General features: G+C 37.4%; 3 protein-coding genes across 4 annotated transcripts; 2 read left to right on the top strand and 1 right to left on the bottom strand.

Moving 5' to 3' along the window:
- Positions 1-43,951: 43,951 nt before the first annotated feature.
- col1a1b (collagen, type I, alpha 1b) lies at positions 43,952-58,900 on the top strand. The gene is made up of 51 exons (XM_061966390.1): positions 43,952-44,170; positions 44,964-45,155; positions 45,704-45,723; positions 45,812-45,847; positions 46,143-46,235; positions 46,371-46,442; positions 46,528-46,572; positions 46,650-46,703; positions 46,789-46,842; positions 46,916-46,969; positions 47,045-47,098; positions 47,169-47,222; positions 47,303-47,347; positions 47,433-47,486; positions 47,566-47,610; positions 47,722-47,775; positions 48,016-48,114; positions 48,202-48,246; positions 48,320-48,418; positions 48,499-48,552; positions 48,626-48,733; positions 48,806-48,859; positions 48,934-49,032; positions 49,105-49,158; positions 49,227-49,325; positions 49,409-49,462; positions 49,551-49,604; positions 49,705-49,758; positions 49,850-49,903; positions 49,989-50,033; positions 50,118-50,216; positions 50,740-50,847; positions 50,936-51,043; positions 51,244-51,297; positions 51,378-51,431; positions 51,523-51,630; positions 51,714-51,767; positions 51,844-51,897; positions 51,978-52,139; positions 52,214-52,321; positions 52,425-52,532; positions 52,630-52,683; positions 52,758-52,865; positions 52,941-52,994; positions 53,075-53,182; positions 53,267-53,320; positions 53,411-53,518; positions 53,595-53,877; positions 55,589-55,779; positions 55,860-56,102; positions 57,820-58,900. Exons 1-51 carry the CDS (start codon positions 44,089-44,091, stop codon positions 57,964-57,966), a joined length of 4,347 nt encoding a protein of 1,448 aa, XP_061822374.1. The 5' UTR covers positions 43,952-44,088; the 3' UTR covers positions 57,967-58,900.
- Positions 58,901-59,423: 523 nt separating this feature from the next.
- ppp1r9bb (protein phosphatase 1, regulatory subunit 9Bb) lies at positions 59,424-140,790 on the top strand. Of its 2 annotated transcripts, none has more exons than XR_009815845.2 (13): positions 59,424-59,474; positions 68,924-69,017; positions 88,286-88,503; positions 88,669-89,849; positions 116,490-116,622; positions 116,735-116,855; positions 116,927-117,031; positions 128,028-128,160; positions 137,324-137,476; positions 137,538-137,591; positions 137,651-137,880; positions 137,946-138,817; positions 139,070-139,084. XR_009815845.2 is itself a non-coding variant. In XM_061966387.1 (13 exons), the coding sequence occupies exons 4-13, from the start codon at positions 88,782-88,784 to the stop codon at positions 140,228-140,230; spliced, it is 2,145 nt and encodes a 714-aa protein (XP_061822371.1). In that variant the 5' UTR covers positions 59,425-59,474; positions 68,924-69,017; positions 88,286-88,503; positions 88,669-88,781; the 3' UTR covers positions 140,231-140,790. The 2 variants fall into 2 exon arrangements, 1 of the variants encoding a protein (XP_061822371.1); XM_061966387.1 differs by lacking the exon at positions 139,070-139,084 and adding an exon at positions 140,180-140,790 and having other exon boundaries at positions 59,425-59,474; positions 137,946-138,042.
- sgca (sarcoglycan, alpha) lies at positions 68,853-80,463 on the bottom strand. The gene is made up of 10 exons (XM_061966389.1): positions 80,415-80,463; positions 80,174-80,302; positions 74,187-74,338; positions 71,685-71,751; positions 70,469-70,667; positions 70,233-70,401; positions 69,958-70,166; positions 69,338-69,364; positions 69,088-69,270; positions 68,853-68,997 (listed from the first exon to the last, which is right to left on the bottom strand). Exons 1-10 carry the CDS (start codon positions 80,449-80,451, stop codon positions 68,967-68,969), a joined length of 1,203 nt encoding a protein of 400 aa, XP_061822373.1. The 5' UTR covers positions 80,452-80,463; the 3' UTR covers positions 68,853-68,966.
- Positions 140,791-144,179: the final 3,389 nt, after the last annotated feature.

The following is a 144,179-nucleotide window of genomic DNA, read 5'->3' as shown; positions in this document are numbered from 1 at the left end:
GGTAGAAAACAAAAGTGCCAAACTGACAGTTGACAGGTAGAAAACAAAGATGCCAAACTGACAGTTGACAGGTAGAAAACAAAGATGCTAAACTGACAGTTGACAGGTAGAAAACAAAGATGCCAAACTGACAGTTGACAGGTAGAAAACAACGATGCTAAACTGACAGTTGACAGGTAGAAAACAAAGATGGTGTTCAGCGTTTTCCTGCTCAAATGGACTGGACTCTCACACTATTAACTAGATCCACTATGGACTGGACTATCACACTATTAACTAGATCCACTATGGACTGGACTCTCACACTATTAACTAGATCCACTATGGACTGGACTCTCACACTATTAACTAGATCCACTATGGACTGGACTCTCACACTATTATGTTAGATCCACTATGGACTGGACTCTCACACTATTATGTTAGATCCACTATGGACTGGACTCTCACAATATTATGTTAGATCCACTATGGACTGGACTCTCACACTATTATGTTAGATCCACTATGGACTGGACTCTCACTATTATGTTAGATCCACTATGGACTGGACTCTCACAATATTATGTTAGATCCACTATGGACTGGACTCTCACACTATTATGTTAGATCCACTATGGACTGGACTCTCACACTATTATGTTAGATCCACTATGGACTGGACTCTCACACTATTATGTTAGATCCACTATGGACTGGACTCTCACTATTATGTTAGATCCACTATGGACTGGACTCTCACACTATTATGCTAGATCCACCATGGACTGGGCTCTCACTATTATGTTAGATCCACTATGGACTGGACTCTCTCACTATTATGTTAGATCCACTATGGACTGGACTCTCACACTATTATGTTAGATCCACTATGGACTGGACTCTCACAATATTATGTTAGATCCACTATGGACTGGACTCTCACAATATTATGCTAGATCCACTCGATGTCCATTGCACTGGTCGTTGTGGCTTGTGCAGCCCTTTGAGACACTCGTGATTTAGGGCTATATAAGTAAACATTGATTGATTGATTGATATTTGATCAAGAATGATTGATATCGACCGATATGAAACACTTATATTGTGATAGTTTTCAACCTGGACCTGGAGTGCAGTGATCAGCAATAAAGTCCACTATCCTACCTTCGGGGTTGCAATGTTTGTTCTTATGGACCTCAAATAACCCCCAAAACATCCAGACCAGATCAATCTCAAGAAAAGAAACTCTTCCAAACAGTGAAGTCACCATCAGACATTTTATCTCCTCGCTTTCCCTTCTGGAGGACTCTTCCACGCAGAGGAGGAATAATAGAAGACAGGAAAAGGAGCTCTGCCGTGGTTCCGTGTGTTGAGCCAAAAACCAAACCCAGTGGCCTTTTTTTTTTTCCAGTGGACATAGCAACAACCCTCTAATTTGACATTTATTTTAGGACCAGAGTTTATTGAACTCTCCCTTCCAATGCATGGAACTGTCTTATATTCACTCTGAAGTGATTATGACCGACCTTTGCTTACCTTATCAAGCATGTTCTATGCCACACATCCCATAATATTTCATTACAAGAGGTTGACCGTTTTCGGGAGAGCAACACAGTTAAATGCGGGATTGCAGGTTCTGTTCAAATTCCTTCAGTTCTGATGGAAAATGGGTCACCTGTTTTGTAGGAAGCATTCCAGGTGTTCAAGCGCCATACCTGCCCTGTAAGACCAAGAAAAATGACAGTTATTTGTTTTAATAACAGCACGGCCGCCTCTGAATGCTCGGATCCACGGCGGACGCTTTTTTGAATGACTAATGCAGGGGTCGGCAACCCAAAATTTTGAAAGAGCCATATTGGACCAAAAATACAGAAAAAAATCTGTCTGGAGCCGCAAAAAATTAAAAGCCTTATATAAGTGTTATGATAAGTCTCTATAATAGCCTACTATCAAAGGCTAATCTTTGTTGACAGAAATGTTGTATTTTAATTTTTATTCTACACATTTTTGCAACGTTGGAAAACATTACTAAAACGGAGGCTTCTCACAGGATAACATAACTTCTGGAAATGACTGGCTCAGAATGGCCAAAGGTATAGATGTGTTTGTCCAAGTTAAAGGAGACTGCAGGCTTGTTTTCTTCTAATGGATTTATTACAGTCTTTGCAATCTGGGTAATGTTTGCTGTGGTCTGGAACAACATGGCACACAAACAATTTTTTTTTTTTTTTTTTTTTTAACAAGAATTGTGTAGAAATATTTTAGGAACCAAAATTTTAAGAAAAAGTTGGGGGGTTTTTTTTTCCTGAAAAAGTATGCCATTTTACATAATTCAAGTTAAATTATTTTTACATTTTTTAGAATAACGAAATATTGTGAGAATTTTTTTTTTTTTTTTTTTACAAAAATTATGTAGAAATAATTTAAGAACCAAAATTTTAAGAAAACGTTTGGTTTTTGTTTTTTTTTTCAGAAAAAGTATGCCATTTTACATAATTAATTAGTTTTAATCCTGTAAAATGGCATACTTTTTCTTTTAAAATTTCATTTTTTTTTCTCAAAATAGTCCGACATAATTTTTGTACAATAACAACTTTTTTCTCGAAATATCGCAACTTTTTTTTGGTAAAAAATATTACAACCTTTTTTCACAACACTGTAACAACATGGCACACAAACAACTATGAGAAATGCAGCCAATATTACATACAGATAATGTGTCATAAACATGCAAATAAAAATTAAATACACAGAGGTAAGTAAAGGAAATAAAATGAGCTCAAATGTATCTACAAACGAGGCATAATAATGCAATATGTACATTCAGCTAGCCTAAATAGCATGTTAGCATCGATTAGCTTGCCTGATAAGCACTCCATCAAATCAATAAAATCAACAAAGCTCACTTTTGTGCATTAACGTACAGCATAAAATGTTTGGTGGACAAAATGAGACAAAGAATGAGTGGCATAAAACACATCTTTCTGTGGCAGCGTCGGGTAAAGTTGTACATGTAAACAAACTACGGTGAGTTCAAAGACCACCAAAATAAGGACAAAATGGTTCTTGCCAAATACACTCACCAGTGACTCATGTATAACATAAACAGTGGGATTGCTAACAATTAGGAAGGTTTGTGTCGGGTTTTTTCTCCGACAGAGAATATATTAAAACAAAAACTTTTTTTTTTTCTTCATCTTTTTCCATTTTCACACATCTCTGAAAGAGGTCCAGGTAGCCACTAGGGCGGCGCTAAAGAGCCACATGCGACTAATACCAAAAGTCATAATGTAGAATTCTAAAAAAGTTATGACAGACCAAAAAATACATTTTACAAGAATTGTGTAGAAATATTTTAGGAACCAAAATTTTCAGAAAAAGTTTGGGGTTTTTTTTCCAGAAAAAGTATGCCATTTTACATAACGAATAAAGTGATTTATTTTTTATTTTTTAGAAGAACAAAATATTGTGAGAATTTTTTTTTCTTTACAAGAATACTGTAGAAATATTTTAGGAACCAAAATTTTAAGAACATTTTTTTTTTTTTTTTTTTTTCAGAAAAAGTATGCCATTAATTTGTTTTAATCCTGTAAAATGGCATACTTTTTCTTTTAAAATTTCATTTTTTTCTCAAAATATTCCGACTTAATTTTACATAAAATTTGACATTATATATTTATTTCTTATTTTTTTAGAAAAAAAAAATATTGTGAGAAAAAAAAATACAATTTACAAGAATTGTGTAGAAATATTTTAGGAACCAAAATTTTAAGAAAAAGTTTGGGGGTTTTTTTCAGAAAAAGTATGCCATTTTACATAATGAATAAAGTCATTTATTTTATTTTTTTTTTAGAAGAACTAAATATTGTGAGAAAAAATTTTTTTTTACAAGAATTCTGTAGAAATATTTTAGGAACCAAAATTTTAAGAAAAAGTTTTTTTTGGGGTTTTTTCAGAAAAAGTATGCCATTTTAAATAATTAATTTGTTTTAATCCTGTAAAATGGCATACTTTTTCTTTTAAAATTAAAAAAAAAATTCTCAAAATATTCCGACATAATTTAACATACAATTTGACTTTATATACTTATTTTTTATTTTTTAGAAAAACTAAATATTGTGAGAAAAAAAATTTTTTTTACAAAAATTGTGTAGAAATATTTTAGGAACCAAAATTTAAAGAAAAAAGTTGGGGGGGGGGGGGGGGGTTTCATAAAAAGTATGCCATTTTACATAACGAATAAAGTCATTTATTTTTTATTTTTTAGAAGAACAAAATATTGTGAGAAATTTTTTTTTTTTTACAAGAATTCTGTAGAAATATTTTAGGAACCAAAATTTTAAGAAAAAATTTGAGTTTTTTTTTTCAGAAAAAGTATGCCATTTTACATAACAAATAAAGTCATTTATTTATTTGTTTTAGAAGAACTAAATATTGTGAGAAAACCTTTTTTTTTTTACAAGAATTCTGTAGGAATATTTTAGGAACCAAAATTTTAAGAAAAATTTTTTTGTTTTGTTTTTCAGAAAAAGTATGCCATTTTACATAATTAATTGGTTTTAATCCTGTAAAATGGCATACTTTTTCTTTTAAAATTTCATTTTTTTCTCAAAATATTCCGACTTAATTTTACATAAAATTTGACTTTATATATTTATTTCTTATTTTTTTAGAAAAACAAAATATTGTGAGAAAAAAAAATACAATTTACAAGAATTGTGTAGAAATATTTTAGGAACCAAAATTTTAAGAAAAAGTTTTGGGTTTTGTTTTTTTTTCAGAAAAAGTATGCCATTTTACATAACGAATAAAGTCATTTATTTTTTATTTTTTAGAAGAACTAAATATTGTGAGAAAAACATTATTTTTACAAGAATTCTGTAGAAATATTTTAGGAACCAAAATTTTAAGAAAAAGTTTTTTGTTTTTTTTTTCAGAAAAAGTATGCCATTTTAAATAATTAATTTGTTTTGATCCTGTAAAATGGCATACTTTTTCTTTTAAAATTTCAGGGGTTTTTCTCAAAATAGTCCGACATAATTCTTGTACAATAACAACTTTTTTCTCAAATTATCGCAACTTTTTTTGGTAAAAAATATTGTGACTTTTTTTCACATCACATTTGACTTTAATTATGTAAAATTGGCATATTTTTTCTGAAAAATAACAAAAAACTTGTTCTTAAAATATTTCTTCCTAACTTAAAATAGGTTTTTCTGTATTTTTTTTTAATGACTTCAAAAGGTCAATAATTTATAACAACATTGACTTTGATTCAATATTATTTTTTTAGAAATGGCATTAAAAAAAAAAGTCCATTAAAAGTTTCTGGGTCCCAGTTTTAAAAATATTTTTTTAAAATCACACATTACTTTTTTATTTTTAACGCTTAAATTTCTTGATTAACTTCAGATTTCCACGTTGATTATAGGTTTTTATTATTTTTTATGACTTCAATAGGTCAATAATTTATAACATTGACTTTGATTCATTTTTTTTTTTTTTGAGAAATGACAGCTTTAAGGAAAAAAAACAGCTTGCATGACTTTTTTGTGTTATTAGAGTCAACATTGCATCTTTTTCTTGTTACTTTTTCTTGTTACATTTGCTCTTTCATTCCGCTTTGATATGTTTTTATTGTAGTAGCATTTTTAGAATGTGCCACCGGCTGTTAAAAAAATAGTTCTGGGCCGCAAATGGCCCCGGGGCCGCACTTGGGACACCTCTGATTTAGTGTACGCATGTTACCGTTAAATAAAGGTCTCAGAGAACCTTGGCGCAGGTTTAGCGCTCAACCAGAGCCACTTCCTGTTTCTGTGTCACATGGTCTTGACCACAGCTCTGACTACTATTCGGCATCTCTTGGGTCTGCTTGGGTGGCAAAGGGGGGGCGAGGGCATGGGGACTAAACACGGGCACAGATCGGGAAGATCACAATAGAATTTGTTTTAATCCTATAAAATGGCATACTTTTTTTTTTTTTATTTCAAATGTTTTTCTCAACATATTCCAACATGATTTAACATAACATTTGACTCTAATTAAGTAAAAAAATATATTTTTTCTCACAATATTTCGTTTTTCTAAAAAATAAAAAATATATATATAATTTGTTTTAATCCTGTAAAATGGCCTAATTTTTCTTTTAAAAGTTTTTTCTCTCTAAATATTCCGACATAATTTAACATAACATTGGACTTTAATTATGTAAAATAGCATACTTTTTCTGAAAAAAAAAACAACCAAACTTTTTCTGAAAATATTGGTTCCTAAAATATTTCTACACAATTCTTGTAAAAAAAAAAAAAAATTCTCACAATATTTCGTTTTTCTAAAAATAAAAATAAAATATATATATTTGTTTTAATCCTGTAAAATGGCATACTTTTTCTTTCACATTTTCAAGTTTTTTTCTCTAAATATTTCGACGTAATTTAACATAACATTTGACTTAATTATGTAAAATGACATACTTTTTCTGGAAAAAAAAAACCAAACTTTTTCTTAAAATTTTTGTTCCTAAAATATTTCTACACACATCCATCCATTTTCTTGTGAAATGTATTTTTTTCTCACACTATTTCATTTTTCTAAAAAATAAAAAAAATATATATAATTTGTTTTAATCCTGTAAAATGGCATACTTTTTCTTTAAAAATGTCAAGTTTTTTTTTTTGTTTTTTTTTCGGAAAAAGTATGCCATTTTACATAATTAAAGTCAAATAATTTTTTTATTTTTTAGAAAAACGAAATATTGTGAGAAAAAAATAAAAATTTTACAAGAATTGTGTAGAAATATTTTAGGAACCAAAATTTTAAGAAAAAGTTGTTGTTTTTTCCCAGAAAAAGTATGCCATTTTACATAATTAATTAGTTTTAATCCTGTAAAATGGCATACTTTTTCTTTTAAAATTTCATTTTTTTTCCCCCTCAAAATAGTCCGACATAATTCTTGTACAATAACAACTTTTTTCTCGAAATATCGCAACTTTTTTTTGGTAAAAAATATTAGGACTTTTTTTCACAACACATTTGACTTTAATTGTGTAAAATTGGCATATTCTTTCTGAAAAAGAACAAAAAACGTTTTCTTAAAATATTTCTTCCTAAAGTATTTTTACACCATTTTTGTAAAATATATTTTTTCTCACAATATTCTGACACAATTTAACATAACATTTGACTTTATATATTTATTTCCTATTTTTTAGAAAAACGAAATATTGTGAGAAAAAAAAATTATTTCACAAGAATTGTGTAGAATTATTTTCGAAACCAAAATTTTAAGAAAAACTGTGGGGAGTTTTTTCAGAAAAAGTATGCCATTTTACATAATTAATTTGTTTTAATCCTGTAAAATGGCATACTTTTTCTTTAAACATTTCAAGTTTTTTCTCAAAATAGTCCGACATAATTCTTGTACAATAACAACTTTTTCCTCGAAATACCTCAACTTTTTTTGGTAAAAAATATTGTGACTTTTTCACAACACATTTGACTTTAATTATGTAAATTTGGCATATTTTTTCTGTAAAAGAACAAAAACAAAATTCTTAAAATATTTCTTCCTAAAGTATTTTTACACCATTTTTGTCAAATATATTTTTTCTCACAATATTCTGACATAATTTAACATAACATTTGACTTTATATATTTATTTCTTATTTTTTAGAAAAAGGAAATATTGTGAGAAAAACATTTTTTTTACAAGAATTGTTTGGAATTATTTTCGAAACCAAAATTTTCTGAAAAAGTTTGGTGTGTTTTTTTTCAGAAAAAATATGCCATTTTACATAATTAAAGTCAAATTGTTTTTTATTTTTTAGAAAAACGAAATATTGTGAGAAATTATTTTTTTTACAAGAATTGTATAGAATTATTTTCAAAACCAAAATTTTAAGAGAACGTTTGGGGAGGTTTTTTCAGAAAAAGTATGCCACTTTACATAATTAATTTGTTTTAATCCTGTGCAATGGCATACTTTTTCTTTAAAAATGTCAAGTTTTTTCTCAAAATAGTCCGACATAATTCTTGTACAATAACAACTTTTTTCTCGAATTATCGCAACTTTTTTTGGTAAAAAATATTGTGACTTTTTTTCACATCACATTTGACTTTAATTATGTAAAATTGGCATATTTTTTCTGAAAAATAACAAAAAACTTGTTCTTAAAATATTTCTTCCTAAAGTATTTTTACACCATTTTTGTAAAATATGTTTTTCTCACTATATTCTGACATAATTTAAAATAACCTTTGACTTTATGTATGTATTTCTTATTTTTTTGAAACACAAAATATTGTGAGGAAAACATTTTTTTTACAAGAATTGTGTAGAATTATTTTCGAAACCAATATTTTAAGAAAAAGTTTGGGGAGGTTTTTTTTACATAATTATTAAAGTCTATATTTTTAATTTTTTTTTAGAAAAACAAAATATTGTGAGAAAAAAAAATATTTTACAAGAATTTTGTAGAACTATTTTCGAAACCAAAATTTTAAGAAAACATTTTGGGAGTTTTTTCAGAAAAAATATGCCATTTCACATAATCAATAAAGTATTTTTTTTTACTTTTTTTAGAAAAACAAAATGTGAGAAAAAAAATAATTTTACAAGAATTGTGTAGAGATATTTTTGGAACCAAAATTTTAAGAAAAAGTTTTTGTTTTTTTCAGAAAAATAATGTCATTTTACATACCGGTAATTAGTTTTAATCCTGTAAAATTGCAGTTTTTTCTCAAAATATTTTGACATAATTTAACATAACATTTTACTTTAATTATGTAAAATGGCATACTTTTTCTGAAAAAAACCCCAACCTTTTTCTTAAAATTTTTGTTCCTAAAATATTTCTACACAATTCTTGTTAAATGTATTTCTCACAATATTTCGTTTTTCTAAAAAAATAAATATATAATTTGTTTTAATCTTGTAAAATGGTTGTAAAATGGTAAAAAGTTTTTTCTCAAAATATTCCGACATAATTTAACATAACATTTATGTATGCCATTTTAGATAATTAATTTGTTCTAATCCTGTGCAATGGCATACTTTTTCTTTAAAAATGTAAAAAAAATTCTCAAAATAGTCCGACATAATTCTTGTACAATAACAACTTTTTTCTCGGAATATCGCAACTTTTTTGGGTAAAAAAATATATATTCCGACATAATTTAACATAACATTTGACTTTATATATTTATTTCTTATTTTTTAGAAAAAACTAAATATTGTGAGAAAAAAAATACATTTTACAAGAATTGTGTAGAAATATTTTAGGAACCAACATTTTAAGATAAAGTTTGGGGAAGAAGGGGTTCAGAAAAAGTATGCCAAATTATTTTTTTATTTTTTTAGAAAAACGAAATATTGTGAGAAATTATTTTTTTTTACAGGGATTGTGTAGAATTATTTTCGAAACCAAAATTTTACGATAAAGTTTGGGGAGTTTTTTCATTTTACATAATTAATAAAGTATTTTAAAAAAAACTTATTTTTTAGACAAACAAAATATTGTGAGAACATTTTTTTTACAAGAATTCTGTAGAAATATTTTAGGAACCAAAATTTTAAGAAAAAGTTTGTTTGGGTTTTTTTCAGAAAAAGTATGCCATTTTACATAATTAATTGGTTTTAATCCTGTAAAATGGCATACTTTTTCTTTAAAAATTTAAAGTTTTTTCTCAAAATAGTCCGACATAATTCTTGTACAATAACAACTTTTTCCCAGAATATCGCAACTTTTTGGGGTAAAAAAATATAATGACTTTTTTTCATAACACATTTAAAATGTATTTTTTCTCAAAATATTTCGTTTTTCTGAAAACTAAAAAACTAAATATATATAGTTTGTTTTAATCCTGTAAAATATTGCGACATAATTTAACAAAACATTTGACTTTATATAATTTATTTTTTAGAAAAACGAAATAAGTGAAGTGAATTACATTTATATAGCGCTTTTTCTCAAGTGACTCAAAGCACTTTACATTGTGAAAGCCAATATCTAAGTTACATTTAAAGCAGTGTGGGTGGCACTGGGAGCAGGTGGGTAGAGTGTCTTGCCCAAGGACACAACGGCAGTGACTCGGATGGCGGAAGTGGGGATTGAACCTGCAACCCTCAAGTTGCTGGCACGGCCGCTCTACCAACCGAGCTATACCGCCCAAATATTGTGAGAAAAAAATAAATTTTACAAGAATTGTGTAGAAATATTTTAGGAACCAAAATTTTAAGAAAAAGTTTGGGTGTTTTTTTTTCGGAAAAAGTATGCCACTATACATAATTAAAGTCAAATACTTTATTTTTTATTTTTTAGAAAAATGAAATATTGTGAGGAAAAAAATAAACATTTTACAAGAATTGTGTATAAATATTTTAGGAACCAAAATTTAAAGAAAAAGTTTGAGTTTTGTTTTTATTTCAGAAAAAGTTTGCCATTTTCAAAATTAATAAAGTCAAATTATTTTTTTTAAATTTTGAAAAACAAAATATTGTGAGAATTTTTTTTTTTTACAAGAATTGTGTAGACATATTTTAGGAATTAAAATTTTAAGAAAAAGTTTGGGTTGTTTTTTTTTTTCAGAAAAAGTATCTCATTTTACATAATTAGAAAAGTCAAATTATTTTTTAATTTTTTAGAAAAACGAAATATTATGTAAAAAAATTATAATTTTACAAGAATTGTGTATAAATATTTTAGGAATCAAAATTTTAAGAAAAAGGTTTTTGTTTTTGTCCAGAAAAAGTATGCCATTTTACATAATTAATTAGTTTTAATCCTGTAAAATGTCATACTTTTTCTTTTAAAATGTCAGGGTTTTTTCTGAAAATAGTCCGACATAATTCTTGTACAATAACAACTTTTTTCTCTAAATATCGCAACTTTTTTTGGTAAAAAAATATTATGACTTTTTCTTCACAACGCATTGAAGAATTGTGTAAAAATATTTTAGGAACCAAAATTTTAAGAAAAAGTTTTTTTTTTGTTTTTTTTCAGAAAAAGTATGCCATTTTACATACTTAAAGTCAAATTATTATTATTTTTTTTAGAAAAACGAAATATTGTGAGGAAAAAAATAAACATTTTACAAGAATTGTGTTGAAATATTTTTGGAACCGAAGTTTGTTTTTGTTTTTTTGGAAAAAGTATATCATTTTACATAATTAAAGTCAAATTATTTTTGTACAAATAATCTTGTACAATAACACCTTTTTTCTCAAAATATTGCAACTTTTTTGGGTGAAAAAATATTATGACTTTCTTTCACAACACATTTAAAATGTATTTTTTCTCAAAATATTTTGTTTTTCTAAAAAATAAAAAAATACATATATATAATTTGTTTTAATTCTGTAAAATATTTCGACATAATTTAACATCATTTTGATTTAATATATACATTTTTTTTTGGAAAAACGAAATATTGTGAGAAAAAAAATAAATTTTACAAGAATTGTGTAGAAATATTTTAGGAACCAAAATTTTAAGAAAAAGTGTTTTTTTTGTGTGTTTTTTTCAGGAAAAAGTATGCCATTTTACATAATTAAAATCAATGTATTTTTTGGAAAAACGAAATATAGTTAGAACATTTTTTATTTTACAAGAATTGTGTAGACATATTTTTTTCAGAAAAAGTATGCCATTTTACATAATACATTTGTTTTAATCCTGTAAAATGGCATCCTTTTTCTTTTAAAATGTAAGTTTTTTCTCTCAAAATAGTCCGACATGATTCTTGTACAATAACAACTTTTTTCTCAAAATATCGCAACTTTTTGGGTAAAAAATATGACTTTTTTTCACAACACATTTGATTGGCATATTTTTTTCTGAAAAAGAACAAAAAAAATGTTCTTGAAATATTTCTTCCTAAAGTATTTCTACACCATTTCTGTCAAATATATTTTTTCTCACAATATTTAATTTTTCTAAAAAAAAAAACCGTCACCCCGTGCTGTCAGCTCGCTCCTGCTGGCGTCTCGGCGCAGAAAAGCGGAACATCTGAAAAGCGTTAGTGGAGCTTTTGCAGGGTGACCCAGGAGGCGAGCATAAATCTCAGCTCCTCCTCCTCGGAGATGCCTTGGATTTCCAACATGTGGCGGGTACCAGGATGCATGAAATCTCGTCTTTACGCAAAACAACGCTCGCAAGTCAGGAGAATGGTTGAAACGGAGAGCCAGCGATTAAAGTGGCATTAAAAAAACCAAAAGGGAGGAGTAGGAAGTGAGAGGTGCTATCAGCTGCTGTGATCTCACAATGTTTACTCAGAAGGACAGAAGTGGCATTCTTGTGACAGACTATAATGGCTGTGAAGTTTTTGCAAGCCTCAAACGTGGCAACAAATTGAGGAGGTGAGGCCCTTTTCATTTAAAGGGCCTCACCTCTCCCACCCGCTCCAACTTAAAGAAAAGGGAAAAAGTCCTTTTTGCCATTGCTGATGTGCAGAGGGAGGGAGAGCAGACCACACTGCATTCTTTTCCACTGAGGTCACCTTTTTTCTTCTCCTCAAGCTCCCAGCTTCTACTGCACATGCTCACACGTTGTTTGGGCTCCGGAAGAATGCCAGCAAGTTCTCGCTGTCTTCTCACTGCATCAGAGGAATGGAATAAGTCAAGTCCACCAATAATGTCCCTGATCCCATATAGCAGACCTGGGCCACATGTTAAGCTTTTCAACCTGGCCCGCCGGACATTCCCCCAAATTGTTTTTAGATCTTTAAGATGTAAAGTGTAGCTGTTTTCAAATTACCATAAGTCTTAAACTATACAAAGTATTTCAACGGTTGGAATCTGCGCCTTTGAATGATATTTTAGTGATTAGTGTTGTCCTGATACCAATATTATTTCCATACTTTTCGGTACTTTTCGATACTTTTCTAAATAAAGCGGACCAGAAAAAATTGCATTATTGGCTTTGTTTTAACAAAAAATCTTAGGGTGTGGCAGACCGGTACTTTTCAGAGGCGGTATGGTACCGGATACACTGCAAAAAGTCAGTGTTCAAAAACAAGAAAAAAAAATACAAAAATTGGTAAAAAAATATTGTGACTTTTTTTCACAACACATTTGACTTCAATTGTGTAAAATTGACATATTCTTTCTGAAAAAGAACAAAAAACGTTTTCTTAAAATATTTCTTCCTAAAGTATTTTTACACCATTTTTGTAAAATATATTTTTTCTCACAATATTCTGACACAATTTAACACAACATTTGACTTTATATATTTATTTCCTATTTTTTAGAAAAAGGAAATATTGTGAGAAAAAAAAAAAAAATTCACAAGAATTGTGTAGAAATATTTTAGGAACCAAAATTTTAAGAAAAAGTTTGGAGAGTTTTTTTTCAGAAAAAAGTATGCCATTTTACATAATTAAAGTCAAATTATTTTTTATTTTTTAGAATAACGAAATATTGTGGAAAAAAAATTAATTTTACAAGAATTGTGTAGAATTATTTTCGAAACCAAAATTTTAAGAAAAACTGTGGGGAGTTTTTTCAGAAAAAGACTGCCATTTTACATAATTAATTTGTTTTAATCCTGTAAAATGGCATGCTTTTTCTTTAAACATTTCAAGTTTTTTCTCAAAATAGTCCGACATAATTCTTGTACAATAACAACTTTTTCCTCAAAATACCTCAACTTTTTTTGGTAAAAAATATTGTGACTTTTTCACAACACATTTGACTTTAATTATGTAAATTTGGCATATTTTTTCTGAAAAAGAACAAAAAAAAATTCTTATAATATTTTTCCTAAAGTATTTTTACACCATTTTTGTCAAATATGTTTTTTCTCACAATATTCTGACATAATTTAACATAACATTTGACTTTATATATTTATTTCTTATTTTTTAGAAAAAGGAAATATTGTGAGAAAAAAAAATATTTTACATGAATTGTTTGGAATTATTTTCGAAACCAAAATTTTCAGAAAAAGTTTGGTGGGTTTTTTTTCAGAAAAAATATGCCATTTTACATAATTAAAGTAAAATTGTTTTTTATTTTGTAGAAAAACGAAATATTGTGAGAAATCTTTTTTTTTACAAGAATTGTATAGAATTATTTTCAAAACCAAAATTTTAAGAGAAAAGTTTGGGGAGTTTTTTCAGAAAAAGTATGCCACTTTACATAATTAATTTGTTTTAATCCTGTGCAATGGCATACTTTTTCTTTAAAAATGTCAAGTTTTTTTCTCAAAATAGTCCGACATAATTCTTGTACAATAACAACTTTTTTCTCGAATTATCGCAACTTTTTTTGGTAAAAAATATTGTGACTTTTTTCACATCACATTTGACTTTAATTATGTAAAATTGGCATATTTTTTCTGAAAAATAACAAAAAACTTGTTCTTAAAATATTTCTTCCTAAAGTATTTTTACACCATTTTTGTAAAATATGTTTTTCCTCACAATATTCTGACATAATTTAACATAACCTTTGACTTTATGTATGTATTTTTTATTTTTTCGAAACAAAAAATATTGTGAGGAAAACATTTTTTTTACAAGAATTGTGTAGAATTATTTTCGGACCAGAAAAAATTGCATTATTGGCTTTATTTCAACAAAAAATCTTAGGGTGTGGCAGACCGGTACTTTTCAGAGGCGGTATGGTACCGGATACACTGCAAAAAGTCAGTGTTCAAAAACAAGAAAAAAAAATACAAAAATGAGTGTTATTTTACTTGAACTAAGCAAAATTATGTGCCAATAGATCAAGAAAATTTGGCTTGTCAAGACTTTCCAAAACAAGTCAAATGAGCTAACCTCAATGAACCCAAAAATAGCTTAAAATAAGTATATTCTCACTAATAACAAGTGCACTTTTCTTGGTAGAAAAAAAAAGACCTTTTTGCTCAATATGTTGAAAAATATTCTTAAACGAAGTAAATGCTAGCGCCATTATCTTGACATCATGATATGCGCTCGGCATCATGAATTTTTTGTTCAAATAAGATATGATTACTTTAAAAAAAAGCAGTTTTATACTTGCGAGTGTTGATGACACAACACTTGATATTCTAGTTTCAAGCATGTTTTACTCAATATAGGTCATCACATCTCAGCAACAAGCTGTAATATCTTACTGAGATCATTTAGGACCAAAACACTTAAAACAAGTAAAACACTCCAACATAAAATCTGCTTAGTGAGAAGACAGAAAATAAGCAAATATCAGCCTTATTTGAGATATTTCATCTTACTTAGATTTCACTTTTTGCAGTGCATGCTACATTAGTATCGCGGTACTATACTAATACCGGTATACTAGTTACTATGGTAATCTACATCACAGCAGGTCAGACGAGGCACCAAGCAGTGTGGGTGGGGAGCGTTTCCACAGAGTATTTCCAGAGAGGCCAGCCTGAAATGATTTTTACAAGAAAGTTGTAAAGCTTCGTGATGTATCAGATATATCAGATTGTAGGTTTTTTTTTTTTTTTTTTTACCCTTCGCGTTCATATTTCGCTGTGTTTGTTGCATTTTTGTTGCATTTGGCTTGATTGTGTCATGTCTGTGTAATCATGTTTTGTTTTAGTCATGTTTTGTTTAGTTATTGGACTCTTTAGTTTCTGGCTTTTCACCCCCTTGTCTTGTTTCCATGATTACCCATTAGTTTCACCTGTTCCACGTTTGGACTCATTGTGCACTCTTGTTTGTCACCATAGCAACTGTTGCGTTTTGGACCAGTTGTTCCTCCCAGGGAATTCAAGTCACAATTCGCTCCCAAGTTCTTTCCGACACTTAAAGCTGAGTTGAAAAACCACCAGAGACAGAATAGGTATTTTGTTGTATATTCTCAAAGCTTTGCCAATATACATTGATTGAGACCAGTCTAACCCTAGAACATTCTATTGCGCCACCCAAAATGGTCTGTCTTCCCGATCCCACCACCCTCTCTCTCGTCCCATCTCTGTAGACAAAACAAATGCTAGTCAAAACACATTCCAAAGAACTCAAGGTTAACACACAGTTTACTTGCAGCAAGAGAAGAAATGGAAAACACAAGCTGTTTTCAAATATCACTATGAAATAAAAGAAGTACAACTTAAATTCGGATATATGTAAATATCTGCCTCTGACACAACCCATTAGTTTTCACCTGTCACGTCACGCACCTGTTTCACGTTTTGAGTCACGCACCTGTTTTCGTTAATCATGTCTGTAGTATTTAAGTTCATTGTTTTCAGTTTGTCTGTCTGGTGACATCCCACAATTATGCTCGGCACATTTCTGACACTTGATTTCATGTCCATCGTTCATGCTGCTCCTTTTAGTCCATGCCAAGTAAGTTTTGTTTATTAATGCTATAGTCTTTTGGTTTCATAGTTTGTTCTCCACCACTGTGCGCGCTTTTCGTTTGTACTTTATTTTGATATATTAAATAAATCATGTATCCACATTCCCGTCTCGCCCGAGCCAACTTTCCGTTGCATTCCGGAAAAGCAAACACCCAGGACCAAGTCATGACAGATTGTAAAATATGTGGATGGAGAGGGGGTGTGACGTTCATATGTTCTCAATAGTCAGGGCTTTATTGTTCATACAAAAATTAAAAATTCCATTCCGTTTTTAAGGCGGTCCGTCATAACAATTTTAGTATTCAATCGGAGTTTATTGTGAGGTTTTGTATTAGTTTTCCTAAAAATAGATACCTTTTTTTTCTCTAAATTTGGCCCCTAAGTCAAAATAATTGCCCAGGCCTGCCATATAGGATGTGAGATATAGGCACAAATCAGATTATCGTCTAAAACAGGGGTGTCAAACTTGTTTTCATTGAGGGCCACAGCGCAGTAATGCATAATATTTTGACTCGGGGGCCACATTGAGGGGAAAACATGGGTTCGGAGGGCCAATGTGTATGTGTGTATACATGATACAGTCCTGGTCAAAAGTGTACATACACTTGTAAAGGACATCATGTCATGGCTGTCTTCACTTTACAATCATTTCTACAACTCTTATTTGTTTGTGATTGGAGCACATACTTGTTATAATGATAAATGGGTTGTACTTGTATAGCGCTTTTCTACCTTCAAGGTACTCAAAGCGCTTTGACACTACTTCCACATTTACCCATTCACACACACATTCACACACTGATGGAGGGAGCTGCCATGCAAGGCGCTAACCAGCACCCATCAGGAGCAAGGGTGAAGTGTCTTGCTCAGGACACAACGGACATGACGAGGTTGGTACTAGGTGGGGATTGAACCAGGGACCCTCGGGTCGCGCACGGCCATTCTCCCATTGCGCCACAACATTCATGAAGTTTGCTTCTTTTATGAATTTATTATGGCTCTACTGAAAATGTGAGGGTGAAAAGTATACATACAGCAATGTTCATATTTGCTTACATGTCCCTTGGCAAGCTTCTGCTTGAATTTTTGACCCTTGAGCAGAGGTGGGTAGAGTAGCCAGAAATTGTACTCAAGTAAGAGTACTGTTACTTTAGAGATTTATTACTCAAGTAAAAGTAAGGAGTAGTCACCCAAATATTTACTTGAGTAAAAGTAAAAAGTTTGTTGTGAAAAGACTACTCAAGTACTGAGTAACTGATGAGTAACATACACACACATTTCATATATATATATATATATATATATATATATATATATATATATATATATATATATATATATATATATATATATATATATATATATATATATATATATATATATATATATATATATATATATATACATATATATATATATATATATATATATATATATATATATATATATATACACACACATATACATATATATGTACACACACACATATACATATATATATATATATATATATATATATATATACATACACACACATATATATATATATATATATATATATATATATATATATATATATATATATATATATATACACACACACACATATATATAATTTATAATAATTTATATTGATTTATTTTGCCGTTTTTGTTCACATGTTAAAGGTGTTTTAATGAATATACATGCATGTTTAACATATAGATTCCTTTCTTTCATGAAGACAAGAATATAAGTTGGTGTATTACCTGATTCTGATGACTTGCATTGATTGTAATCAGACAGTAGTGATGATAACGTCCACATTTTCAAATGGAGGAGAAAAAAAGTTCCTCCTTTCTGTCTAATACCACATGAAAGTGGTTGGTTTTTGGCATCTTATTTGTCCAGCTTCCATATTCGTTTTTATACACTTTACAAGAAATACATTGGCGGCAAACTCCGTAGCTTGCTAGCTTGTTTGCGCTGGCTTTCGGAGACTCTTATTTTGAAAGCGCAGGCGCGATGGAGCGGCACTTTTATTGTGAAGACAGGAACTGTGCAGTCAGTCTTTAGGCTTTTGACGGGATGTACGGTTGAAATAAAAAAGTGTCTTTTTTCCTTCACACTTTTGATTGATTGATTGGAACTTTTATTAGTAGATTGCACAGTACAGAGCATATTCCGTACAATTGACCACTAAATGGTAACACCCCAATAAGTTTTTCAACTTGTTTAAGTCAGGTCATGTGACCACCTGGCTCTGTTTGATTGGTCCAACGTCACCAGTGACTGCATCTGATTGGTGGAACGGAGTGAACGTCACCAGTGACTGTATTTGGTGAAACGCAGGCACTATGGAGGTCTGTCTGACAGACCAAAACAAACAAAGCGTGCATTAACAGATCGATAAAAATTAGTAGCGAGTAGCGAGCTGAATGTAGATAAAAGTAGCGGAGTGAAAGTAGCGTTTCTTCTCTATAAATATACTCAAGTAAAAGTAAAAGTATGTTGCATTAAAACTACTCTTAGAAGTACAATTTATCCCAAAAGTTACTCAAGTATATGTAACGGAGTAAATGTAGCGCGTTACTACCCACTTCTGCCCTTGAGACGCCAGCAGGAGCGAGCTGACTAGGGATGATGTTCGAAACCAGTTCTCCCGGTTGTTTGATAAGAAAAGAACCGTTCGATAAGAAAAGAACCGATTCCATGGACTCGAATCCCTTTTTGAGAACCGGTTCCCGCTATCGAGGCCACTATAGTAAAGAAAAAGAGTTGGTTCTTTATTCGAATCCCTGGGAACGAATCCCGTCCCACAAGAAATGCCCTGTGGGACATCACAGGAAAGGACGTAGCTCAGTCTAAGACCTGAGTGAGCTACGTCATTTCCTGTGATGTCACACAAGCAGCAAAAATAATGGACCGGAAAAAACACCTCAAGGCATGGCTATTCGCCTATAGTGATCACAGAGACAGGTTGTTTTTGTGGTGCTGTATATATTTGTTTTTCTGAAAAATCCCACTTAATATACTTTGGGTAACAACAGTTAATATTTATTTAGTTAATTTTTTAGGGGGGTAACAGTCAATATTTATTTTATTTTATTTTTTTCTTATGAAATAAAAGTGAGCTTTTGTTAAACCAAATATTGTGTATTTTTCCAACCTATCTGGATTTGATAAGAGAATTGATAAGGAAACAGTTCGATAAGAGGATTCGATAATGGGCTCGAACTCGATCATTTCTTATCAAACATCATCCCTAGAGCTGACAGCACGGGGTGACGATTTTTTTATTTATTTAGAAAAACAAAATATTGTGAGAAAAAATATATTTGACAAAAATGGTGTAGAAATACTTTTTTTTGCTTCTTTTTCAGAAAGAAATATGCCAATTTTACATCATTAAAGTCAAATGTGTTGTGAAAAAAAGTCATAATATTTTTCACAAAAAAAAGTTGTTATTGTACAAGAATTATGTCGGACTATTTTGAGAAAAAAAACCCTGAAATTTTAAAAGAAAAGGTATGCCATTTTACAGGATTAACACAATATAATTATGTAAAATGGCATACTTTTTCCAAACAAAAAAAACCCAAACTTTTTGTTAAAATTTTGGTTCCTAAAATATTTCTATAGAATTCTTGTAAAATGTGCTTTTTTTCTCACAATATTCTGTTTTTCTAAAAAATAAAAAAATAAATTGACTTTGTTAATTATGTAAAATGGCATATCTTTTCTGAAAAACTCTCCAAATTTTTTCTTAAAATGTTGGTTCCTAAAATATTTCTACACAATTCTTGTAAAAAAAAAAATGTTTTTCTCACAATATTTTGTTTTTCTAAAAAAATAAGAAATAAATATATAAAGTCAAATGTTATGTTAAATTATGTCGGAGTATTTTTAATTTTTCACCACAAAATTCCACAATTCGCACATTTTTCAACCTATTCAAACCGCTCCAACTTCAAACTGTCCAGCCTATTTGAAAAATTCCAAAAATTCCCCGATTTCCCAGAAATCCAGGTTTTCCGGGACATTTTTCCCATTCAAAATGAATTGGCCATTTTTCCAACTTGCACCAGTTCCACATTTTTCAACTGATTTGAAAAATTCCAACACCAACCATTTCAACTCATTCAGAACATTCAAGTATTTTAACATTTTCCCAAAAATGTCTGCTTTTCCCAAAATTCCCAAATTTCCATGAAATTCCCATTCAAATAAATGGGACATTTTTCAAAGTTTCATCTGATTCAAACTCTTCCAACAAAACATTCAGCCTGTTCAAAATTGTGTGCTCTCCTTCAACAATTTAAACATTTTTTCCGGATTTCCAAGAATTCCAGTTTTCAGGGAAATTTTCCCCATTCAAAATGAATTGTCCATTTTTTAAACTTCCACAATTCACACATTTTTCAACCTATTCAAACCGTTCCAACGTCAAACTGTCCAGCCTATTTGAAAAATTCCAAAAATTCCCAGATTTCCCAGAATTCCAGGTTTTCTGGGACATTTTCCCCATTCAAAATGAATTGTCCATTTTTTTAAACTTCCACAATTCGCACATTTTTCAACCTATTCAAACCGTTCCAACTTCAAACTGTCCAGCCTATTTGAAAAATTCCAAAAATTCCCCGATTTCCCAGAATTCCAGGTTTTCCGGGACATTTTTCCCATTCAAAATGAATTGGCCATTTTTCCAACTTGCACCATTTCCACATTTTTCAACTGATTTGAAAAATTCCAACACCAACCATTTCAACTCATTCAGAACATTCAAGTATTTTAACATTTTCCCAAAAATTTCCGCTTTTCCCAAAATTCCCAAATTTCCATGAAATTCCCATTCAAATAAATGGGACATTTTTCAAAGTTTCATCTGATTCAAACTCTTCCAACAAAACATTCAGCCTGTTCAAAATTGTGTGCTCTCCTTCAACAATTTAAACATTTTTTTCCGGATTTCCAAGAATTCCCAGTTTTCAGGGAAATTTTCCCCATTCAAAATGAATTGTCCATTTTTTAAACTTCCACAATTCACACATTTTTCAACCTATTCAAACCGTTCCAACGTCAAACTGTCCAGCCTATTTGAAAAATTCCAAAAATTCCCCGATTTCCCAGAATTCCAGGTTTTCCGGGACATTTTTCCCATTCAAAATGAATTGGCCATTTCTCAAACTTGCACCATTTGCACATTTTTCAACCGATTTCTCAACTGATTTGAAAAATTCCAACACCAACCATTTCAACTCATTCAGAACATTCAAGTATTTTAACATTTTCCCCAAAATTTCCGCTTTTCCCCAAAATTCCCAAATTTCCATGAAATTCCCATTCAAATAAATGGGACATTTTTCAAAGTTTCATCCGATTCAAACTCTTCCAACAAAACATTCAGCCTGTTCAAAATTGTGTGCTGTCCTTCAACAATTTAAACCTTTTTTTTTTTTTCGGATTTTCAAGAATTCCCAGTTTTCAGGGACATTTTCCCCTTTCAAAATGAATTGTCCATTTTTTAAACTTCCACAATTCCCACATTTTTCAACCTATTCAAAGCATTCCAACATCAACACATTCCACTCATCCTGGACATTCAAACTAACACTTTCCCAAATTCCAAACCAAATTCTGTTTTCCCTGAAAATTCAAACTCTCCAACATTCAAAGCATCCCAACATTCAAACTATTCTTCCATTCATACTACATTCTGTCAGCATTTCACTTCAACTTCAGCATTGGAGCATTCAAATGAAATTCCTTCAGGAATTGCCTGGTTTAGTTTCCACATATTATTTCCACGCTTTCGGGGTCCACACAAATGAATGTGGTGGGCCATATCTGGCCCCCGGGCCTTGAGTTTGACACCTGTGTGTTAGACAGTTATTTTAAATAAATACAAATAAAAATGAACACAAACTGACGACAACATTTCTATTTGTCCTGAACATGAAACCGGGCCAAAAACAAACCGATAAACAAAGGTTCATTTCACACGTTAACGGTGCTAAAAATGTAGCCCACGTTGGCGTTTGGTTCTAAAGTGCGAGACGGCTGTGCAGAGAGTATTCTTTTCTCCTACGCTAACGTCACATGTGGCGTGCAGATGATCCCCACTTGCAGCGTGGACGCCTCAAAAAAAGAAAAATGCACCGAAGCCAATAGAAGACGCTGATTTTTTGGTCATTTTGTATTGAATGATGTAACACATCAACCTGCTATTGGCCTCTCTGCTATGGAACTTACATCTTTTCCCTCATAAAGTAGTCAAGATCCACTGGTGACTGCCAGTTACAGTGATGGACTTAACATGTTGTTGCAGTACGGGACACTACAATGTTTGCGCTCTGCTGTCCCAATAAAATAACATCCTTCTTCTTTGACGCTTAGCACTTGAGTTGCTACTGAGCGATCAGCATGCTAGCTGTTGCTCCAGTAAATGAGCAATCAATCACGGTTTTACCATAACTAACATTTGAAAAGGGAATACTAACCACCGGAAATTTTGACCAGGGTTTGTCCGTCATACCTTGAATTGTAACTTTTTAAGGTCAAGGCAAGGGTTGCCTTAAAGGAGGGCTTATATTTTAGGGCACCAAGGCAAACATTATTTTCTTTCCAGGCATATATATATATATATATATATATATATATATATATATGTATATATATATATATATATATATATATATATATATATATATATACATATATATATATATATATATATATATATATATATATATATATATATATATATATATATATATATATATATATATATATATATATATATATAATAGGGGTGTGGGAAAAAATGTATTCGAATTCGAATCGCGATTCTCACGTTGTGTGATTCAGAATCGATTTTCATTTTTTTTAAATCTATTATTTAAAAAAAAAAAATTATTTATTTATTAACTTATTTATTTATTTTTTTAAATTAATCAATCCAACATAACAATACACAGCAATAACATAACAATGCAAGCTAATTCCAAAACCAAAGCCGACCCAGCAACACTCAGAAGTGCAATAAACGGAGCAATTGAGAGGAGACACAAACACCACACACAACAAACCAACAAAAATGAATATTATCAACAACAGTATCAATATTAGTTACAATTTCAACATAGCAGTGATTAAAAATCCCTCATTGACATTATCATTAGACATTTATAATAAAAAAAAGAACAATAGTGTCACACTTGCATGGCATCTCATAAGCTTGACAACACACTGTGTCCAATATTTTCACAAAGATAAAACAAGTCATATTTTTGGTTCATTTAATAGTTCAAACAAATGTACATTATTGCAATCAGTTGATAAAACATTGTCCTTTACAATTATAAAAGCTTGCATGTCAGCAGACTGGGGTAGATCCTGCTGAAATCATATGTATTGAATGAATACAGAATCCTTTTCAATCGGGAAAATAACGTTTTTGAATCGAGAATCGCGTTGAATCGAAAAAAAAAATCGACATTGAATCGAATCGTGGGACACCCAAAGATTCACAGCCCTAATATATATATATATATATATATGTATGTATGTTAGAGATGTCCGATAATGGCTTTTTTGCCGATATTCCGATATTGTCGAAGTCTTAATTACCGATTCTGATATCAAGCGATACCGATATATACAGTGGTGGAATGAACACATTATTATGCTTAATTTTGTTGTGATGCCCCGCTGGATGCATTAAACAATGTAACAAGGTTTTCCATAATAAGAGAACAACTTCAACTCAAGTTATGGAAAAAAGTGCCAATATGGCACTGCCATATTTATTATTGAAGTCACAAAGTGTATTGTTGTTTTTAAACATGCCTCAAAACAACAGCTACAATCAATCAATCAATCAATGTTTATTTATATAGCCCTAAATCACAAGTGTCTCAAAGGGCTGCACAAGCCACAACGACATCCTCGGTACAGAGCCCACATAAGGGCAAGGAAAAACTCACCCCAGTGGGATGTCGATGTGAATGACATTGAGAAACCTTGGAGAGGACCGCATATGTGGGTAACCGCCTCGGGATCCCCCGGGAGGAGCTGGACCAAGTGGCTGGGGAGAGGGAAGTCTGGGCTTCCCTGCTTAGGCTGCTGCCCCCGCGACCCGACCTCGGATAAGCGGAAGAAGATGGATGGATGGATGGACATAAGTCGCTCCTGAGTATAAGTCGCACACCCAGCCAAACTATGAAAAAAATTGGACTTATAGTCCGAAAAATACGGTACATGAACACTATTTTTATCTGTAGGGACAAAAAGTGCAGTTATGTCTTATGGCCATCAGGTGACATTTTTCAAAATGATGTATATATATAATTGCCATCTTTCAACATTATATCTATGATGTTATATGTTGAAAGATGGCACTTGATGGCCATAAGACGTAACTGCACTTTTTGTCCATATAGTTAAAGGGGAACATTATCACAATTTCAGAATGGTTAAAACCATTAAAAATCAGTTCCCAGTGGCTTATTTTTTTACGAAGTTTTTTTCAAAATTTTACCCATCACGCAATATCCCTAAAAAAAGCTTCAAAGTGCCTGATTTGAACCATCGTTATATACACCCGTCCATTTTCCTGTGACGTCACATAGTGATGCCAACACAAACAAACATGGCGGAAAGAACAGCAAGCTATAGCGACATTAGCTCGGATTCAGACTCGGATTTCAGCGGCTTAAGCGATTGAACAGATTACGCATGTATTGAAACGGATGGTTGTAGTGTGGAGGCAGGTAGCCAAAACCAAATTGAAGAAGAAACTGAAGCTATTGAGCCATATCGCTTTGAACCGTATGCAAGCGAAAACGACACGACAGCCAGCGACACGGGAGAAAGCGAGGACGAATTGGGCGATCGCCTTCTAACCAACGATTGGTATGTGTTTGTTTGGCATTAAAGGAAACTAACAACTATGAACTAGGTTTACAGCATATGAAATACATTTGGCAACAACATGCACTTTGAGAGTGCAGACAGCCCAGTTTTCATCAATTAATATATTCTGTAGACATACCCTCATCCGCTCTCTTTTCCTGAAAGCTGATCTGTCCAGTCCAGTTGGAAATGCATCTGCTTTGAGTGTCGCAGGATATCCACACATTCTTGCCATCTCTGTCGTAGCATAGCTTTCGTGGGTAAAGTGTGCGGAACAAACGTCCAATTTCTTGCCACTTTGGCATCTTTGGGCCACTGGTGCAACTTGAATCCGCCCCTGTTGGTGTTGTTACACCCTCCGACAACACACCCACGAGGCATGATGTCTCCAAGGTACGGAAAACAGTCGAAAAAACGGAAAATAACAGAGCTGATTTGACTCGGCGTTTGAGAAAATGGCGGATTGCTTCCCGATGTGACGTCATCGCATACTTGCCAACCTTGAGACCTCTGATTTCGGGAGGTGGGGGATGGGGGCGTGGTCGGGGGTGGGGCGTGGCGTGTTTAAGAGGGGAGGAGTATATTGACAGCTAGAATTCACCAAGTCAAGTATTTCATATATATATATGAACCAACAAAGGATGTAACTGTCGAAAGAAACCTGATTGCCCTCTCAACGGGGGGTGCTTACAAACATCAGTTGTCTACCAATCTAAGGTAACACGCAAGGACATTAACACATCCGACACATATGTAGGATTAACCGAGGGAGAATTCAAAACCAGATGGAACAATCACAAGGCTTCTTTCAGGAACAAAAACCTGCGAAATACCACAGAACTCAGCAAACACATTTGGGACCTCAAAGACAATAATGTTGAATATTCAATAACATGGCAAATTCTTGCATCCAGCACACCTTACAATAGTGGTAATAAAAGATGCAACCTATGCTTGAAAGAGAAACTGTTTATTATCTACCGTCCAGACCTGTCATCCCTCAACAAGCGCAGCGAAATTGTAACAACATGCCGCCACAGACGGAAACACCTCCTAGGTAACACATGAGCCAATCACCACGCCCCTAGGCCAGCCTGTACCCACCCACTCTGTGCCCTATATAAACCATGGTATGTGAATGCTCCCATTAAAATCTCCTGATGATTGAGGGTACCCCCCCTCATGAAACAGGCCTGTAGAGATGAAATAGTCTTGTGATTTTTTTTCCCACACATACATATATTGCGCTCTACTACGGTATCGAGCACAATTTTTTGGATAACCTTATTAAGACATATATATATATATATATATATATATATATATATATATATACATATCTACATCCTGAAAATATGCAAACAAAGCTGTGTTTGGATAATTGATACTTCAAACTTGCATAAATAAATATTAAGGAATATAACATAACTTGGCTTCTGAGAGTTTCAAAATGTAATGAATAAAATGCTAAAGTTGTTAATAAACAAGCAATTATTTTAATAATTAAATATGGTCATTTTAAATGAATTATTATGATAATTTAAAATCAATTATTTCAAATATGTTTATTTTAATGTATAATTCTATGGCTGGATGTAATAAGGAGTCAGGAAAAAATAAAAATAAAAATAAAATACAATTAATTTTGATGTTTTTAGCAAAATATAGTAAAACTTTTTTTTTTTTTTTTTTAATTAATAAATATATTTATTTTTAGGTAAGATAAACATAATAATACAATGTATCTCTAGTCTGGATGATTTATTTCTTGTCACCCTGTTGTCCTCCCGTCATGAAAAAAGGCTGTCCTCACTCAGGTCCGCATGGAGCTGGAGGGGGCGTGGCCTCCAGCTCCGGCTGAAAACCGGGAGATTTTCAGGAGAATATTTGTCCCGGGAGGTTTTCGGGAGAGGCGCTGAATTTCGGGAGTCTCCCGGAAAATTCAGGAGGGTTGGCAAGTATGCGTCATCGCTCTGAGAGCGAATAATAGAAAGGTGTTTAATTCGCCAAAATTCACCCATTTAGAGTTCGAAAATGGGTTAAAAAAAGATATGGTCTTTTTTCTGCAACATGAAGGTATATATTGACGCTTACATAGGTCTGCTGATAATGTTCCCCTTTAAAAATAGTGTTCATGTATGAGATCTAGGTCTGCCAATTATGGCCAAAGTAATAATTACAATTATTGTTATCAATATGTCAATCATGATTACTGATTGTTAGGTAAAGCGGTGTTGGGGTGTGAACGTAATATCATCATCTTTTTTCCTATCATTATTTTACCATGAATTGATTAACGTGGGGGCAGCACGGTGGCAGAGGGGTTAGTGCATCTGCCTCACAATACGAAGGTCCTGAGTAGTCTTGGGTTCAATCCCAGGCTCGGGATCTTTCTGTGTGGAGTTTGCATGTTCTCCCCGTGACTGCGTGGGTTCCCTCCGGGTACTCCGGCTTCCTCCCACCTCCAAAGACATGCACCTGGGGATAGGCTCCTCCCACCTCCAAAAACATGCACCTGGGGATAGGCCCCTCCCACCTCCAAAGACATGCACCTGGGGATAGGCCCCTCCCACCTCCAAAGACATGCACCTGGGGATAGGCCCCTCCCACCTCCAAAAACATGCACCTGGGGATAGGCCCCTCCCACCTCCAAAAACATGCACCTGGGGATAGGCCCCTCCCACCTCCAAAGACATGCACCTGGGGATAGGTTGATTGGCAACACTAAAATTGGCCCTAGTGTGTGAATGTTGTCTGTCTATCTGTGTTGGCCCTGCGATGAGGTGGCGACTTGTCCAGGGTGTACCCCGCCTTCCGCCCGATTGTAGCTGAGATAGGCTCCAGCGCCCCCCGCGACCCCAAAGGGAATAAGCGGTAGAAAATGGATGGATGGATGGATGATTAACGTGGACCCCGCCTTAAACAAGTGTAAAAACTTATTGGGGTGTTACCATTTAGTGGTCAATTGTACGGAATATGTACTGTACTGTGTAATCTACTAATAAATATGTACTGTACTGTGCAATCTACTAATAAATATGTACTGTACTGTGCAATCTACTAATAAATATGTACTGTACTGTGCAATCTACTAATAAATATGTACTGTACTGTGCAATCTACTAATAAATATGTACTGTACTGTGTAATCTACTAATAAATATGTACTGTACTGTGCAATCTACTAATAAATATGTACTGTACTGTGCAATCTACTAATAAATATGTACTGTACTGTGCAATCTACTAACAAAAGTTTCAATCAATCAATCAATTAATGCACTTCGAATTGTTTTGTTCTTTTAATTTGTGCATGGACACGTACTGATTAGCTCCATTGTTAGCTGACGTTTGCTAATGTTTATGTACGGGTTAGGATGCATTAAAGAAAAAGAAAACATATGTGTTGTAGAAAGTTGGAACGCAAATGGCGCGCGACCAAGCTTGAGGTTTTCCATCAAGCATGGAGTGATAGTTTAATATCGTATAAACGCATGCTTACCTTAGCTAAAGCTAAATATTACTCAAATCTCATCCGCCTCAACAAAAACAACCCTAAATTTTTGTTTAGTACAGTAGCATCGCTAACCCAACAAGGGACTCCTCCCAATAGCTCCACCCACTCGGCAGATGACTTTATGAATTTCTTTAATAAGAAAATTGAACTCATTAGAAAGGAGATTAAAGACAACGCATCCCAGCTACAACTGGGTTCTATTAACACAGATACAACTGTATCTACGACGGATACTGCAATACAAAATAGTCTCTCTCTTTTTGATGAAATAACATTAGAGGAACTATTACGGCGTGTAAGTGGGATAAAACAAACAACATGTTTACTTGACCCACTTCCTGGGAAACTTATCAAGGAGCTTTTTGTATTATTAGGTCCATCAGTGCTAAATATTATAAACTTATCACTTTCCTCTGGCACTGTTCCCCTAGCATTCAAGAAAGCGGTTATTCATCCTCTGCTCAAAAGACCTAACCTTGATCCTGACCTCATGGTAAACTACCGACCGGTGTCCCACCTTCCCTTTATTTCGAAAATCCTCGAAAAAATTGTCGCACAGCAGCTAAATGAACACTTAATGTCTAACAATCTCTGTGAACCTTTTCAATCCGGTTTCAGGGCAAATCACTCTACGGAGACAGCCCTCGCAAAAATGACTAATGATCTACTGCTAACCATGGATGTCATCTATGTTGCTGCTTCTTGATCTTAGCGCTGCTTTCGATACCGTCCATCATAATATTTTATTAGAGCGTATCAAAACACGTATTGGTATGTCAGACTTAGCCTTGTCGTGGTTTAACTCTTATCTTACTGACAGGATGCAGTGCGTCTCCCATAATAATGTGACCTCGGACTATGTTAAGGTAACGTGCAGAGTTCCTCAGGGTTCGGTTCTTGGCCCTGCACTCTTTAGTATTTACACGCTGCCGCTAGGCGACATCATACGCAAATACGGTGTTAGCTTTCATTGTTATGCTGATGACAGCCAACTCTACATGCCCCTAAAGCTGACCAACACGCCGGATTGTAGTCAGCTGGAGGCGTGTCTTAATGAAATTAAACAATGGATGTCCGCTAACTTCTTGCAACTCAACACTAAGAAAACGGAAATGCTGATTATCGGTCCTGCTAAACACCGACATTTATTTAATAATACCACCTTAACATTTGACAACCAAACAATTACACAAGGCGAATCAGTAAAGAATCTGGCTATTATCTTCCACCCAACTCTCTCCTTTGAGTCACACATTAAGAGTGTTACTAAAACAACTCTCTCCTTTGAGTCACACATTAAGAGTGTTACTAAAACAACTCTCTCCTTTGAGTCACACATTAAGAGTGTTACTAAAACGGCCTTCTTTCATCTCCGTAATATCGCTAAAATTCGTTCCATTTTGTCCACTAGCGACGCTGAGATCATTATTCATGCGTTCGTTACGTCTCGTCTCGACTACTGTAACGTATTATTTTGGGGTCTCCCTATGTCTAGCATTAAAAAATTACAGTTGGTACAAAATGCGGCTGCTAGACTTTTGACAAGAACAAGAAAGTTTGATCATATTACACCTATACTGTATATACCTTTATATACATATATACATATATATATACCTATACTGGCTCACCTGCACTGGCTTCCTGTGCACTTAAGAAGTGACTTTAAGGTTTTACTACTTACGTATAAAATACTACACGGTCTAGCTCCGTCCTATCTTGTCGATTGCATTGTACCATATGTCCCGGCAAGAAATCTGCGTTCAAAGAACTCCGGCTTATTAGTGATTCCCAGAGCCCAAAAAAAGTCTGCGGGCTATAGAGCGTTTTCTATTGGGGCTCCAGTACTATGGAATGCCCTCCCGGTAACAATTAGAGATGCTACCTCAGTAGAAACATTTAAGTCCCATCTTAAAACTCATTTGTATACTCTAGCCTTTAAATAGCCCCCCTGTTAGACCAGTTGATCTGCCGTTTCTTTTCTTTTCTCCTCTGCTCCCCTTTTCCTTGTGGAGGGCTGGGGGCACAGGTCCGGTGGCCATGGATGAAGTGCTGGCTGTCCAGAGTCGGGACCCGGGGTGGACCGCTCGCCTGTGCATCGGCTGGGAACATCTCTGTGCTGCTGACCCGTCTCCGCTCGGGATGGTGTCCTGCTGGCCCCACTATGGACTGGACTCTTACTATTATGTTGGATCCACTATGGACTGGACTCTCACAATATTATGTCAGACCCACTCGACATTCATTGCATTCGGTCTCCCCTAGAGGGGGGGGGGGTGGGGGGGGGTTACCCACATATGCGGTCCTCTCCAAGGTTTCTCATAGTCATTCTCATCGACGTCCCACTGGGGTGAGTTTTTCCTTGCCCTTATGTGGGCTTTGTACCGAGGATGTTGTTGGGGCTTGTGCAGCCCTTTGAGACACTTGTGATTTAGGGCTATATAAATAAACATTGATTGATTGATTGATGTGTTCTTTTCTCACATAAGGATTGTTAAATGACTGGAGAAACTTCCCAAAAAGTGCAGTTCCCCTTTAAAAGTCTACAGTCCAAACGCTCTTAAAGATGAGAAGAAATAGTAGAAGAAATGTGGGGGTTAAAAGCAGCAGCGTGCTTTAAAGTGGCTGACTGACTAACTTTCCCAGATGTTGGGAATGACGAACCACCCCAAAAAAAAAAAAAAAAAAGAGCAAGAGAGAGAGTGTGCAGGTCAACTGGAAATGCAGACAAATCTGAGGATTCCTCCCCCTTGAAAGTGTCAGTGAAGGCACCGCTTAAAGCTTTGCAAGCCCATGTTTTGATGATTGTATAAATAAGACAAATGTGAGGCAAGTTTCTCACTTCAGTTTGTTGCTGCAGGGAAATAGGACGCCCCTCTCCACCCACACCCTTTGTCATCATCGCTGCTTTGCTGCACTCTTTTGCCTGGTGAAATAAAACAGTGATTTCCTGCAGCTTCTTTCGCTCCCTTTTGAGCAGCCCTTGGCCACTGGACATTTATCTCAAAGTCCAAGCAAAGGATCCAGTCATATTTTCCATCTCTGCTGTCTGACTGGATGTCTGCGGCACCGAGGGGGGAGCGCCAGGATGGGAGAAAGCGAGAGAGAGAGAGAGAGAGAGAGAGAGAGCGTGGATGGATGGGGGCTGGGAAGAAGCACGGAGCCAGGCGTAAAAGAAAACCAGACGTTGGGAAGGAGAGGCTTCCTCAGCTCGTACGCACACAAAAGTATTGGGTCTTCGTCCGTTTGGTAATCAGGAGAAGAGCGCCTGGCTTTGGGTGGAAGTCCACCACCTCACATAAGTCCACCACCTCACATAAGTCCACCACCTCACATAAGTCCACCACCTCACATAAGTCCACCCCTCACATAAGTCCACCACCTCACATAAGTCCACCACCTCACATAAGTCCACCACCTCACATAAGTCCACCACCTCACATAAGTCCACCACCTCACATAAGTCCACCACCTCACATAAGTCCACCACCTCACATAAGTCCACCACCTCACATAAGTCCACCACCTCACATAAGTCCACCACCTCACATAAGTCCACCACCTCACATAAGTCCACCACCTCACATAAGTCCACCACCTCACATAAGTCCACCCCTCACATAAGTCCACCACCTCACATAAGTCCACCACCTCACATAAGTCCACCACCTCACATAAGTCCACCCCTCACATAAGTCCACCACCTCACATAAGTCCACCACCTCACATAAGTCCACCACCTCACATAAGTCCACCACCTCACATAAGTCCACCACCTCACATAAGTCCACCCCTCACATAAGTCCACCACCTCACATAAGTCCACCACCTCACATAAGTCCACCACCTCACATAAGGCCCCAATTGAAATTCATATTTCTCAGCCCACAAACTGACACTGATGATTGATGCTCCCCTTCATGATGCAGCAATTTCTTTTGACTTAACATGAATGCTTGGATTATATTATATTGTAGCCCAGGTCCCCACTTTGACCGAACAATGGTGACACACTCCTTTTACTACTTTTAGCATTGCAGTCCCGGTCCCCACTTTGACCGAACAATGGTGACACTCTCCTGATAATTTATAATGCACGTTGGTGATGCATTCTAGCTGCGTGCCGTAAGTTTGACAGTGAAAAGCAGACGACCACATCCTTAACGCAGCGTAGCATCCTTACTATTATGTTAGATCCACTATGGACTGGACTCTCACTATTATGTTAGATCCACTATGGACTGGACTCTCACTATTATGTTAGATCCACTATGGACTGGACTCTCACTATTATGTTAGATCCACTATGGACTGGACTCTCACTATTATGTTAGATCCACTATGGACTGGACTCTCACACTATTATGTTAGATCCACTATGGACTGGACTCTCACACTATTATGTTAAATCCACTATGGACTGGACTCTCACACTATTATGTTAGATCCACTATGGACTGGACTCTCACACTATTATGTTGGATCCACTATGGACTGGACTCTCACACTATTATGTTAGATCCACTATGGACTGGACTCTCACACTATTATGTTAGATCCACTATGGACTGGACTCTCACTATTATGTTAGATCCACTATGGACTGGACTCTCACACTATTATGTTAGATCCACTATGGACTGGACTCTCACTATTATGTTAGATCCACTATGGACTGGACTCTCACACTATTATGTTAAATCCACTATGGACTGGACTCTCACACTATTATGTTAAATCCACTATGGACTAGACTCTCACAATACTATGCTAGATCCACTCGACGTCCATTGCACCGGTCCCCACATCTGCGGTCCCCTTCAAGGTTTCTCATTGTCCAATTGGGTTGTTTTTTCTTGCCCTGATGTGGGATCTGAGCCCAGGATGTGGTTGTGGCTTGTGCAGCCCTTTGAGACACTCGTGATTTAGGGCTATATAAGTAAACATTGATTGATTGATGATTGACTCTCCTTTTACTTACAGTATTTTAGCATTGTAGCCCAGGTCCCCACTTCGACCGAACAATGACGACCTTTTTGTCTCGTCCACTTGTCCAAGAGTTCTCAAAGGCGGGATTTTGATTCCTGCTAATCAAAGGCTCGGCTGCGCTGGATTTGTTTACTGAGTAAACCTTGCTAAATGTGGACTGTGCAGGAACTCTGCACGCCTTTGCACCGTAGCGAATGTTCCATACCTATAAATCCGAATGTATGTACCGTTACACTCATTAAAGGGAAAACATATCGTCAGAGGTGGATAGAGTAGCCAAGTTGTACTAAAGTAAGAGTACCATTAATATCAGGGTTTCGGCGGGTCACGCCCTGTAATTTCTCTCAGACCACACTGCAGAATTGCAATGAATTAAGCATCAATGTGAAGAAGATATTGCAATTTGAAGGTTAATAAATGCCCTGTGGACGTGTGAAGTGTTGTGGAGGGAAGTGAATCCCCAGGCAGGAAGGATTTTAGAGGCGCTTGCAAGTAGAAACACGTGAGCCAGGCTGCACGCCGCCGCTTTCAGGCTTGCTGGGAATGTAAAGCTTTGTATTTTAGCTACTCCATACCTGCCAACTACTCCGGTTTTCCCGTAATTAGTACGGTTTTCATCAACCTATTCCGGGTTACGGTTGCAGTGATAAAAAATACGGTTTTTCATTAATTAAAAAAAATTTATTTTTTTAAAGTTTTATTCTCGAAATCGCGTAACAACAATGACAATCGACACTGCTTCCCGTAACTTCCTATCGAGCCATTCCGAATGCCATGCGCGAGGCTATTTATAGCACCGCTGCCAAGCACGAGGCACCAGTTGCCATTGTTTCCAAACGAGCGAACGATCATGGAATCAGCCGGAGAAAAATGGCAAACGAGTCTTAAACCGAAAAGAAAACTGCAGTCATTCCGTGAAGAATATTCAAAAGCCTATCCGGGAATAATTATCCGTTCCAAAAAGGGTGAAAACTACGCGAATTGCACCTTGTGCAGACAAGGTTTTTCGATCGGACACGGAGGAATTAGCCATGTAAAAGACCACGTTGGGACAAAAAAACACAAGTCTAATGCCGTTGCTAGCGATACAATTTGGATTTTAGCCACAAAAAGGTAATGACACCAATGTTATGTATTGGAATTGTTTAGTACTGTTATACTGTTAAAAGTGTTTATACTATTTATGCTTTCAAGTCCAAGTTGACGAAATCTTGTTAAATGTTGACAGCATAACTACCAAAATACAGAAGTATGTCCTTAATATTTTTGCAGTGCTATTTCTGTTGAAAAGTTCAAATGATTACATTAGAGATGTGATGTGCCACTTTTCAAGTGTCTGATGGCTTCAATTCATTTTCATTAATTTTTCATATTTTGAATTCTTTTGAAAGGCTTACAAAAAAACTACATTTGAATTGTAATTCCATGCTATTGACAGGACTATTAATTTTAATGAAGTTAGCTTACCATGTTTACAGTATGATAATTGTGATAGAAATGTGAATTTTAGGCACAGAATATTTTTGACAATTGAACAAGGCAGTAGATTATACAAGCTTGGACAGAAAGTTAATAATGACACCAATTTTTTTTTTAATGGAATTGTTTAGTACTGTTTTACCATTTGTTTACTGTAAAAAGTGTTTATACTTTCAATGAACAAATTGAAGTCTTGTGAAAGGTTGACAGGATAACTGGCATTAACTGTCAAAATAATTTCAAACTATTGAAGTTAGCTTACAGAATAAACATGTCAATCAACCCATATGATTTTTGCTGTAATATTTTTGTTTTGAAAAGTCACTGTGACTGATAGAAAAGTGATGGTTTTAGCAACATTTTAACCTGTCTGAATGCAATCAATCATTTTGCGTCGAGCTGAACCCCCCACCAGGACTTTGTCCTGGACCTACCGGGGCCTGCGGCCCCTGGACCCTGGCTACTAGGTTTTTCTGATTTCAAAAGTTGACAGGTATGCTACTCTATGTCCAAACAAATAACCTACATAAGTCTTTGACTATGTTTATGCATGTTTACATTTAAATGTATGCCTAAACTTGTATCTACATCTTGCATTACACCTATGACTGAGTCCATGTCCAAGCCTTCAGTATATCATCAGCTACGTCTTTGTCTAATTCTACAGACTGGCTACGTCTAAATCTCAATTTTTGGTCTAAATCTGAGTAAGTCATTTTTATACTGTCTAAATCATCAGGGGTGCTCATTACGTCGATCGCGATCTACCGGTCGATCTCGGAGGGTGTGTCAGTCGATCACCAGCCAGGCATTAAAAAAATAGTCCTAAAAATGAGCGATCATAAATCTTCACTATGACGTCACTTTCGTCACTTGATTGACATTCACGGCACCCGAGGGTCTTCTGAGATGACGCTGGCTGCTGCCAGCTCATTAAAATTACCGACTGGAAGGCGAGAAACACTTTATTTCAACAGACTCTGGCGCCGTACCTGTCGTCAAAACTCCAAAGACCGACTGCACAGTTGCACAATAATAGCGCTTCTTCATCCTGCCTGCGCTACCAAAATAAGAGTCTCAGAAAGCTGGCGTGCACAAGCTAGCAAGCTACGGAGTTTGCCGACAATGTATTTCTTGTAAAGTGTATACAAAGGAGTACGGAAGCTGGACAAATAAGATGCCAAAAACCAACCACTTTCATGTGGTATTGGACAGAAAGGAGGACTTTTTTTCTCCTCCATTCGAAAATGCGGACGTTATCAGCACCACTGTCTGATTCCAATCAATGCAAGTCATCAGAATCAGGTAATACACCAACTTATATTCTTGTCTTCATGAAAGAAAGGAATCTATACGTGTTAAACATGCTTGTATTATCATTAAACATCTTTAACTTATTAACAATATTAACTATAAGTGTTAAACATCCTTGTATTATCTTTAATCACCTTTAACTTGTTAACAATATTAATTATATGTGTTAAACATGCTTGTATTATCATTAAACACCTTTAACTTGTTAACAATATTAACTATATGTGTTAAACATGCTTGCATTATCTTTAAACACCTTTAACTTGTTAACAATATTAACTATATGTGTTAAACATGCTTGCATTATCTTTAAACACCTTTAACTTGTTAACAATATTAACTATATGTATTAAACATGCTTGTATTATCATTAAACACCTTTAATGTATTAACAATATTAACTATATGTGTTAAACATGCTTGCATGATCATTAAACACCTTTAACGTGTTAACAAAAACATATATTTCATAAATAAGTAAATATAAATGATATATATGAATGAGGTAGATCCCCACGACTTGATCAATTGAAAAGTAGCTCGCCTGCAGAAAAAGTGTGAGCACCCCTGCTCTAAATGTAGACAAATAAGTAAGTCTTGAGTATGTCAATGTCTTAGTCAAAGTCTACTGTAAGTATTTGTCCTAATCTAAGGCATTGTATTAGTAACTCTATGAGTCTTTGGCTCTATAGTTAACCCTAAACTTAGATCTAAGTCTATATTTATGTCTAAGTCTATTTCTAAATCATACATTTCTTGTAAATCCCAAGCACAAGTCAAATATATGTGAATTATTCTAAGTCTGCGATTAAGTCTAAGCTTTTAACTACATATTCTACTACAATTATGGTAAGTCTATGTCCAATCCTAAATTTACGACTATGTCCAGGTCCAAGTTTCAATCTCAAATTTTGGTCTTATTGGACAAAGTCAATATTTTTCATACTGTCTAAATTTTAGTGGATACGAATGTCCGTGTTTTAGTCAAAGTCTACTGTAAGTCTTTGTCCAAATCTAAGGCAGTGCATTCGGCTCTGTAGCTAACCTTAAACTTGGATTTAAGTCCATATTTATTTTTAAGTCTTCATAAAAATCAAATAAATATATCAAATTCTACTGTAAGTCTTTGTCCAAATCTAAATCAGTGTATGTTACTGTGTAAGCCTGTGGCCCTATAGCTAACCCTAAGCGTAAATCTAAGTCTATCTTTGTGTCTAAGTCTACATGTAAGTCATACTGTTAGTGTATAAGTCAAATGTATGTGAATTATTCCAAGTAACAGACTAAGTCTATGTCAAAGCTTTCAACTACATCTTGCATTACACCTATGCCTAAGTCTATATCCAAGCCTAAATCTATGGTCTAATTATACGTCAATGTTTTTTTATACTGTCTAAATCTTAGTGGATACGTATGTCCATGTCTCAATCATAGTCGACTGTAAGTCTTTGTCCAAATCTAAGGTAGTGTATGTGTTGCTCTATGAGTTTATAGCTAACCCTAAAATTGTATTTAAGTCTATCTTTGTCTAAGTCTACATCTAGGTCATACTTTTAGTCTAAATCCCAGGGACAAGTCAAATTCATGTGAATTATTCTAATTCGAAGTCTTTGTCTCAGCCTACCTAAATCTTTGCCTGAGTCCATGTCCAAACCTAAATCTATGTTTATGTTTATGTCCATGTCTAATTCTACTGGTTAAGGCTAAATCTCAAGTTTTGTCCAAATCTAAGTATTTTTCTTCATATTGTCTTAATTTATAAGTAAGTCATGAGTATGGCCATGTCTTAGTCTAAACCTACTGAAAGTCTTTGTCCGAATCTAAGGCAGTGTATGTGTTACACTGTAAGTCTCTGGCTCTATAAATAAACCTAAGTTTAGATTTAAGTTGATATGTATGTCTAAATCTACTTCTAAGCCTTAGGCTAGATGTAATTCCCAAGCATTTCTTAATTTATAAGTAAGTCATGAGTATGGCCATGTCTTTGTCTAAACCTACTGAAAGTCTTTGTCCGAATCTAAGGCTGTGTATGTGTTACTCTGTATGTCCCTGGCTCTATAAATAAACCTAAGTTTAGATTTACGTCAATATGTATGTCTAAGTCTACATCTAAGCCTTAGATTAGATGTAATTCCCAAGCATTTCTTAATTTATAAGTAAGTCATGAGTATGGCCATGTCTTAGTCTAAACCTACTGAAAGTCTTTGTCCGAATCTAAGGCAGTGTATGTGTTACTCTGTATGTCCCTGGCTCTATAAATAAACCTAAGTTTAGATTTAAGTCGATATGTATGTCTAAGTCTACATCTAAGCCTTAGGTTGGATGTAATCCCCAAGCATTTCTTAATCTATAAGTAAGTCATGAGTATGGCCATGTTTTAGTCTAAACCTACTGAAAGTCTTTGTCCGAATCTAAGGCCGTGTATGTGCTACTCTGTAAGTCTCTGGCTCTATAGATAACCCTAAATTTAGATTTAAGTCGATATGTATTTCTAAATCTACATCTAAGCCTTAGGTTAGATGTAATTCCCAAGCATATCTACAATTGATCATGTCTACATCCTCCCAGTCTAAGTCAACGTCTTGCATGTCCTTGTTCTCCCACGATCTGACGAGGACAAAATGTGGAATCTGCTCCTAAAGTCTGTGGTCTCGGCGGACACACATCAGTTTATTTTTGTCCTACATCTGCTATTTGTCCCACTCGGACCTGCTCTGCTTGCTGGCGCTCACCTGAGCCGGCCGGAGCCAACAGGTCCTGTTCTGTGGGAGTCTGCTAGACTATTCTGCAGGTCTGAGTGCGGCCCAAACAGAAAAGGAGGGGAAAAAGAAAAAGGAGAGTCCGGGCCGTGCTCCCGACGAGCAGCCACAAAACAATCTGTTACAGACTGGATTGTGAAGAAAATTACAAGTTCTATTTAAACCTGAGTTTACTCGTGGAGGTTTTTCACGTCCACTTGTGTCGCGCTCTCGCCCGGCCGGGATCACCTCCTGGTTGCCTTTTCTCCCGGCACCATGGCCGACAAAATGTGTTAATGAATGTAATGATTGACAGCTGTCAGTGTGTGTCACAAATTCATTTGGTCCAATCATAGAAGATAGAGTAGACTATTTTTGGCAATACTAATGTAACTATTTCTACATGATCTCCACCATCATTACTAACACACCCATTCTACGTTATCTCCACCACCATTACTAACTCTCTTAATACTGCCAGTGCTAAAGCCACCATTTTGTAATACAAATACTACTTCCACTTCTAATTATTATTCCAGTATTAATCCTACTTAAGTGTAAACACTAACACTGCTATACTGTTATTTTAACTACCATTACACCAACTGCCTTACCTACCAATACTATTACTAATAATGGCTAATACTGCTATCATCGCTACTACTACTGCTAGTATAGACTACTAATGCAACACTAAGACTGATACAATAAGTATTACCAATACTTGTGGAAATACTAGTACTATTATTAGTATGATTTTTAACAACTACATATATTACTACAAAAACTACTACTACTGTTTTTTAATAAGACTACTGTCACGTTCAAACACTGAGGACATCTATTAAACAAGACAAAAGGCAAGGAATCAAAGAGAGACAGAATTCAATTTGGACTCAATATTGAGGAGAGACATGGCCACTGCACTCTCTGTACAGTCCTGCACCACGCTCTGACCAAGAAGGTTTTCGTCTCCTCATTTATTCAGATGTTCAATGTTCACGCACCAACACATGTCACAGCAGGAATGGGAAGTATGTAAAACAGTCATTGTTTTCGGTCGCTTTGAAGACCAAGAAGAGGATTTCTCGGGCTTGGGCTCTTCCTGGATCCAGCTGGGGCAGGTGTTGGAGGACAATGGATAACCCCTCCCGTCTCCTGACCACAGCAACTTCAAGAGGGCAGCGGGTCGTAAATAGCGTTGACCTCGGTTACCAAATAGTTGGAAGAGAGTTTGTGAAATACTTCAGAGAGAGTTCGTTTAACACTTCAAAGAGATTTCCTCTGGAAGTTGAGCAGATCCTGCCATCTGTCCGTGTTGAAATCACAGTGGAGTTTCACGAGCCTTCTTCCTCTTGTTAGGCCTCGAAAGACAACATTCATAATACAACGTTTCTTTTGTGATAACTTACAAACAATTATTCCAACAACTACATATGCAAACACTAACACTACTGCTACTACTATTATTGTAAGTATTACCAATACTACACCAATACCAGTATGAACGCTTGTATTACTATGACTATTACTAGTTTACACATTTATACTAAACATATTACTATTAGCAGCACAGCAACGACTACGACAACACTTGCTACTACTACTACTACAGTTTTTTAGTAAGACTACAAACACAGACATTAACACTCATGCTACTACTATTATTGTAACTACTACCAATGCTACACCCAATAGCAGTATGAATGCTTTTACTACTATTACTAGTTTACACATTTCTACTACACATTTACTATCAGCACCACATCAGTGACTACTACAACAACTGCTACTACTACTACTACTACAGTTTTTTAGTGAGACTACAAACACAGACATTAACACTCCTGCTAGTACTATTATTGTAACTATTACCAATACTACAACCAATAACAGTATGAACACTTGTATTACTATGACTATTACTAGTTTACACATTTATACTACATATATTACTACTAACACCACATCAATGACTACTACAACAACTACTATTAAAAGTGTTTTCCTAGAAAGACTAAAAAACACCAACACTACTGCTACAACTCTTATTGTAACTATTATCAATAGTACAACCAATACCAGTATGATCACTATTACTGTTATGAGTACTACTTTTACACATTTCTTCTACAGGTATTACTACTAGCACCACATCAATACCTACTACTACTACTACTGTTTTATTAGTAAGACTACAAACGCAAACACCAACACTAGTACTGTACTACTATTATTGTAACTACTAACAATAGTACAAGCAATACCAGTATGAACGCTATGAGTACTACTTTTAGCATTCCTACTACCGACAATACTACTAGTTCCACAACTATGACCGCTGCATCTACACTGGAACCTCTATGACTGAGATGACTAATGTGACTACTACTACTACTTTTACTAATACAAATGCTACTACAGTACTACTGCAACAATACCAATACTAATTCCAGTACCAACACAAGTGTTGTTAAAAATACTACTGATATAAAGTCTGCTACCTAATACTAATATTACTGCTTCCACTCCTACTATGACTCGTAGTACTAAAGTTAAAAGTTATAAAGTTAAAGTACCAATGATTGTCACACACACACGAGGTGTAGCGAATTTATTCTCTGCATTTGACCCATCACCCTTGATCACCCCCTGGGAGGTGAGGGGAGCAGTGGGCAGCAGCAGTGGCCGCGCCCGCGAATCATTTTGGTGATTTAACCCCCAATTCCAACCCTTGATGCTGAGTGCCAAGCAGGGAGGTAATGGGTCCCATTTTTATAGTCTTTGGTATGACTCTCTACTATTACTACTATTGACTATTACTACACCCACTACTATGACTAGTAGTACTACTACCAGGGACTGTTACTGCGACCACCACTACTATGACTAGTAGTACTACTACTATTGACTGTTACTGCGACCACCACTACTATGACTAGTCCTACTACTACTATTGACTGTTACTACAACCACAACTACTATGACTAGTAGTACTACTACTATTGACTGTTACTGCGACCACCACTACTATGACTAGTAGTACTACTACTATTGACTGTTACTGCGACCACCACTACTATGACTAGTAGTACTACTACTATTGACCGTTACTGCGACCACCACTACTATGACTAGTAGTACTACTACTATTGACCGTTACTGCGACCACCACTACTATGACGAGTAGTATTACTACTATTGACCGTTACTGCGACCACCACTACTATGACTAGTAGTACTACTACTACTACTATTGACCGTTACTGCGACCACCACTACTATGACTAGTAGTACTACTACTATTGACCATTACTGCGACCACCACTACTATGACTAGTAGTACTACTACTACTACTACTGACCGTTACTGCGACCACCACTACTATGACTAGTAGTACTACTACTATTGACCATTACTGCGACCACCACTACTATGACTAGTAGTACTATAGGGCAATCACTTACTAGAATCGACTTCCACAATATTTGCTATCAATCACCAGTAGTGGGTTTTAAGAATAGACTAAGAGGAGAAGTATTGCAGAAAGAGATTATTCTAGATGTCATGACTGGTTTTGTGACTATTGACTATTTTATTGATTGTGGGACAAGCAGTAGAAAACGGATGGATGGTACTTTTCCGTCACTTATTGTTTGTCTTTGGTACACTAATGTGTATATTTTAGGCCATTGGTTCTTTGTTTTATTTTTGCAAAAATATATACATATATTTTTATATTGCTCTTTTTATTTTTGGTATGAACATTATTATGTAAACTTGAAGTTTGGTTCTTTGTTGTTGCTATTTTTGTATTACAACATTTTATTATTTGATCATGTTTGTACTGCATTGTAATCTTTTGTTTTGTGATTGTGTGGTGTTTTTTTTGGCTTATTGCCTTTGATGTTTTTCACTACAAGAAATAAGGAGGAATAAACATTCCAAACTTTCTTTCTGCTAACATTTCATGTTCAAATACTTTTATCTTACTCTTCTTCGTCGTCGTCATCTCCTTCTTTTTTCCCTTTCCAGTTTTAAAGAGAGACAGAAAGGAGAAGAAAATGAGAGGTCAGACTGGTCCAAAATGTAAAAGCTGCAACGTGTCCACATTGTAAGCAGGCTGCTTTGTGGATCTGCCAGCTTTTTTCTTCTTCTTCTCTCTCTCTCTCTCTCTCTCTCTCCTTCATGTCTACTTGAAATGTACTTCTTTTTCATCTTTTAAAGAAATAAACGTGTCTAAACAAAAATGAGACTGTGCTTATGCTTTTCACTTGTACTATCAGGGCTTGTTATGCATTTTGCACGGTCAGGATCAGTAATCTTCATTGCCTTAAATAGAAGCATGGCATCTGCGCAGTGGTTCACACTTCAGCCCCCCCACTCCCAACCCTCATGTTGCGTGCATGCGAACTATCCCGATCACTTAGATCGATCTGATACCGACTCATCCGAACATGAAGAGTCGACCTGCGTAAATGATCCTCCATCATCACCATGCAACGTTTTTTTCCCTCCCTGTTCGCAGACACCCACCCCTCTACCCTCCCACCGTGCACACTGGAAGGGAGGTTGTGTGTGTGTGTGTGTGTGTGTGTAGGGGGGGGCTCCGGCGCGCGCACGGCCGAGCATGTGGCGCGCGCGCTCCCGGACCCTCCACGCCCCCCACCTCCCCACCACCGCAAAAAAAGTTTGGGGCATATAAAAGCGCAGCTAAGTGATTTGTTGAGGCAGTAGGGAGTTTCTGCTGGGGTCTGGATTGGAGTTACACACAGACCGGACCCGACCGTGTATGAGTGGCGTTTGAGAAACACAAAAGGACCCCCCCTGTCGCAAAGAATCTACATGTCTAATATTTAGACATGTTCAGCTTTGTGGATATTCGGTTAGCGCTTTTGCTCAGCGCTGCGGTGCTTTTGGTGAGAGGTCAAGGCGAGGATGACAGTGAGTATCACTTTATCACTTTTATTCCTTTGAAATGGAAGGTGTTAGTTAGTGAGGGGGGATAAAACGGGGGGTTGGGGGCACCATCAGGACCGGACAGAGTCCAGAGAGAGGATGCTGAGCACATCATTCTGGAACATTTTTGCTTCTCTTGGAGGCGCATTCGGTGCACATCTGGATTGTTGTTTTTTTATGTCCTCCCTTCTTTTCTGGCGTGCACGTACACGCTCAGTGCGCGTCAATCCTGAGGAAGGGGGTTGGGGGAGGTTGGGAGGGGGAGGGCGCAGCTGCATCTCCCCTCTCTCTGACTTCTGCAAGCAGAAACAGAACATTCTAGTACAAAACATATCTGACTTAAGCAGAACACGTCGTTAAAGTCCACAGGTTAGGGCGGTTAAGTCTTAATTGGTGTGAAGATAATAACTGCGCTGCCTTCAAAGTGGACTAATATAAAGTTAGAATCAAAGTAAAGTCAAATGATGGAAAAAAAAAAGTTGAGGGAGACAATGGAAAAATTGCAGAGGTGTGACGTCGCTGCTTGAAAGTCTAGACTTGTTTTGGTGTGCAACAGCACCACTCGGTGGCCAAGTTTAGTATTGCCACATCTGTCTCTTTTTTTTTTCTTCAAGGCCTCGACTCCACCATAAAAGTCCATGTTTGGAATACCTTTAAAAAGCTTTATCTACGAGGTTTTACCACAAATTTAAAAAATCTGCATTGATAAATGTAGCTTCGTCATGACTTGAGTCTTGCGCCTGAACCCCTGTGTTTGTTGTCGCCCCCCCCCCCCCAGGCACATTTGGCAGCTGCACACTAGACGGACAATTGTACAACGACAAGGATGTGTGGAAACCGGAGCCGTGCCAGATCTGCGTGTGCGACAGTGGCACTGTCATGTGCGACGAGGTCATCTGCGAGGACTCTTCCGACTGCGCCGACCCCATCATCCCAGACGGGGAGTGCTGTCCCATCTGCCCCGAAGACGGTACCTCGCTCCCGTCACCTCCCCCGCTCTATGCCGTAGCCGTTCGATGCCGCCGTCTCCAGGACTCGCAAGTCCCACTGGGGACTTTTGTGTGAAACCGCCTTGGATGTTTCTCCACGTCCTGCGTAGATATGTTGGCGTGGTAGGACACCACGGAGCCGCGAGCGGGCTGTAATTATGTCTCCCTGGAGGCGGGTGTATAGAACTTCTTAACTTCTTGACTTCTTAAGGACGTCCCTTGTTTGCCAAGATAATGTTAACTTTTTACAGACCGAACCCTAACCCTAACCCTGACAAATGCGACATCATGTAAGCCCGTCCGTGACCCTCGACATGTTCCTAGTATTTGTGTGCTAATTTTGACATATTCTGGTCCGTCCTGGAACTGTTTTTGGAAAGCTAGGCACGGAACCGACCCGATACGGTGCTTGTTTACGTCAGTCGTGGTACGAGCGTTCGCTGCCGTGCATGACTCTTGACTGTCGAACTCATGTGGTGAACAGCGTGTGACCTTTTTAATCCCTCTCCCCCCTCTTCTGCTCCCGTAGGACCCCAGATTCCCGAAGAGGTACTTTACCTTTTTGCTGACCTTCTTAACGTCACGATTAGTGGCGCACGCGCAGACTTGACTCACTTTTGTTTCCCTCTTCCCCCAGCCAATAAAGGGAGATGTTGGCCCCAAAGGAGACAAAGTAAGTTTCGAGATTCCCTCCGTGATCGTTGACTTTAGCCAATTTAGCGCTTTTAACGTGACTTTGGTGCGTTCTTGCGATTGCTTTGTTTACGCGACATTAGCGTCGAGCTAGTGTGAATGTGATGATGATTGGGTCACACAAGGTCAAAGGTCGCACAGTTGATTATAAGCTAGTGTTAGCTTAGCATCACACCGAGTCCAATTTAGCACACTTTATTCACATTATTTACATAAAGTGTTGGTTTTGTTGCAAATGAAATGCACTTGCTAATAGACCACGTGACGTGTTGTAGGGTCCCATGGGTCCTCCTGGCAACGATGGAATCCCCGGACAGCCTGGCTTTCCTGGACCACCCGGCCCCCCTGGCCCCCCTGGCCTTGGCGGAGTAAGTAAATCCATCCCGATATAAACTCTTGCTTATTTTCAGAAATCTGCTCTTCAGAACCGAGATGAAGGTATTTCTCCCACAAAGCCCAGGAACTAATCCTTCTTCATCTCCTCCCTCCCACCCCCCCGACAGAACTACTCTCCTCAAATGAGCTATGTGGACCATTCCAAGTCTGGGCCATCCCAAAACCTGCCCGGTCCCATGGTACGAAGGCACCTGTTTTTGCGTCTTAAACTGGACTAGTTTGCTCAGTGGCTGTATTGACGCTGTTGTTCTTCTTCATCAACAGGGCCCAATGGGTCCCCGTGGTGCTCCCGGACCCCCTGGCGCCGCTGTAAGTGTCCCCTCAACAGCTGTCAGCTTCTTAGAAAGCGAAATTCTCATTAATCTTTTGGTCTGGTTGTCTATCAGGGTCCTCAGGGTTTCACCGGCCCACACGGAGAGCCTGGTGAGCCCGGAGCTTCTGTGAGTACCCCATCCCGTGTCACATCACTTAGCCTCTATAGTTCTTGACACTACATTTCAACGCTGACATTCTTGTGTTTCGCAGGGTCCCATGGGTCCCCGTGGTCCCGCTGGCCCCCTTGGAAAGAACGGAGATGATGTAAGGAGTTCATTGATCTACTTTGGAATTTGCTTTTATAGCATATGCTAACTTGGTTTCTGTTTGTTGATAGGGTGAGGCTGGCAAAGCCGGACGCCCCGGCGAACGTGGAGCCCCTGGCCTGCAGGTGAGTGACCCGGGCCCGGAGTCAAAACACTTCCTTCAGGACTGCGTTCAGTTGACCTGATTCTTCCTGCTGCAGGGTACCCGTGGATTCCCCGGAACCCCCGGACTCCCCGGCATCAAGGGACACAGAGTGAGTTGGCAACGTCCACACTTTGCCGCACCTGATGGTGTTGACGTCACGCTGATGATTTTGTCTGCAGGGTTTCAGCGGCTTGGATGGAGCTAAGGGAGACGGCGGACCTGCCGGACCCAAGGTGAGAGGAACGGGCGCCTGGACCATCATAGCCCTCAGCTTATTTGTATGTGAGTAAAACCTTTTGACATTTCTCTACAGGGAGAGTCTGGCGGATCTGGAGAGAACGGTGTCCCCGGAGCCATGGTGGGTCCACAATCCGACTAACAGAATCAACCCGCCTGGCCCGTGTTCGTGCTAATGTTGCGCTCTATGTCTGCGTATTCTCCAGGGTGCTCGCGGTCTTCCTGGTGAGAGAGGCCGTCCCGGACCTGCTGGCCCCGCTGTAAGCATCACACACCAAGACCCCATATATACCATAAGTATCCCCAGACCAACCTCATACTTAAATGCTCCCTGTGCAGGGTGCTCGCGGCAACGATGGCAACTCTGGCCCTGGCGGACCCCCTGTGAGTATTTGTCATTTCACCTGTCAGGAGTGAGCACAGCCACAAAAAAATGACATCATCCAGTTCCACATCAGTGGTTCTCTGCTCACATCATTTGTCTTTATGCTTCAGGGATCTACTGGACCTGCTGGACCCCCTGGATTCCCTGGTGGTGCTGGAGTGAAGGTAAACCACCCCAAAGATGACTTTTAATTGAATGAATTGGCTTAGTTTACAATGAAAAAGACAAATATCCATTGCAGAGGACACTGGGATATGATCATAGTGGAGGTTTATGTGATGTGTGACGCCACTAGATGGCGCTAACTGATTTGATGACATCATGAATGAAACCATCGCAGTGTCAGAACAAAAGTGGAGGATCCCTGCACTGATCAATTATTTACATGTCTTTTTCCGAAACAGGGAGAGACTGGTGTTCAAGGAGGCCGTGGTTCCGATGGACCCCAGGGAGCCCGTGGTGAGCCTGGTAACCCAGGACCCCAGGGAGCTGCCGGACCTGCCGTGAGTATAGAACAGACTTTACATTCGTCTTCATTTTGATAACGAAAGAATACATGACGGTGATGTTGGTGCTTTCTCCCTCCACAGGGTGCCCCAGGATCTGATGGTCATCCCGGTGCCAAGGGTGCCGTTGTAAGTACCACGCGACAGGTTTGGCACCCCCGAACCAACATTAGGACCTATTGTAACATCCGTATTCCCCAAGGGTCCCGCTGGTATTGCTGGTGCTCCCGGTTTCCCCGGTGCCCGTGGACCTGCTGGAGGTGTGGGCCCCGTCGGTGCCGTTGGTCCCAAGGGTAACAATGTGAGTCGTCAGCAGATGATTAAGACAACTCTCGGTTTTGGCTCGTGTACGATGCTAATGGTGTGTGTTTCTGTCCTCAGGGTGACCCAGGTCCCTCTGGTCCTAAGGGAGAGCACGGTGTCAAGGGAGAGACTGTAAGCACATGCACAGATTCGTCTTCCTATTGGATGACACAGCAATGCCTGATTCGGCGTTCTCTCTCTTTAGGGCCCCGCTGGAGTTCAGGGACTTCCTGGCAACTCCGGTGAGGAGGGCAAGAGAGGAGCCCGTGGAGAGCCCGGTGTTGGTGGACCCCGTGGACCTGCTGGAGAGCGTGTAAGTTGCTGCCTCGTCAAGAGCGGCAAACTCTGATGGGCCCGCAGTCACGTGGTGTGTTTCTTCTCCCAGGGCGGTCCTGGTGCTCGTGGTTTCCCTGGATCTGATGGAGCTGCTGGTGGAAAAGTGAGTTGGCAAATCGCCTTCAGCGTGATCAAGACTTGACGGGCATTCTTAACCTGCTACCTCTTGTGTGATAGGGAGCCCCTGGTGAGCGCGGTGCCCCCGGCCCATTGGGACCTCAGGGAGCCACCGGTGAGACCGGAAATACTGGCGCTCCCGGTGCCCCTGGATCCAAGGTGGGTTTTGCCATGTGTTCTTTCAGGTAGATGATCCAGCATGGACACTCTCTAAACGGTATCTCTCCACAGGGTATGACTGGTAGCCCTGGAAGCTCTGGCGCTGATGGCAAAGCTGGACCCTCTGTAAGTCCGAATTGACACCCTTTAGCACTCAGTGGAGCACATTCTCATTATGTTCTCATAATCCTTAGGGTCCTACTGGACAAGATGGACGCCCCGGACCTGCTGGCTCCACTGGAGCCAGAGGACAGCCAGGAGTTATGGGATTCCCCGGACCCAAGGGAGTTGCTGTGAGTGCGAGACTCTGAAAAATCTGAAACATAAAACTAAAGAGCCCCCTCACTGGCTGACGTTTTTTTGTTCTCTTGTTCAGGGTGAGAACGGCAAGGGTGGAGAGAAAGGTCCCGCTGGCGCTGGTGGCCCCGTTGTAAGTGCTGCCATAGTTTCACACCTTAAAGGTGGAAAAATATTGCCGTGTCGAAGCTAATGAAAGTCCACTCTTCTCTCCTTCTCAGGGTGCCCCTGGCAAAGATGGTGACCTTGGTGCTCCTGGACCTTCCGGCCCCGGTGTGCGTATCTTTTCGATTTCATCTGACTTTTTTTCACAAGCGCTAAAACAAACAGGCAGAAAAGTCTCTGAATGCTTGGTGTTCTGGTCTTCTTCTTCAGGGACCTGCTGGAGAGAAGGGAGAGCAGGGTCCTGCTGGATCCAGCGGATTCCAGGTGGGTTCAGAGAATATCTCTGGACATATTTGTTCTTTGGTTAGTATATCTTTGCAGATGTGCCAATGCGTTGCTTCTCTTCCTTGTACAGGGTCTTCCCGGACCCCAAGGTGCTACTGGTGAGACTGGCAAGCCCGGTGAGCAGGTAAGCGTCACAGAGAGTTCAAAGTCAGCCTTGGTTTTTACATTTTAGGACCATGTTGATCGGTAACTGTTTGTTTTCCCGTCAGGGTGTTGCCGGCGAGGTTGGACCTGCCGGGCCATCCGGATCTAGAGTGAGTATCCTGTATGCCCGGTAAACCTGGTTCCTTGGGTCTATTTAGCCAACGCTCCTGACTGATGTGTCTTTTCTCTTTCAGGGCGACAGAGGTTTCCCTGGTGAGCGTGGTGCTCCTGGTGTCGCTGGCCCAACCGGACCCCGTGGTTCTAATGGCCCCTCTGGTAACGATGGACCTAAGGTACGTCTGAGAAACTCTTTGAAAAAAATCACCTTAAACATTTCATATGCCGCTAGAAATGAGCTCCTTTAGTGCCCTAACCCTAACCTTATCCCTAACCCTCAAAGCTGTAGACATCCCTAGAGCTAATATTTGTATTTAGTTGGACTTTGTAAAACATCACAATACATTTGAAGATTAGCTGATGGAAAAACATGTATAGCAAAATAACAACCAAGCTAACTGCTAACAAAGTCGAACTTTGCTTGCATAGCATGCAGAACGACCCCAGGCCTATGAACACAACTCCACTACACCCATCTTAGTGGGACTGTGCCGAAAATGCCATTTCAGTTCTTATGTGTCTCGTACATGTTAAAGAATGGACAATAGTAAAGCATCCTGATCCTGATCCTGCTGTTGAGGCTAACAGAAATTCACTGCTTATTTCGAAATGATTCAACCTTGAACCCAGAGAAGTTTGACTTGTTCTGTCAGCGGTTGGTGCCACGACTCAATGAGGCGGTTGTGTTTACGTGTGCAGGGAGAGCCTGGTGCCGGTGGTGCCAACGGTGCCGCAGGAAGCCCCGGTATGCAGGGAATGCCCGGCGAGCGTGGAGCTTCAGGTCTGTCTGGCGTCAAGGGAGAGAGAGTAAGAGTCATTTCCTTAATCCCCTTTTCAAACGTTTTACTTCCCTGTCCATTCGTAACATCGCGACTTGTGAACCTGCTTCCCTCAGGGTGATGGCGGTGTTAAGGGAGGCGATGGTGCCCTAGGCAAAGATGGCGTCCGTGGTATGTCTGGTGCTATTGGATCCCCCGGACCTCCTGGTTCTCAGGGTGAGAAGGTAAGACCCCTTTATTTTAATTTGGTTGTCCAGGTGTATCCCACCTTTGGGCCTATCTCAGCTGGGAGTGGTCCACAATGCCCACACTTTGCCATCCTATATGAAAGGATGGTTAGATCATTCAACTGGAGGTCACAATCAAAACAGAATCAACTCTTCTAACGGCTTGTCGTCTGATCTCCTTTTCGTTGTGCTGTTAGGGTGAGCCTGGCCCCGTCGGAGCTGTTGGACCCACCGGCGCCCGTGGTTCCCCTGTAAGTTCTTCTTCATCCGCAACTGCTAAAAAACTGTACATTGTGATGACTGAGGATCACCTCGCTTCTCATGCCAACAGGGTGAGCGTGGAGAGGGTGGCCCTAATGGACCTGCTGGATTTGCCGGACCTCCTGTAAGAACCTGACTTTGTCCACCAGTCCATATCCCCTGACAAAAGCTCTGTCTGGTGGACTTTGTGCTTATGCCTTGTTCTCCGAATTCAGGGTGCTGATGGGCAGCCTGGTGCCAAGGGAGAGAGTGGTGATGCTGGACCCAAGGGAGAGGGTGGTGCACCTGGACCCGGCGGACCTGTTGGAGCTGCTGGACCTCAGGTGGGTGGGCTTGCGATTCAATCAAACCGACACTTTCCAAAAATTGTGCTGGTAGTTTCATCTTCAAACACTTGGGTGCACAGGGACCTTCTGGACCCGCTGGAGCCAAGGGTGCCCGTGGTGGTGCTGGAGCCCCTGTAAGTATCTGGACTAGCTTTGTGTGATGTCGCAATGTGGACTAGCAATGATCACTCTGCACCTCCTCTGTGTTAGGGTGGTACTGGTCATCCTGGACCTGCTGGAAGAGTTGGACCCGCTGGACCCTCTGTACGTGTCTTCCTCTGTTGGAATCCGCAAAGTTTCGGCATCAGCAACTTTGTGTTGATACCTCTCTGTGTCTCTGCTAGGGAGCTGCTGGACCCGCCGGACCTGGTGGACCCGTTGGCAAAGATGGCCCAAGAGGCGCTCGTGGTGAGACCGGTGCCGCCGGTCGCCCCGGTGAGCCTGGTGCTATGGGACTTGCCGGAGTTTCCGGTGAGAGAGGATCTCCTGGTTCCGATGGAGCCCCTGTGAGTCTTCTTTAAAGTAACGTATGGCTTATAGTTCATAGACCTGAACTGAACCAGACTGTTTCTCTTTGCAGGGTGCCTCCGGTCTGCCCGGACCCCAAGGTATTGGTGGACAGCGTGGTATTGTAGGTCTCCCTGGACTGCGTGGAGAGCGTGGTTTCGGTGGTCTGCCTGGTCCTGCTGTGAGTGTTGTCCGAGGGGCCACTGAGAGCCTCATTAGCGCACATGATTCTTAAAGCTCTCCTCAGACCTTCCTCATGACTCTTTCCTTTTACGCCGATTCAGGGTGAGCCTGGAAAGCAGGGACCCGGTGGACCTGTTGGCGAGCGTGGAGCCCCCGGACCCGCTGGACCTCCTGGACTGTCTGGTGCTCACGGAGAGGCCGGTCGCGAGGTACGAGGTGTTGCCAGTTCAAACCCTTTCTGGTTAAATTCATTTGATGAATTCTGGTGCCTGAGCAAACTCATCAAACACGGCCGCTCTCCCACAGGGATCTCAGGGACACGATGGTGCACCCGGTCGCGATGGAGCCGCTGGCGCCAAGGTAAGCTTTTTCTGTTCAAATGGACTCTTTTGGCCATTTGCAGGCACTGCCTTACTAAAAGTGTCCTCTCATAGGGAAACCGTGGTGAGAGTGGTATTGCTGGACCCCCAGGACCTTCTGGTGGCCCCGGTGCTCCCGGTGCTGTTGGCCCATCTGGCAAGAGTGGCGATCGTGGAGAGTCTGTATGTCCCACCCTTACTCTCTAATCTCCCTGACCTGTCCAGTGGTCTGATATTTCAACTTCATCTCTTTGTTAGGGTCCCGCTGGTCCCGCTGGTCCTTCTGGTGCCGCTGGCGCCCGTGGTCCTGCTGTACGTTTCTCGCTCCTCATTCGTGTTTGTAAGAACCTGTACTGGACGGTCAGCTTCACATCTCTTGTTCTGTCCTGAAGGGTCCTGCTGGAGCTCAGGGAGACAGAGGAGAGGCCGGTGAGGCCGGAGAGAGAGGACACAAGGGACACAGAGGATTCACCGGCATGAGTGGTCTGCCTGGACCTCATGTGAGTTTCAGTGCTGCTTGGACTCTTAAGTTGAGTCTGGGTTGTTGTGAGCTGTTGTGAACCGATGCCTTCTTCGGTCTCCAGGGAGTTTCTGGAGAGAGAGGACCCGCTGGAGTCTCTGGACCCTCTGGACCAAGAGTAAGTACAATCAGCCCTAAAATCTGCGGTGTCCTCACGAGATGTTGTCACATTTTCAGCCAGTGGGATAATACGGCTCTTGCTTCATAGGGACCTGCTGGATCTAACGGCAACCCCGGAAAGGATGGCATGAACGGTATCCCCGGACCCATCGGACCCCCTGGACCTCGTGGCCGCGCCGGAGAGCTCGGAACTGCTGTAAGGTTTTTCCAGGCTCTTAAACGTCCACTTTGAATGTTTAAGGTTTTTTTAAGTGCTTAATTGTGTCATGCAGGGACCTCCTGGACCCCCCGGCCCTGCCGGACCCCCCGGTGCCCCCGGCGGTGGATTCGACTTCATCAGCAGTCCCATTCAGGAGAAAGCCCCCGATCCCTTCCGTGGCGGCTACTACCGCGCCGACGACCCCAACGTGCTGCGCGATCGCGACATGGAGGTGGACTCCACTCTGGAGTCTCTGACCAGCAGGATCGAGAAGCTCCGCAGCCCCGACGGCACCCAGAAGAGCCCCGCCCGCATGTGCCGCGACCTCAGGATGTGCCACCCCGAGTGGAAGAGCGGTGAGTGGCAATGAATAGTCAAAGGTCCTTTAAATGACAAGAGCTCTCTGCTATTTTTTGTACCTGCAGTAGGAAGACGATTCATATGGCCCCCATTCGTCGACGTTTACCTGACACATGAAACGTAACACATTTTTAGGGATCTCATTAAAAAGTCATACATTTTTTTCATTCTTTTTTTTTTTTTTTTACTTTTAACACTTAAATCTCCAGATTAACTTCAGATCTATCCGTCGATTATACATTTTTCATTACTTTAATGTTTTTTTTTGTTTGTTGTACCCCCTTTTTGTCAAAGAAAATGTAGTTTTTCATGTGGCAAACACACCAAATATGCAATCATTTCCCCAAAAAAATATTCCACTTTGAAATATTTTCTATAGTTTTAAAGTCATTTGAGCCTTGAATAGATCAATAATTCATAACAACTTTGATTTTAATTCGTTATTATTTTTTGTGCTAAGACAGTAAAATTGTTTTAAATCCCACTAAAATATTTGGTTATCCTAAAGGGCAGATAGTTAAAAAAGATCAATTAAAATTAAATAAAAAAAGTAAAATAAAAATGTTTTATAATTTATATTATTATATTTTTAAGTAATTGGAGCCTTTAATAGGTTAATAATTCATAACAACTTTGATTTTAAGTCATTATTATTTTTTGAGCTAAGACAGTAAAAAAAAAAAAAATCCCTCTAAAATATTTGGTGATCCAAAAGGGCAGATAGTTAAAACAATGTATTTAAATTAAATAAAAAGGAAAATAAAAATTATTTATATTTTATAATATTATATTTTTAAGTAATTTGAGCATTGAATAGGTCAATAATTCATAACAACTTAGATTTTAAGTCACTATTATTTTTTAAGCTAAGACAGTAAAAAAAAAATAATCCCACTAAAATATTCGGTGATCCAAAAGTGCAGATAGTTGAAAATAAATAAATAAATTCAAAATAAATAATAATAAAATAAAATCACAATTATTTACATTTTATATTATTATATTTTTAAGTAATTTGAGCATTGAATAGGTCAACAATTCATAACAACTTTGATTTTAAGTCATTATTATTTTTTAAGCCAAGACAGTAAAAAATAAAATAAAAAATACCACTAAAATATTCGGTGATCCAAAAGGGCAGATAGTTGAAAATAAATAAATAAATGAATTAAAAATAAATAATAATAAAATAAAATCACAATTATTTATATTTTATATTATTATATTTTTAAGTAATTGGACCCTTGAATAGATCAATAATTCATAACAACTTTGATTTTAATTCGTTATTATTTTTTAAGCTAAGACAGTAAAGAAAAAAGGGAAAAACAAATCCCACTAAAATATTCGGTGATCCAAAAGGGCAGATAGTTGAAAATAAATAAATAAATAAATTCAAAATAAATAATAATAAAATAAAATAAAATGACAATTATTTATATTTTATATTATTATATTTTTAAGTAATTGGAGCCTTGAATAGGTCAACAATTCATAACAACTTTGATTTTAAGTCATCATTATTTTTTGAGGTAAAACAGTAAAAAAAAAACACTAAAATATGTGGTGATCCAAAAGGGCATAGTTAAAAAAATAATAATAATTTAAAAAAAAAAAATAGGTCAATAATTCATAACAATTTTGATTCTTGGCCTAACAGCAAAGAACTCCTCGATAGCCGTCTTACTTTCTCCCCGTCTCCTCCAGGCGCCTACTGGGTGGACCCCAACCAGGGATCCTCTCTGGATGCCATCAAGGTCCACTGCAACATGGAGACCGGCGAGACCTGCATCCACCCCAGCCAGTCCACCATCCCCATGAAGAACTGGTACCGCAGCAAGAACCCCAGAGAGAAGAAGCACGTCTGGTTCAGCGAGTCCATGACCGGTGGATTCCAGGTGAGAGAGGACTCTTTTGAACCGCGGCGCCAGCCTCCCCCCCCCTCCCCCCCGCTCACGCCCGTGTCCACTCCACGCAGTTCCAGTATGGCAGCGACGGAGCTGACGCCGAGGATGTCAGCATCCAGATGACCTTCATGCGTCTGATGGCCAACCAGGCCTCCCAGAACGTCACGTACCACTGCAAGAACAGCATCGCCTACATGGACTCGGCCTCCGGCAACCTCAAGAAGGCCCTGCTCCTCCAGGGCTCCAACGACGTGGAGATCAGAGCCGAGGGCAACAGCCGCTTCACATACAGCGTCAACGAGGACGGCTGCACGGTGAGTCCCCCACGCACCTTTTTGCCTCCGCGCGCCTCCTTGAGGCAAAAAATCAACAGGAAATTTGCAATTCCCCCTTCAAAACAAAAGTTGTGTAAAAACAGTCACCTTTTTTCAAACATTATCTCCTCTGAGCGCGTTTGTCATGTCGGCTTCAAAGTAGCACGGGAGAGAGATTGAACCCTTCTGATTAAAAGTTGATGAAAGAGTTTTAATTACTGCTCCGGTTTGGATTTTATGAGCCCTCAAAGTTGGTCCTGTCCATCGATGCTTCCAGCTTTAATTTAATTTAATTTTTCAAAAAAAAGGACCTTATCTTCACCAGACCAGGTTGTCAATGAAACTAGAGGGTTTCTGACCCTCTTCTTGATTGTTTTTGTTTTTTTAATGAAATCAACATAACTGCTACCAATATTCTGGTTCCCACAACATAGACAACACGGTCTGCAAGGGCCACATGATTGGATGTGCTGCAGGTCCACTTACTTTTCTGTCATTGTTTTTATATTGTTTTTACTAGCTTTTTTTATCCAAGAATACGTTTTTTTATTTATTGATCTTATTAGGGACCGAGTCCCTTTGGGACAGAGGACCCTGTTGTATTTCTAGCGTTTTATTATTATAGCGCCGCCTCTTTGAGCTGTAATTTGACCCCCTTAACATGCTTCAAAACTCACCAAATTGGCCAAAATTGCGATCTAGTCAAAAAAAAAAAAAAAAAAACTCAAAATTGCGCTCTAGCGCCCCCTAGGAAGAAAACACAGACACAACTGCCTGTAACTCCCAGTAGGAATGTCGTAGAGACATGAAACAAAAAGCTCTATGTAGGTCTCACTTAGACTTATATTTCATACACTGACAACCCCCAGCAAAAATCAACAGGAAGTTTGCAATTCCCCCTTCAAAACAAAAGTTGTGTAAAAACAGTCACCTTTTTTCAAACATTATCTCCTCTGATACTGTTCCGGTTTGGATTTTATGAGCCCTCAAAGTCGGTCCTGTCCATCGCTGCTTCCAGCTTTAATTTAATTTAATTTTTCAAAAAGAAGGACCTTATCTTCACCAGACCAGGTTGTCAATGGAACTAGATTTGTTTCAAAGGTTTTTAAAACCAGGTCCAGTCCAGATAATGTCCAAGTCTGGCTCAGCAACACACACCTTCATCCCATGTACACTGAAAGATTAGGGAACACAACAGATTGCATACAATTTATAAACAAAATTTACATTTTCAAAATAAGCATTTATGTCCAGGTCACTCAAATTAGGGAACACAACAACCGATAGCATATAATCTATAAACATAAAAGCGGGAGACCGGGCTTTCTGCTCCGCCGCTCCCAGTCTGTGGAATGCTCTCCCTGACCACCTGAGGGTACCACAGACTGTGGATGCTTTTTTAAAAAGCCTTTTTATAGATATATGCATACTAGTTCTAGCTATTAGGCTGTTCTAGTTGTTTATTTTTTTATTATGTTTTTATTACTTTTCTTTTTTTTTCAATACACTGTAGCACTTTGAGATTGTTTGCTCAATGTAAAGTGCTTTCTACAAATAAAATCTATTATTATTATAATTACATTTTCAAAATAAGCCTTTGAGGACTTCCCATCTTTTTTTTAATGTTTTTTGGCGTCATTATCGTTTTCAACAATGTCACTTTCTAAAGTAAGACAAAATAGTGAATAAATGTTTGTGACCTTCTTTGTGTCCGCAGTCACACACTGGCTCCTGGGGCAAGACAGTCATCGACTACAAGACATCGAAAACATCCCGCCTGCCAATCATTGACATTGCTCCTATGGATGTTGGTGCCCCTGATCAGGAATTTGGCGTCGAAGTTGGCCCAGTTTGCTTCTTGTAAAAAAAACAACAGAAAAAAAGGAAGAAGAAATATGGACATGACATTGTTGGTTTTTTTTCTCGCAGTCATCTCTTAAATCCTCTTTTCTATGCATTCAAAAATCATTCGGCCGCCATTTGGTCCCCACGCTTTTTTTTTTTTTTTTAAACCACTCAAGACATTTCGGGACCTTCTACTCCTCAAGGACACTTTAAAAAAAGCAAAGAAACGAGAGAAAAAAAAAGTCGGTTCCCCACGGCAACAAGAACATATTTGTGTAAAATGTCCCCCCCCCCCCCTTTTTTTGGAGTTTGAGAGAGAAAAAAAACAAAAACGCAATGAGACGCGTTTTCGCTCGCTGCGGAAGGACTTTAAGAAACAACAAATGATATGTACCATTTTTCTGGTGTTAAATAAATTGTAAAAAGTGTGACGTGTGTCTCCTTGTTGTGAAATAAGACCGACGGGACGCACATCTTCATAAAGATGGCGACCTCATAACAAGAAGTCACCGCCAAATTTTGTTTTTTTCTTTTCTCAAAAGGAAAAAGGGTCGCATTTTACACAACAACAACATGTCAAGGTGCTAAAAAGCAACTCAACGAGGTCCGGTGCTACTAAATTGACTCTTGTTGTCGTTTGTAACGCATGTCATTGTAGACACTTTCCCGTTGTTTTCACTCTTCTTTCTTTCTTTCTTTTTTGCCGCTGTGGAAAATTCATCTTCACTAAAAAAAAAAAGTAAGCACACTTCCCCCCCGTCCTGTTGTTTATGTTTGTTGTTGTCTTTTTTTGCGGAAAAAACACCCATCAACCGGAAGCGGACCCACTTTCACGGTTGAAAAAGAGAGTTTGTGTACTTATGTTGTACATGTATAATAAATCAAGATGTTTTTAATTATTTTTATTTTTTTTTCTGGGTGCTGAAATAAAAGCATGTGAAGTGGTTCTACTACCTGGCCGACTTTTCACTGTGCTGACTGTTGTGAAACGCCTCAAAAAAAACAAAAAAAAAATGTAACTGAACTGTTCCCCCCGCAACAGTTGTGCTTGTGAAAACAAAGCCAAATGTTTAGATTTATTCACTAGAATACATACTTTTGTTTTTAAATTGTGGGCAAAAATGCACTTGCTAAAATAAAAATTAGACGATGCAGCTTATTTTTAAATCTAATCAACAAAATCTCAACATTTTATAACCGATAAAAAGAACGGGAGAAGTACTGCACTTTAGTGACCTCTGGTGGACACATTTAGTGCAGCATGTGTGCAAAAAGAGGCATTCAGAATACATTGATAAGTGTGTTTTTCTCCGATAATGAATTGTTGTATTAACGATTTTGAGTGGAAAAACAACATTTATGTCAGTGTTAAACTGAGTATTCAATATTTAGTGTACTCTCGGTACATAATATTGTTTTATATCCCAAATATACCCTGAATCCAGTGGTTCCAATGATTTGTTCCTTGTTTGTCCAATTTCCCATGAACACTCCAAAATGGTCGCCTTACCGACCGGCAGCAGAGAAGTAAGTTATTATAATTATACATTCTTTTGTTCTTAAAGACGGAATTTAAAGGGTTTTTTCAGCACAATAATTTACTAAATATTTGGAGGGGTTTTTTAAGACATTGAAAGCGACACATTTCCCATAAGCAGCAGTGAACACAAAGCCAAATGTTTAGATTTATTCAATAGAATGCATACTTTAATGTTTAAATTGGGTCCAAAAATGAACCTTCTAAGATAAAAAATCAGACGATGCAGCTAATTTTTAAATCTAATCAACAAAATCTCAACAATGTATTGCCGATAAAAAAAGAACGGGAGAAGTACTGCACTTTAGTGACCTCTGGTGGACACATTTAGTGCAGCATGTGTGCAAAAAGAGGCATTCACAATACATTGACAAGTGTGTTTTTCTCCGATAATGAATTGTTGTATTAACGATTTTAAGTGGAAAAACAACATTTATGTTGGCGTTAAACTGAATAATCAATATTTAGTGTACTCTCAGTGCAAAATATTGTTTTATATCCTAAATTTACCCTGAATCCAGTGGTTCCAATGATTCGTTGCTTGTTTGTCCAATTTCCCTTGAACAATCCAAAATGGTCGCCTTACCGACCGGTGTTGTGCCGGAAAACGCACCCCTGCCATAATATGCACCCCCTGACGCGGGAGCGCGCTTACGTCACTCGATTGCATCACTCGTCTCGAAAAGTATATCTAACTCGGTTGTTGGCTGAAATAGCCTATTTTAAATCGCCTCTTTCGGCATAAAAAAGTACATAAAGTGAAATAATCCAAGTTTTCTTTAATTGTGCTTTACTTGTGGATGAATTAAAAATTGTGAGCATTTAATGATTTCGCCGTCATTCAAGTGGCTGAAATCGCCTCTTTCGGCATAAAAAAGTACATAAAGTGAAATAATCCAAGTTTACTTTAATTGTGCTTTACTTGTGGATGAATTAAAAATTGTGAGCATTTAATGATTTCGCCGTCATTAGATCAGATAAGGCGAAAACAACCAATTAATATTGGAATATTTGCTGTCCCGAAAATGTAGTATTGTCTACCAAATGACAGCTATACTGTAAAGAATGTGTACACCAAAGTAAACCTCTATATGTACTTTTTTAGAGACATCAAGAAGGACGAATGTTTGCTGCTTCATTCGACGTGTTGTCGTGATCCAATACTCGTATTTTAAAAATATGACATTTTCTTTAACTTTAAGGAGCTTATGGGTGGATGGATGAATAAATAAATGAATGCATCTGATGTCTACCTTTGATTTGGTTTTAAGAAGTTTCAAATTGAACATTCACAAATAACGTTACCAAAAGTACCCGAAGTACCAGAGGCGGAGTTATGGGGGGGTGCATTTCCCACCTGCCATAAAATGCACCCCCCATCTATCTCTGGTTAGGAAGGTCCTAGAGACATGAAACTCACCCTGGTTACTCATCATAGCCCCCCCGGTATACACTGAAAACCATGTGATGATCGGACTACCAGAAGTGGAGTTATGGGGGGGTGCATTTCCCACCTGCCATAAAATGCACCCCCCATCTATCTCTGGCTAGGAAGGTCCTAGAGACATGGAACTCACTCTGGTTACTCATCGTAGCCCCCCCGGTATACACTGAAAACCATGTGAAAATTGGACTACCAGAAGTGGAGTTATGGGGGGGGGGGGTGCAAAATGCACCCCCCATCTATCTCTGGCTAGGAAGGTCCTAGAGACATGGAACTCACTCTGGTTACTCATCGTAGCCCCCCAGGTATACACTGAAAACCATGTGAAAATTGGACTACCAGAAGTGGAGTTATGGGGGGGTGCATTTCCCACCTGCCACAGAATGCACCCCCCATCTATCTCTGGCTAGGAATGTCCTAGAGACATGAAACTCACCCTGGTTACTCATCATAGCCCCCCAGGTATACACTGAAAACCATGTGATGATCGGACTACCAGAAGTGGAGTTATGGGGGGGTGCATTTCCCACCTGCCATAAAATGCACCCCCCATCTATCTCTGGCTAGGAAGGTCCTAGAGACATGGAACTCACTCTGGTTACTCATCGTAGCCCCCCAGGTATACACTGAAAACCATGTGAAAATTGGACTACCAGAACTGGAGTTATGGGGGGGGTGCATTTCCCACCTGCCATAAAATGCACCCCCCATCTATCTCTGGCTAGGAAGGTCCTAGAGACATGGAACTCACTCTGGTTACTCATCGTAGCCCCCCAGGTATACACTGAAAACCATGTGAAAATTGGACTACCAGAAGTGGAGTTATGGGGGGGTGCATTTCCCACCTGCCACAGAATGCACCCCCCCCCCCATAACTCCAGTTCTGGTAGTCCGATCATCACATGGTTTTCAGTGTATACCGGGGGGGCTATGATGAGTAACCAGAGTGAGTTCCATGTCTCTAGGACATTCCTAGCCAGAGATAGATGGGGGGTGCATTTTATGGCAGGTGGGAAATGCACCCCCCCATAACTCCAGTTCTGGTATTCCGATCATCACATGGTTTTCAGTGTATACCGGGGGGGGCTATGATGAGTAACCAGGGTGAGTTTCATGTCTCTAGGACCTTCCTAGCCAGAGATAGATGGGGGGTGCATTCTGTGGCAGGTGGGAAATGCACCCCCCCATAACTCCACTTCTGGAGGTCCAATTTTCACATGGTTTTCAGTGTATACCCGGGGGGCTATGATGAGTAACCAGAGTGAGTTTCATGTCTCTAGGACCTTCCTAGCCAGAGATAGATGGGGGGTGCATTTTATGGCAGGTGGGAAATGCACCCCCCCCCCATAACTCCAGTTCTGGTAGTCCAATTTTCACATGGTTTTCAGTGTATACCTGGGGGGCTACGATGAGTAACCAGAGTGAGTTCCATGTCTCTAGGACCTTCCTAGCCAGAGATAGATGGGGGGTGCATTTTATGGCAGGTGGGAAATGCACCCCCCCATAACTCCAGTTCTGGTAGTCCGATCATCACATGGTTTTCAGTGTATACCTGGGGGGCTATGATGAGTAACCAGGGTGAGTTTCATGTCTCTAGGACATTCCTAGCCAGAGATAGATGGGGGGTGCATTCTGTGGCAGGTGGGAAATGCACCCCCCCATAACTCCACTTCTGGTAGTCCAATTTTCACATGGTTTTCAGTGTATACCTGGGGGGCTACGATGAGTAACCAGAGTGAGTTCCATGTCTCTAGGACCTTCCTAGCCAGAGATAGATGGGGGGTGCATTTTATGGCAGGTGGGAAATGCACCCCCCCCATAACTCCAGTTCTGGTAGTCCAATTTTCACATGGTTTTCAGTGTATACCTGGGGGGCTACGATGAGTAACCAGAGTGAGTTCCATGTCTCTAGGACCTTCCTAGCCAGAGATAGATGGGGGGTGCATTTTATGGCAGGTGGGAAATGCACCCCCCCATAACTCCACTTCTGGTAGTCCAATTTTCACATGGTTTTCAGTGTATACCGGGGGGGCTACGATGAGTAACCAGAGTGAGTTCCATGTCTCTAGGACCTTCCTAGCCAGAGATAGATGGGGGGTGCATTTTGCACCCCCCCCCCCATAACTCCACTTCTGGTAGTCCAATTTTCACATGGTTTTCAGTGTATACCGGGGGGGCTACGATGAGTAACCAGAGTGAGTTCCATGTCTCTAGGACCTTCCTAGCCAGAGATAGATGGGGGGTGCATTTTATGGCAGGTGGGAAATGCACCCCCCCATAACTCCAGTTCTGGTAGTCCGATCATCACATGGTTTTCAGTGTATACCTGGGGGGCTATGATGAGTAACCAGGGTGAGTTTCATGTCTCTAGGACATTCCTAGCCAGAGATAGATGGGGGGTGCATTCTGTGGCAGGTGGGAAATGCACCCCCCCATAACTCCACTTCTGGTAGTCCAATTTTCACATGGTTTTCAGTGTATACCTGGGGGGCTACGATGAGTAACCAGAGTGAGTTCCATGTCTCTAGGACCTTCCTAGCCAGAGATAGATGGGGGGTGCATTTTATGGCAGGTGGGAAATGCACCCCCCCCATAACTCCAGTTCTGGTAGTCCAATTTTCACATGGTTTTCAGTGTATACAGAGGGGGCTACGATGAGTAACCAGAGTGAGTTCCATGTCTCTAGGACCTTCCTAGCCAGAGATAGATGGGGGGTGCATTTTATGGCAGGTGGGAAATGCACCCCCCCATAACTCCACTTCTGGTAGTCCAATTTTCACATGGTTTTCAGTGTATACCGGGGGGGCTACGATGAGTAACCAGGGTGAGTTCCATGTCTCTAGGACCTTCCTAGCCAGAGATAGATGGGGGGTGCATTTTGCACCCCCCCCCCCATAACTCCACTTCTGGTAGTCCAATTTTCACATGGTTTTCAGTGTATACCGGGGGGGCTACGATGAGTAACCAGAGTGAGTTCCATGTCTCTAGGACCTTCCTAGCCAGAGATAGATGGGGGGTGCATTTTGCACCCCCCCCCCCATAACTCCACTTCTGGTAGTCCAATTTTCACATGGTTTTCAGTGTATACCGGGGGGGCTACGATGAGTAACCAGAGTGAGTTCCATGTCTCTAGGACCTTCCTAGCCAGAGATAGATGGGGGGTGCATTTTATGGCAGGTGGGAAATGCACCCCCCCATAACTCCACTTCTGGTAGTCCGATCATCACATGGTTTTCAGTGTATACCGGGGGGGCTATGATGAGTAACCAGGGTGAGTTTCATGTCTCTAGGACCTTCCTAACCAGAGATAGATGGGGGGTGCATTTTATGGCAGGTGGGAAATGCACCCCCCCATAACTCCGCCTCTGGTACTTCGGGTACTTTTGGTAACGTTATTTGTGAATGTTCAATTTGAAACTTCTTAAAACCAAATCAAAGGTAGACATCAGATGCATTCATTTATTTATTCATCCATCCACCCATAAGCTCCTTAAAGTTAAAGAAAATGTCATATTTTTAAAATACGAGTATTGGATCACGACAACACGTCGAATGAAGCAGCAAACATTCGTCCTTCTTGATGTCTCTAAAAAAGTACATATAGAGGTTTACTTTGGTGTACACATTCTTTACAGTATAGCTGTCATTTGGTAGACAATACTACATTTTCGGGACAGCAAATATTCCAATATTAATTGGTTGTTTTCGCCTTATCTGATCTAATGACGGCGAAATCATTAAATGCTCACAATTTTTAATTCATCCACAAGTAAAGCACAATTAAAGTAAACTTGGATTATTTCACTTTATGTACTTTTTTATGCCGAAAGAGGCGATTTCAGCCACTTGAATGACGGCGAAATCATTAAATGCTCACAATTTTTAATTCATCTACAAGTAAAGCACAATTAAAGAAAACTTGGATTATTTCACTTTATGTACTTTTTTATGCCGAAAGAGGCGATTTAAAATAGGCTATTTCAGCCAACAACCGAGTTAGATATACTTTTCGAGACGAGTGATGCAATCGAGTGACGTAAGCGCGCTCCCGCGTCAGGGGGTGCATATTATGGCAGGGGTGCGTTTTCCGGCACAACACCGGCAGCAGAGAAGTAAGTTATTATAATTATACATTTTTTTGTTCTTAAAGATGGAATTTAAGTTTTTTTTTTCAGCACAATAATTGATTAAATAGTTGGAGGGGGTTTTGGTGCCATGGTGGCGTTTTTAAGACACTGAAAGCGACACATTTACCCTAACGCGTTTGTGGTAGACATGACTACTTTTACTTCTCCACAAAGTGACGAAGATCCTTAAATGTGTGAAACTAAAACAAAACAACTGCTTGTTTGGTTTTTTGTTTTCAAACAAAACCAACTCCAGTTTACATTTTTGCCGTGACTATGTCTGAAATATGTTTTAAATATATATAATAAATACATAATATATTTTAAATGTGGCGCTAACTCTTCTTCGCTTCTAAGTAAGCAGCAGGCAAACGCCACTGCCCCCTAAAGGCCAACCTTTGAATCACTACAAGCTCACCGCAATAGAGGATCTTTGATCAGCAATTTTTGCAGTAGGGGGTTAAAAAACGTGTTGTACATAGAATCTTTGACATAGCATTTTGTGTAGTATATCCTTAAACAATTAGGAGCTCCTTGTTGTATAGAGGATCTTTGACTTGGCGTTTTTGTAGGCCCATAAAAACAACAGGTATATAGAGGATCTTTGATTAGCATTTTTACAGCAGGTCCTGAAATAAGTAGGCACTATCGTGTCATTTTTGTAGTGAGTACTTAAAAACAACAGATGATCTTTTGACTAAAGTTTTTAGAGCTAAACAGCAGAGCTCCTGTCATATAGAGAGGATCTTTGATTTAGCGTTTTTTTTTTTTTTTTTTTTTTTTTGTAAGGCCTTAAAAACAACAAAGAAATATATTCCAAGATCCTTTATAAAACAGGAGCCTCCTGTTTTATAAAGGATCTTGGAATATATTTTTTGCAGTAGATGGTTGTAAAAAAAAAAAAAAAAAAAAAAAGCAGAAGTCCTATCAATAGAGGATCTTTGTCTAGAGTTTTGAAGCTACTACCTAAAACGTCAGAACACTCCTATCAACAGAGGACATTTGACTAAAGTTTTTGCAGCTCAGCACAGCACTCCTGTCATGTAGATGATCTTTGACACAGCGTTTTTGTAGCAGGTCCTCAAAAACAACAGAGCGCTCCTATCAATAAAGGATCTTTGACTAGAGTTTTTGTGGCTGCCCCTAAAATCCAGCAGCGTGTTAATGTCATGTAAATGATCTTTGATGAGCAATTTTGTAGTGCGGGGTTTAAAATACTTCTTAAAAACAGCAGAGTACTCCTGTTATACATAGGATCTTTGACATAGTATATGTGTAGTATTTCCTTAAATAATTAGGAGCTCCTTGTCATGTAGAGGGTCTTTGACCTCACGCTTTTGTGGTAGGTCCTTAAAAACAGCAGACCGTTCCTGTCAAATAGAGGATCTTTGACTTAATGTTTTTGTAGGCCCATAAAAAGAAACGTCATGTAGACAGTCTTTGATTAGCATTTTTACAGCAGGTCCTGAAATAAGTAAGCACTATCCTGTCATTTTTGTAGTAGCGCTCCTGTCATAAAACGGATCTTTGATTAGCAGTTTTGTAATAGGGGTTTTTAAAAAAAACAGCAGAGTGGTCATATCAAGAGAAGATCTTTGAATAAAGTTTTTGCAGCTACTTCTTAAAAACAACACAACGCTTCTGTCAGAAAGAGGATCTTTGATAAGCAGTTTTGCAATATGGGGTTAAAAAACAGCAGAGTGCTCCCATCAAGAGAGGATCTTTGAATAAAGTTTTTGCAGCTACTTCCTAAAACAAATCACAGCGCTCCTGTCAGAAAGAGGATCTTTGATTAGCAGTTTTGCAATAGGGAGTTAAAAAAACAGCAGAGTGCTCCTATCCAGAGAGGATCTTTGAATACAGTTTTTGTAGCTACTTCTAAAAAACAGCAGTGCGCTCCTGTCATAAAGAGGATCTTTGATTAGCAGTTTTGCATAAGGGGGTTAAAAAAACAGCAGCGTGCTCCTATTAAGAGGGGATCTTTGAATAACGTTTTTGCAGCTACTTCTTAAATACAGCAGAGTGCTCCTGTCAGAAAGAGGATCTTTGATGAGTAGTTTTGCAATATAGGGGTTAAAAACAGCAGAATCACTGGAGTATCTTTGATTAGAGTTTTTGCAGCTACCCATTAAAAACAGCAGAGCGCTCCTGTTTTATCAAGGATCTTTGACCTAGCGTTTTGTAGTATGTTCTTTAAAAAAATGGAGGAAAACCATGTCAACAAACTACCTATTCTCTATGAGCAGTAAGAAAACATGGAGGAGACAGAAAGTGAGATGAAGAATATTCTGTCTGAGAGAGTTTCATCAAGTATTTCTTATTTGGATTTACGACACAGGTGTCAACACATGTGCCAACACGTGTCAACACAGGTGTCAACACATGTGTCGACACGTGTCAACACAGGTGTCAACACATGTGTCGACACAGGTGTCAACACATGTGCCAACACGTGTCAACACAGGTGTCAACACATGTGCCAACACGTGTCAACACAGGTGTCAACACATGTGTCGACACAGGTGTCAACACATGTGCCAACACGTGTCAACACATGTGCCAACACAGGTGTCAACACAGGTGTCAACACATGTGTCAACACAGGTGTCAACACAGATGTCAACACAGGTGCCAACACAGGTGCCGACACAGGTGTCAACACAGGTGTCAACACAGGTGTCAACACAGGTGCCAACACATGTGCCAACACAGGTGTCAACACAGATGTCAACACAAGTGTCAACACAGGTGTCAACACATGTGCCAACACATGTGCCAACACAGGTGTCAACACAGGTCTCAACACAGGTGCCAACACAGGTGTCAACACAGGTGCCAACACAGGTGTCAACACAGGTCTCAACACAGGTGCCAACACTGGTGTGAACACAGGTGTCAACACAGGTGTCAACACATGTGCCAACACAGATGTCAACACAAGTGTCAACACAGGTGTCAACACATGTGTCAACACAGGTGTCAACACAGGTCTCAACCCAGGTGCCAACACAGGTGTCAACACAGGTGCCAACACAGGTGCCGACACAGGTGCCGACACAGGTGTCAACACAGGTGTCGACACAGGTGTCGACACAGGTGTCAACACAGGTGTCGACACAGGTGTCAACACAGGTGTCAACACAGGTGCCAACACATGTGCCAACACAGGTGTCAACACAGGTCTCAACCCAGGTGCCAACACAGATGTCAACACATGTGCCAACACAGGTGTCAACACAGGTCTCAACACAGGTGCCAACACAGGTGTCAACACAGGTGCCAACACAGGTGTCAACACAGGTCTCAACACATGTGTCAACACATGTGCCAACACAGGTCTCAACACAGGTGCCAACACTGGTGTCAACACAGGTGTCAACACATGTGCCAACACAGGTGTCAACACAGATGTCAACACAAGTGTCAACACAGGTGTCAACACAGGTGTCAACACAGGTGTCAACACATGTGTCAACACAGGTGTCAACACAGGTCTCAACCCAGGTGCCAACACAGGTGTCAACACAGGTGTCAACACATGTGTCAACACATGTGCCAACACAGGTGTCAACACAGGTCTCAACCCAGGTGCCAACACAGGTGTCAACACAGGTGCCAACACAGGTGCCAACACAGGTGTCGACACAGGTGTCGACACATGTGCCGACACAGGTGTCGACACAGGTGTCAACACAGGTGCCAACACAGGTGCCAACACAGGTGTCCAAAGTGCAGCAGCCAGTTGTTTATTGACCAAAACACAGCTGATTGGTAGTTGATGAAATATATTATTAGTTGTTTGTACAAACATTTATTGTTAGAAGTGCACACCAAACGTCAAAAAGATGGTTTCCATCACTTGCTGCAGGTGCAAACAGCCATGAAGCGCCATGGCGAGCGTGATGGCGCTCTCACCGAGGCAGCGTGTCGCTGTACGGGTCCCTGCGTGCGAGGAGACACAGGTGAGCGCCCTCTTTGAAACAGGTGTGTGTGTGTGTGTGTGTGTGTGTGTGTGTGTCTGTCAGCGCTTACTGCTGGGCCATGATGAGAGGCACGCGGGGGCTTTCGGGGGGCGTCTGCGGCGTGGCCCCGCCCCCGCTGCGGCTGTCAAACATGGGCAGCGTGGAGAGCGGCGGCGAGACGCCGCGGTGGTCGGACATGTTCCTCAGCTCGTCCGTGTTGTCCTGGATGGTGTGATGGTGGTACAGCTGGATCCTGCGGGGGACGCACGTCTTCACTCCGGCACCAGCAACAATACACAAAGTCTTTGTGTTCTACTCACTGGTTCGTTCGCGCGTTCCTCTTCTCCCTGCAAGGAAACATCAAGTGTCACTTTAACACCCACCCAAGCATATAAGCTAATCACTCCTGTCTTATAGAGGATCTTTGACTTGTCTTTGTGCAATAGAGCTTCAAAAACAGCAGAGGATCTTTGACATTGTATTTTGTGGTAGGTCTTTTAAAACAACAAAGTCCTCCTCCTGCGATATAGAGGATCTTTGACTAATATTTGCCTCATACTTTGATGAACATTTTTTAGGAAGGGGTCCTGTTATATAGAGGATCTTTGACTTGTCTTTGTGCAATAGAGCTTCAAGAACAGCAGAGGTTCTTTGACATTGTGTTTTGTGGTAGGTCTTTTAAAACAACAAAGTCCTCCTCCTGCGATATAGAGGATCTTTGACTAATATTTGCCTCATACTTTGATGAACATTTTTTAGGAAGGGGTCCTGTTATATAGAGGATCTTTGACGAGAGAAAACATATTGAGGTAAAGGTTTGAAGGTACGGCAGAGCGTTTAATACAAAATAAGAATACTAGTGAAGGAATGGAAGTTTGGATTGAATGTGGCCCCCGTGGGAAGTATGATTCCTGTGACGGTGGCGATGTGGAGTACGTACACGCCCTCTCTGCGTCCACACATGATGTAGGCCAGCAGCACACAGAGAACCAGGGCCAGGACCAGCGGCACGATGATGGTCACCAGGTAGTCCGGCAAGAAGTCTCTGCTCTCGGGCGACACGGCGGGGTCAAAGTCCCCCCCCGACTCCAGGACGCCGGAGCCCAGGGTGGGAGGGGCCAGCGTGGGCTCCTGCTGGCCAGAGTCAAACTACGACAGAGAGACGAGTGAGACCTCGTCGCCCCCCCCGGTCCTCCCAGTCCCAAGTGGTCTCACCAGCTCCGTGTGGCACCAGCTGATGCAGTTGCTGGGGATGCTGCAGAAGTTGCACCCCCCGGGCACCTTCACCTTGGCGCCCGCCGCGCACCTCCCCCGATGCTCCGCCGTGCGCACCCTCAGGAGGCAGCCGGAGAAGCTCTGCTCGGAGCCCACCTTCACGTACACGCTGACACAAAGCGGATGTTACCTTCCACCAGGGGGCAGCATCATCATCACCGCCGGTGGGTGGTTACCCTTCAAAGTGGCCCGCCAGGGGGAGGGGCACCCGGCCGCCGCGGTCCAGGGCGTTGGACACGTTGACCACGTCCAAGGCCTCCGTGTCCCACAGCTTCTGCAGGTCCTGCTTGATCTCGTCCTGGACAGCAGGGGGCAGCACCTTCTCAATCTCCCGCAGCTTGATGAAGAACTCTGCCTGGTAGGCGGGGCTCTTGGCTGGGGGCGGGGATAAGGAAGCGTGACGTCACACTGGCCACTTCATTACGCACACCTGCACATTCTCATGCAGGGGTGTCCAAACTTATATTACACTGAGGGCCGCACAGTGAAAACCAAAACATGCGGGGGCCAATTTGACATTTTCATGTTGAAAACAATACAATATACAAAAGGGTCTCAGTCATAAAAATGTGAAAAATAAGTCATGGTATTTTTTTTTTTTTTATTCAATGCTTAAAACTCCAGATCAATTTCAGAGCTATTTGTCAATATATAGTTATTTTTTGCCAAATGACACACATTAATTGATGTGACAGACCACATGAATTGATTTGATGGACCACGTGAATGACGTGAAGGACCACATTAATTGATGGGACGGACCACATGATTGATGCGGCAGACCACATGAATTAATGTGATGGATCACATTAATTGATGTGACAGACCACATTAATTGATGTGACGGACCCCATCAATTAATGTGGTCTTTCACGTCATTCATGTAGTCCGTCACATCAATTAATGTGGTCATTCATGTGGTCCGTCAAATCAATTCATGTGGTCTGTCACATCAATTCATATGGTCAGACCACATTAGTTGATGTGACGGACCACAAGAATGACGTGAAGGACTAATGTGACGGACTAATGTGACGGGCCACATTAATTGATGTGACAGACCACATGAATTGATGTGACGGACCACGTGAATGACGTGAAGGACCACATTAATTGATGTGACAGACAACATTAATTGATGTGATGGACCACATCAACACTGTTTTCTATGGCAAAAACAGCAAATAGGCATTATTTTTCTCCACAAAAAAGTGGAATATTAATTGGAGCCTTAATTAAATATGTCAATAGTTCATAACATTGGTTTTGATTCAATATGACTTTTTGAGCAATTTGAAAAGAATGGGCGGGGCCACACATGTAAATATGTTGAAAAATAAGTCCGACATTTTCAGTCTTCTCAGTCTGGTGTACCTAATGAATTGTCCGTACCTGCGATCACGTTGACAACAAGATTCTGTCTGGTGGTTTCGTAGGTTCGCTTGTTGATGGCGTAGATCTGTCAAAGAGCGATGGAACGTCACCAAGGAAACAATCAGTTATACCATAAGATGTCATTTATTTCATTTACACAAATATTACTCTATCAGAGGCAATTATTCCGAAATATTTACAAGAACTTCATTTTTGGTTTTGTTTTCAAACATATTTCCATGCTTTGGCAGTGACACCACTTGTAAAAATACACAAATAATAAGTAAGAATAATATGCATTCATGGATAAAAAAGGTATCATTAAAAGTACAATAAAGAAGGACACTGAAAGAGACTAGCGGTAGAAAATGGATGGATGGATAATTGTCAAAACTACAATAAAACATTGGACAAAATTTAAATGTGAGTACAAAATGATGCTAGCATACCTGGTGTGTTTCTGCTTCAACTTAATAATCAACCCGAAAAAATACAATTTAAAAAAAACATTAATTTAAAAATTTTTGTTTTTTTATATATTTCAAGTTTTTTTGTTTTTTTTTGTTAAAAAATGTTTTCATATGTTTTAATTCTAACCCATTTTTTAGTCCAGTTGCCAAATAAAAAAAGGCTCAAAAAGTATAAATAAAACTACAATTAAAAAATTGGACATAATTAAAAATGTGAGTAAACATTTTTACTACCATAACTGGTGTGTGTATACTTAAACTACTATCCTTTAATAATGAACCTGAAAAGTGAATCCAGATGAAAGTACAATAAATAAAATAAATATAAACACAATTAAAAAAAAAAAAAAATTAAAATATATATATTTAAAACATTTCTTTAGTAAAAAAAAAAAAAAGTTAATCCAAATGCTACTAAATATCTTTTAATATTGACTCATTTTCTAGTCTTGTTGCCACATTAAAAAAAATGTCTCAAAAAGTATAAATAAAACTACATAAAAAAATGGGAAAAGTGGATACAGATAAAATAAAATATAAATACAATTAAAAAACATTAATTTAAAGATATGTATATTTTTCTATATTTAAAGGGTTTTTTTTTTGTTAAAAAAAACTAAAAATATATATTTTCATTCTGACCCATTTTCTAGTCCATTTGCCAAATAAAAAAAAATGGCTCAAAAAGTATAAATAAAACTACGATTAAAAAATTGGACATAATTAAAAATGTGAGTACAAAAATTGAACTACCATAACTGGTGTGTGTATACTTAAACTACTATCCTTTAATAATTAACCCAAAAAAGGGAATCCAGATAAAAGTAAATAAAAAGAAAAAATAAACACAATTAAAAAACAATAATAATTTTAAAAATACATGTATATTTTTTATGTATTTAAAAACACTTATTTAAAAAAAAAAAAAAAAGTTTATCCAAATGCTGCTAAATATCCTTTAACTCGGACTCATTTTCTAGTCTTGTTGCCACATTAAAAATGGCCCAAATATTATATTAAAAAGCGCTTATCTCGAATGAAACAAAACACTTTACATAGTGAAAAAAACTATAATAAAAATGAGGACACAATTTAAATGTGAGTACAAAATGATGCCAAAATACAATCAAAAAACATTCATTTAAAAATATGTATATTTTTATATATTTAAGTGTTTTTTGTTAAATAAATAAATTTAAAAAATATATTTTCATTCTGACTCGTTTTGTAGTCCAGTTGCCAAATACATTTTTTTTTTATCAAAAAGTACAAATAAAAATATAATAAAAAATTGGACATAATTAAAAATGTGAGTAAAAAATTATACTACCATAACTGGTGTGTGTATACTTAAACTACTATCCTTTAATAATGGACCCAAAAAAGGGAATCCAAATGAAGGTAAATTTAAAAAAATAAATAAACAATTAAAAAACAATATTAATTAAAATGTTTTTTTTTTATGTATTTAAAACATTTTTTGGTTTAAAAAAAAAAAAAGTTAATCCATCCGTTTTCTACCACTTATCCCTTTCGGGGTGGCGGGGAGGTGCTGGAGCCTATCTCAGCTGCATTCGGGCGGAAGGCGGTGTACACCCTGGACAAGTCGCCACCACATCGCAGGGCCAACACAGATAGACAGACAACATGCTGCTAAATATACTTGAACTTAAAGTACAAATAAAACTACAATAATAAATTGGACAGAATTAAAAATGTGGGTACAAAATTGTACTTTCAAAACTTAATAATGAACCCGAAAAGTGAATCCAGACTAAATTAAATAAATAGAATACAAAAGAAATACAGTTAAAAAGCATTGATTTAAAAATATGTATATTTTTATATATTTAAAAAATAAAAAATAAATTATATATCTTTTCATTCTGACCCATTTTCTAGTCGAGTTGCCACAAAACAAATGGCTGCCAAACGAACGGCTCAAAAACTGGGAATCAGTTGGCATTGTTCACTTAAAAGAGCCGCTCAAAAGACTTGATTCGTTCACAAATGTCACATCTGGCCTGCGCCGCTAAATGCTCGTTCGTACCTCGATGAAAGTCTTCCCGGGGGACATGGGCGTCCCGTACAGGAAGCCGTTGTCGTAGGGGTGCCTCTGGGTGAAGCGGAGCCACTCGGGGAGGTCGGGGAAACCCTTCTTGTTGCACTTGAAGGTCATGGGGTCGTCGTACTGCCGCTCGTCTTCACGTCGACGAGAGCACAATCACACGCTACCTCAGTTTGTCGCTAGTAGCAGTCGTCCATTCACGCATGCTTAGAACCAGTGCTACTTTTCAATGACATTAATCGCACTTTCCAATTTGGATTACCGTATTTACGGACTATAGAGCGCGCCGGGATATAAGCCGTACCCATTTTAGAAAAGAAAGAAAAAGATTTTCCATGTATAAGACGCACCCAAGTATAAGCCGCAGATATATATATATAGGGATGATGTTCGAAATCGGTTCTCCCGGTTGTTCGATAAGAACTCGAATCCCTTTTTGTGAAGCGGTTCCCGTTATCGAGGCCACTATAGTAAAGAAAAAGAGTTGGTTCTTTATTCAAATCCCTGGGAACGAATCCCTTCCCACGTACAGGAAATGCCCTGTGGGACCTGCAATGTTATGCCCATTTGATTGTAGACGCTTACTGACACCTTGTGGCGATATGAAAATACTACGCGTCATTAGTTTGGGCACTTCCGGGTTGAGACAATTGAGAAGTAGACAAGTTGTGTTAGCTCCTACAAGCCTTGGAAAAGATAAGTCTGTAAGTAAACTCTTTAACTTGTTTATGTAACTCAATATTAAGGTGGAAAGTGATTATGTTTGATACTAAGATGTTTATTGAAAAACGATTTTTGTGCACTGTTTCAATGGATGTTTTGAGGACTTAAAATGGCTGCCAGTCGTATATTTCCACCATCGAAATAGTTTCAACACTCAGAAGTATTTGTTTGATGATAGTACTGTATATTTGTGTGAAGCTAATATTTACATATTGTGTATTACATTTCAGTATGTTCATTGAATCACATAGCTTATACATTTGTCATTGTGTGTATTTCAGTTAAAAAATAATAATAACAGTTTAGTGCAAGACAAAAGTAAAGATAGGAAAAGACAAAGCAAGATCAACAACAATAAAGAGCCGAAATGGATTCATCTGCTTTGGATTGTTTGTTAGCTGTATAAGCTCAACACGTATAGTGAGGGCAGAACAGGCAATATGCAATTATTGCCAGGCTTGGCTCTCATGTAAGGGGGGAAGAATTGTTGATTGATGACTGTGGTGTTCTTAGTGTCATAGTGTGTGTAGTTAGTATGTTCTTAGTGTCATAGTGTGTGTAGTTAGTATGTTCTTAGTGTCATAGTGTGTGTAGTTAGTATGTTCTTAGTGTCATAGTGTGTGTAGTTAGTATGTTCTTAGTGTCATAGTGTGTGTAGTTAGTATGTTCTTAGTGTCATAGTGTGTGTAGTTAGTATGTTCTTAGTGTCATAGTGTGTGTAGTTAGTATGTTCCAATAGCAGCAGAAGTGCACTTTTTGGAGCGCTGTATTATTTTCAGTTTTGTGCCCAAGGGACTGATTTTATTTAACACTATATTATTATTTATACACCTATAGTGATCACAGAGACAGGTTGTTTTTGTGTTACTGTATATATTTGTTTTTATGAAAAATCCCACTTAATATACTTTGGGTAACAACAGTCAATATTTTTTATTTTTTTTTAGGGGGGTATCAGTCAATATTTATTTATCTATTTTTATTTTATTTTTTTCTTATAAAATAAAAGTGAGCTTTTGTTAAACCAAATATTGTGTTTTTTTCCATATACAACAACCTATCTGGATTCGATAATGGGCTCGAACTCGATCATTTCTTATCAAACATCATCCCTATATATATACATTGTGAAATGAGTTATTTACGCAGAAATGTTTATTTACATACCTTAATTGTTTCCAAACGGTGCCTGCACTGCAAAAAGGGAAATCTAAGTAAGATGAAATATCTCAAATAAGGCTGATATTTGCTTATTTTCTGTCTGATAAGATCATTCTTCTCACTAAGCAGATTTTATGTTAGAGTGTTTTACTTGTTTTAAGTGTTTTGGTCCTAAATGATCTCAGTAAGATATTACAGCTTGTTGCTGAGATGTGATGACCTATATTGAGTAAAACATGCTTGAAACTAGAATATCAAGTGTTGTGTCATCAACACTCACAAGTATAAAACTACTTTTTTAAAGAAATAATTTCTTATTTCAAGCATGAACAAAAAAATCATGACTTTGACACAATTGTGTCTCATAATTAAAACAGATGACAGCCAAATGGACTTCGCTGTTTTATTTTCAATGAAACAATAGAAAACAGGTACTCATATAGTAGTACAGTTGGCACAGTACAGTAAACTGACAGTTAATATTTAAACATTTAACATGTGACAATTCTAACAATTTTGAACAGAAATAGTTCATGCACATTCAGATAAATTCTTCAAAATTACAAAAAAAAATTTTGGCTGGGGGCCGGGCTGTATATATATATATATATATATATATATATATATATATATATATATATATATATATATATATATATATATATATATATATAGTAGGGCTGCAACAACTAATCGATTATAAAAATAGTTGGCGATTAATTTAGTCATCGATTCGTTGGATCTATGCTATGCGCATGCGCAGAGGCAATTTTATTTAATTTTTTTTAAATTTAATTTAATTACATTTTTTATTTTTTTTATAAACCTTTATTTATAAACTGTACAAACAGCTGAGAAACAATAATCAAAATAAGTATGGTGCCAGTATGCTGTTTTTTTCCCAATAAAATACCGGAAAGGATAGAAATGTAGTTTGTCTCTTTTATCTGATTATTAATCGATTAATCGAAGTAATAATCGACAGATTAATCAATTATCAAATTAATCATTAGTTGCAGCCCTAATATATATATATATATATATATATATATATATATATATATATTAGCATTTACTTAATTTAAGAATATTTTTCAACATATTAAGAAAAAATGTCTCATGTTATTTTTTTCTATCAGGAAAAGTGCACTTGTTAGTGAGAATATACTTATTTTAAGGTATTTTGGGGTTCATTGAGGTTAGCTAATTTGACTTGTTTTGGAAAGTCTCGACAAGCCAAATTTTCTTGTTCTATTGGCAGATCATTTTCCTTAGTACAAGTAAAATACCCCTAATTTTTTTTATTATTTTTTTTATTGTTTTTGAACACTGACTTTTTGCAGTGTGCAACAAGGCAGTAAAACATCTGGTCAAACAAAACAGAAGTCATCGTCGTGGACACGCGGATGCTAGCTCTCCAATCAGCGAAACAGACTCGATAACTCCACGGTGACGTTTTGGTGATTTTTTTACGAAACTGAAACAATACAATAATAATGCCTTTGTACGTTGATGATTCCGCCACAATAATTTATCTGATCAAAACTTGCTAGCGGTTTTATCTCAAGTCCAGTCGGGAAATGTTCGAGTGAGTCTCCTCACTCACATATGCATCGTAACCGGGACAGGATATGAAAACTGGTGAAAAGGGAATCGTATGAAAAGTGGGCCACTCGCTGTGTAAAATAAAACATTTTATTGTGGATTTTACAGTTAAAAAACTGGCAATTTAGTGGCCAGAAATTTTCATGGTCAAATTTTAGAAAAACGGTACTATTGTTATTTTTGCAGTTTGCAGTGATTTTTTTGGGTGACTGAACTGCCAGTTTTTCACTTTCGAAATGTACATTCATTTTCACAGTGCATTGCTGTAAAATAAAATAAAACCTTTACTAGTTACCTAGGTAAAATACTGGCGACTGACAGTTTCTTGACGAAAAGTACATTACCGTAAATTGAAAAACGGCACCACTGTTAGTACAGTAAAATTCTGCCAGTTTTCTACGATTGTTATTTTTACAGTACGTTACTGTAAATTTAAAAACGGAGCTGTTTTTATTTGTACGGTAAATTTCACGTGTCAGAGCTACCGGTTGTTGTTTTTTTAAATCAAAAAGTCTACGATTGTTGTTTTTAACGATGCGTTACTGTAAATGTAAAAACGGGACCATTGTTATTTTTACAGTGAAATTTTAACAACTGATCACCCTTTTTTTTTTACTGAAGAAGTTTAACGTTGTTTTTCCGAGTGCATTATAGTAAAATTTTTAAAAAAACTTAAAAATTTTCGCAACTGAGCGGCCATTTATTTTTTTTACTGAAGAAGTTTAATGTTGTTTTTCGAGTACATTACAGTAAAATTTTAAAAAATACGTAAACATTTTCACAACTGAGCGGCCATTTTTTTTTACTGAAGAAGTTTAACGTTTTTCGAGTGCATTATCGTAAAATATAAAAAAAAACTTATAAATGTTCGCAACTGAGCAGCCATTTTTTTAAGCATAAAACCTAAGGACGTTTTTTTTTACAGTAGATCACTGTAAATTAAAAAACGGAATAATTATTATTCTTACGGCAAAATTCAGGTAGTAAACGTCTACGATAGTTGTTTCCACCATGCATTACTGTAAATTGAAAAATGGTAGCACTTTGTTTTTTACGGTAAAATTCTGGTGACTGAGCTCCCAGTTTTTGTTTTTTACCATAACATTTCAGGCGTTGTTTATTACAATGCATTACCGAAAATTGAAAAACGGTACTATTGTTATTTTCACAGTTTGCAGTGATTTTTTTTTGGCCGATCGAACTGCCAGTTTTTCGCTTAAGAAATGTACATTCATTTTTACAGTGCGTTGCTGTAAAATAAAATAAAATAGGTACTAGTTATATTTGCATTACTGTACAATTTTTACAATGCATTACCGAAAATTTAAAAACGGTACTATTGTTATTTTCGCAGTTTGCAGTGATTTTTTGTTGGGTGACGGAACTGCCAGTTTTTCGCTTAAGAAATGTACATTCATTTTAACAGTGCATTGCTGTAAAATAAAATAAAACCTTTACTAGTTACCTAGGTAAAATACTGGCGACTGACAGTTTCTTGACGAAAAGTACATTACCGTAAATTGAAAAACGGCACCACTGTTAGTACAGTAAAATTCTGCCAGTTTTCTACGATTGTTATTTTTACAGTACGTTACTGTAAATTTAAAAACGGAGCTGTTTTTATTTGTACGGTAAATTTCATGTGTCAGAGCTACCGGTTGTTGTTTTTTTAAATCAAAAAGTCTACGATTGTTGTTTTTAACGATGCGTTACTGTAAATGTAAAAACGGGACCATTGTTATTTTTACAGTGAAATTTTAACAATTGATCGCCCTTTTTTTTTTTTACTGAAGAAGTTTAACGTTGTTTTTCGAGTGCATTATAGTAAAATTTAAAAAAATACGTAAACATTTTTCACAACTGAGCGGCCACTTTTTTTTACTGAAGAAGTTTAACGTTTTTCGAGTGCATTATCGTAAAATTAAAAAAAAAAACGTAAAGATTTTCGCAACTGAGCAGCCATTTTTTTAAGCATAAAACCTAAGGACGTTTTTTTTTACAGTAGATCACTGTAAATTAAAAAACGGAATAATTCTTATTCTTAAGGCAAAATTCAGGTAGTAAACGTCTGCGATAGTTGTTTCCACCATGCATTACTGTAAATTGAAAAATGGTAGCACTTTGTTTTTTACGGTAAAATTCTGGCGACTGAGCTCCCAGTTTTTGTTTTTTACCATAACATTTCAGGCGTTGTTTTTTACAATGCATTACCGAAAATTGAAAAACGGTACTATTGTTATTTTCACAGTTTGCAGTGATTTTTTTTTGACCGACCGAACTGCCAGTTTTTCGCTTAAGAAATGTACATTCATTTTAACAGTGCGTTGCTGTAAAATTAAATAAAACAGGTACTAAATATATTAGCATTACTGTAATAACATTTTTTTTGAATTATCGTAAACATTTCTTGACGTGGTGATTTTTATTTTTTCCCCTGCAATGTACGAAAAGCGTATTAGCGGCGGGACCGAGGGTCTTACCGTAGAGCTTGGACAGGGGCTCGAAGTCGCCCTGGAAGGTCTCTCTCATCAGCTCATACGTGAAGAACTTCCCCGCTGGGACGTCGAATTTGATCTCCGCCTGGGCCGCCCTCACCGCCGCGCCGACAACTGTCGTGGGAGCCAACACAAAACCCCACAATTGTTGTAGGAGCCAACACAAAACAAACACAAAAGTCCAGAAGGTGTGACGTCACACGACAATGAAGGAGCAGAAACTTGCCTGTTAGAAAGAACAAGCAGCCTTTGCAGCCCGCCATCTTGTTATGGCCTTTGATTGACAGCTCCAAGTGCACAGTAAAACTTGGCCGGAGTTATTTCGGACCCTCCCCCCTCCTACTAACATGGGGGGGGTCTGCACTTCTGTCTGGCGAATATAACAATAACAAAACAGTCAAATGACACAACTAATACTGTCTATTTATTGCATTTTTAGCGTCAGATGAACAAATTTAGCTACGGGCTAACAGTACTATGCTAACAGTTAGCTTGAGTGAATTACCAACATATATGACCATGAGGGGTACACCCGCTATAAAAAAAAGCTAACATGCTAGAAATGCCAACTGCAACATGCGCCAAGTATGCCTGTAACATGTGATGCTAGCCTGCGTTAGCATGCATCAAGTACCAAAATATGACCGGGGTGTATACCTACAAAATTAGCACAAAAAATAAAAGGAAAGAACGCTAGCATGCTAACCGCTAACGTTTGTAATTTAATTAAAAATAAATGGAATTAAGGTGTATTACCTGCTAAATTAGCTCAAATGTTAGCCTGCGAACGTTTTAGCACGCATCAAGTTTAAAAATATGACTGAAATGTATACCTACAAAATTAGCCCCCAAAAAAGATAACATACTAGCGTTAGCATGCATCAAGTACCAAAATATGACCGGGGTGTATACCTACAAAATTAGCACAAAAAAATAAAAGGAAAGAACGCTAGCATGCTAACAGGTAACATTCGTATTTAATTAATAATGAAATATTTGACACTAAGGCTTGCTAAATTAGCTCAAATGTTAGCCTGTGAACGTTAGCATGAATCAAGTTTCAAAATATGACTGAAATGCATACCTACAAAATTAGCCCCCCAAAAAAGCTAGCATTCTTGCGTTAGCATGCATCAAGTACCAAAATATGACCGGGGTGTATACCTACAAAATTAGCCCCAAAAAAGATAGCCTACTAACGTTAGGATGCTAACAATTAACATTCCTATTTTAAGTGATATGTATTTTACGCTAAGGTGTATACCTGCTAATTTAGCTAAAGCGCATGCATCAAGTACCAAAATATGACTGAGGTGTATACCTACAAAATTAGCACCAAAAAAAGCTAGCATACTTACGCTAGCTTGCTAACAGGTAACGATCGTATTTAGGTAATGAGTAACACACTATTTAACGCTAAGGTGTTTGCCTGCTAACTTAGCTAAAATCCTAGCCTGGGAATGTTAGCGTGCACCCAAAATATGACTGAGGTGTATACCTACAAAATTAGCACCAAAAAAAGCTAGGATACTTACGTTAGCTTGCTAAGAGGTAACGATCGTATTTAGGTAATTAGTAGCACACTATTTGGCGCTAAGGTTTTTGCCTGCTAACTTAGCTAAAATCCTAGCCTGGGAACGTTAGCGTGCACCCAAAATATGACTGAGGTGTATAGCTACAAAATTAGCACCAAAAAAAAGCTAACATACTTACGTTAGCTTGCTAACAGGTAACATTTGTATTTAAGTAATAACTAACGAAACATTTGACGCTACGGTGTATACCTGCTAATTTAGCTAAACAATTCTAGCCTGCTAACGTTAGCGTGCACCAATTACCAAAATATGACTAAAGTGTATACCTACAAAATTAGCACTCAAAAAAGCTAGCATATTAACATTAGCATGCTAACAGTTAACATTCGTATTTAAATAAGTAGCAAAATATTTGACGCTAGGGTGTTTACATGCAAAATTAGCACTCAAAAAAGCTAGCATACTAACATTAGCATGCTAACAGTTAACATTCATATTTAAATAAGTAGCAAAATATTTGACGCTAAGGTGTTTACATGCAAAATTAGCACACAAAAACGCTAGCATATTAACATTAGCATGCTAACAGTTAACATTTGTATTTAAATAAGTAGCAAAATATTTGACGCTAAGGCGTTTACATGCAAAATTAGTAAAAAGGCTAGCATGCGAATATTACAATGCTAAGGATTGTGCCACGGGCCGTCAAAAAGTTAGCTACGGGGGCCGCAAATAGGCCCCTCCTCCCGGGGCCACACTTTGGACACCCCAGATGAGTAAAGGCATTTTAAAATATATATTTTTGATGGAAATAAAAACATTTACAAAATGCTTCGGGGTGTTATTTATTCACATTTTCTTCAACGGGTGAAAGATTTAACATATAAATAAATTGTGAAATTGTATTTTCCAGTAAATTTTTAATCACAATTATGGATGAATAATTCATGTTTTTAGTTGTGCTATTTTGTTCTAAATGATCCTGATTAAGATATTTGTTTATGCTATAATTGTGTTTGGAAATAAACAAAACAAGAAAGTCTGGGCTTCCCGGCTTGGGCTGCTGCCCCCGCGACCCGACCTCGGATAAGCGGAAGAAGATGGATGAATAAATAAATAAATACAATCTCACCTAGAAACTTACATCATGGAAAAAAAACATCATATTTAATACACTTAGCTTGTCGTGATTACTCGGACAATTTCGCCTAACTTCGTATTTGCCGAGTTCTAAGAAGCACGACAACTCGTGTAGGACTATTATCATAAATACTTCAACGGTAATAAGTCAGTTTCTCTTATCAGGCATGTCAGATTGTCCTGCGAGGACAAAACAATAATTAAATAAATAAATACAATCTCAACTGTAAACGTATATCCTGTCAAAATATCATATTTAATACACTTAGCTTGTCGTGATGACTCGGACAACTTCGCCTAACTTCGTATTTGCCGAGTTCTAAGAAGCAGGGCAACTCGTGTAGGACTCGGACATCATCGCTTAACTTCGTCCTTGCCGGGTTTTAAGAATCCACGTACGGCAGCCCGTGTAGAACAATTAACATACATACTTGAACTGTAATAAAGTGCTCTTTTATGAGGAAAGTCGGAACATCTTGCGAGTAAGGCGAGATAAAAAAAGAAGGTATATCTTCTCCACGTAAATTTGTTAAAAGGCGAAAGTTGTATGCGACCTGAAGAGAAACGTGAGTGTACTGGCCCTTTAAGGGAAATCTGTGCTTGACGTATACAGTACAGCGTACAGTCACGGTGTTGTTGCTCTTCACAACATCGCCTTTAACATCTTCACATTCACACAGCCATCAGATTCGTTAATTCGTTTGTTTCAATGCAGCATCCAGCACTTGTTTGGCACATTTATTTCGACGGATATTTATGTCGTTTTAAACAAACGCCTGTGTCACTGATCACGTGACCAGGAACTGCCTTCCCGCCTGCAGATGGCGCCATTTTACAGCTAAAATGGCCTCGTTATATTCAAAGACAATAAATCTACTTTATGACTTGATATTTAAAAAAAAATCACGAACATATATTAATGGACTTATGTACAGGTGGTTATAGCATGTGTTTGTGTGGGGTTATTGTCAATTGGACGATCTGTCGAGGCACTGCTGTGTGAATTCTCGGTAAGTTTGTCTTTCTTGACTTCCCGTAGATTCTAAAACATATTTTTTTAAACTTCCCTTTTTGAGACGTATGTAGGTCAGCGTATGTGTTGGTCATTGAAATGTTATTTTCATTAATACAACAAAAAAACGATTGTTTTATTCGAATTTTACTTGAAAATGCAAAGAAGAAACCAAAAAAATAAAATAAAAGGCGTTCTTCTTTTTTTGGTATCGAAAAGCAATAATTTCATCCTAAAAACGGTTTGATTTTCATTGTATATTTTATACGACAAAACAGTTAAATCCCAAGTAAACAGAAACGGAAAACAGACCAAAGTGATGTTTTTTCCCCCATCTACAGACACCGGAAGTTTTATTTCCAAAGTAAAAGCTACGTGCCCGTGTGCTTGTTGTGAAGCTGACTAAAATGTATTTGGAGACTTACGCAGAAATGATTCTAGACATGACTCACCGAGAACTTCTACACAAATATCCACGCACATATCGAATAGCAACTGAAAAACACACCAAAACGGATGGGTTAACATTCCCAACCCGGAAGTAGAGATTTTATAGACAGGATCGCGGACTGTCCTGTGAGGAAAAAATACTGCGCGTGTTTAATTGCCAGCACTTTCGCGTGATGTGTGCGGAGAGATTTATCAGTCTTAGTTTTGCCATGTCTCCAATTACATTTAGCCAGGCACTTTTACTTTGAAAACGAAAACTTCCGGTGTCAGAATATGAAAAAAAAACTCTCGTTTTGGTTGGGATTTTCTATTTCTTTTACGAAATATAAAATAATAATCAAACCGTTTTCAATATTTAGAATAATTTATAAAAATAAATGCTTTATTTTATTTATTTATTAATAATGTAAAATATGTTTACTTGTAAAAGCATTTCAGATTAAAAATGCACCTTAATCCGGGATTGTGCCTTTCTATTTTTTCTCTCACATACATGTTGTCATCAATGTGCACTTTATACAAAGTTCCTGTACCACCAAGCTTGTTTTCACCTTGCAATGTTACATAAAAAAAACAAGTAATCTTTTTTTTTCTTCTTTTTTTTATATTGCTGCCAGTGTCTGAAACCTCCAGAATAAAAGAACATTCATACTAAAGGGACATGGGGGAAACAATTTTTTTTAGAATTTTTTTAATTTATTTTTTTATTTTTTTAGATATGTATCTCGTGCGCACGAGAAATTATCTTGTGCACACGAGAAACTTTTTATAAAGTTATAAAAAAAATAAAAACAATTGTATAATTTTTATTTTTTTTATTTTTTTTTAGACATGAATCTTGTGCGCACGAGAAAGTTTCTCATGCGCACGAGATACATGTCTAAAAAAAATAAAAAATTATAAAAAATTTTTTTATAACTTTATAAAAAGTTTCTCGTGCGCACAAGATAGTTTCTCGTGCGCACGAGATACATGTCTCAAAAAAAAAAAAAAAATTATTAAAAAAATGTTTTCCCCCATGTCCCTTTAGGGGCTCCGTACATTCACAACTTGAATTGCCGACAATATTCATGAAAAAAGGTGTGCTTTTTTTTTTTTTTAAAGATGTACTATTTGGATTTCCACAGTATGAGAACACATTTGAAAGGGAATTTTACCTTTGCAACCTTATTTTTATACTATTGGCTACATTTTATATTCATAAATGTAAGTTTCTCAATACCCGGACCCGTTTTTTGTGCCTTTAAAAATGAATTAGAAATTTACTTTAAAACGCTTTCTACCTCTAACAACCAAAAAGCTGTGAAAACTATGATGCTGTGTTCCAAATTTGGATTATTTACGGAACTTGTGTGAGCCTATGGCTTTACATGTATACACTATATTGCCAAAAGTATTTGGCCACCTGCCTAGACTCACATATGAACTTGAAGTGCCATCCCATTCCTAACCCATAGGGTTCAATATGACCTTTTGCAGCTAATACAGCTTCAACTCTTCTGGGAAGGCTGTCCACAAGGTTGCGGGGTGTGTTTATAGCAATTTTCCACCATTCTTCCAAAAGCGCATTGGTGAGGTCACACGCTGATGTTGGTGGAGAAGGCCTGGCACTCAGTCTCCGTTGTAATTCATCCCAAAGGTGTTCTATCGGGTTCAGGTCAGGACTCTGTGCAGGCCAGTCAAGTCCATCCACACCAGACTCTCTCATCCATGTCTTTATGGACCTTGCTTTGTGCACTGGTGCACAGTCATGTCGGAAGAGGAAGGGGCCCCGCTCCAAACTGTTCCCGCAAAGTTGGGAGCATGGAATTGTCCAAATATGTTTTGGTATCCTGGAGAATTCAAAGTTCCTTTCACTGGAACTAAGGGGCCAAGCCCAACTCTTGAAAAACAACCCCACACCTCTAGAGTCCAGTGGCGACGTGCTTTACACCACTGCATCCCACGCTTTGCATTGGACTCGGTGATGCAGGTCTTAGATGCAGCTGCACGGCCATGGAAACCCATTCCACGAAGCTCTCTGCGTACTGTACGTGGGCTAATTCGAAGGAAATTTCACGACTGGACTTGTTGCACAGGTGGCATCCTATAACAGTTCCATGCTGGAACTCACTGAGAGTGGCCCATTATTTTACAAATGTTTGTAGAAACAGTCTCCATGCCTCAGTGGTTGATTTGATACACCTGTGATTAGTGATTAGGACACCTGATTCTCATCATTTGGGTGGGTGGCCTAATACTTTTGGCAGATAGACGGATAGACATCTTATAAGTAAATGTCAGTATAGCATCTTTGGTTTCTACCTGTCAACTGTCAGTTTAGCATCTTTGTTTTCTACCTGTCAACTGTCAGTTTAGCATCTTTGTTTTCCACCTGTCAACTGTCAGTTCAGCATCTTTGTTTTCCACCTGTCAACTGTCAGTTTAGCATCTTTGTTTTCTACCTGTCAACTGTCAGTTCAGCATCTTTGTTTTCCACCTGTCGACTGTCAGTTTAGCATCTTTGTTTTCCACCTGTCAACTGTCAGTTTAGCATCTTTGTTTTCCACCTGTCAACTGTCAGTTTAGCATTTTTGTTTTCCGCCTGTCGACTGTCAGTTCAGCATCTTTGCTTTCTACCTGTCAACTGTCAGTTTAGCATCTTTGTTTTCCACCTGTCAACTGTCAGTTTAGCATCTTTGTTTTCCACCTGTCAACTGTCAGTTCAGCATTTTTGTTTTCCGCCTGTCGACTGTCAGTTCAGCATCTTTGCTTTCTACCTGTCAACTGTCAGTTTAGAATCTTTGTTTTCTACCTGTCAACTGTCAGTTTAGCATCTTTGTTTTCTACCTGTCAACTGTCAGTTTAGCATCTTTGTTTTCTACCTGTCAACTGTCAGTTCAGCATCTTTGTTTTCCACCTGTCAACTGTCAGTTTAGCATCTTTGTTTTCTACCTGTCAACTGTCAGTTTAGCATCTTTGTTTTCTACCTGTCAACTGTCAGTTTAGCATCTTTGTTTTCCACCTGTCAACTGTCAGTTTAGCATCTTCGTTTTCCACCTGTCAACTGTCAGTTTATTATCTTTGTTTTCTACCTGTCAACTGTCAGTTTAGCATCTTTGTTTTCCACCTGTCAACTGTCAGTTTAGCATCTTCGTTTTCCACCTGTCAACTGTCAGTTTATTATCTTTGTTTTCTACCTGTCAACTGTCAGTTTATTATCTTTGTTTTCTACCTGTCAACTATCAGTTTAGAATCTTTGTTTTCTACCTGTCAACTGTCAGTTTAGCATCTTCGTTTTCCACCTGTCAACTGTCAGTTTATTATCTTTGTTTTCTACCTGTCAACTGTCAGTTTATTATCTTTGTTTTCTACCTGTCAACTATCAGTTTAGAATCTTTGTTTTCTACCTGTCAACTGTCAGTTTAGCATCTTCGTTTTCCACCTGTCAACTGTCAGTTTATTATCTTTGTTTTCTACCTGTCAACTGTCAGTTTATTATCTTTGTTTTCTACCTGTCAACTATCAGTTTAGAATCTTCGTTTTCCACCTGTCAACTGTCAGTTTAGCATCTTTGTTTTCTACCTGTCAACTGTCATTTTAGCATCTTTGTTTTCTACCTGTTTGTTTTCTACCTAATCTTTGTTTTCTACCTGTCAACTGTCAGTTTATTATCTTTGTTTTCTACCTGTCAACTATCAGTTTAGAATCTTCGTTTTCCACCTGTCAACTGTCAGTTTAGCATCTTTGTTTTCTACCTGTCAACTGTCATTTTAGCATCTTTGTTTTCTACCTGTTTGTTTTCTACCTAATCTTTGTTTTCTACCTGTCAACTGTCAGTTTATTATCTTTGTTTTCTACCTGTGAACTATCAGTTTAGAATCTTCGTTTTCCACCTGTCAACTGTCAGTTTAGCATCTTTGTTTTCTACCTGTCAATTGTCAGTTTAGAATCTTTGTTTTTTTACTTGTCAACTGTCAGTTTAGGCTGACCACCTCATCACCACTTCAAGATGGCGGCCCAATTTCTCGCGTCACAGCAGCCAATGCTGCGTCTATGGGAGTACGCCTAAAATGGCAGGCGCTAGGACCCCGCGGACGCCTCCTCCATGCAGCAGCAGCAGTGAAAGGGACCAGAAATCCGCCGCTCGCCGCGAGAGGAGATCGAAATGATGCTGCCGTCAAAAAAGGATTAAAAACGTAAGCAATCTGTCGTCGCGTTCATGCCGCGGCCAACTTGTTTAGTTGAATTTCCATCGATGCGACGTCGATCAAGTGTCGTGGCGAGCTGATGACAGATGCCCACTTTCGGATCGCACGCAGGCCTTTAACGTTGTTTTTGTCTCCCTCCACCTGCACGGCTAGCCGGAGCATCAACCCGCCGCCGCCGCCGGTGGAAACATACATCCGGAGGAGGAGGGGGGGGGGAGACATGCCGTCGCAGAGCATCCGTCGCGACGCCTGACTCGACCCCCACCATGATGAAGACAGAAGCCACCACCAAGAGCTCCACTCTCAGGAGCGCCTCCCCGCACAGGAGCGCCTACGAGGCGGGGATGCAGGCCCTCAAGCCCGTGGCGGACAGCGCCGCCGCCAACGGGGACGTGCGGCAGGACGGCCCCCGCGGGCGCCGCTACGGATCCAACGTGCACCGCATCAAGAACATGTTCCAGCAGCTGCAGACCACTGGCGACGCCGAGGCCGAGGAGGACGCCAGGGAGGGCGACAAAGCCGTGCGTCTCTCCCTGCCCAGGGCCGGCAGCCTGAACGAGAACGTGGACCACAGCGCCCTCCTCAAGCTGGGCTCCACCGTCTCCGAGCGGGTCAGCAAGTTCGACACCAAGCCCGAGAACGGGCACCAGCGGGCGTCCTCCAAGCTGCAGGAGACGCGGCGCATCTTCGAGCAGGACAAGCTGGCCACCACCCGGGTCCTGCTCAAGTCCGACAAGGGCCCCGGCCTGCAGGAGGGCCGGCTGGACATGATGGCGCGCTTCAACGGCAGCACCGAGTCCCTGGACAGCCTGGACGCCGGCGAGGCCGTGTCCCCCACCGTCAGCCAGCTCAGCGCCGTCTTCGAGCGGGCGGCCGAGCTGCGCAACAACCTGAACCGCCTCTCGTCCACGCCGCCGCTGCCCTCCCGGGGGGTCAGCGCCAAGGTGGGCGTGCTCAACTCCAAGGTCATCACCAAGCGGGCCCAGGGCGAGGAGAAGGACCAGGAGGCACGAGCCAGGAGCGTGAACGGCGGTCAGAAGGAGGCGGAGCGGCACGGGGCCAAGATGGTGTCGGACGCCGGCGTGGAGGCCAAAGCGGAGCAGCTGGAGGAGGCCGGCGGCGCGGCGAGAACGGAGAACGGGGAAAGCGAGGTGCTGGGACTGGCCGGCGCGGAGGATAGCAGGACTCTGGGAGACGACGAAGGAAGCCAGGAGGAAGACGAGGAGGACGACCGCTACGAGGCCGAGTCCAGCTGCGTGGAGATCGCCGGGCTGCCCGCCGAGGAGGACCCGCCCCCTTCCAGGAAGATCCGCTTCAGCTCGGAGCCCATCAAGGTGAGCCTCCCGAGCGTGTCCGGTTGCCGGCGGATGCTTCTGCCATCACCGGTGTCGCTGCTGGCGCCTGACGGCGGACATTTTGGGCTCAGTCAGGCGCGAGGGAAAGCGAGGCGAGGGCCCGATGCCGGTGGCGTGTTGTGACACATCGCGTCAGAAGTCGCTCTCGCCGCACTCGAGAGGCTCTGCGGATAGGAAAACGTGCAAAAGACGCCACGTCCATTTCAAACACTCGGCTTTAAAAACCCTGCAGCTCAGACCAGTTGGAAGGTGTCCATCTTGAACCTGACAGACGAAACAGAGCAAAAAACTAAACGTCATAAACATCTTATAGATTCACCCGGCCACAACATTAGAATAGAATAGAAAGTACTTTATTGATCCCTGGGGGAAATTCAGCACCACAGTTCACTCACAATAGACAATAAACACTTTGGTATTTTTTTACATGTGAATAACATAAATACAGTCTATTATACAGCATTATTCACATGTGAATAACATAAATACAGTCTATTATACAGCATTATTCACAGGTGAATAACATAAATACAGTCTATTATACAGCATTATTCACATGTGAATAACAAAAATACAGCGTATTATACAGCATTATTCACATGTGAATAACATAAATACAGTCTATTATACAACATTATTCACATGTGAATAACATAAATACAGTCTATTATACAGCATTATTCACATGTGAATAATATAAATACAGTCTATTATACAACATTATTCACATGTGAATAATATAAATACAGTCTATTATACAGCATTATTCACATGTGAATAACATAAATACAGTCTATTATACAACATTATTCACATGTGAATAACATAAATACAGTCTATTATACAGCATTATTCACATGTGAATAATATACAGTCTATTATACAACATTATTCACATGTGAATAATATAAATACAGTCTATTATACAACATTATTCACATGTGAATAACATAAATACAGTCTATTATACAACATTATTCACATGTGAATAACATAAATACAGTCTATTATACAGCATTATTCACATGTGAATAATATAAATACAGTCTATTATACAACATTATTCACATGTGAATAATATAAATACAGTCTATTATACAGCATTATTCACTTGTGAATAACATAACATATTAGGGTACACCTGCCCAGTTTTAAATCGACTCAGACTTTTTTTTTAGCAGAATTTATGTCACCGCGTGTTGCCCGATTATGAACGAGACTTTATCCAACCTTTAGTGAAGTGAAATTAATTATATTTATATAGCGCTTTTCTCTAGTGACTCAAAGCCCTTTGACATAGTAAAAACACTTTTATGAACGGGGATCCCTTTTGGATCCCTGAGAATTTGAGTGGATTTTTTTTTCCAAACTGTCATTGCTCAAAAAATAATAATGAATCAAAATTAATGTTGAAATATTTTTTGGGGGGTAAAATATTGCATATTTTTTACTTTTCTTTAGCAAAAAAGGCATAAAACAAACAAAAAAAAGATGACAAATAATAAAAACGTAAAATCGACGGATAGCTCTGAAGTTGATCTAAATATTTAAGTGTTGAAAATAAAAAAAATAAAAGTGTAACTTATTAATATTTTTATGAAATTACTGACCATTATATATATCTGGAGCAGAGGTGTTGTGTGGAGGATTTGGGGGTGAGCAGTTCTTTGAGGTAGAGGGGGGGCATTTCCATGGAGGCACTGGTGGGTTAGTAGGGAGACTTTGAATTCAAGCCTGAGTGGAACAGGAAGCCAGTGAAGGGATTTGAGAACTGGTGTGATGTGGTCGTATTTCCGCACAAGTAAACAAAAACAGAATGCTGGACGACAGCAAAGACTTACTGTGGAGCAGAAAGCGTCCACAATGTACATCCGAACATGACATGACAATCAACAATGTCCCCACAAAGAAGGATAAAAACAACTGAAATCTTCTTGATTGCTAAAACAAAGTAGATGCAAGAAATATTACTCAAAGGACGACATGAAACTGCTACAGGAAAATACCAAAAAAAGAGAAAAAGCCATCAAAATAGGAGCGCAAGACAAGAAGTAAAACACTACACACAGGAAAACGGCAAAAAACTCCAAATAAGTCAGTGTGTGATGTGACAGGTGGTGACAGGTATTTTTTTTTAAATGAAATATATTATTCTCCTGCTCCTTATTTGCCATAGGTCATAGAAAATGACAATAATAATCAATATCGATCGATATAATAATAATATTTGAATAATTACTACATAACAAAAAAATCCTTTCAATAGTTAAATAAAAATAACAGGGCAAATTCATGTTACACAGCCGTTATTTTCTAGCACTAAACCTGCAGAAAATAGTTCTCAGGTTTCTCTTATTACATTTTCATACTATTTTCTTACACTTTATGAAGCATTTCTTACATATTACTTAATTTTAGGAGGTTATAGTTAAGTGTTCAATGTGATTTTACTATTTTGTTGACATTGTTTGTTTTCCATGTTTGTGTTGACATTTCCTTTCTGCCTTGATAGCTGAGGGATTATAATCACAGGAAGGTTATCTTTGAAATAAAATATATTATTTTTCTGCTCTTTATTTTCCATAGGTCATAGAAAATGTCCATAATTATTGATATCGATTGATATTACAATAATATTCAAATAATTACTACATAACAAAACAATCATTTCCATAGTTAAATAAAAATAACAGGGCAAATTCATGTTACACAGCCGTTATTTCCTAGCATTAAATCTGCAGAAAACAGAAGTTCTCATGTTTACATTTTTACACTTTGCACTATTTTCTCACACTTTATTCAGCATTTCTTACACATTCCTCCATTTTAAGAGCTTATAGTTAAGTGTTCAATGTGATTTTACTGTTTTGTTGACATTAACTGAGTGTTTTCCATGTTTGTGTTGACATTTCCTTTCTGCCTTGATAGCTGAGGGCATTATCATCACAGGAAGGTTATCTTTGAAATACAATATATTATTCTCCTGCTCCTTATTTTTCATAGAACATAGAAAACTTCAATAATTATCGATATCGATCGATATAATAATAGTATTTGAATAATTACTACATAACAAACAATCATTTCCATAGTTAAATAAAAATAACAGGGCAAATTCATGTTACACAACCGTTATTTTCTAGCACTAAACCTGCAGAAAAAAGTTCTCAGGTTTTCTATGTTTACATTTTCACACTTTGGACTATTTTATTACATTTTATTCAGCATTTCTTACATATTCCTTCATTTTAGGAGGTTATTGTTAAGTGTTCAATGTGATTTTACTATTTTGTTGGCATTGAGTGTTTTCCATACTTGTGTTGACATTTCCTTTCTGCCTTGATAGCTGACGGAGTTATAATCAAAGGAAGGTTATCTGTGAAATAAAATATATTATTCTCCTGCTCTTTATTTGCCATAGGTCATAGAAAATGTCAATGGTAATCGATAACGAACGATATAATAATAATATTTACATAATTACTGCATAACAAAAAAATTCCTTTCCATAGTTAAATAAGAATAACATGGCAAATTCATGTTACACAGCCGTTATTTCCTGCCACTAAACCTGCAGAAAATAGTTCTTCTCAGGTTTCTACATGTTTACATTTTCACACTTTGGACTATTTTCTTCCATTTTATTCAGCATTTCTTACATATTCCTTCATTTTAAGAGGTTAAGGTTAAGTGTTCAATGTGATTTGACTATTTTGTTGACATTGTTTGAGTGTTTTCCATGCTTTTGTTGACATTTCCTTTCTGCCTTGATAGCTGACGGAGTTATAATCAAAGGAAGGTTATCTTTGAAATAAAATATATTATTCTCCTGCTGCTTATTTTTCATAGGTCATAGAAAATTTCAATAATAATCGATATCAATCTATATAATAGTACTAATCAAATAATTACTGCATAACAAAAAAATACTTTCCATAGTTACATAAAAATAACAGGGCAAATTCATGTTACACAGCCGTTATTTCCTGCCACTAAACCTGCAGAAAACAGTTCTTCTCAGGTTTCTATGTTTACATTTTCACACTTTGGACTATTTTCTTACACTTTATTCAGAATTTCTTACATATTCCTTTATTTTAGGAGGTTATTGTTAAGTGTTCAATGTGATTTTAATATTTTGTTGACATTGAGTGTTTTCCATGCTTGTGTTGACATTTCCTTTCTGCCTTGATAGCTGAGGGATTATAATCACAGGAAGGTTATCTGTGAAATAAAATATATTATTCTCCTGCTGCTTATTTGCCATAGGTCATCGAAAATGTCAATAATAATCGATATTGATCGATATAATAATATTTAAATAATTACTGCATAACAAAGAAATCATTTCCATAGTTAAATAAAAATAACATGGCAAATTCATGTTACACAGACGTTAATTTCTAGCACTAAACCTGCAGAAAATAGTTCTTCTCAGGTTTCTACATGTTTACATTTTCTTACACTTTATTAAACATATTCCTTATTTTTGCACCTTTATTTTAAGAGATTATAGTTAAGTGTTCAATGTGATTTGACTATTTTGTTTACATTGAGTGTTGTTTATGCTTGTGTTGACATTTCCTTCCCGCCTTGATAGCTGAAAGGACTATAATCAGAGGAAGGAATAAAAATGTTTACATTTCCTATATTTTTAAAAATTTTTGATGGGTCATAAAAAACAATAATTATCGATATCGAGCGATATAAAACACTTGCGATACAGTTTTCAGCCATATTGCCGCAGCCTGTAAAAACTAAGCCAAATCCGACATCATTTCCAGTATTTTAGCTTAGTTATTGAAATCATAATAACAGGAAGTTTACTTGTGAGTACACCGCATCTTTTACTTCCCGGTCATTGTTGGACTTTATTTTGTACTGTACCTTGTTGTCATGGAGATGGCTGGAGGGGGGCGGGGAGTCAAAGCAGGGCCGGGGTCAAAGGGGAGGGGCTTGCTGTTTTGAGGCTGAAATGTCACGCGGGCTGAATTGTGAAGGGACTTCTCTCTCTTTCTCGCTCTCTCTCTCTCGCTCTGTCGCCAAACAGGAAGTGACCATTTTTAGCGCCCGCTTCCTCCCATCTGCGGCCACAATCAGGTCTTGGTGTGTCGGGCCCGATGGCGGTTTGGACGCTCCGAACGCTCGTCTTTCTTAGCCCACTTTCGTTTATTGAGTCTGGCAGGAAAAAAGCAACAACAAAAAATTGTTATATATATATATATATATATATATATATATATATATATATATATATATAGGTATATATACAGTCGTGCTCATAAGTTGACATACCCTGGGAGAATTGATGATTTCTTGGCCATTCTTCAGAGAATATGAATGATAACACAATAACCTTTCTTCCATTTAATGTTTGTGTGAAGCTATTTATTGGCAAACAACTCTTTTTAAATCAAAATGACAAAAGAAAGTACCCAAATGACCCTGATCAAAAGTTGACATACCCCAGTGACTTTGATCTGATAACATGCACAAAAGTTGACACAAACAGCTTTGAATGGCTAATCAAGGTTCCAATCCTCACCTGTGACATGTTTGTTTGTGTATGAAAGGTCAGTGAGTTTCTGGGCTTCTGACAGACCATTGCATCTTTCATCCAGTGCTGCACACATCTTTCTGGATTCTGAGTCAAAATAATTGTCAAAGGATCTGCGAGAAAAGGTCATTGAACTGTATAAAACAGGAAAGGGGTATAAAAAGATATCCAAGGAATTGAGAATGCCAATCAGCAGTGTTCAAACGCTGATTAAGAAGTGGAAAATGAGGGATTCAGGTAGACCAGCAAAGATTTCAGCCACAACTGCCAGGAAAATTGTTCGAGATGCAAAGAAAAATCCACAAATAGCTTCAGCTGAAATACAGGAGTCTCTGAAAAATGGTGGTGTGGCTGTTTCAAGATGCACAATAAGGAGGCACTTGAAGAAAAATGGGCTGCGTGGTCGAGTCGCCAGAAGAAAGCCATTTCTGCGCAAATGTCACAAAGTATCCCGCTTACATTACGCCAAACAGCACAGAGACAAGCCTCAAAACTTCTGGAACAAAGTCATTTGGAGTGATGGCTTGGATATCTTTTTATACCCCTTTCCTGTTTTATGCAGTTCAATATATTTATATATATATATATATAGTAGGGGTGTAACGGTACGTGTATTTGTATTGAACCGATTCGGTACGGGGGTTCCGTTTGCTAGCAGCTAACGGGCTAGGATAGACTGACCATACGTCCTCTTTTCACCGGACATGTCCTCTTTTGCCATACTTGCCAACCTTGAGACCTCCGATTTCGGGAGGTGGGGGTGGGGGCGTGGTCTGGGGTGGGGCGGGGCGTGGTTGGGGGCGTGGTTAAGAGGGGAGGAGTATATTGACAGCTAGAATTCACCAAGTCAAGTATTTCATACATATATATATATAGAGAGAGAGAGAGAGAGAGAGAGAGAGAGAGAGAGAGAGAGAGAGAGAGAGAGAGAGAGAGAGAGAGAGAGAGAGAGAGAGAGAGAGAGAGAGAGAGAGAGAGAGAGAGATCTACATCCTGAAAATATGCAAACAAAACTGTGTTTAGATAATTGATACTTCAAACTTGCATAAATAAATCTTAAGGAATATAACATAACTTGGCTTCTGAGAGTTTCAAAATGTAATGAATAAAATGCTAAAGTTGTTGATAAACAAGCAATTATTTTAATAATTAAATATGGTCATTTTAAATGAATTATTATGATAATTTAAAATTAATTATTTCAAATATGTTTATTTTAATGTATAATTCAATGGCTGGATGTAATAAGGAGTCAGGAAAAAATAAAAATAAAAATACAATTAATTTTGATGTTTTTAGCAAAATATAGTAAAAATGTATATTTTTTTTTTTTAAATTAATAAATATATTTATTTTTAGTTAAAATAAACATAATAATACAATTTATCTCTAGTCTGGATGATTTAGTTCTTGTCACCCTGTTGTCCTCCCGTCATGAAAAAAGGCTGTCCTCACTCAGGTCCGCATGGAGCTGAAGGGGGCGTGGCTTCCAGCTCCGGCTGAAAACCGGGAGATTTTCGGGAGAATATTTGTCCCGGGAGGTTTTGGGGAGAGGCGCTGAATTTCAGGAGTCTGCCGGAAAATTCGGGAGGGTTGGCAAGTATGTCTTTTGCGGAGCTGTCAGGGCGGAGTTTCTTAAATGCCTCAAATGTGCGGCATTTTGAGTTAGGGTTGCGTGTATTTTCAATGTGCGTTCAGGGTTAAGAAGGGGTTAAAAACAAAACAAACAGCAGCATTGGTGAGGGAGGGGCAGAGACAGAGAGAGAGAGAGAATTATGATAAACGCGCATGCGTCGCCAGGCTCTGCTTTTTATCCATAGATTTATCACATTTAATTTTTTATTACCTATAGCAGGGGTGTCAAAAGTGTGCCCCGGAGGCCATTTGCGGCCCACAGCTAATGTTTTAAAGGCCCACGACACATTCTAAAAATACTATTCTAATAAACAAAAACATAACAAAAGGTTAAATGTAATTTAGAAAAAGTTGCAATGTTGACCAATAAAACAAAGCTGTTTTTTGTTTTCTTTCAAACTGTCATTGCTCAAAACATAATATTGAATCAAAATCAATGTTATTATGAATTATTGACCTATCCAAGGTTCCCATTACTTCACATCAAATATTACACTAAGACAAATATTTTTGGTGGAAGATTTTGCAAATTTGGTAAATAGATAACCCAAAAATGTATATTTTGTTGTTTTCTTACTGTACCGAAAATGAACCGAACCGTGACCTCTAAACCGAGGTACGTACCAAACCAACATTTTTGTGTACCGTTACACCCCTAATATATATATACAGTTGTGGTCAAAAGTTGACATACACTTGTAAAGAACATACTGTCATGGCTGTTAAGAGTTTCCAATCATTTCTACAACTCTTATTTTCTTGTGATAGAGTGATTGGAGCACATACTTGTTGCTCACAAAAAACATCCACGAAACCTTCATTCTAGCCTGATTTAGCCACTCCAAGCTTCTGCTGGAATTTTTGACCACTCCTCTTGACACAATTGGTGCAGTTCAGCCAAATGTGTTGGTTTTCTGACATGGACTTGTTTCTTCAGCATTGTCCACACCTTTAAGCCAGGGACTTTGGGAAGGCCATTCTAAAACCTTCATTCTAGCCTGATTTAGCCATTCCTTTACCACTTTTGAGGTGTGTTTGGGGTCATTGTGGTCACCTGCTTGACTGTAGCTTGCTTTCTGATCAGCAGGAATTAGCATCACAGATAGATGGTCTGAGGAGCCGAGGTGGGGGCGGGGTGCAGCTTTAAACGCGTGCTTAATATTGCTGTACACCATGTCCAGCATGCTTCCACCCCTGGTTGCAAAATTCACATATTGATGAAAATGGGGGAACACAGTTTTCATGTTAGCTTGATTAAAGTCCCCTGCCAATAATGCAACGAAATTTCGTTCTTATCCGTACTGTAAAGTTCAAATTATATATAGTCCTGGTCAAAAGTTTACGTACACTTGTAAAGAACATCATGTCATGGCTGTCTTCACTTTACAATCATTTTTACAACACTTATTTTTTTGTGATGTAGTGATTGGAGCACATACTTGTTGCTCACAAAAAACATTCATGAAGTTTGCTTCTTTTATGAATTTATTATGGCTCTACTGAAAATGTGAGGAAAAGTCAAAAGTATACATACAGCAATGTTAATATCTGCTTACATGTCCCTTGGCAAGTTTACCTGCAGTAAGGCACTTTTGGTAACCATCCACAAGCTTGACCACAAAATTGGTGCAGTTAAGCTAAATCTGTTGCTTTTCTGACATGGACTTGTTTCTTCAGCATTGTCCACATGTTTAAGTCAGGACTTTGGGAAGGCCATTCTAAAACCTTCATTCTAGCCTGATTTAGCCATTCCTTTACCACTTTTGAGGTGTGTTTGGGGTCATTGTAGTCACCTGCTTCACTGTAGCTTGCGTTCTGATCAGCAGGAATTAGCATCACAGATAGATGGTCTGAGGAGCCGAGGTGGGGGCTGGTGCAGCTTTAAACGCGTGCTTAATATTGCTGTACACCATGTCCAGCATGCTTCTACCCCTGGTTGAAAAATTCACATATTGATGAGGGAACACAGTTTTCATGTTAGCTTGATTAAAGTCCCCTGCCACTAATGCAACACAATTTCGTTCTTATCTGTACTGTAAAGTTTAAATTTGAATGACAATAAAAAGGAAGTCTTAAGTCTAAGTCTAATTGTCCTGTTGGAACACCCAACTGCACCCAAGACCCAACCTCCGGGCTGATGATTTTAGCTTGTCCTGAAGAATTTTGTCATGACTGGGTCCTGGGTGTTTGCTTTTCCGGGATGCAACGGAAAATTGGCTCGGGCGAGACGGGAATGTAAGTACATAATTTATTTTATAATTACTAAAACAAAAAGAAGTAAACAAAAGGCGCGCACAATGGCGGAGAACAAACTATGAAACCAAAAAGACTATAAACATGGAACAAAAACTTACTTTGGCATGGGACATGAAGCATGATCTAAGAGGATGAAGAGTGTGTAGAGCATAATTGTGGCATGTCACCAGAACGACAAACTGAAAACAATGAACTTAAATACTATATACATGATTAGTGAAAGCAGGTGCGTGACTCAAAACGTGACGTGACAGGTGAAAACTAATGGTTGCTATGGTGACAAAACAAAAGTGCACAAAAAGTCCAAAAACAAAACCGAACATGACTAAAACAAAAACATTTTGGAGCTAATCCTCCTTTTTCATTGACCCATTTTTAAAGCAGCAGTTCCATTGGCAGTAAAACAGGCCCAGAGCATAATACTACCACCACCATGCTTGACGGTAGGAATGGTGTTCCTGGGATTAAAGGCCTCCAAACATATTGCTGGGTATTGTGGCCAAACAGCTCCATTTTTGTTTCATCTGACATCAAATGGACACAAATAAGACTTTCTGGAGGAAAGTTCGAAAATGCCTTATTGCAGGTCAACTTGCAAATATGAACATTGCTGTATGTATACTTTTGACTTTTGCTCACATTTTCAGTTCATAAAAGAAGCAAACTTCATGAATGTTTTTTGCTCCAATCACTACATCACAAACAAATAAGAGTTGTAGAAATGATTGACAGATGTTCTTTACAAGTGTATGTCAACTTTTGACCAGCACTTTGCGCTGGTTGTTCACACCCAACACTTTTTCTTCATCTCTCCTTTTCCGCCGCTTATCACTTTGTCTGCTGCTGTTTATAAAAATAGCAGCCGCTGACATCTCCTTCAGATAAAACTAACTTGGGGGGAAAATGTCGCTGGCGGAACAGCGCCCCCACCTGGCAACGCTGGTAAACCACTTCTGCCACCCTTGACCCACTGACCAATCACAGCAAAGAATCTAGATCTTCAGATTTATGTTGTATTTGATCAAAGAAGTGACTACTTTCTCACTTCTCATACGATATTGGAAGTTCGGGTGTTGGTCGAGTCCGACACCTATGATGCACACTTGTATTATTTAGTCGTGTGGAATGTTCGAAAAAGGTTTGATCAAGTGAAAATGTGTCAGACAAAAAACACTAACCTATTTATTATTAGCCGTCTGTTGTTAATCTCTTCAAATGAGGGTGCAAAAATAAGGAACATGTTTCATAAAGTGTAAGAAAATAGTGTGAAAAGTAAACATAGAAACCTGAGAAGAACTATTTTATGCAGGTTTAGTGCTGTGTAACATGAATTTGCCCTGTTATTTTTATTTAACTATGGAAAATATTTTTTTGTTACACAGTAATTATTTAAATATTATTATTATATTGATCAATATTGATAACTTTTGACATTTTCTATGAGCAGGAGAATAATATATTTTATTTCAAAGATAACCTTCCTGTGATGATAATGCCCTCAGCTATCAAGGCAGAAAGGAAATGTCAACACAAACATGGAAAACACTCAAACAATGTCAACTAAATAGTCAAATCACATTAAACACTTAACAAAAAGTTCTTAAAATGAAGGCGCAAAAATAAGGAATATGTTTAATAAAGTGTAAGAAAATAGTGTCAAAATGTAAACATGTAGAAACCTGAGAAGAACTATTTTTTGCAGGTTTAGTGCTAGGATATAATGGCTGTGTAACATGAATTTGCCATGTTATTCTTATTTAACTATGGAAACAATTTTTTTGTTATGCAGTAATTATTTGAGTAATATTATTATATTGATCGATATCGATAATTATTGACATTTTCTATGACCTATAGGGTATGAGGAGCAGGAGAATAATATATTTTATTTCAAAGATAACCTTCCTGTGATTATAATCCCTCAGCTATCAAGGCAGAAAGGAAATGTCAACACAAACATGGAAAACACTCAGTTAATGTCAACAAAATAGTAAAATAACATTAAACACTTAACAAAAAGTTCTTAAAATGAAGGAAAATATAAGAAATGCTTCATAAAGTGTAAGAAAATGTAAACATAGAGAAACCAGAGAAGAACTATTTTCTGCAGGTTTAGTGCTCAGAAATAACGGCTGTGTAACATGAATTTGCCATGTTATTTTCATTTAACCATGGAAAATTTTTTTTTTTTTACGCAGTAATTATTTGAATATTATTATTATATTGATCAATATCGATAACTATTGACATTTCATAATAATAATAATCTAAGGAGCAGGAGAATAATATATTTTATTTCAAAGATAACCTTCCTGTGATGATATTGCCCTCAGCTATCAAGGCAGAAAGGAAATGTCAACACAAACATGGAAAACACTCAAACAATGTCAACTAAATAGTCAAATCACATTGAACACTTAACTATAAGCTCTTAAAATGAAGGAAAATATAAGAAATGCTTCATAAAGTGTAAGAAAATGTAAACATAGAGAAACCTGAGAAGAACTATTTTCTGCAGGTTTAGTACTAAAAAGTAACATGAATTTGCCCTGTTATTTTTATTTAACTATGGAAATTATTTGTTTGTTATGCAGTAATTATTTGAATATTATTATTGTATTGATCGATATTGGTTATTATTGACATCTTCTATGACCTGTGGAAAATAAGGAGCAGGAGAATAATATATTTTATTTCAAAGATAACCTTCCTGTGATGATAATGCCCTCAGCTATCAAGGCAGAAAGGAAATGTCAACACAAACATGGAAAACACTCAAACAATGTCAACTAAATAGTCAAATCACATTGAACACTTAACTATAATCTCTTAAAATGAAGGAATATGTAAGAAATGTTTAATAAAGTGTAAGAAAATAGTGTCAAAATGTAAACCTGAGAAGAACTATTTTCTGCAGGTTTAGTGGCAGGAAGTTACGGCTGTGCTCTAAAGGGTGAGCACGGCTAACTAAGGTGGTGCGGTCTTGCATCATTTACAGACCACTGTGACTTTTCCAGGTTTGGCTGGTTTAATGGAAGTAATAATGGTCCTCACACTGGCGTTACGAGACACGTTTCTGCTGAGGATGCTTTCATGAGTGCAGACAGTCTGCAATCAGGTCACGCTGTGGCCGTCCTGCAGTGTTGTGTGTGTGTGTATCGTCCTCCAGTCTGTGGCGTTGGATGAGTTTCATCAAGTCAAGAGTGGGAAAAACGTTTGACGATTATCTACTTTGTTAGTTTGTGGTTCCCCAGGCTGACGGAGCAGCTAACTGTTTGTGTTCATACACAGTGTGGAGCCGCTCCACTAAGGCAATAATCTTGCACACACAAAAAAAAAATCGGTTGGATTTGAATTCATCACGATTTCAAATTGATTGATTATTTTCAAAAATCGATGATCAAATAAATGTAAATAAAAACTATTTTTAAAAAGGCCTTTTTAGGCCATCTCCAGGAAGGATATTTTCTAACCTTTAAAAAAAAAAAAAGTTTCGTTATAGTTATTATACTAAAAGATACCGTATATAAGTCGCTCCTGAGTATAAGTCGCACCCCCGGCTGAATGTCCAAAATGACACAACATGCTCGCTGCTTCACATGCAACAATAAAAAAAGAAGTTAGCCGTCAGCCATGTTTTCTGTGTGGCTGCAATTATTATTATTATTATTATTATTATTATTATTGCAGCTGACCTTGTTGTTCTGCCGCCGTGTCCCTCGCCAGGGTCAGCGCTAAGCCCGCCTGCCAAATGACGTGAACCATCCATGTGTTCTTGTATTTCTGCCCTTCTTGAGACATGAAGAAGGAAAAGTATCTTCCATATGAGGAGGTGATGACATAAATCAATAACATTGCATGTAATAGACAATGTCTCATGTGCACCCCCTGCTGGTGAGATCTATCAAAATGAGGGTGGTCCTAAAAAGTTGACTGTGTCGCTTTTAAAAGTGCTCCCCCTCTGGTCAACATATGAAACAACAAGTGTGTGTAAGACATTGAAATGAGCCCCCTTTGGCCAAAATGTATAAAAATAAATAAAAAATAAAAATATGTATATAGAGACATACTGTAATAACTTGGAGGAAATAATGAAGATTAAAAACCTAAAAAAAATGAACAAAAAGCAGTCTTTTTCTCACAATGTTTGTTCTTATAAAATTGGGAACAATTTCTCATATTATTTCTGTTTCTGTAATATTGCAATATTTTCTCGTAAAATTATTACTTCTTTTATGTAAAATTACTACTTTTTAATGCAAAATGAGGACATTTGTCATATAAAACTCTGACTTTTATAACAATATTGCCAATTTTTTGTTGTTGTTCTTGTAAAATAGTGACATTTTTTGGAGTAAAATGATTACTTTTGTCATAATTTTGCCAAGGAAAGTTCCGATTACTATTATAATATTGCCAAAATGTTACAGTTTTCTTATAAAATTGTGACTTTTGTCGCGTAAAATGACGACCCTTTTCCTAAAATTGCCAACATTTTAAGCTTTTCCTTGTAAAATGTTGACTGTTATTGAGTAAAATTCCAACGTTTATCATAATATTGCACAAATGTTTAGTTTTTCTTGTAAAATTGTGACTGCTTTGAGTAAAATTCCAACTTTTATCATAATATTGCACAAATGTTCAGTTTTTCTTGTAAAATGTTGACTGTTATTGACTAAAATTCCAACTTTTATCATGAAATTGCACAAATGTTCAGTTTTTCTTGTACAATTTTGACTTATTGAGTAAAATTCCAACTTTTATCATAATATTGCACAAATGTTCAGTTTTTCTTGTACAATTTTGACTTATTGAGTAAAATTCCAACTTTTATCATAATATTGCACAAATGTTCAGTTTTTCTTGTAAAATTTTGACTAGCGTTTTATTAAAATTCTGCCAAAATGATACGTTTTTCTTGTGAAATTCCAACTCATTTTTCACAACAAGCTTTTTTATATTTGCATAGTATGTATATATTATTAATTTTGTAAATACACATCTTTATATATCTAGAAAGGCTGGTCCTAAAGAGGGAGGCATTTTTCTCAGGTCTCAAGAAGGTAACAAATACAAGAGTGTGTGTGTGTGTCGCTTTTAAAAGTGCTCCCCCTCTGGCCAACATATGAAATAACAAGTGTGTGTAAGACATTGAAATGCGCCCCCTTTGGCCAAAATGTATAAAAATAAATAAAAAATAAAAAAATATAAATATGTATATAGAGACATACTGTAATAACTTGGAGGAAATAATGAAGATTAAAAACCTAAAAAAAATAACAAAAAGCAGTCTTTTTCTCACAATGTTTGTTCTTATAAAATTGGGAACAATTTCTCATATTATTTCTGTTTCTGTAATATTGCAATATTTTCTCGTAAAATTATTACTTCTTTTATGTAAAATTACTACTTTTTAATGCAAAATGAGGACATTTGTCATATAAAACTCTGACTTTTATAACAATATTGCCAATTTTTTTTGTTGTTCTTGTAAAACAGTGTCATTTTTTGGAGTAATATGATTACTTTTGTCATAATTTTGCCAAGGAAAGTTCCGATTACTATTATAATATTGCCAAAATGTTACAGTTTTCTTATAAAATTGTGACGTAAAATGACGACCCTTTTCCTAAAATTGCCAACATTTTAAGCTTTTCCTTGTAAAATTTTGACTGTTATTGAGTAAAATTCCAACGTTTATCATAATATTGCACAAATGTTTAGTTTTTCTTGTCAAATTGTGACTGCTTTGAGTAAAATTCCAACTTTTATCATAATATTGCACAAATGTTCAGTTTTTCTTGTAAAATGTTGACTGTTATTGACTAAAATTCCAACTTTTATCATGAAATTGCACAAATGTTCAGTTTTTCTTGTACAATTTTGACTTATTGAGTAAAATTCCAACTTTTATCATAATATTGCACAAATGTTCAGTTTTTCTAGTAAAATTTTGACTGTTATTGAGTAAAATTCCAACTTTTATCATAATATTGCGCAAATGTTCAGTTTTTCTTGTAAAATTTTGACTAGCGTTTTATTAAAATTCTGCCAAAATGATACGTTTTTCTTGTGAAATTCCAACTCATTTTTCACAACAAGCTTTTTTATATTTGCATGGTATGTATATATTATTAATGTTGTAAATACACATCTTTATATATCTAGAAAGGCTGGTCCTAAAGAGGGAGGCATTTTTCTCAGGTCTCAAGAAGGTAACAAATACAAGAGTGTGTGTGTGTGTGTGTCGCTTCTAAAAGTGCTCCCCCTCTGGCCAACATATGAAATAACAAGTGTGTGTAAGACATTGAAATGCGCCCCCTTTGGCCAAAATTAATAAAAACAATCAAATACATATGACGTACTGTAATAACTTGGAGTAAATAATGAAGATTAAATACCAATTACAAAAAAGAAAAAAGCATTATTTTTCTCACAATGTGTCGACTTTTTTTTTTTTTTACAAAATTGGGAACAATTTCTCATATTTTTTCTGTTTCTTTAATATTGCAATATTTTCTCGTAAAATTGTTACTACTTTTATGTAAAGTTATTACTTTTTAATGCAAAATGGCGACGTTTGTCATATAAAACTCTGACTTTTATCACAATATTGCCAATTTTTTGTTGTTGTTCTTGTAAAATAGTGACATTGTTTTATTAAAATTATGACTTGTCATCATTTTGCCAAGTAAAATTCCGATTACTATTGTAATATTGCCAAAATGTTCAAGTGTTCTTATAAAATTGTGACTTTTGTCGAGTAAAATGACGACTCTTTTCCTAAAATTGCCTAAATTTTAAGGTATTGCTTGTAAAATTGCGACTGTTATTGAGTAAAATGACAACTTTTATCATAATATTGCACAAATGTTCAGTTTTTCTTGTACAATTTTGACTTGCGTTGAGTAAAATGACCACTTTTATTATAATACTGCCAACATTCTTGTGAAATTGTGACCTTTTTCTTGTAAAATTCCAACTCATTTTTCACAGCAAGCTTTTTTATATGTGCATAGTATGTATATATTATTCATGTTGTAAATACACTTCTTTATATATCTAGAAAGGCTGGTCCTAAAGAGGGAGGCATTTTTCTCAGGTCTCAAGAAGGTAACAAATACAAGAGTGTGTGTGTGTGTGTGTGTGTGTGTGTGTGTGTGTGTGTGTGTGTGTGTGTGTGTGTGTGTGTGTGTGTGTGTGTGTGTGTGTGTGTGTGTGGTACATCTGGGTTGTGGATTAAGCATCACTTCTAGACGGCGTTCAGACGTGACGTGCAGGGCGGTGACGCTGATTAATGTCTTCTTGTGGGCGTCGTGATGTAAACGTTAAATGGCCGCCATGACTTCCGGTTAAATCCATGTCTTGTCAGAGCAAATTCACCTGCCAGCTCGGGAAGAGAGCAGAGCAGAGCAGAGCTGGGAGACGACGATGATGCTATTTCTGACGCAAAGCAGCGACCACCGCAGCGCCTCCGCACGTTTTATTGGCTGCATCCAAATATAGACGGTTAGGTGAGGCCACGAGGGAAGGAGGCAGGAAGGAAGGGAGTAGGAAACAGCACTTGGCACAGGTGACTTATTATTCACATGGATTTAGGGATGGGGACCCAACCTGGCTGTGCTCTAAAGGGTGAGCGCCACTAAGGTGGTGTGGTATCAATCATTTCATCAATGTTGGGTTCTGACGTGGAATTGACCTTTGAATTTTGCTCATTTTGACAACCAATATTCTACACCACAAATACAACATTGAAACAACATGCTTTTTGACAACGTTCAATCAATGTTGGGTTCTGACGTGGATTTGACCATTGAATTTTGGTCATTCTGCCAACCAATTTTCCACAATACAAATACAACATTGAAACAACATACTTTTTGACAACATTTATTCAATGTCAGTTTGTGACGTTGATTTGACCATTGAATTTTGGTCATTTTTCCAACCAATATTCTACAACACAAATACAACATTGAAACAACATGCTTTTTGGTGACATTTATTCAATGTCAGTTTGTGACGTTGTTTTGACCATTGAATTTTGGTCATTTTTCCAACCTATATTCAACAACACAAATACAACATTGAAACAACATGCTTTTTGACAACTTTTAATCAATGTTGGGTTCTGACTTTTGATCATTGAATTTTGGTCATTTTCCCAACCAATATTCTACAACACAAATACAACATTGAAACAACATGCTTTTTGACAACGTACAATCAATGTTGGATTCTGACGTTGATTTGACCATTGAATTTTGGTCATTTTCTCAACCAATGTTTTACAACACAAATATGACGTTGAAACAACATGCTTTTTGATGACGTTTATTCACTGTCAGGTTGTGACTTTGATTTGACCATTGAATGTTGATCATTTTCCTACCAATATTCTACAACACAAATACAACATTTAAACAACATTATTTTTGATGACTTTTAATTAATGTTGGGTTCTGACTTTTGATCATTGAATTTTGGTCATTTTCCCAACCAATATTCTACAACATAAATACAACGTTGAAACAACATGCTTTTTGACAACGTTCAATCAATGTTGGATTATGACGTTGATTTGACCTTTGAATTTTGGTAATTTTTCCAACCAATATTCTACAACACAAATACAACATTGAAACAACATGCTTTTTGACAACTTTTAATCAATGTTGCGTTCTGACTTTTGATCATTGAATTTTGGTCATTTTGCCAACCAATATTCTACAACACAAATACAACGTTGAAACAACATGCTTTTTGACAACCTTTAATCAATGTCAGGTTGTGACGTTGATATGACCATTGAAATGTTGGTAATTTTCTCAACCAATATTCTTCAACACAAATACAACGTTGAAACAACATGCTTTTTGATGACATTTATTCAATGTCAGTTTGTGACGTTCATTTGACCATTGAATTTTGGTAATTTTTCCAACCAATATTCTACAACATAAATACAACGTTGAAACAACATGCTTTTTGACAACGTTCAATCAATGTCAGTTTGTGGCGTTGATTTGACCATTGAATTTTGGTCATTTCCCAACCAATATTCTACAACACAAATACAACGTTGAAACAACATGCTTTTTGACGACATTTAATCAATGTTGGGTTCTGTCTTTTGATCATTGAATTTTGGTCATTTTCCCAACCAATATTCTACAACACAAACATAACGTTGAAACAACATGCTTTTTGACGATGTTTAATCAATGTTGGGTTCTTACATTTGACCATTGAAATTTGGTCATTTTCTCAACAAATATTCAACAACACAAATACAACATTGAAACAACACACGTTTTTGAAAACGTTTAATCAATGTTGGGTTTTGAGGTTGATTTGACCATTGAATGTTGGTCATTTTACCAACCAATATTCCACAACACAAATGCAACGTTGAAACAACATGCTTTTTGATGACGTTTAATCAACGTCACTCTTCAAAGGAGTGGTACGTATAATCAACGTTGTATCAATGTGTGGTATGCTAAGCTAGCTGTGTGTTACAGCTAACTGTCGGTGATATAAAAAGGATGACGTGGTCACTGGGCTGGTTAGCGTCTCTGGCTGGCGTTTGTAGGACATCCCAGGCGGCGCAGGCTGCAGTGGAGGAAGGGAAGGAGTTTCCTGGCCATCTGTTGGCTCCTCTGACCTAGTATCTGTCACAACTGGACCAGCGCCCTTCTCTGGCACACATACCCACACCCCCCGCCTCACCACCACCACCAGCAGCAGCACCAACTAATCCCTCTGTGCGTCCTCCAAAGACAACAACAACATGTCTGCCGGCTGAGAGTGAAAGTGCCACATTCACTCTTTGTGCCGTCAATCATCACCTCGCCTCGACGCTGAAACCTCACGGCGCCAGCTGCGTCTTCCTTATCTTTTCTTTTTCCTCCCCCGAAGTCAAGGACTGTTGTTGTCTCACGCCGCGCGGGAATGCAGAAACATTTATTGTGTTCTTTGTGTAATCCACATGCCGCTAATCCCGCTAAGTACAAAGGTAACCCAAATCAAACGCAGCACGACCTCGGTCTGTCCACCCGTGACTCTCGGAGCCTGCAGTCAAATGTATCTTTGTCATCACAATCCTACGTAGCGGTGTCATTTGGACCGCCACGTATACAGTTCTGCTCAAAAGTTTACGTACACTTGTAAGGAACATCATGTCATGGCTGTCTTGACTTTACAACTCTTATTTGTTTGTGATGGAGCACATACTTGTTGCTCACAAAAAACATTCATGAAGTTTGCTTCTTTTATGAATTTATTATGGCTCTACTGAAAATGTGAGCAAAAGTCAAAAGTATACATACAGCAATGTTAATATTTGCTTACATGTCCCTTGGCAAGTTTACCTGCAATAAGGCACGTTTGGTAGCTATCTACAAGCTTCTGCTTGAATTTTTGACCACTCCTCTTGACAAAATTGGTGTAGTTCAGCTAAATTTGGTTGCTTTTCTGACATGGACAGCATTGTCCACATGTTTAAGTCAGGACTTTGGGAAGGCCATTCTAAAACCTTCATTCTAGCCTGATTTAGCCATTCCTTTACCACTTTTGAGGTGTGTTTGGGGTCATTGTGGTCACCTGCTTCACTGTAGCTTGCGTTCTGATCAGCAGGAATTAGCATCACAAATAGATGGTCTGAGGAGATGAGGTGGGGGCTGGTGCAGCTTTATACGCGTGCTTAATATTGCTGTACACCATGTCCAGCGTGCAGCTTTAAACGCGTGCTTAATATTGCTGTACACCATGTCCTGGTTGCAAAATTCACATATTGATGAGGGAACACAGTTTTCATGTTAGCTTGGTTAAGTTCAAATTTGAATGACGATAAAAAGGAAGTCTAAGTCTAATTGTCCTGTTGGAACACCCAACTGCGCCCAAGACCCAACCTCCGGGCTGATGATTTTAGCTTGTCCTGAAGAATTTGGAGCTAATCCTCCTTTTTCATTGTCCCATTTAAAGCAGCAGTTCCATTGGCCCAGAGCATAATACTACCACCACCATGCTTGACGGTAGGAATGGTGTTCCTAGGATTGAAGGCCTCACATTTTCTCCTCCAAACATATTGCTGGGTATTGTGGCCAAACAGCTGCATTTTTGTTTCATCTGACATCACATGGACAAAGATAAGACCTTCCGGAGGAAAGTTCTGTGGACAATGACCCCAAACACACCTCAAAAGTGGTCAAGGAAAGGCTAAATTAGCCTCTATCACAAAAAATGAGAGTTGTAGAAATGATTGGAAACTCAACACAGCCATGACATGATGTTCTTTACAAGTGTATGTACACTTTTGACCACCACTGTACATTTTGCACTACCTAATTTATAGGGTTGCACAAAAAAAATCGATTTAATTCAAACTTTTCACAATGGATGAAAAAAACTGAAATATATATATATATTTTTTTAAGAATGGATTTTCAAAAAGATGTTATTAGGTCATCTTTGTTCAATCAGAAGAAGCTTTTCTAACCTGTTTAAAAAAAATCAAAAAAAAATCATTATAATTATTATTAATAGCAAATATTACGAAACCCAAAACCAGTGACGTTGGCACATTGTGTAAAAGGTAAATAAACAATCCGGATGGTTCTTTTCCTCTTTGGTTTGGAGGACATGACGTCCACAGTTTCCAAAAACAATTTGAAATGTGGACTCGTCAGACCACAATTTCATCAGTCCATCTTAGATGAGCTCAGGCCCAGCAAAGCGTTTCTGGGTGTTGTTGATAAATGACGTTGGCTTTGCATAGTAGAGTTTTAACTTGCACTTACAGATGTAGCGACCAACTGTAGTTACTGACAGTGGTTTTCTGAAGTGTTCCTGAGCCCATGTGGTGATATCCTTTACACACTGATGTGGCTTTTTGATGCAGTACCGCCTGAGGGATCCAAGGTGTGTAATATCATGGCTTACGTGCAGTGATTTCTCCAGATTCTCTGAACCTTTTGATGATATTACGGAGCGTAGATGGTGAAATCCCTAAATTCCTTGTTGAGAAATGTTGTTCTTAAACAATTTGCTCAGGCATTTGTTGACAAAGTGGTGACCCTCGCCCCGTCCTTGTTTGTGAATGACTGAGCATTTCATGCTTTTATACCCAATCATGGCACCCACCTGTTCCCAATTAGCCTGTTCACCTGTGGGATGTTCCAAATAAGTCTCTGATGAGCATTCCTCAACTGTCTCAGTCCTTTTTGCCACTTGTGCCAGCTTCTTTGAAACATGTTGCTAAATAGAGCAATGTTGCAACACTGAGCCTGCTGCTATATCGTTTTATTCTCTGGCAGACAGGGCGTGTACGACGTGTGTCACCATGCATGCCGCCACCTACTGATTTGGATGATACCACACATTTAGGTATGGATCCGATACCAAATAGTTACAGGATCATACAATAAAATATAATACCTAATAAACCAATAATAATATGGTTAAGAAATACTGATGTAAAGGGTAGGTGTCGCCCTGTTTTCTCTTTCAACAACTTCTGTTCAAATGTAATAATCACTTATTCTTCTCTTCTTTGATACTTGACATTAGTTGTGGATGATACCACACATTTAGGTATGGATCCGATACCAAGTAGTTACAGGATCATACATTGGTCATATTCAAAGTCCTCATGTGTCCAGGGACATATCACCTGACTTTATAAACATAATATGGATTTTAAAAAGAAGATTTTATGATGCTAAAAAATATCGATGTAATCCTGTACTTGGTATCATTGCAGTAGATTCACCCATGGCGTTTGTTTACATTCAGGAACGCTATCTTTTTTTTAGCGGTGACACCGGTGAGCTATTGTATCCTCCTACGGTGTTTAGCTATTCCTCGTCCTCCAGTGATAATGCTACTTGTACGTAACTGTCATGTCTGTGTAATCATGTTTTGTTTTAGTCATGTTTTGTTTAGTTATTGGACTCTTTAGTTTCTGGCTTTTCACTCCCTTGTCTTGTTTCCATGATTACCCATTAGTTTCACCTGTTCCACATTTGGACTCATTGTGCACTCTTGTTTGTCACCGTAGCAACCCATTAGTTTTCACCTGTCACGTCACGCACCTGTTTCACGTTTTGAGTCACGCACCTGTTTTCGTTAATCATGTCTGTAGTATTTAAGTTCATTGTTTTCAGTTTGTCTGTCTGGTGACATCCCACAATTATGCTCGACACACTCTTCATCCTCTTAGATCCTGCTTCATGTCCCATGCCAAAGTAAGTTTTTGTTCCATGTTTATAGTCTTTTTGGTTCCATAGTTTGTTCTCCGCCATTGTGCGCGCCTTTTGTTTACTTCCTTTTTTTGTAGTTATAGTGTTTGAATAAAAATGTACTTACATTCCCGTCTCGCCCGAGCCAACTTTCCGTCGCATTCCGGAAAAGCAAACACCCAAGGACCAAGTCATGACAGTAACTTACTTTATTTGTCGCCATGGAGACCACAGGGTGTTTCAGTGTTATAACTTCACCTTTATCTTGACTTTTTTTACACCAAAATGCGTCCGTTCTCCCTTTTCTGTCTACACACTGTGTCTGCTTGTAAGTACTCGGTGTGTGTGCGCTGCCCAACATGCTCCTCTGCTTGTAAAAACCATCAATGTCATGGTGTCATGCCCGTTAGAAAAATAAATAAAACCGGTACTTTTCAGAGGCGGTATCGCACCGAATATGATTCATTAGTATCGCGGTACGATACTAGTATAATGTACAACCCTATGAGAAACACAAGGATGGCATCGAATAGGGAACCGACATGCGCCTAAAACACGTCTTTCTCATGGGTTCCTCATGAATGGAACGTCATTCGGGGGCCGAGCAGGAACCTTTCACAGGCTTTTCTTGGCTTGAGAGCTTCAAGGAAGAGTGTTCAGTCATGCATACAAATACAATAATACTGTAAATCTCCCAAGGGGGGGGGGGGGATTTCCAAAGCGCCGTCAGAACCGCCGAGCGGGTGGCGTTGCCATGGAGAAGAGGACGGGGGGGCTGGGAGACGAGCGTGTCGCAGATGGAGCCCAACTCAAAACCCGAGCGAGGGATGCGCTAACAACAAAGTCAGCAGGAAAAAAGTGAGAAAACATTTTGTTTGGTCAGTCCTGGAGAAGTGCACCGTGATGCATGCCTAATCAATGTGTGTGTGTGCGTGTGCGTGTGTGTGTGTGTGTGTGTGTGTGTGTGTGTGTGTGTGTGTGTGTGTGTGTGTGTGTGTGTGTGTGTGTGTGTGTGTGTGTGCGTGTGTGCGTGTGTGCGTGTGTGTGTGTGTGTGTGTGTGTGTGTGTGTGTGTGTGTGTGTGTGCGTGTGTGCGTGTGTGTGTGTGTGTGTGTGTGCGTGTGTGTGTGTGTGTGTGTGTGTGTGTGTGCAGCTGCAGCAGGCCCCCATTAGCATGCTGATGGTGATTATGTAAACCACCGCGCTGTGGAGCAGAATGAAGGCGTTGAAACTCGGTGCGTGTCGTGCACAACATTGTGTTCACGTCTAAAGTGCACAACGTCGTGTTCACGTCTAAAGTGCACAACGTTGTGTTCACGTCTAAAGTGCACAACGTCGTGTTCACGTCTAAAGTGCACAACGTTGTGTTCATGTCTAAAGTGCACAACGTTGTGTTCACGTCTAAAGTGCACAACGTTGTGTTCATGTCTAAAGTGCACAACGTTGTGTTCACGTCTAAAGTGCACAACATTGTGTTCACGTCTAAAGTGCACAACGTCGTGTTCACGTCTAAAGTGCACAACGTTGTGTTCACGTCTAAAGTGCACAACGTCGTGTTCACGTCTAAAGTGCACAACGTTGTGTTCATGTCTAAAGTGCACAACGTTGTGTTCACGTCTAAAGTGCACAACGTTGTGTTCACGTCTAAAGTGCACAAAATTGTGTTCACGTCTAAAGTGCACAACGTCGTGTTCACGTCTAAAGTGCACAACGTCGTGTTCACGTCTAAAGTGCACAACGTTGTGTTCACGTCTAAAGTGCACAACGTCGTGTTCACGTCTAAAGTGCACAACATTGTGTTCACGTCTAAAGTGCACAACATTGTGTTCATGTCTGAAGTGCACAATGTTGTGTTCGACAGGTGTCAAACCCCAGGCCCGGGGGCCAAATGTGGCGGGCGAAAGCCATAAATAATATCAAATAAAATGCGTTAATAAAATGCTTCATCTTTCCTTACTAAATATATTTGTTCTTTGCCTTTGACATGAGAAATCACATTATTATCAAATATTATATTATTATATATTTATTAATATTATATTATCAAATATTATATTATCATGTATTCCAAAACTATATTTTTGTTGAAATAAAGATAAATACTGTACTTAAATATCTGCTAGTCAAAGATCCTGCTTGTTTTAGGAACTATTGGGGGGAAATAAATACACATCAAAGACCCTTTATATGTGGTCCACCACATCAATTAATGTGGCCTGTCTCGTTATTAATGTGGTCCATCACGTCAATTAATGTGGCCTGTCTCGTTATTAATGTGGTCCATCACATCAATTCATGTGGTCCTTCACGTCATTAATTTGGCCCGCCACATCAATTAATGTGACCTGTTCTGTCATTAATGTGGTCCGTCATGTCATCAAAGTGGCCCGCCACATCATCAATGTGGCCTTTCTAGTCATCAATGTGATCTGTCACGTCATTAATGTGGCCTATTTTGTCATCAATGTGGTCTGTCACGTCATTAATTTGGCCCGCCACATCAATTAATGTGGTCTGTCATGTCATCAATGTGGTCCTCAACATCAATTAATGTGGTCCGCCACATCAATTAATGTGGTCTGTCATGTCATCAATGTGGCTCGCCACATCAATTATTGTGGCTTGTTTTGTCATTAACGTGGTCCGTCACATTAATTAATGTGGCCTGTCTCGTCATTAATGTGGTCCGTCACGTCATCAAGTGGCCTGCCACATCAATTAATGTGGCCTGTCACGTGATTAATGTGGCCCGCCACATCAATTAAAGTGGACTGTTTTGTCATTAATATGTCCGCCACATCAATAAATGTGGTCTGTCATGTCATCAAAGTGGCTCGCCACATCAATTATAGTGGCCTGTTTTGTCACTAACGTGGTCCGTCACATCAATTAAGTGGCCTGTCTCATCATTAATTTGGCCTGCCACATCAATTAATGTGGCCTGTTTTGTCATTAATATGGTCCACCACATCAATTATTGTGGCCTGTGTTTGTCATTAATATGGTCCGCCACGTCAATTATTGTGGCCTGTCTCGTCATTAATGTGGTCCGTCACATCAATTATAGTGGCCTGTTTTGTCATTAATATGGTCCGCCACATCAATTAACGTGGCCTGTCTCGTCATTAATGTGGTCTGTCACATCAATTATAATGGCCTGTTTTGTCATTAATATGGTCCACCACATCAATTATTGTGGCCTGTTTTGTCATTAATATGGTCCACCGTCATTAATATGGTCCACCACATCAATTAATGTGGCCTGTTTTTGTCATTAATATGGTGCGCCACATCAATTAATGTGGCCTGTCTCGTCATTAACGTGGTACGTCACATCAATTAATGTGGCCTGTCTCATCATTAATGTGGTCTGTCACTTCATTAATTCATTAATATGGTCCACCACATCAATTAATGTGGCCTGTTTTTGTCATTAATATGGTGCGCCACTTCAATTAATGTGGCCTGTCTCGTCATTAACGTGGTACGTCACATCAATTAATGTGGCCTGTCTCATCATTAATGTGGTCTGTCACTTCATTAATTCATTAATATGGTCCACCACGTCAATTAATCTGGCCTGTTTTGTCATTATGTTCTGCCACATCAATTATTGTGGCCTGTCCCGTCATTAACGTGGTCCGTCACATCAATTATTGTGGCCTGTCTCATCATTAATGTGGTCTGTCACTTCATTAATTCATTAATATGGTCCACCACATCAATTAAAATGGCTTGTTTTGTCATTAATATTGTCTGCCACGTCAATTAAAGTGGCCTGTTTTGTCATTAATATTGTCTGCCACATTAATTATAATGGCCTGTCTAATCATTAATGTGGTCTGTCATGTCTTTAATATGGTCTGTCATGTCATTTAAAGTGGCCCGTCACATCAATTTCTAAGAGTTTTACTGTGATGTCTGCTGGCAGGTGTTCGCCACCTACCCCAACGAGGACTACGACCGGCGCAACGAGGACGTGGACCCCATGGCGGCGTCGGCGGAGTACGAGCTGGAGAAGAGGGTGGAGAGGCTGGACCTGTTCCCTGTGGAGCTGGAGAAAGGTGCGTACTTTGTGGAGGCGGACCTGTTCCCTGTGGAGCTGGAGAAAGGTGCGTACTTTGTGGAGGCGGCCTCAGCCACTTTGTCTTCACCCCCCCCCCCCCCCTCCCTCAGACCAGGACGGCCTGGGCATCAGCATCATCGGCATGGGCGCCGGGGCCGACATGGGCCTGGAGAAGCTGGGCATCTTCGTCAAGACCGTCACCGAGGGCGGGGCGGCGCAGCGCCACGGCAGGTGTGCTCATAGTCACAAGTATTGGGTCGCCGCTTCTCCCTGCTTTTGTCCAAACTTTCCCCCTCCGGCAGGATCCAAGTGAACGACCTCATCGTGGAAGTGGACGGCACCAGTTTGGTGGGAGTCACGCAGACGTTTGCCGCCACCGTGCTGAGGAACACGTCAGGAACCGTCAAGTAAGACCGAGGAGGCTTTATTAGCAAAGTAGTCTTTTAGAACAGTGGTCCCCAACCATTAAGTCTTTTATTTATTTATTAAATGAACATAAAAAACACAATATATACATTATATATCAATAAATATCATGATTGTATTTCTTTATGACATTTTTTTTTTCCATTATTATAATTTGTTATTGTATTTATTTTTTATTTTATTTATTTTCATTTGAAATCACTTCAAGTAAAAAGAAACTTAACTTTTTTTAAATTAAAAAATAGATATGTATTTTTACATATAAAATATAGAAGTTTATACATTTTTAAATGATATTTCATATAATTGTGTGCATTATCTTACACTATATTGTATTTATTTTAATTGGATGTACTTTTTTAATTAAGAAAAAAATACATATTTTTAAAAATAAATCTAATAAAAAATAATGTGAAAATATATATATTTCTATATTTTATATGTTAAAAAAAAAAATTAAATATATATATAGTGTTTTACATATAACATACAGAAAAATATACATCATTTTACATTATTTATTTTTTTAATTATTTATTTATTTATTTTTAATTCACTTTTCAGGTTCATATTTAAAGGGTAATAGTTTAATTAATGTGGCAGACAATATTAATGACAAAACAGGCCAATTTAATTGATGTGGCAGACAATATTAATGACAAAACAGGCCACTTTAATTGATGTGGCAGACAATATTAATGACAAAACAGGCCACTTTAATTGATGTGGCAGACAATATTAATGACAAAGCAGGCCACTTTAATTGATGTGGCAGACAATATTAATGACAAAGCAGGCCACTTTAATTGATGTGGCAGACAATATTAATGACAAAACAAGCCACTTTAATTGATGTGGTGGACCATATTAATGAATTAATGAAGTGACAGACCACTTTAATGATGAGACAGGCCACAATAATTGACGTGACAGACCACGTTAATGATGAGACAGGCCCCGATAATTGATGTGACGGCCCACGTTAATGACGGGACAGGCCACAATAATTGACGTGGCGGACCATATTAATGACAAAACAGGCCAATTTAATTGATGTGGCAGACAATATTAATGACAAAACAGGCTATTTTAATTGACGTGGTGGACTATATTAATGAATTAATGAAGTGACAGACCACGTTAATGATGAGACAGGCCACATTAATTGATGTGACGTACCACGTTAATGACGAGACAGGCCACATTAATTGATGTGGCGCACCATATTAATGACAAAAACAGGCCACATTAATTGATGTGGTGGACCATATTAATGACAAAACAGGCCACTATAATTGATGTGACAGACCACATTAATGACGAGACAGGCCACAATAATTAATGTTGCGGACCATATTAATGGAAAAAACAGGCCACAATAATTGAAGTGGTGGACCACATTAATGACAAAACAGGCCACAAGAATTAATTTGGTGGACCATATTAATGACAAAACAGGCCACATTAATTGATGTGGCGGGCCAAATAAATGATGTGACAGACCACATTAATGATGAGACAGGCCACTTAATTGATGTGACGGACCACATTAATGACGAGACAGGCCACTTTGATGACGTGACGGACCACATTGATGATGTTGCAGGCCAGATTGCTGACATGACGGACCACATTAATTGATGTGACGGACCACGTTAATGACAAAACAGGCCACTATGATTGATGTGGCGGGCCACATTGATGACATGACAGACCACATTAATTGATGTGGCGGGCCATATTAATGACAAACCAGGCCACTTAATCATGTGACAGGCCACATGAATTGATGTGGCGGGCCACTTGATAACTTTGTACTCATATTTGAGTATCTTCTCATTTCTATTGTAGTTGTACTTACACTTCTTCAATCATAGTTGTTATGTGTGTAGTTTGTGTTACATAGTTCTTATGTGTGTAGTTTGTGTTACAAAGTTTTTTAGGTGAAAGAAAATTCAAGCCAGTGATGTCACTGCCAAAGCACGCAAATATGGCAGCGCCTTAATAAAAACAAATAACATTCCAGCCAATATTTCATAATAATGGAGTACTATTTGTGTCCATTAAATATTATCATCTACATCTTATCATATCATTGATAAAAATACAAATAAATAAGTATAATAATGAGCCAGCTTCCTTCAAAAAGCCATAAATCCCATCTGGAGTGTGACAAAGTACAAACCCCGTTTCCATATGAGTTGGGAAATGGTGTTAGATGTAAATATAAACGGAATACAATGATTTGCAAATCCTTTTCAATCCATATTCAGTTGAATATGCTACAAAGACAACATATTTCATGTTCAAACTCATAAACGTTTGTTTTTTGCAAATAATCATTAACTTTAGAATTTGATGGCAGCAACACGTGACAAAGAAGTTGGGAAAGGGCATGTTCACCACTGTGTTACATGGCCTTTCCTTTTAACAATGTTTGGGAACTGAGGAGACACATTTTTGAAGTGGAATTCTTTCCCATTCTTGCTTGATGTACAGCTTAAGTTGTTCAACAGTCTCCCTTCTGCTATTTTAGGCTTCATTATGCGCCACACAGGTCTGGACTACAGGCAGGCCAGTCTAGTACCCGCACTCTTTTACTATGAAGCCACGTTGATGTAACACGTGGCTTGGCATTGTCTTGCTGAAATAAGCAGGGGCGTCCATGGTAACGTTGCTTGGATGGCAACATATGTTGCTCCAAAAGCTGTATGTACCTTTCAGCATTAATGGTGCCTTCACAGATGTGTAAGTTACCCATGTCTTGGCCACTAATACACCCCCATACCATCACACATGCTGACTTTTACACTTTGCACCTAGAACAATCCCCATGCTTCTTTTCCTCTTTGGTCCGTAGGACACGCCGTCCACAGTTTCCAAAAACAATTTGAAATGTGGACTCGTCAGACCACAGAACACTTTTCCACTTTGTATCAGTCCATCTTAGATGAGCTCAGGCCCAGCGAAGTCGACGGCGTTTCTGGGTGTTGTTGATAAACGGTTTTCGCCTTGCATAGGAGACTTTTAACTTGCACTTACAGATGTAGCCACCAACTATAGTTACTGACAGTGAGTTTCTGAAGCGTTCCTGAGCCCATGTGGTGATATCCTTTACACACTGATGTGGCTTGTTGATGCAGTACAGCCTGAGGGATGGAAGGTCACGGGCTTAGCTGCTTACGTGCAGTGATTTCTCCACATTCTCTGAACCCTTTGATGATATTACGGAGCGTAGATGGTGAAATCCCTAAATTCCTTGCAATAGCTGCTTGAGAAAGGTTTTTCTTAAACTGTTCAACAATTTGCTCACGCATTTGTTGACAAAGTGGTGACCCTCGCCCCATCCTTGTTTGTGAATGACTGAGCATTTCATGGAATCTACTTTTATACCCAATCATGGCACCCACCTGTTCCCAATTAGCCTGTTCACCTGTGGGATGTTCCAAATAAGTCTTTGATGAGCATTCCTCAACTTTATCAGTATTTATTGCCACCTTTCACAACTTCTTTGTCACGTGTTGCTGCCATCAAATTCTAAAGTTAATGATTATTTGCAAAAAAAAAATAAAGTTTATGAGTTTGAACATGAAATATGTTGTCTTTGTAGCATATTCAACTGAATATGGCTTGAAAAGGATTTGCAAATCATTGTATTCCGTTTATATTTATATCTAACACAATTTCCCAACTCATATGGAAACGGGGTTTGTACATTAATGCGGAAATTATTTTACATTCGCAGGCAAATAAATTCTGTTTAAGTAGCTTTTTAAACACTTTAGCATGCTAACACATCCTTGCTAATGTTAGAGGAATATTTTCCACCTTTTCATAGTTTCATCAAGTATCGGCCTGCTGAAAGAGAATAAGTAGACGCTTAACTTTCAGTTTCGGTCCCTGTCAGGTCGGCTCAACCTGTGTGGACAAAAGCATGAGAGACGGGCGACCAATTTTAGCGAGTTTTCGTTAGCTGCTCTCACAAAGGGTTGGCTGGTATTTCTATCATTTGACTTTGGACTGTTTCAATTTTAGTCACCTCCACATTTGACACAGTTGTAGATCAAAAGGACTTGGGTGGACAAAAGCATGAGAGACGGGCGACCAATTTGATCGACTTTTCGTTAGCTGGGGTTATTCTCTCACAGCGCTGGTATTTCTATTATTTGACTTTGGACTGTTTCAATTTGAGTCACCTCCTCCTTTCAGGACCTCTAATAAAAGCATGACTGGCAAACAGGATTTTACTCACTTTGTTTACCACAAATTGCGATGACGTGCTTCTTTTTTTGTTTTACATTTAGGTCAGTCTGTGGTCTCAAACTACTTTTTTTCTTCTGGCCAAAGAATACACTCACTAGAGCAGAGGTGTCAAAGTGGCAGTTGTGTTTGGCCCCCAGAGGGCCGCTTCTACTATTATTACACCATTTTTTAAATGCATTTTATTAGTACTTTTTTTTTTTTTAACTAAAATGTAAAATAAATATAGTAAGTTGCAATAATTTCACCTCAAAATGTAGTGTGTATTACTGTAAATGTAGTGTGTAACACTGTAAATGTAGTGTATAATACTGTAAATGTAGTGTGTATTACTGTAAATGTAGTGTGTAACACTGTAAATGTAGTGTGTATTACTGGAAATGTAGTGTATAATACTGTAAATGTAGTGTGTATTACTGGAAATGTGCATATTACTGGAAATGTAAAAACAGTACTGCTATTTTTATGGTAAAAAAAAAAAGGCTTTTTACTGTAAAATTGTATTACTATTTTTTTTACTGTAAATTAGAATAGAAAGTAAGTAAATTAAAGGTAAAATAAGGTGAAAAAAACGAGATAAAAGGTAATTAAAAAGTAAAACAACTTAAATATAAGGTAATAGAAGTAAATTAAATGTAAAATAAGGTAAATAGAATCTAATTAAGTAAATTAAAGGTAGAATAAGGTGGAAAAAAAGCTAGATAAAAGGTAAAAGTTGATTAAAAGGTAAAATGTTAAATAGAAGGTAATAGAAGTAAATTCAAGGTAAAAGAAGGTAATTAAAAAGTACAATGTTAAATAGAAGGTACTATAAGTACATTAAAGGTCAAATAAGGTGGATAAAAAAGCTAGATAAACGGTAAAAGAAGGTAATTAAGTAAAATAAGTAAAATAGAAGGTAACATAAGGTAAATAGAATGTAATAGAAGTAAATTCAAGGTAAAATAAGGTGGAAAAAAGCTAGATAAAAGGTTAAAGAAGGAATATAGAAGGTAAAATAAGATAAAACAACGTAAAAGATGGTCAAAAGTGTATAGAAAGTAATAAAATGGGTGAAAGTTAATCAAGAGGCAAAAGGTCAATCTTAAATAGAAGGTAAACAATGGTCAAATAATTGTTTAACTAAAATGTAAAATAAATACAGTAAGTTGCAATAATTTCACCTCAAAATGTAGTGTGTATTACTGTAAATGTAGTGTATAATACTGTAAATGTAGTGTGTATTACTGGAAATGTAGTGTATAATACTGTAAATGTAGTGTGTATTACTGTAAATGTAGTGTATAATACTGTAAATGTAGTGTGTATTACTGTAAATGTAGTGTATAATACTGTAAATGTAGTGTGTATTACTGTAAATGTAGTGTATAATACTGTAAATGTAGTGTGTATTACTGTAAATGTAGTGTGTATTACTGTAAATGTAGTGTATAATACTGTAAATGTAGTGTGTATTACTGGAAATGTAGTGTGTATTACTGTAAATGTAGTGTGTATTACTGGAAATGTAGTGTATAATACTGTAAATGTAGTGTATAATACTGTAAATGTAGTGTGTATTACTGTAAATGTAGTGTATTATACTGTAAATGTAGTGTGTATTACTGTAAATGTAGTGTGTATTACTGGAAATGTGCATATTACTGGAAATGGAAAAACAGTACTGCTATTTTTATGGTAAAAAAAAAAGGCTTTTTACTGTAAAATTTTATTACTATTTTTTTTACTGTAAATTAGAATAGAAAGTAAGTAAATTAAAGGTAAAATAAGGTGAAAAAAACGACATAAAAGGTAATTAAAAAGTAAAACAACTTAAATATAAGGTAATAGAAGTAAATTAAATGTAAAATAAGGTAAATAGAATCTAATTAAGTAAATTAAAGGTAAAATAAGCTAGATAAAAGGTAAAAGTTGATTAAACAGTAAAATGTTAAATAGAAGGTAATAGAAGTAAATTAAAGGTAAAAGAAGGTAATTAAAAAGTACAATGTTAAATAGAAGGTACTATAAGTACATTAAAGGTCAAATAAGGTGGATAAAAAAGCTAGATAAACGGTAAAAGAAGGTAATTAAGTAAAATAAGTAAAATAGAAGGTAACATAAGGTAAATAGAATGTAATAGAAGTAAATTCAAGGTAAAATAAGGTGGAAAAAAGCTAGATAAAAGGTTAAAGAAGGAATATAGAAGGTAAAATAAGATAAAACAACGTAAAAGATGGTCAAAAGTGTATAGAAAGTAATAAAATGGGTGAAAGTTAATCAAGAGGCAAAAGGTCAATCTTAAATAGAAGGTAAACAATGGTCAAATAATTGTTTAACTAAAATGTAAAATAAATATAGTAAGTTGCAATAATTTCACCTCAAAATGTAGTGTGTATTACTGTAAATGTAGTGTGTATTACTGTAAATGTAGTGTGTATTACTGTAAATGTAGTGTGTATTACTGTAAATGTAGTGTATAATACTGTAAATGTAGTGTGTATTACTGGAAATGTAGTGTGTATTACTGTAAATGTAGTGTATAATACTGTAAATGTAGTGTGTATTACTGGAAATGTAGTGTGTATTACTGTAAATGTAGTGTGTATTACTGTAAATGTAGTGTATAATACTGTAAATGTAGTGTGTATTACTGTAAATGTAGTGTATAATACTGTAAATGTAGTGTGTATTACTGGAAATGTAGTGTGTATTACTGGAAATGTAGTGTGTATTACTGGAAATGTAGTGTATAATACTGGAAATGTAGTGTGTATTACTGGAAATGTAGTGTGTATTACTGGAAATGTAGTGTGTATTACTGTAAATGTAGTGTATAATACTGTAAATGTAGTGTGTATTACTGTAAATGTAGTGTATAATACTGTAAATGTAGTGTGTATTACTGGAAATGTAAAAACAGTACTGCTATTTTTATGGTAAAAAAAAAGGCTTTTTACTGTAAAATTGTATTACTATTTTTTTTTTTACTGTAAATGAGAATAGAATAGAAAGTACTATATTGATCCCTGGGGGAAATTCAGCACCACAGTTCGCTCACAATAGACAATAATAATAATAAATAATATAATATATGAATAATATAAATATATTATACATATATTCTACAGTATATTTTTATTTATATTATTATATTTATTTATTTATATTTTACAGTAAAATTTTGGCATCTGAGCTGCCAGTTTGTTTTCCCGCAAATCAACATGTGTATATTTTTGGGTGTATTACTGTAAATGCCAAAAACGGCACCACATTTTAATACAGTAAAAAAAAAAAAAAAAGTACTGTTTTTGTCATTTAGAGAAAAGTGCTGTAAAAACCACAGAAAATGTCACAATTTGACCATGAAATCTATTGCTACTTTTACATTGCACCATTTGATGGATAACTCGCTTATTAGTATTTATTTCTATTTAAAAAATGGCTTGAATGTTTGATCATATATTTTTGCATAATTAGACAATATTTCAGTTAACATCATGGAGTACATTTTTTCTCTCCCAAAATACAAAGAAAAAATACATTTAGTAGGAAAAGTGACACTACTTTATTGATACATGTTATTTCCAAGGCCAAATAAAATGAAGTGGTGGGCCACATGTGGCCCCCGGGCCTTTAGTTTGACACCTGTGCTCGAGAGAAACCTTAAACACATTACGCTATGTCACATTCAGCTCTTTTTAAACACATTACGCTATGTCACATTCAGCTCTTTTTAAACACATTACACTATGTCACATTCAGCTCTTTTTAAACACATTACGCTATGTCACATTCAGCTCTTTTTAAACACATTACGCTATGTCACATTCAGCTCTTTTTAAACACATTACACTATGTCACATTCAGCTCTTTTTAAACACATTACGCTATGTCACATTCAGCTCTTTTTAAACACATTACACTATGTCACATTCAGCTCTTTTTAAACACATTACACTATGTCACATTCAGCTCTTTTTAAACACATTACGCTATGTCACATTCAACTCTTTTTAAACACATTACACTATGTCACATTCAGCTCTTTTTAAACACATTACACTATGTCACATTCAGCTCTTTTTAAACACATTACACTATGTCACATTCAACTCTTTTTAAACACATTACGCTATGTCACATTCAGCTCTTTTTAAACACATTACGCTATGTCACATTCAACTCTTTTTAAACACATTACACTATGTCACATTCAACTCTTTTTAAACACATTACACTATGTCACATTCAGCTCTTTTTAAACACATTACGCTATGTCACATTACGCTCTTTTTAAACACATTACGCTATGTCACATTACGCTCTTTTTAAACACATTACGCTATGTCACATTACGCTCTTTTAGATGTTGTTTTTCTTCTTCCTCATTCATAATTGAGAGCAGCGAGCGGTGAAGATGTCTCCATGCAATATGGATGATCGTCATAAAGAAGCACTTTGGACTAAACAAACAGGAAGCGCGTTAGCGTGCATTTCATTAGGCGGCCATTGAGAGGTCGTCTGCGCTTTTCATTAAACTTTTGAGAAGATTTATTTACCAAAGCCCAAAAGCAGTGAAGTTGTCACGTTGTGTAAATGCGAAATAAAAAGAGAAGACAACAAATCTTTTTCAACTTTGAAAGACAAGATACTTATTTCATTTTTTTTGCAAATAATCATGAACTTAGAATGTAATGGCAGCAACACTGCAAAAAAGGCATTTTTTTAACCACTGTGTTACATGGCCTTTCCTTTTAACAACACTCAGTAAAGGTTTGGGAACTGAGGAGACACATTTTTGAAGTGGAATTCTTTCCCATTCTTGCTTGATGTACAGCTTAAGTTGTTCAACTCATATTTTAGCCTTCACACATTTTTCAATGTCTGGACTACAGGAAGGCCAGTCTAGTACCCGCACTCTTTTTACTATGAACGATGCCATCGTCTCGCTGAAATAAGCAGGGGCGTCCATGATAACGTTGCTTGGATGGCAACATATGTTGCTCCAAAAGCTGTATGTACCTTTCAGCATTAATGGTGCCTTCACAGATGTGTAAGTTACCCATGTCTTGGGCACTAATACACCCCCATACCATCACACATGCTGACTTTTACACTTTCACCCTACAACAGTCCCCATGCTTCTTTTCCTCTTTGGCTCACAGTTTCCAAAAACAATTTGAAATGTGGACTCGTCAGACCACAGAACACTTTCCCACTTTGCATCAGTCCATCTTAGATGAGCTCGGGCCCAGCGAAGCCGGCGGCATTTCTGGGTGTTGTTGATAAATGGCTGTGGTTTTGCATAGTAGAGTTTTAACTTGCACTTACAGATGTAGCGACCGACTGTAGTTACTGACAGTGGTTTTCTGAAGTGTTCCTGAGCCCATGTGGTGATATCCTTTACACACTGATGTGGCTTGTTGATGCAGTACAGCCTGAGGGATGGAAGGTCACGGGCTTAGCTGCTTACGTGCAGTGATTTCTCCACATTCTCTGAACCCTTTGATGATATTACGGAGCGTAGATGGTGAAATCCCTAAATTCCTTGCAATAGCTGCTTGAGAAAGGCTTTTCTTAAACTGTTCAACAATTTGCTCAGGCATTTGTTGACAAAGTGGTGACCCTCGCCCCATCCTTGTTTGTGAATGACTGAGCATTTCATTGAATCTACTTTTATACCCAATCATGGCACCCACCTGTTCCCAATTAGCCTGCACACCTGTGGGATGTTCCAAATAAGTCTTTGATGAGCATTCCTCAACTTTCTCAGTATTTATTGACACCTTTCACAACTTCTTTGGCACGGGTTGTAGCCATGAAATTCAAAGTTAATATTTGCAAAAAAAAATAAAGTTTATGAGTTTGAACATGAAATATGTTGTCTTTGTAGCATATTCAACTGAATATGGCTTGAAAAGGATTTGCAAATCATTGTATTCCGTTTATATTTACATCTAACACAATTTCCCAACTCATATGGAAACAGGGTTTGTAGATGAGCTCGGGCCGAGCGAAGCCGGCGGCGTTTCTGGGTGTTGTTGATAAAAGGCTGGGGAATTGCATAGTAGAGTTTTAACTTGCACTTACAGATGTCGCGACCAACTGTAGTTACTGACAGTGGGTTTCTGAAGTGTTCCTGAGCCCATGTGGTGATATCCTTTACACGCTGATGTGGCTTTTTGACGCAGTACAGCCTGAGGGATCCAAGGTGTGTAATATCATGGCTTACGTGCAGTGATTTCAACCTTTTGATGATATTAGAGACCTTAGATGGTGAAATCCTTAAATTCCTTGCAATAGCTTGGTTGAGAAATGTTGTTCTTTAACAATTTGCTCAGGCGTTTGTTGACAAAGTGGTGACCCTCGCCCCATCCTTGTTTGTGAATGACTGAGCATTTCATGGAAGCTGCTTTTATAGCCAATCATGGCACCCACCTGTTCCCAGTTAGCCTGCACACCTGTGGGATGTTCCAAATAAGTCTTTGATGAGCATTCCTCAACTTCCTCACTCCTTTTTGCCACTTGTGCCAGCTTTTTTGAAACATCAAATTCCAAATGAGCTAATATTTGCAAAAAATATGAAAGTTGACCAGTTTAAATATGAAAGATCTTGTCTTTGCAGTGTATTCAGTTGAAAAAGGTTTGTTGTGTTCTCTTTTTATTGAGCATTTACACAAGGTGACAACTTCACTGCTTTTGTGCTTTTGTGTGATTAATTGGGCGACTGTGCAGGTTCTTCATCGGGCGTGAGAAGCCGGGCGAGCAGAGCGAGGTGGCCCAGCTGATCCAGCAGACTCTGGAGCAGGAGCGCTGGCAGAGGGAGATGCTGGAGCAGCGCTACAATCAGTACATGGAGGAGCAGGAGGTGCGTCTTCTCGCTTCTTCTTCGCACGCCTCCTGCTTGTGGAATGTGTGCGCTGGTGCAAAGGCCAGGGAGGAAACGCTGAGTAATACATTTTTCATCATCGCCCAACCCCCCTCCTCCCCCCCGCCTCTGCCAACGCCGAATCAGCCGAGGAATTTAGTGGCGCCTTCTAAGCTTCCTCGTCAATATTCAGCCGCCACTTTGAGAAGGAATGTCACATTTATGTACCAGATAGGTACATTATTATTTGATAGTGTGCTTGTTTCCAGCAGGGGTGTCCAAACACTGCAAAATGTAATCACGCAGGATATTTGTCCTTTTCAAAACCCTCAACCCAAAGTGTTCAAAATAAGTCACATATCAATATTTGTTTTACTTTCAATTATTGCTGTCAAATGAAACTTTTTAACATTTTGGATTCATCATGATTAATCACGGGTTATTTACTTGATTGCGTAATTTATTATTATTATTATTATTTTTTCCATTTTATTTTTATTGACATCCAGCATCCGACATTCCTATCCATTACATCATATTCACATAAACCATATATCTATTGTCTGCCCTAAATGTCAAAATATTTTTCTTTATATCTCATCCATACCCCCCGCACCCCCCCCAAAAAAAAAGAAACAACAAAAACAAAACAAAGTAATATCTACGAACACATCGATTAAATAAACAGAAAAAAAGGAAATAATAATACATTAATAATAATAATTGATGGCGTAATTTAAATCAACTTTAAAAAGATTTGGACACCAATCTTTTTTTCAATGTTTTTTTTTTTAGTAAAATTTTCTATTTACTTTATTTTATTTTAATTAATTAATTTATTTTAATTCATTTTTATTTGTAGATTGAGCTGATTACTGAGCGTATAAAAACAGTAGAGGAGCATGTAGAGTGAAAATAAATTGCGTGATTAATCTGCACGTATAAATGATTATTGCACTATTTTTTAGCTATTAATCACATAAGCTAACTCATTATTTTTGAGGTACCTATTTTCAACGCTTAAATATCTATAAATAAACTTTAAATCCGTCTGTTGCCATAAAGCTTTTTCCCCCCTCATTTTCTGTGAAGAAAAAGCTTGTCTTTTTACGGCAAAACCACAAAATGTATTAACAAAATATATAAATATAAATAAGTTTTCCCCAAAACATTTTGCAATATTTGATGTGAAGTAATTGGAGCCTTAATTAGGTTAACATTTCATAACAATATTGCTTTTGATTTTTTTTTCTCCCAAAGATAGTTTAAAAAAACACACACTAAAGCTCTCAGGGACCCAAAAGGTCCCATTTATAAAAGTGTTAAAAATAAGTCACATATCAATATTTGTTTTACTTTCAATTATTGCTGTCAAATGAAACTTTTTAAAATTTTGGATTCATCATGATTAATCACGGGTTATTTACTTGATTGCGTAATTTATTATTATTTTTTTTTCCATTTTATTTTTATTGACATCCAGCATCCGACATTCCTATCCATTACATCATATTCACATAAACCATATATCTATTGTCTGCCCTAAATGTCAAAATATTTTTCTTTATATCTCATCCATACCCCCCGCACCCCCCAAAAAAGAAAGAAACAACAAAAAAAACTAAGTAATATCTACGAACACATCGATTAAATAAACAGAAAAAAAGGAAATAATAATACATTAATAATAATAATTGATTGTGTAATTTAAATCAACTAAAAAAAGATTTGGACACCAATCTTTTTTTCAATGTTTTTTTTTAGTAAAATTTTCTAGTTACTTTATTTTATTTTAATTAATTTATTTATTTTAATTCATTTTTATTTGTAGATTGAGCTGATTACTGAGCGTATAAAAACAGTAGAGGAGCATGTAGAGTGAAAATAAATTGCGTGATTAATCTGCACGTATAAATGATTATTGCACTATTTTTTAGCTATTAATCACATGAGCTAACTCATTATTTTTTATGTACCTATTTTCAACGCTTAAATATCTATAAATAAACTTTAAATCCGTCTGTTGCCATAAAGCTTTTTTCCCCCTCATTTTCTGTGAAGAAAAAGCTTGTCTTTTTACGGCAAAACCACAAAATGTATTAACAAAATATATAAATATAAATAAGTTTTCCCCAAAACATTTTGCAATATTTGATGTGAAGTAATTGGAGCCTTAATTAGGTTAACATTTCATAACAATATTGCTTTTGATTTTTTTTTCTTTTTTTTTTTTTCTCCCAAAGATAGTTTAAAAAAACACACACTAAAGCTCTCAGGGACCCAAAAAGTCCCATTTATAAAAGTGTTAAAAAGTAAGTCATACATCAATATTTGTTTTACTTTCAATTATTGCTGTCAAATGAAACTTTTTAAAATTTTGGATTCATCATGATTAATCACGGGTTATTTACTTGATTGCGTAATTTATTATTATTATTATTATTTTTTCCATTTTATTTTTATTGACATCCAGCATCCGACATTCCTATCCATTACATCATATTCACATAAACCATATATCTATTGTCTGCCCTAAATGTCAAAATATTTTTGTTTATATCCCATCCATACCCCTCGCACCCCCAAAAAAAGAAAGAAACAACAAAAAAAACAAAAAAAAGCAATATCTACGAACACATCGATTAAATAAACAGAAAAAAAAGGAAATAATAATACATTAATAATAATAATTGATGGCGTAATTTAAATCAACTTTAAAAAGATTTGGACACCAATCTTTTTTTCAATATTTTTTTTTTTAGGAAAATTTTCTATTTAATTTATTTTATTTTAATTTATTTATTTATTTGTATGTATTTTTATTTGTAGATTGAGCTGATTACTGAGCGTATAAAAACAGTAGAGGAGCAGGTAGAGTGAAAATAAATTGCGTGATTAATCTGCACGTATAAATGATTATTGCACTATTTTTTAGCTATTAATCACATGAGCTAACTCATTATTTTTGATATACCTATTTTCAACGCTTAAATATCTATAAATAAACTTTAAATCCGTCTGTTGCCATAAAGCTTTTTCCCCCCTCATTTTCTGTGAAGAAAAACCTTGTCTTTTTACGGCAAAACCACAAAATGTATTAACAAAATATATAAATATAAATAAGTTTTCCCCAAAACATTTTGCAATATTTGATGTGAAGTAATTGGAGCCTTAATTAGGTTAACATTTCATAACAATATTGCTTTTGATTTTTTTTTTCTCCCAAAGATAGTTTAAAAAAACACACACTAAAGCTCTCAGGGACCCAAAAGGTCCCATTTATAAAAGTGTTAAAAATAAGTCACATATCAATATTTGTTTTACTTTCAATTATTGCTGTCAAATGAAACTTTTTAAAATTTTGGATTCATCATGATTAATCACGGGTTATTTACTTGATTGCGTAATTTATTATTATTATTATTTTTTTTTCCATTTTTTTTTTATTGACATCCAGCATCCGACATTCCTATCCATTACATCATATTCACATAAACCATATATCTATTGTCTGCCCTAAATGTCAAAATATTTTTCTTTATATCTCATCCATACCCCCCGCACCCCCCAAAAAAGAAAGAAACAACAAAAAAAACAAAGTAATATCTACGAACACATCGATTAAATAAACAGAAAAAAAGGAAATAATAATACATTAATAATAATAATTTATTGTGTAATTTAAATCAACTTTAAAAAGATTTGGACACCAATCTTTTTTTAAATGTTTTTTTTTAGTAAAATTTTCTATTTACTTTATTTTATTTTAATTAATTAATTTATTTTAATTCATTTTTATTTGTAGATTGAGCTGATTACTGAGCGTATAAAAACAGTAGAGGAGCAGGTAGAGTGAAAATAAATTGCGTGATTAATCTGCACGTATAAATGATTATTGCACTATTTTTTAGCTATTAATCACATGAGCTAACTCATTATTTTTGATGTACCTATTTTCAACGCTTAAATATCTATAAATAAACTTTAAATCCGTCTGTTGCCATAAAGCTTTTTTCCCCCTCATTTTCTGTGAAGAAAAACCTTGTCTTTTTACGGCAAAACCACAAAATGTATTAACAAAATATATAAATATAAATAAGTTTTCCCCAAAACATTTTGCAATATTTGATGTGAAGTAATTGGAGCCTTAATTAGGTTAACATTTCATAACAATATTGCTTTTGATTTTTTTTTTCTCCCAAAGATAGTTTAAAAAAACACACACTAAAGCTCTCAGGGACCCAAAAGGTCCCATTTATAAAAGTGTTAAAAAGTAAGTCATATATCAATATTTGTTTTACTTTCAATTATTGCTGTCAAATGAAACTTTTTTAAATTTTGGATTCATCATGATTAATCACGGGTTATTTACTTGATTGCGTAATTGAAATCAACTTTAAAATATTTGGACACAAATCTTTTTTTTTTATGGTGTTTTTTTTGTGTATTTTGGAGTAAAATTTTCTATTTACTTTATTTTATTTTTATTTATTTATTTATTTGTATGTATTTTTATTTGTAGATTGAGCTGATTAATGAGCGTATAAAAACAGTAGAGGAGCATGTAGAGTGAAAATAAATTGTGTGATTAATTTGCACGTATAAATGATTATTGCACTATTTTTTTGGCTATTAATAACATGAGCTAAGTCATTACTTTCAACGCTTAAATATCTATAAATAAACTTTAGATCCATCTGTTGCCATAAAGCTTTTTTTTAATTTTTTTTTTTTTAAATGTTTTTCCCCATTTTTTGTGAACAAAACCTTTTTATGGCAAAACCACAGAATTTCCCCCAAAACATTTTTCAAAATGGAATATTTGATGTGAAGTAATTGGAGCCTTAAGTAGGTAAACAATTCAAAACAACATTAATTTTTATTTTTTTCCAAAGACATTAAAAAAACAAAAAAACATACTAAAGCTCTCAGGGACCCAAAAGGCCCCACTCATACAAGTGTTAAAAAAAGAAGTAATATATCAATATATATTATTTTTACTTTCAACCTCTAAATCTCTGGATCAACTTCAGATGTATCTGTTGATTACAAGGTTTTATTATTTTTTGAACAATGACAGTTTAAAAAAAAAAAAGACACTAAAGGTCTCGGGGACCCAAAAGGCCCCTGCTCATAAAAGTGTTAAAAATAAGTCGTATTTGTTATACTTTCAACTAGTGCTGTCAAATGAAACATTTTAAAATGTGGATTAATCACGGGTTATTTACTTGATTACGTATTTTAAATCAACTTTAAAAAGACCCCGATATTTGGACACCAATCTTTTTTTAAACATTTTTTTTGTGTGTATTTTGGAGTAACATTTTCTATTTACTGTATTTTATGTTAATTTATTTATTTACTTTAATTATTTTTTATTTGTAGATTACTGAGCATATAAAAACAGTAGAGGGGCATGTAGAGTGAAAATAAATTGCGTGATTAATCTGCACGTATAAATGATTATTGCACTATTTTTTTTAGCTATTAATCACATGAGTTAACTCATTATTTTCAACACTTAAATATCTATAAATAAACTTTAGATTCGTCTGTTGCCATAAAGCTTTTTTTTATGTTTTTCTTCATGTTTTGTGAAAGAAAAAACCTTGTCTTTTTATGGCAAAACCACAAAATGTATAAACAAAATATATAAATATAAATACATTTTCCCCAAAACATTTTTCAAAGTGGAATATTTGATGTGAAGTAATAGGAGCCTTAAATAGGTAAACAATTCATGACAACATTGCTTTTGATTCTTCTTTTTTTTTCAAAGATAGTTTAAAAAAACACACACTAAAGCTCTCAGGGACCCAAAAGGCCCCACTCATAAAAGTGTTAAAAATAAGTCATATATATATTATTTTTACTTTACTCCTCTAAATATCTGGATCAACTTCAGATGTATCTGTTGATTACAAGGTTTTATTATTTTTTGAACAATGAGAGTTAAAAAAAATAAAATAATAAATCACACTAAAGGTCTCTGGGACCCAAAAGGCCCCCCTTTTTGCTCATAAGATAAATATATATTATTTTTAGTTTCAATGCCTAAATCTCAATATCAATTTCAGATTTATTCGTTGATTAAATGTTTTTATTATTTTTTGAACAATGAGAGTTAAAAAAATAATAATAATACATCACACTAAAGGTCTCTGGGACCCAAAAGGCCCCCCTTCCTGCTCATAACATAAATATATATTATTTTTAATTTCAATGCCTAAATCTCAATATCAATTTCAGATTTATTCGTTGATTAAATGTTTTTATTATTTTTTGAACAATGAGTTAAAATAAAATAAAAAAATCACACTAAAGGTTTCGGGGACCCAAAAGGCCGCTGCTCATAAAAGTGTTAAAAATAAGTCATACATAAATATATATTATTTTTACTTTCAATCTCAATATCAAGTTCAGATTTATTTGTTGATTAAACGTTTTTTATTTTTTTTTTGAACAATGACAGTTTAAAAATAAAAATAAAATCACACTAAAGGTCTCGGGGACCCAAAGGGCCCCTGCTCATAAAAGTGTTAAAAATAAGTCATATATAAATATATATTATTTTTACTTTCAATCTCAATATCAACTTCAGATTTATTCGTTGATCAAACATTTATTTTTTGAGCAATGACAGTTTTAAAGTACAAAACTGCCTGCATGGTGATTTGTTGTTATTAATGTCAATATTGCAACATGTTCTTGTTCAATTACAACTTTTTGCACTTTTATTCCACTTTTTATGTTTTTTTTCCCCCCAAAGGTCATTTTTAAAATGTGGCTCGTGCCTTAATTAGGCCCCCGGGCCTCACTTTGGGCACCCCCTGGTTCCCGCTAAGCAAAGTCTCCAAACTAAAAGTCCATTTCGATTCTTTGCGTGTTTCTGTCCTCCGCGTCGCCGCAAGACTCTGCAACGCACGGAAGCGGTGAGAATAACAGGAAGTGTTCATGGGGGCGCTTGTTGAAAAGCACCATGGCGGCGGTTTGGCACACTCTAGTGGCCGTTTTGCGTCACTGCACTTGTTTTTAGCCCTTAAAAAAAGAAATAAAACTACATCTCCGCCGTTTTAGCTCGCAAAAGCCAGTCAGAACACTCCATTTATCTATTCAGGAATACATTTTGCACAGGATTATAGCCATGCTATAGTCGGAGAAAATAAAAAATAAAAATCAATTAAATTAGGAAATATTAAAAAAAATATTATTTTTTTTTACAGATTTCCTATCATTTGAACACTCATACTGCAACACATACAAGACACTCTAAGTTACTCTCAAAATAAATTAAAGTCATACACATACCATCAATATTTAGTTAGTTAAACACACATGAATCATGTTTTGTATTCACTCTCCATTAGCTTTAAATACTGTCTTGTCAATCAAGCCCTTGCTTCACAATAAAAGTTCTATTCAAAGTGGACTGACTGTCACAAAATCAAACATTAAATGACCATGATATGCTGTACAAATGTTCAAGAGGGGGAAAAGAAGACATTATATATATATATATGTATGTGTGGGGAAAAAAATCACAAGGCTACTTCATCTCTACAGGCCTGTTTCATGAGGGGTTCCCTCAATCATCAGGAGATTTTAATGGAAGCATTCACATACCATGGTTTATATAGGGCACAGAGTGGGTGGGTACAGGCTGGCGTAGGGGCGTGGTGATTGGCTCATGTGGAGGTGTTTCCGTCTGTGGCGGCATGCTGATACAATTTCGCTGCGCTTGTTGAGGGATGACAGGTCTGGACGGTATATAATAAACAGTTTATTATATACCGTCCAGACCTGTCATCCCTCAACAAGCGCATGATCCAATCACCACGCCCCTACGCCAGCCTGTACCCACCCACTCTGTGCCCTATATAAACCATGGTATGTGAATGCTTCCATTAAAATCTCCTGATGATTGAGGGAACCCCTCATGAAACAGGCCTGTAGAGATGAAGTAGTCTTGTGATTTTATTTTTTTTTTCTACACATACATATACGGTATCGAGCACTATTTTTTGGATAACCTTATTAAGACATATATATATATATATATATATATATATATATATATATATATATATATATATATATATATATATATATATATATATATATGTCTTAATAAGGTTATCCAAAAAATAGATTGCCCTCTCAACGGGGGGTGCTTACAAACATCAGTTGTCTACCAATCTAAGGTAATACGCAAGGACATTAACACATCCGACACATATGTAGGATTAACCGAGGGAGAGTTTAAAACCAGATGGAACAATCACAAGGCTTCTTTCAGGAACCAAAACCTGCGGAATACCACAGAACTCAGCAAACACATTTGGGACCTCAAAGACAATAATGTTGAATATTCAATAACATGGCAAATTCTTGCATCCAGCACACCTTACAATAGTGGTAATAAAAGATGCAACCTATGCTTGAAAGAGAAACTGTTTATTATTTACCGTCCAGACCTGTCATCCCTCAACAAGCGCAGCGAAATTGTAACAACATGCCGCCATAGACGGAAACACCTCCTAGGTAACACATGAGCCAATCACCACGCCCCTACGCCAGCCTGTACCCACCCACTCTGTGCCCTATATAAACCATGGTATGCGAATGCTCCCATTAAAATCTCCTGATGATTGAGGGTACCCCCCCTCATGAAACAGGCCTGTAGAGATGAAATAGTCTTGTGATTTTTTTCCCCACACATACATATATATATATATATATATATATATATATATATATATATATATATATATATATATATATATATATATGCATATTTATATAAGGATGACTATAAAAAATAGTTTGGGATGCAGAACAAAAAGTCACACGAGGGATAACAACAGAAGATGTCTGTTCTATTGCGTTATTTTGCATGCATTTACATGATATGGAATACAAAAGGCTCGTTTGAGGACTGTTATTCAAATCAATAAAGGAGACATCAACACCGAAAAAATCAAATTAAATAAAATTAAATTTAAAAAAGGGCTGGCAGGACACGCAAAATATGTATTAAATACATCAGAACACGCAAAATACGTATACAATACAAAATATAAAGTACAATAATGATTTTAAAAAAAAAAGATTTTGACTTTGAAATATTTAGTCAAAATAAGGCTTACTTGTGTGGCCGCCGCAGGGTGGCGAGTACGGCACAGACGAGGAGGACGAGGAGGACGAAGACGTCAGCCCGCAGTACACCGGCGCCATCGAGGTGTTCGACCTGGCGGAGAACGAGGACCTGTCGCCCCTGGAGACGGACCCTGAGAAACTGGCCCATAAATACAAAGAGGTGGGCGGAGTCACCCCCTTTTGAAACCTGGGATGTTTCCTTGCATCATTTCTTCTTCCAGCTCCAAATCAAACACGCGGTGACGCAGGCGGAGATCCAGCAGCTGAAGAGGAAGGTACGCTCGCACGCTTTTTTCTGGCCGGCGGTGTTGTGACGGCCGGGCTTTCCCCGCAGCTGCAGCACGCCGAGCAGGAGCGTCAGCGCTGGCGGGCGGACAAGGCCCAGCTGGAGCAGACCCTGCAGGAGAACAAGGAGCGCATGGAGAAGCTGGAGGGCTACTGGATGGAGGCGCAGAGTCTGTGCCAGGCCGTGGACGAGCACCTGAAGGAGACCCAGGCGCAGTACCAGGCGCTGGAGCGCAAGTACGGCAAGGCCAAGCGGCTCATCAAGGACTACCAGCAGAAGTAAGACCCGCCCCCCCGCCATGTTGCCCTGGTGACAACCCGGCTGACGCTCCTTGGCCCCGCAGGGAGGTGGACTACCTGAAGAAGGAGACGCAGCGATGCGCGCAAGTCGGAGCCGAGGCGTCGCTCCTCCAGGAGGAGTCGGGTCAACTGCAGGAACAGGTCAGTCTCAACTTCAACACCCAACACCCGTGAAAAGGATTGTTGTAATGACTGATCAATTCATTTCAATCATTGATGAATTGTTATGGTGCACATCTGTATTGATTGATCAATTCATTGGAATCATTGATGAATTGTTATGGTGCACATCTGTATTGATTGATCAATTCATGAGGGAAAAGCTAATTAATATTCTGTTGCTTCAATTAAACGTCTGAGTTGAACGAGTATAAATGTTTCCAATCCTGATGGCTGAAACATGTTGAATAGAAGTTCAAAGGTAATAAAAGTCCAAGTCTAAGTAAATTAAAAGTCAAATAAATTGGAAAAAAAGCTAGACAAAAATTTAATTAAAAAGTAAAATAAGTTAAATAGATGGTCATATAAAAAAGGTAAATAGAATGTAATAGAAGTAAATTAAAAGGTAAGATAAGATGGGAAAAAAGCTAGATAAAAGGTAATTAAAACTAAAATAAGTTAAACAGAAGGTAAATAGAATGTAATAGAAGTAAATTAAAGGTAAAATAAGGTGGAAAAAAAGCTAGATAAAAGGTAATTAAAAAGTAAAATAACTTAAATAGAAGGTAATAGAAGTTAAATGTAAAATAAGGTAAATAGAATGTAATATAAGTAAATTAAAGGTAAAATAAGGTGGAAAAAAACGAGATAAAAGATCATTAAAAAGTAAAACAACTTAAATATAAGGTAATAGAAGTAAATTAAATGTAAAATAAGGTAAATAGAATCTAATTAAGTAAATTAAAGGTAAAATAAGGTGGATAAAAGGTCAAAGTTGATTAAACAGTAAAATGTTAAATAGAAGGTAATAGAAGTAAATTAAAGGTAAAAGAAGGTAATTAAAAAGTACAATGTTAAATAGAAGGTACTATAAGTACATTAAAGGTCAAATAAGGTGGATAAAAAAGCTAGATAAAAGGTAAAAGTTGGTAATTTAGTAAAATAAGTTAAATAGAAGGTAACATAAGGTAAATAGAATGTAATAGAAGTAAATTCAAGGTAAAATAAGGTGGAAAAAAGCTAGATAAAAGGCTAAAGAAGGAATATAGAAGGTAAAATAAGATGGTCAAAAGTGTATAGAAAGTAATAAAATGGGTGAAAGTAAATTAAGAGGTAAAAGGTCAATCTTAAATAGAAGGTAAACAATGGTCAAATAAGGTAACTAGAATGTAATAGAAGTAAGTTAAATGTAAAATAAGGTAAATAGAATGTAATATAAGTAAATTAAAGGTAAAATAAGGTGGAAAAAAACGAGATAAAAGGTAATTAAAAAGTAAAACAACTTAAATATAAGGTAATAGAAGTAAATTAAATGTAAAATAAGGTAAATTGAATCTAATTAAGTAAATTAAAGGTAAAATAAGGTGGAAAAAAGCTAGGTAAAAGGTTAAAAGTTGATTAAACAGTAAAATGTTAAATAGAAGTCAATTAAAGGTAAAAGAAGGTAATTAAAAAGTACAATGTTAAATAGAAGGTACTATAAGTACATTAAAGGTCAAATAAGGTGGAAAAAAAAGCTAGATAAAAGGTAAAAGAAGGTAATTAAGTAAAATAAGTTAAATAGAAGGTAACATAAGGTAAATAGAATGTAATAGAAGTAAATTCAAGGTAAAATAAGGTGGAAAAAAGCTAGATAAAAGGCTAAAGAAGGAATATAGAAGGTAAAATAAGATGGTCAAAAGTGTATAGAAAGTAATAAAATGGGTGAAAGTAAATTAAGAGGTAAAAGGTCAATCTTAAATAGAAGGTAAGCTATGGTCAAATAAGGTAACTGAAAGGTAACATTTGAATAGCAGGTCATATAAAAACAAGGACTTTTGGAACAGATGACTAAGAATAAGAAGCAGCGATTTATTTCTTACATGTTAGGAATGAAAAGTACCTTTGAAAAGTGTTTCTTAACCACCCAAAAATGTACACTTGTGGCAGTCATGACAATATCAAACAAAAATGATTTAAGTGCCAAAATTATAATGCACTTTAATTTGATTGAATATTTTTTAAAAAACATGTATATATATTTTTGTGATAATAATCTTTGTGATTAACTCACGTTTGATTTAGTTGAACTAAGTTGAATAAGATGAGTTAATGTTGTTGTTGCTGTGCTGTCCTGCAGGTGGCCGACTTGGAGTGTCAGGTAGAAGAGCTGAAATCAGAACCTTTATGAGGAAGGAAGGAAGGAGAGCACAACGAGCTGCAGGGTATCTCTCGTCTCGCATCCTCTTAACGTATCGCCTCCGCGTTCAAACCCTCACTTTATAGTTTCTACCGAAAGCCGAGCAAACTCCAGTATTAAAAAAAACACCTAATTTGTGATATTTTTTTGTTGCTTTTTGGGTGACAACATTGGGCTTTTTGCTTTTTAATTGCCAAAAGAAAAGAAAAGGAAAAGTCCCTCCTCGGATCTTTCTAGTTTTGTGAGCAGACGTCATTAAGTGTTTTAATATAACCTAAAGTCTAATTAGACTAGATTGAGGTGCAGGCGTGAAAAAAAACAAAAACCAGAGCCGCCGAGAGAACAATAACCGTCGTGTAACCATGGCAACCACCTGCTGCCTACCTTGGGGAAGTGTTTTTTCCGTGTATTATTCCTATTTTTTACATACGGACTCGCAAGTAAGAAGGCGTTTCTAAAAGTCCGGGAACCAGCAGCTGCACGTTGACGGCGGCGTGTAGCACAACAACAAGGTGTGTCCAACTTCACATTTATAAAAGGACAAAACTCAATTCTGTGTCATGTCATGAATAAGTGGAAACAAAGGAATATAATCAGCATACTTGCCAACCCTCCCCAAAATCTCCCCATTTCCAGCCGGACAACTATATGCCTTAAAGGCACTGCCTGTAGCGTCCTCGCTCACCTGAAAAGGAGACTATTATACAGGTAAAAGCCAGTAAATTAGAATATTTTGAAAAACTTGATTTATTTCAGTAATTGCATTCAAAAGGTGTAACTTGTACATTATATTTATTCATTGCACACAGACTGATGCATTCAAATGTTTATTTCATTTAATTTTGATGATTTGAAGTGGCAACAAATGAAAATCCAAAATTCCGTGTGTCACAAAATTAGAATATTGTGTAAGGGTTAAATTTTGAAGACACCTGGTGCCACAAACTAATCAGCTGATTAACTCAAAACACCTGCAAAGGGCTTTAAATGGTCTCTCAGTCCAGTTCTGAAGCCTACACAAACATGGGGAAGACTTCAGATTTGACAGCTGTCCAAAAGGCAACCATCGACACATTGCACAAGGAGGGAAAGACACAAAAGGTTATTGCTGAAGAGGCTGGCTGTTCTCAGAGCTCTGTGTCCAAACACATTAATGGAGAGGCAAAGGGAAGGAAAAACTGTGGTCAGAAAAAGTGTACAAGCGATAGGGATCACCGCGCCCTGGTCAAGATTGTGAAAAAAAACCCATTCAAAAATGTGGGGGAGATTCAGAAGGAGTGGACAGCTGCTGGAGTCAGTGCTTCAAGATCCACCACCAAGAGACGCTTGAAAGACATGGGTTTCAACTGCCGCATACCTCGTGTCAAGCCACTGTTGACCAAGAAACAGCGCGAAAAGCGTCTCACCTGGGCTAAGGAAAAAAAGAGCTGGACTGCTGCCGAGTGGTCCAAAGTCATGTTTTCTGACGAAAGCAAATTTGGCATTTCCTTTGGAAATCCAGGTCCCAGAGTCTGGAGGAAGACAGGAGAGGCACAGGATCCACGTTGCCTGAAGTCTAGTGTAAAGTTTCCACCATCAGTGATGGTTTGGGGTGCCATGTCATCTGCTGGTGTCGGTCCACTCTGTTTCCTGAGATCCAGGGTCAACGCAGCCGTCTACCAGCAAGTTTTAGAGCACTTCATGCTTCCTGCTGCTGACCTGCTCTATGGAGATGGAGATTTCAAGTTCCAACAGGACTTGGCGCCTGCACACAGCGCAAAATCTACCCGTGCCTGGTTTACGGACCATGGTATTTCTGTTCTAAATTGGCCCGCCAACTCCCCTGACCTTAGCCCCATAGAAAATCTGTGGGGTATTGTGAAAAGGAAGATGCAGAATGCCAGACCCAAAAACGCAGAAGAGTTGAAGGCCACTATCAGAGCAACCTGGGCTCTCATAACACCTGAGCAGTGCCAGAAACTCATCGACTCCATGCCACGCCGCATTAACGCAGTAATTGAGGCAAAAGGAGCTCCAACCAAGTATTGAGTATTGTACATGCTCATATTTTTCATTTTCATACTTTTCAGTTGGCCAACATTTCTAAAAATCCCTTTTTTGTATTAGCCTTAAGTAATATTCTAATTTTGTGACACACGGAATTTTGGATTTTCATTTGTTGCCACTTCAAATCATCAAAATTAAATGAAATAAACATTTGAATGCATCAGTCTGTGTGCAATGAATAAATATAATGTACAAGTTACACCTTTTGAATGCAATTACTGAAATAAATCAAGTTTTTCAAAATATTCTAATTTACTGGCTTTTACCTGTATATGTCTTCCGTTATCCATAGCTTTATCTATAACCCATAAAGTAGGCAGTAGTGATGGGTCCGGCAACACCGGTGCATCGGCGCATGCGTGGAGCTCATAGAGCAAAACCCTGTGTCGGTGCGCGTACCGCTTTTAGAAAGTCACGTGACCGATCATGAGCTGTTTTGGTCACGTGACCGATACGCCAACTGTGTCGCACTGACGCCTCCTCTGTGCCCTGTGAGCGGCTCTTTTCTACAGCCCGAGAAATAATAACTAAGAAGAGAAATCGTCTAAAATGTAATACGTCGGAAAAACTTTTTTTTTTTTTTTTTTATAAAAATGTGTAAAAAAATAAAATCAAAAAAATTCCCAGTCCACAATCATCCACAACACGTTCTCTTAGATTTCCATGTTATGATACATGTTCACGTTATTTATTGACTGGATCTAAACAAGATACAAATATATTTTTATTTAAATGAAGATATGAAATAATCCTAAATGACTTGGTTTATATTATTGTATATACTAGGGCAGGGGTCACCAACGCGGTCACCAGGTAGCCCGTAAGGACCAGTTCACACCTGTTCTAAAAATAGCTCAAAAGAGCAGCACTTACCAGTGAGCTGCCTCTATTTTTTAAATTGTATTTATTTACTAGCAAGCTGGTCTCGCTTTGCTCGACATTTTTAATTCTAAGAGACAAAACTCAAATAGAATTTGAAAATCCAAGAAAATATTTGAAAGACTTGGTCTTCACTTGGAATAAGCGGTAGAAAATGGATGGATGGATGGGTCTTCACTTGTTTAAATCAATTCATTTATTTTTTACTTTGCTTCTTATTACTTTTAGAAATACAATTTTAGAGAAAGAATACAACCTTAAAAATGATTTTAGGATTTTGAAACAAATATACCTTTTTACCTTTTAAATTTCTTCCTCTTCTTTCCTGACAATTTAAATCAATGTTCAAGTAAATTGATTTTTTTTTTTTATTGTAAAGAATAATAATTTTAGTTTCTGTTTTTTCGACGAAGAATATTTGTGAAATATTTCTTCAAACTTACTATGATTAAAATTCATAAAAATTATTCTGGCAAATCTAGAAAATCTGTAGAATCAAATTTAAATCTTATTTCAAAGTATTTTGAATTTCTTTTAAAATTTTTGTTCTGGAAAATCTAGAAGAAATACTGATTTGTCTTTGTTAGAAATATAGCTTGGTCCAATTTGTTAAATATTCTAACAAAGTGCAGATTGGATTTTAACCAATTTAAAACATGTCATCAAAATTCTAAAATGACTAATGATGTTCCATAAATTCTTTTTTTAATTTTTTCAAAAAGATTCAAATTAGCTAGTTTTTCTCTTCTTTTTGTCGGTTGAATTTTGAATTTTAAAGAGTCGAAATTGAAGATAAACTATGTTTCAAAATTTTATTTGAATTTTTTTCATGTTTTCTCCTCTTTTAAACCGTTCAATTAAGTGTTTTTTTCATCATTTATTCTCTACAAAAAACCTTCCGTAAAAGGAAAAAAAAATGTACGACGGAATGACAGACAGAAATACCCATTTTTTATATATATAAATGTATTTATTTAGCTATTCTTGTTTAAATCACACTTAAGTGTAACTTACA

The sequence above is a fragment of the Nerophis lumbriciformis genome, linkage group LG11 (genome assembly GCF_033978685.3).
Source record: "Nerophis lumbriciformis linkage group LG11, RoL_Nlum_v2.1, whole genome shotgun sequence".
In the NCBI taxonomy this organism is placed as follows: domain Eukaryota; kingdom Metazoa; phylum Chordata; class Actinopteri; order Syngnathiformes; family Syngnathidae; genus Nerophis; species Nerophis lumbriciformis.
This window is presented reverse-complemented; position numbering and strand designations above follow the sequence as displayed.

What these genes read in the sequence shown, in the direction of transcription:
- col1a1b (XM_061966390.1), top strand. Translation starts at nt 44,089, where the DNA reads ATGTTCAGCTTTGTGGATATTCGGTTAGCGCTTTTGCTCAGCGCTGCG. An exon ending in AGGTCAAGGCGAGGATGACA is followed by an intron (nt 44,171 to 44,963) that starts GTGAGTATCACT and finishes CCCCCCCCCCAG; the next exon opens with GCACATTTGGCAGCTGCACA. An exon ending in CTGGTGAGCCCGGAGCTTCT is followed by an intron (nt 46,704 to 46,788) that starts GTGAGTACCCCA and finishes TGTGTTTCGCAG; the next exon opens with GGTCCCATGGGTCCCCGTGG.
- sgca (XM_061966389.1), bottom strand. Translation starts at nt 80,451, where the DNA reads ATGGCGGGCTGCAAAGGCTGCTTGTTCTTTCTAACAG. An exon ending in TGTTGTCAACGTGATCGCAG is followed by an intron (nt 70,668 to 71,684) that starts GTACGGACAATT and finishes CCCCGCCCCCAG; the next exon opens with CCAAGAGCCCCGCCTACCAG. An exon ending in CCTCTCATCATGGCCCAGCA is followed by an intron (nt 68,998 to 69,087) that starts GTAAGCGCTGAC and finishes CCTCGCACGCAG; the next exon opens with GGACCCGTACAGCGACACGC.
- ppp1r9bb (XM_061966387.1), top strand. Translation starts at nt 88,782, where the DNA reads ATGATGAAGACAGAAGCCACCACCAAGAGCTCCACTCTCAGGAGCGCC. An exon ending in CCCTGTGGAGCTGGAGAAAG is followed by an intron (nt 116,623 to 116,734) that starts GTGCGTACTTTG and finishes CCCCTCCCTCAG; the next exon opens with ACCAGGACGGCCTGGGCATC. An exon ending in ATCAAGGACTACCAGCAGAA is followed by an intron (nt 137,881 to 137,945) that starts GTAAGACCCGCC and finishes TTGGCCCCGCAG; the next exon opens with GGAGGTGGACTACCTGAAGA.